Genomic DNA, 144,179 nt, shown 5'->3' on the forward strand with positions numbered 1-144,179 from the left:
TGGTTCTTCTGCACCTTTTATTTGAACCTATAGTTAGCACTATACACATTAAGTATATGTCCCAGAGGCTTAAATCTTTGGTCTGTTTATATGCCAGTTGAGCCCTGAATCTCAGCAGAACTGCAATGTTTAGTATCCACTTCATTGGACTCACCAGGACAACTGACAAAAGGATGATGATGGACAATGCCCATCCCCAAAAGCAGAGTGTTATCTACAACTGCAAACAAGACACTTCCATCCCTCTGCCCCATGGGATCTAAGCCCCCTCTCCCATGGAAGCAGAGTGGGCATCACCATCCGAAATCCTCAAGATTGAGGAATGAACAAATATAAGGAGGCAACGCAACTAGGGACCAAAGTAGACATTATTATTCTGGTAATGGGAGAATTTGTAACCTTGATGTAAAGGCAGAGGTCATCAGAGTTTCTGAGTGGAAGGAGAGGGAAGAATAGGTGTAACATGGGGCATTTGTGGGGTATTGGAATTGTTCTGCACAATATTGCAATGATGGATACAGGCCATTAATCATTATGTCAAAACATATAAAACTGTGCAGTGTAAAGTGTAAACATAATGTAAAGTATATATCATGGTTAGTAGCAAAGTTTCTACATGTGTTCATCAGTTAAAATAAATGTACCAGACTAATGAGAGACGTTAGTGGGGGAAAGTGTGGGAAGGTAAGGGGGTGGGGTATATGGGAATCCACTATATTTTTGATGGAACATTCTATAATCTAAACCTTCTTTAAAAGTAAAGGAAAAAGCCCAGCTTTATTGAGGTTAATTTGCATACAGTAAATGGCACATGTATGAAGTGCAGAATTTGGTAAGTTTTGACGTGTGTATATATCCAAGAAATCATTACTTGAATCAAGAAAATAAAAATACTATGTCTCTGTAATTTTCTTTCAGCCTTTTTTCATTAAAATTTTTTAATTGAAGTATATCATTCATACACAAATAGTAAATGTACAATAAAAGTTGTGAATTACAAAACAAACATAAATAACTTTATACAGTTCTCCCATGCATAACCTCCCCCCCACCACCTTGCATTGTTGTGAAACATTAATTACAAATTTGAAAGATCATTGTCAAGATATCACTAATAACTATAGCCCATATCTTACATTTGGTATATTTTCCCCCAATCCACCTGATTATTAACACCCTTATTAGTATTAAATATTTGTAGTAGTTAATGAGAGAATGTTTTTATATTTGTTCTCTTAAGTACAGTGAATCTCCCACCATAAGAGTCCCTATGTTATACGGTCCCATGCCTTGTACAGTACACTCAAAGTCTACAAATTCAGTCTCATTTTCATTACTGACTTGTGCTGTCATCACCTCAGTCAAATTTAGAATGTTTTCATTACGTCAGAAGGAAAAATTCCATACTCCTTATACCACCTACTGTTGTCCCTTAGAATTGATATCTTATTTGTCATTGCTCCAAAAATATTACATTAATACTGTTAACTATCATCCATAAGTTACATTAGTTGTTAATTTTCCCACATATCATGATGTTCTTAAAACTTTGTAAAAGAAAAACATTCCTGTATATATACTATGAACCACACTCTTCATCCAGCGCACAAATCACTGTTATAGTTCCAAGATAATTCTCAAGCTTCCTTTTGATTGACATTTATGTCTACACACTACCCTTTCAGCCATAATCCCATTTGTAAATCAGTAGTGTTAGTTATACTCACTATAATGTATTAACATCAACTCTATCCATTTCCGCACTTTTACAATAAAGCTTATTAAAAATTCCACATACATTGAGCATCAGTTCCCATTCACAACCCACATTCTATCTCCTATAACCTATACTGTAGAGTTTACCTCCATGAGTTTATGCATCATATTTAGTTCATATTAGTGAGATCATATGATACTTGTCCTTTTGTGCCTGGCTTATTTCACTCAATATAATTTCCTCAGGTTTCATCCATGCTTTTACATGTGTACTGATTTCATTTCTTCTTACAGCTGAATAGTATTCCGCTGTATGTATAGACTCCATTTTGTTTATCCCTTCATTGGCTGATGGACATTCAGGCTGTTACCATAGTTTAGGATTTGTGAATAATGCTGCTATGAACATCGGTATTCTTTGTGCCCTTTTAAACTCATTCCCACTGCTTCCAGTATCACTTCCTCAAACCCAGGAAACCACTGATCTGCTTTCTGTCAATATACATTTGTATGGATTTTCTAGAATTCTATGTAAATGGAATCATATAGTATATATTTGGGTTGTTTCCTAGTTTGGGGTTATTATAAGTCAAGCTGCTTTGGACACTTCTGTACAAGCCTTGTATGGAAAGATATTTCCCATTTCTTTTAGATAGATACCAAGAAGTAGAATGCCTGGAACTTGTGTATATTTAACTTTATAAGCAACTGCCAAACCATTTTCCAAAGTGGTTGTAAGCATTTCAATTTCTCTGAGCAGCATGTAAGAGTTCCAGGACATTTTTCATCTCTATCAATACTGGTCAGGCTTTTTTTTTTTAAATTAACTATTCTAATATGTACATAGTTGCTTTTCAGTGTACAGGCATGCCTCCTTTATTGTGCTTCACTTCCTTGTGCTTCACGCATATTGTGTATTTTACACATTGAAGGTTAGTTGCAACCCTGCATTGAGCAAGTCTATGGGCACCATATTTTCAATAGCGTGTGCTCACTTTGGGTGTCTATGTCACATTTTGGTATTCCCTCAATATTCAAAACTTTCATTATTATTACATCTCTTATGGTGATGTGTGGTCTGAGATACTCAATGCTACTGTTGTCATTGTGTTGGGGTGCCTTGAACCACGCCTGAAATAAGACGTCAAACTTCATTGACCCATGTTGCATGTGCTCTGACGGCTCCACTGAACAGCCTTTCTCCCATCTCTCTCCATCTTCTCAGCCTCCCTATTCCCTGGCACAACAATATTGAAATTAGGCCAGTTAATAACCCTACTCTGGTTTCTAAATGTTCAAGTGAAAGCAAGAGTCAATCGATGTGACAAACTTCACTTTAAGAAATTGCCACAGCCCCTAAAGCCTTCAGCAACCACCACCCTGATCGATTGGCAGCCATCAATACCGAGGCAAGACCCTCCACCAGCAAGAAGTTTACAACTTATTGAAGGTTCAAATGATGGTTAGCATTTTTTAGCAATAAAGCATTTTGAAAATAATGTCTATACATTGATTTTTAGATGTAATGCTATTGCATACTTAATAAACTACAGTAGAGTGTGAACATAACTTTTATTTGCACTGGGAAACCAAAATAATTGCATAACTCACTTTATTGTGGTAGTCTGGAACTAAAACCACAATATTTCTGCAGTATCCCTATAGATTTTCTTTGAAATTCCATAAAGCTAATGATATTAAGCTTATTGGACATCCGTATACCTTCCACCCCTCCCCCCAAGATAGCTCCCTCATCTTTTTGCTCTTGGTTTTATTTTATTTGTTTTCACTGATTTTGCTTGTTACCTGCCTGCCTTTTTTTTTTTTTCCTTTGGGAGGCACCAGGAACTGAACCCCGGACCTCCTTTGTGGGAGGTCAGTGCTCAACTGCTTGGGTCACATCTGCTCTCCATCCGTACATCTTTCTTTTTTTAAAGATTGATTTATTTATTGTTCTCTCTGTCCATTTGCTGTGTGTTCTTCTGTGTCTGCTTGTCTTTATTTAGGAAGCAGTGGAAACCAATCCTGGGACTTCTGAAGTGGGAGAGAAGTGCTCAATCTCTTGTGACACGTCAGCTACCTGGTCTGCAGCATCTCTTATTGTTTCCCCTCTGTCATCTTATATTTAGGTGATGACCCATTTTCACCCCTACATTTCTGTTTATATAAGATCCTAGTTATGGCTTGAAGTACTTTTTTATGTACAGATATCCACCATTTGTTAAAAAGATTATCCTTTCTCCACTCAGCTGTTTTGGCACCTTTGTAAAAAATCAGTTGACATCATCTATGTGGGTCCATTTCTGGACCCCTCTGAGTCATTGCTGTATTTGTATAGCTATATGACATTGCCACAGTCTTAATTACTCTGGGTTTAGAAAAAGTCTTTGGAATCAAATAGTATATGTTGTCCAGCATACGTTTTTTGTAGATACCCTTTCTGAGGTTGAAGAATGTCCTATCAATTTCTAATTTTTGAGAGTTTTTATGAGACAGGATGTTGTGTATTGCTTTTTCTGCATTTTTGAGATGATTATATGGTTTTAATATTTAGTTTGTTTATATGGTAAATTATATGGATTGATTTTCAAAAGTTAAGCCAGCCTTGCTTTCTTAGGATTAACTCAATTTTGCTATGATGTATTATCGTTGTATTGGATTGTTGGATTAGATTTATTAAAATTTTGTTCAGAATTTTTTCATGTATTTATATAAAGGATATTATTCTGCAAGCTTTTTCTTTTAATGTATTTTTCTTTTTTTGGTATCAGTGTAAGGCTAGCTTTATAGAATGAGTTGTGAAGTGTTCCCTCTTCTTAAATATTATAGGAAAATTTGTGTAAAACTGGGATAGAACTTCTTCCTTAAATGTTTGATACGGTTTAAATGAGTGTAAATAAATTAAGTAGAATTCAGAAAAGCAAGAGAATAAAGAAATAAAACCAAAAGCAGTTTCCTTTAGAATAGCAATAAGCCAGACTGATCAAGAAAAAAGAGAAAAAACAGAAATTACCAATATGACATGTGAGAGAGGTAACATAAGCTTCAAGATCATTCTTTCTTTTTTTTCTTAAAGACTTATTTATTTATTCATTTCTCTCCCCTTTCCCCCCACCCCGGTTGTCTGTTCTCTGTGTCTATTTGCTGCGTCTTCTTTGTCCGCTTCTGTTGTTGTCAGCGGCACATGAATCAATTTCTTTTTGTTGTGTCATCTTGTTCTGTCAGCTCTCCCTGTGTGTGGCACCATTCCTGGGCAGACTGCACTTCCTTTCGCATTGGGCGGCTCTCCTTATGGGGTGCACTACTTGCACGTGGGGCTCCCCTATGCGGGGGATACCCCTGCCTGGCAGGGCACTCCTTGCGACCATCAGCACTGTGCATGGGCCAGCTCCACATCGGTCAAGGAGGCCCCGGGTTTGAACTGCAGACTTCCCATGTGGTAGACGGATGCTCTAATCACTGGGCTGAGTCCACTGCCCAAGCTCCTTCTTAAAGAACTCGATAATGTAGATAAGCCTTTATATAAAAAAGCAATTGAATCTGTATGTGTGTGTGGCAGGGGTGGGGGTTAAGTTATCAGTGCACAAACAAAACCCCAGTTCCAGTTTTATGTCTTGAAAATCAGGAATCTGAAACCCAAAGCTAGAAATGTTAAACAAGATGTGCAAACACACAAAGCAAGTAAGTCTGAATTAGCAATCACTAAATTCATTTGGAGATCATGGAGATTTAAATGCTTTGTTTTTCTAGTTATAAACTCAAAGAATCACTATAATGATGTGGAGAATATCTAAAGCCTCTCCAAATTATTGTTGTGATTTTAGACTAATTAGATTTGAGTATTCCATGTCTTTGGAAGCTGTCTCATAGCAGAATTAGCCCTTTCTGTACCCTTGCTCTCAGCTACCAGTGCCAACAAAGACTGTAATCGGGTAGAACACCAATTGCTATCTATTGAGAATTGCTTCAACAAGAGCTACCAGAAGACCAAGCAGGTATTCGTACCCCAGAATAAACATGTGGACTCCCTCGGCCTACAGAGCACAAACAGCTTAGCCTGCTGACTGGCACTCGGACAGACCACAATGCTGTATTGATCCTCAGGGACTTGGACCTTATGTTACTGTCTCAGAGAAATCTGTGATCACTCCCCATGAAGGAGTCACCTCTACTATGTATTAAAATGTGACTGCCAAAGGGAACACCGGTCTATTGTGTCTAAATGTGTATGCTGATAGAAGTGTATGCATTAATGTACATGGTCAATTGGTGATAAATTAAGAGGTCCTTCTTGTTCTCGTTCAGTATCTAGGTTCTTTGGGATAGGAATCTAGGCCTTTGGTGGGAGATGAAAATATGTTTTTAGAAAATGGGGAGGTATCTTACTTCAATGGAGGCTGGTGCTGATCATCCACAAGTCAATAGGGAGTTTAGCAAAGAAATTAGTCTGGACCAAGATTGGAGCAGGTTGGAATCAGAAAAAGGATTTTGGAACTAAGAAAGTCAATATTTGTGGGTTAAAATAGTTCTTGTGGAACTTGACATTGTTGCAAAAATTTCCTTCTCCAGATGAAATGCCAGTGCAGTAGTTTCACCGAAAACTTGTGTTTCTACTGCCTCTGGCACCCTTGAGTGCAAACAACTTTATCAAACTTAACATAGTGAGTTTATAACATGTGAGCATTTGTCTGTGGCATTCCCTCTGATTAAGCAAAAATATCAAAGAAGACAAGGAGAGAGTTGAAAATAGTGTTAGCAACTTTTTTCACAGAGAACCAGCAAGATGTCAGCAGATTAAGGAGCTCCAAGGGACAGCTCCTGCTACAGAGCAGTTAGAAAGCATCCAGAGCTATCTGGAGTTAGCTGAGGCACCTGTTTGGGGGCTCCAGGAGGCCAGAAGAGCACCCTACAACATCCTTGAAGGAGTGGAAGGAGATGGCCCATCAGCTGAGAAGACTCCTACATAGAGCACTCCATGCCCCAGAGGCCAGTGCCCATCCTCCACTGGAGGCAAAGCCAACTTGGGAGCTGTTCTGCAGTTGGAATTGAAAGTTCCACTTTCCCAAAATGGGGGATAAAGGGACGGTTGGGCACCAAGTTCATCTACTATGGGTAAATTCAGCGGGCTACAGCATAATCCTGAAAATAGCTTAAGTTTGAGCCTGTCCAAGTCAGAAAGAGGAGGGAGCCACCATCTTAACTCCACTCCTGGCACTAGAGGAAGTGAGGTGGACTGAAAATCCCAGTGCAGGTGGGGACTAGGTTCTTTCCATCCAGGTCAGATTGCAGCTCCAGCCTAGGCCCCAATGCCATGTCCAGCAGGAGGAAGCTGTGGAGACCTGTTCCAGTCTACCCAGGAAATTACTGGCCAAGCCACAGAGGCTGGTGATTATCCTACTCTGGCTGCACAAGCCACCCCAGGAGCTATTCTGTGACTGGAACTGGAAGCTCCATTTCCCAGAAACAGGGGAGGAGGAGACGGTGGGCTGCCGATTTTGGCTACTGATTGGTAGACTGGCTGGCTGAGATATAACCCCGGAAACAGAAGGGTGTGAACCAGTCAAGGTCGGAAAGAGGCCAGTAGCCACCATTTTGACTCCGCCTCCAGCCTGAGGGGAAGCTGGGCTGAGTGAAACTCTCAGTGTTGGCAGAAACCAGTTTCTTTCACACAGATCAGCCTACAGCCCTAGCCTAGGCTTCAGCCCTGCCTCTGGCAGGGAGGAGGCTGAGGAGCCCTGAACCAGCCTATACAGGTAACTGCAGGTAACTTTGGCTGGTATAGACTAAAAATCAGAAGCCTACCAAGGCAACTGCAGTTCATCTTGGACCGGCACTATATAGATTGCTGCCCACACCTGCAGCTCCACCCCTGCCTCAGGCAGGGGAAAAAGGGATGGGAAGCTTCATCAGTCTCTCCGGGGCAACTACAGTCTAGGCCTGCACTTGGATTATTCCACACAGCTATGACTCTGTCCCTACCCCTGGCAAAGGAAAAAGTTGGAAGAAGCTTCATTGCTCCCTGGTGCCATGAGGGCAGCTTGAGCCTCCACAGCTTCCAGCACCACCTACATGCTTGGTTCCTACTGCACCATTAACAAGGGAGAAAGGACAGAAAGCCCTAAACTAAAGAGAAAAACTGCACCCAGAAAAAAATACTCTAGTAAGCTGATGCAAAGACACCAACAAAAAATTAAAATCCACACCAAGAAGCAGGACGCTATGGCCTAGTTAAAGGAACAAGGTAAGCCTCCAGCTGACATGAATGAGTTGAGATAACTAATCATAGATGTTCAAACAAATCTCTTAATAAATTCAATGAGATGGCTAAAGAGGTTAAGGATATTAAAAAGACATTGAATGAGCACAAAGAAGAATTTGAAAGCATATGTAGAAAAAGAGCCAATCTTATGGGAATGAAAGGTACAATAAATGAAATTAAAAAAACATTGGAATAATATAATAGCAGATTTGAGGAGGCAGAAGAAGGGATTTCTACAAGTGAAGTTGAAGACACGGCCTCTGGAAGTGAACACACAAAAGAACAGATGAACAAAAGAATGGAAAAAATTGAACAAGGTCTCAGGGAACTAAATGACAGCAAAAGGCATGCAAAGATAAGAGTCATGGGTGTCCCAGAAGGAGACTAGAAGGGAAAAGGGGAAGAAGCAGTATTTGAAGAAATAATGGTTGAAAATTTCCCAGCCCTATTGGAGGACATAGATATCCCTGTCTAAGAAGGACAACACACTCCCATCTGAAAAAAATCCACATAGACCAACTCTAAGATACATACTCATCAGAATGTCAAATGCCAAAGAGAAAGAGAGAACTCTGAGAGCAGCAAGAGAAAAGCAATGCATAACATATAACAGATATCCAATAAGATTAAGTGCTGATTTCTCATCAGAAACCATGGAGGCAAGAAGACAGTGGACTGATATATTTAAGACTCTACAAGAGAAAAACTTCCAGCCAAGAATCTTAGAGCATGACTTCCACCAGCCTAATGCCTCCTCATCACTTGCATTGGGTGTCAGGTGTCTACTGAGCTCGAAATGGACCCCAACTGCTCTTGCGACACTGGCAACTCCTGCCCCTGTGCTGGCTCCTGCAAATGCAAAGAGTGCAAATGCACCTCCTGCAAAAAGAGCTGCTGCTCCTGCTGCCCAGTAGGCCATGCCAAGTGTGCCCAGGGCTGCATCTGCAAAGGGGCCTCGGAAAACTGCAGCTGCTATGCCTGAAGTTGGAGATTCCTGCTCCCAGTTGTAAATGAAGCAAAGTGTACAAATCTGCATTTTAATTTTTTCATGCATCTGTGATGCATTTACCACATTCCTTTTTCTATGAGTTATGTGAATAACAAAAAAGCCATTGACTTTAAAAAAAAAAATCTTATATCCAGCAAGACTGTCTTTCAAAAATGAGGACGAAATTAGAATACTCACAGATAAACAGAAACTGAGAGAATTTCTAAGCAAGAGACCAGATTTTCAGGAAATATTAAAGGGTATGCTAGAGACTGAAAAGAAAAGACAGGAGAGAGAGGCCTGGGAGAGAGTCTAGAAATGAAGCTTATATCACTATAAGTAGCTAATAGTGTCAAAAGAGTGGTGAAAATAAAATATGACAGATAAAACTCAATAGTCAGGAATAAACTTAACCAATGATGTAAAGTACTTGTATTCAGAAAACTGCAACTCAGTGTTAGAACAAATTTTAAAAGCCCTAAAGAACTAGAAGAACATACCATGCTCACAGATTAAAGATAAATATCTTTAAGATGTCAATTGTATTCAAACTGATATACAGATTTAATGCAATCCTGATAAAAATTCCACCAGCATTAAAGAAAAAATTGAAAACACTATCATTAAATTTATTTGGAAGGGTAAGGAGTCCTGAATAGCCAGAAACATCAAGTGGAAAAGTGAACCTGCATCTGCAGACTTGAATCAGAATACCTACCTAAAGTGGTAAAAACAGCATGGTACTGGCCTAAAGACAAACAGAATAGACCAATGGAACCAAATTTATGCTTCAGATACAGACCCTCACAAGTACGGTCAAGTGACTTTTGACTAGTCTGTCAAACTCACACAGCGTGGGCAGAACAATCCATTCAACAAATGGTGGTGAAAGAATTGGTTATCCATAGCTGGAAGAAGGAAAGAGGACCCTTATCTCATACCTTATCCAAAAATTAACTCAAAATGGATTAAAAAAAAAAAAAACAACTAAAAATAAAAGCAAGAACCATAAAACTTATAGAAGAAATTACTGGAAAATATCTTCAAGACCTTTTGGTAGGTGGTAGATTGTTAAAGGAGGAGGACTAAGCAGTCTACTGATGTTTAATATATGTAGAAGTTTTAATTAGCTTTACTGTAAAAGTGTGGAAACGTATAGAGTGGATGGTAACACAGTGAGTGACAGCCAGTTTATAAATGGGGTTATGACTGAAAATGGTAGTCTAGTTATATAACTGCCAATTAACAGAATGCTAGAGAATAATCTAGGAACTGGATAGCACAGTGAACTGAGAGGTGGATGAAAATCGTGTTTGATGGTGCAGATGCAAGAGTGTCCTTTGTTAGCTAGAGCAAATGTATATCACTATGGCAGGGCATTGGGAGTATGGAGGGGCATGGGAAATGTACAACTGGAGTGGCCTATGGACTGGTTAGTACTAATGATATAATATTCTTGCATCTATGCTAAAGATGTGCTGTGTTGATACTGAGGCAGTATGGAAAATGTGAGCCAAATGTACACTATGGACATGGTAACAATCAGATGATATCATTTTATCTGTAGCCAATGACATACCACATTGTGGTGTATTGATGGAGGGGTGTTGTTTGGGAATTCTGCACATGTCCATGATTGATTTATAGGTTTCCAACTTCTGCCATAAAAAATATATTTAAAAAATAATAATAGGGTGGGTAGGGGGAAAAACACACCAAATGTAAAATAAGGACTATGATTAGTAGTAAAATTTTGACAATATTCTTTCATAATTTGTACAAACATCTAATGATGTTTGGAGGGTTGGTGGAGGGTTGATGATTGGGACCCCCATATGATGTTATGCATGCTTGCTTTGTAAGTTCACAACTTTCACTACACACTTAATTGTTTATGTATGTTCATATATAAATGATATAAAGATAATAATAATAGGATCGGTTGGGGGAAAATACTTTGTTTAGTAGTAATATTTTTTTCCCAAATTCTACTCCATTTATTCATTTTTTTTAAAGATATTACATTCAAAAAATATGAGGTCCCCATTCACCCCCACCACCCCCTCACCACCACTCCCCCCACAGTAACACTCTCCCCCATCATCATGTCACATCCATTGCGTCTGGTGAGTACATCTCCGGGCATCGCTACACCCCATGTCCCGTGTTCCACACCATAGCCCACACTTTCCCACGTTCCATCCAGTGGGCCATGGGAGGACATAAAACATCCAGCAATTGTCCCTGGAGCACCACCCAGGACAACTCCAAGTCCCGAGAATGCCTCCACATCTCTTTTCTTCCTCCCATTCCCCGCACCCAGCAGCCACCATGGCCACTTTTTCCACATCATTGCCACATTTTCTTGATTATTATCCACAATAGTTCATGAATAGGATATTATTAAGTCCACTCTGATCCTTACTGTATTCCTCCTTCCTGTGGACCTTGGCTTGGTTGTGTCCATTCCACATCTATGTCAAGAGGGGGTTTAGATTCCACATGGATATTGGATGCAATCCTCCTGTTTTCAGTTCTAGGCACTCTGGGCTCTATGGTGTGGTGGTTGACATTCTTCAACTCCATGTCAGCTGAGTGGAGTAAGTCCAATAAATCAGAGTGTAGGGGCTGAAGTCTGTTGAGGCTCAGGGCCTGGCCATGATATTGTCAGTCCAGAGATTCAAATCCTCTAGATATATCTTAAACCCCATCACCAACTACAATTCCACTAAAGTAGCATGAAAGGCTTGTGAAAAGAGATCCCATCTGAGTCCAGCTCCATCATGCAGAAACACCAGCTCCAAAGAAGGGCCAACTGGCATGGCAGTGAACCCCATCTGCCATGACCATAGAACCTGTGGGTCTCTTTAGCCTTCAAAAGGACCAATATCTGGGGTTGTATCTACTTTATCTGTCTCTGAGACTCTGCTCAGGTGTGCATAAGGGCAATCCTTCTGACAACCCCAGCCTCTTTTTTAGAAACTCATAGTCATATGAGCTCATTTGTCTTTTCCATTTCCCCCGTACTTTAGGTCAAACAGCATTTTTAACTCCTGTTATTATATGTAGACAGGGATATTCTGCTGGTCCGCATTGAACCTTTAATTCAAGGTCATTTTGTAGTTACATCTTCAGCTGGTACTTGGTTGTGATCCCTCGGTGCCAGGGAGGCTCATCCCCGGGTGTCATGTCCCATGCTGGGGGAAAGGCATTGCATTTACTTGCTGAGTTTGGCTTCAAGACTGGCCACATTTGAGTAACACAGAGGCTGTCAGGAGGGAACTCTTAGGCACAGTGCTGCTCTAGGCCTTGTTCTTATTTCAGGTGTATAGGCTCACAAGCATAGTCATTAGTATCAGGGACTCACTGTTGGACCCTCATTCCTTCCTTGTCCTTACCGTTGCACCTGTGGGACTGCCGCTGCTCCCCTAGGGACCACAACCGAGCCCCCCCTGGCCAGGTACACAGTACCCCCCCCAATGTTGTTTTTAATTGTTTCCACTAGGAGTATATCCAATCATTTCCATGCACCCTGGACACATGCCCTGTATAACTCCCTGTCAATAACATCCCATACAATTATTCCTCTGTTGCCATTGTTGAACCACTCTGTGATCCAAAACTTCCTGAAAAGTGAAGCCCAATATAATGTCAGGTTCCCTTACTAGTAAAATGGAATATAGCGATGAGTTTAAAAGTTAGATATAGAATACATATTGATTTGGAAAAATTCTACATCCTATCTTTTTCTTTACTTTTTTCCTAATTATTGATCTTCTCTTCACAAGAGCCTTAGAACACAGTAATTCATACATACAATATACAGTACTCCCACACATCCACCATAAAACCTTTTCCTTTCCACAGTGATAATCTTTTAACTTATTCATATCATATTTACTGAAACTGATGTACAGACTTGGAGACAATAGCTTTCAAAGAAGGTGACATCTGTGCTTACATTGTGGTCCATACTTTAGGATATACAGTTTTCTAAATTTTTTAGTTATCCTATGTTTTACATTATGGTTTACATTATTAGTCTGTCATCCCCTATATGTTTTTGGTGTAATATTACATGTTTTATATCCACCCTTGTGTACTCTCGCAAAACTCCTCTCTTGTCCCCACATTTACCTTGGTTCCATCCATTCTACATCCATTTCCCCCTCCCCTTGGGGCCCACAGTGACAGCCAATCTCCATTTCCCAAGGAGTCACGTCCAGAGATACTTGCAACAGTGTTGAGGGCCTGACTTGCTTAACTGCCCTAATGCCCTGGGAGCCACCCTTTCTCTCGAGAGATACAGTTCCCTCTACTTGATGGCATTAGTCCTGCCCAGGATGTGGGTCCACCCCTACTCTCACTACATGGGTCTCTACCCAATGGTACAACCCACCCTGGCAAAATGAGCATTCAGACATTCCCTAGGAGTCCATCCCATGTCAGACCATCCCCTCTGAGCATCCTAAACAGGTAACCCTCCTAATTATATTTTGATATGGTTTTCTCAGCATTTTACTCTCAACCAACACCTGACAATCTCCTATGTTCGCATGTTGCCCCTCCCTCCCCCCAATTTTTTGGGCAATATTACCCATCCGCCCAGCCCCAGCCCCCCTCAAACCCACAAAGCCCCACCCAAAGGCAACCCCATGCCCCCAATTTATCTCTTCTTTGTGCTCATACTTACCGCCAGTTCATCATAGATTCCACCCCTGCAGACGTCAGCTCACATCCTTCCTCCACCCCCTGATTTCCTGTAAGCCTATCTTCTGGTCTCTAGCTCTCTGAGGCAGCTTGCTTATTTCATATCATTGAGTTCATGTAGTATTTGTCCTTCAATGCCTGGGTTGCTTCACTCAACATAAGGTTCTCAAGATTCATCCATGTTATCACGTGTGTTTGTAGTGTATTTGTTCTTACAGCTGAGTAGTATTCCATTGTGTGTATATACCACATTTTATTGATCCACTCGTCTGCTGATGGGCATTTGGATTGATTCCAACTTTTGGCGATAGTGAACAATGCTGCTATGATTATTGGTGTGCGTATATCGGTTTGTGTCCTTGTTTTCAGTTCTGCCGGGTATATACCCAGCAGTGGTATTGCTGGGCCATATGACAAAACTATGGTTAGTTTTTTGAGCAACCGCCAAACTGTCCTCCAGAATGGTTGGATAATTCTGCATTCCCACCAGCAGTGGATGAGTGTTCCCATTTTTTCACATCCTCTCTAGCATTTGTGTTCTTCTGTTTTTTTTTTTCATAGCTGCCAATCTTATGGGAGTAAGATGGTATCTCATTGCAGTTTTGATTTGCATTTCCCTGATAGCTAGAGATTTGGAGCAGTTTTTCATGTGCTTTTTAGCCATTTGTATTTCTTCTTTGGAGAGGTGTCTGTTTAAATCTTTTTCCCATTTTTTAAATGTGTTGTTTATCTTTTTATTTTCAAGATATAGGAGTTCTTTATATATGCAGGTTATAAGTCTCTTATCAGATATATGGTTGCCAAATATTTTCTCCCATTGTGTAGGTTCCCTTTTTACTTTCTTGACAAACTCCTTTGAGGTGCAGAAGGCTTTAATTTCGAGGAAGTCCCATTTATCTATTTGTTCTTTTGCTGCTCGTGCTTTTGGTGTGATATTCATGAAGCCATTTCCTATTACAAGGTCTTGTAGATGTTTCCCTACACTGCTTTCCAAAGTCTTTATGGTCTTGATTCTTATATTTAGGTCTTTGATCCATCTTGAGTTGATCTTTGTATAAGGTGTGAGATGGTAATCCTGTTGCATTCTTCTACATATGGATATCCAGTTCTCCAGGCACCATTTGTTGAATAGGCCATTGTCTCCCAGTTGAGAGGGTTTGTTGGCGTTATCGAAAATTATATGGCTATATATATGAGGTTCTATATCAGAACTTTCAATTTGATTCCATTGGTCTGGGTGTCTCTCCTTATGCCAATACCATGCTGTTTTCACTACTGTAGCTTTGTAGTATGTTTTGAAGTCAGGTAGTGTGATTCCTCCAATTTCGTTTTTCTTTTTCAATATGTCTTTGGCTATTCGTGGCCTCTTTCCTTTCCAAATAAATTTCACAGTTGGTTTTTCTAGTTCCTTAAAGAAGGCTGTGTTGATTTTTATTGGGATTGCATTGAATGTGTAGATCAGTTTTGGTAGGATAGACATCTTAATAATATTTAGTCTTCCTATCCATGAACAGGAAATATTCTTCCATTTATTTAGGTCTTCTTTGATTTCCTTGAACAGTCTTGTATAGTTCTCTGTGTATAAGTTCTTTACCTCTTTAGTTAAATTTATTCCTAAATACTTGATTTTTTAATTTACTATTGTGAATGGTATTTGTTTCTTGATTTCCTCCTGATCTTGCTCATTATTGGTGTACAGAAATGCTACTGATTTTTGTGCATTGATCTTATAACCTGTGACTTTACTAAACTCATTTAGGAGTTCTAGAAGCTTTGTTGTAGACCTCTCAGGGTTTTCTAAGTATAGGGTCATGTCATCTGCAAAAAATGAAATTTTGACTTCTTCCTTTCCAATTTGAATGACTTTTATATGTGGTTCTTGCCTCAGTGCTCGAGCAAGTACTTCCAAGACAATGTTAAATAGAAGGGAAGACAGTGGGCATCCTTGTATTGTTCCTGAATTTAGAGGGAAGGATTTTAGGATTTCTCCATTGTAAACAATGTTGGCTGTAGGTTTTTCATATATACTGTTTATCATGTTCAAAAAATTTCCTTGTATTCTGATCTTTTGGAGTGTTTTTTATCAAGAAAGGGTGCTGTGTTTTGTCAAATGCTTTTTCTGCATCTATAGATATAATCATGTGATTTTTTTCCTTCAATCTGTTTATATGGTGTATTACATTGATTGATTTTCTTATGTTGAACCATCCTTGCATACCTAGAATGAATCCCACTTGGTCGTTGTGTATAATTCGTTTATTTTGTTGTTGAATACAATTAGCAAGTATTTTGTTAAGTATTTTTGCATCTAGGTTCATTAGAGAAATTGGTGTGTAGTTTTCCTTTCTTGTGGTGTCTTTGTTTGGCTTTGGTACTAGGGTAATGTTGGCATCATAGAAGGAGTTAGGCAATGTTCCTTCTGTTTCAATTTTTTTTAAAAGTTTCAGCAGGATTGGTGTTAGTTCTATCTGGAATGTTTTGTAGAATTCACCTGTGAGGCCGTCCGGCCCTGGGCTCTTCTTAGTTGGGAGGTATTTAATGACTGATTCTATCTCTTTACTTGTGATTGGATTGTTGAGATCATCAATTTCTTCTCTCATCAATATAGGCTGCTTATGTGTTTCTAGGAATTTGTCCATTTCCTCTGAATTGTCATTTTTGTTGGAATATAATTTTTCAAAGTATCCTCTTATGATAGTCTTTATTTCTGTGGGGTCAGTGGTGATATCTCCTTTCTCATTTCTTATTTTGTGTATTTGCATCTTCTCTCTTTTTTTCTTTGTTAGTCTCACTAAAGGTTTGGCAATTTTACTGATCTTCTCAAAAAACCAGCTCTTCGTCTTGTTTATCTTTTCAAGTGCTTTCTCATTTTCTATTCCATTTAGTTCTGCTCTTACCTTAGCTATTTCCTTCCTTCTTCTTCCTGTGGGATCACTTTTTTGTTTTTGTTTTTCCTAATTCCTCCAAATGTGCAGTTAGTTCTTCAATTTTTGCTGTTTCTTCTTTTTTGATATATGAATTTATGGCTATAAATTTCCCTCTCAGTACTGCTTTTGCTGCATCCCATAAATTTTTGTATGTTGTGTTATCATTATCATTTGTTTCAAGGTAGTCATTGATTTCTTTTGAGATTTCCTCTTTGACCCACTGTTTTCCTAAGAGTGTGCTGTTTAATTTTCAAATCTTGGTGTGAAATCTGGGCCTCTGGCCCTTGCAAATTTCCAGCTTCACTCCACTGTGGTCAGAGATATTATTTTATTTTATTTTTTTAAATTATTTATTTATTTTTTTAAATTACATTATGAAAAATATGAGGTCCCATTCAACCCCACCGCCCCCGCCCCCCACTCCCCCCACAGCAACACTCTCTCCCATCATCATGACACATCCATTGCACCTGGTAAGTTCATCTCTGAGCATCACTGCACCCCATAGTCAATGGTCCACATCATAGCCCAGACTCTCTCACGTTCCATCCAGTGGGCCCTGGGGGGATCTATAATGTCCCGTAATTGTCCTTGAAGCACTATCCAGGACAACTCCACGTCCTGAAAACACCTCCACATCTCATCTCTTCCTCCCGTTCCCCACACCCAGCAGCCACCATGGCTACCATGGTTCTTTTAATCCCTCAAAAGAACCAATACCTGGGGTTGTATCTACCTTATCTGTCTCTTAGACTCTGTTCAGTTGTACATAGGGGTATTCCTTCTGACAACCTCCAGACTCTTTTTTAGAGACTCACAGCCTAATAATCTCATTTCTCCTTTCCATTTCCCCCTTACATTAGGTCAAACAGCTTCCCAAAGTCATGTTATTATATGTAGACAGGTATATTCTGCTGTTCCGCATTGAATCTTTAATTCAAGGTCATTTTATAGTTGCTTCTTCAGCTGGTATGTGGTAGTGATCCCTCGGTGCCAGGGAGGCTCATCCCCGGGTGTCATGTCCCACGCTGGGGGGAATGCATCGCATCTACACGTTGAGTTTGGCTGTGAGAGTGGCCACATTTGAGTAACATGCAGGCTGTCAGGAGGAAACCCCCAGGCACAATGCTACTCTAGGCCTGGTTCTTATTGCAGGTGTATAGGCTCAAAAGTGTAACCATTAGTATCACAAGCCCACTGTTGGGCCCTCCTTCCTTCCTGGTGTTTGCCGTTGCACCTGAAGGATTGCCTCTGCTCTCCCAGGGCCCACAACAGTGACCCCCTGGCCAGGAGCCCAGTATCCCCCCCAGCTGTTGTTTTTGTTTCCACTATGAGTATATATAGACATTACCATATACCCTGGGCATATGCCCTGTATAACTCCCTGTCAACCATATATATCCTGTCAATAACATCCCATATCAGTATTCCTCCGCTGCCATTGTTGAACCACTCTGTGATCCAAAACTTCCCGTAAAATGAATCCCAACATAATGTCAGCTTCAGAAGAGTCTTAGATCACTGAAATTCATATATACAATATACAGTATTTCCCCAGATCCACCATAAAACCTTTTCCCTTGCACAGCAATAATCTTTTAGCTTATTCATATCATATTTCCTGAAACTGATGTACAGATTCCAACACTATAGTTTTCAAACAAGGTGACATTTGTGCTTACTATGTGGTCCATATTTTAGGCTGTACAGTTTTCTAAATTTTTTAGTTATCCTATGTTTTGTCTTATGGTTTTCATTATTAGTCTGTTGTCCCCGATATGTTTTTGGTGTAATATTAGCTGTTTTATATTCATCCCCGTGTACTCTCACATAACTCCTCTTTTGCCCCCTTATTTACCTTTGTTCCATCCATTCCACATCCATTTTCCCCTCCCCTTAGGGCCCACAAAGCCTGCCAATCTAATACCCTGGGAGCCGTCCTTTCTCACGAGAGATACAGTTCTCTCTATTCGACGGCATTAGTCTTCCCCAGGATATGGTCCACCCCACCCAATGGTAGAACCCACCTTGGCAAAATGAGCCTTCAGCTATTCCGTCCGGAGTCCGTCACGCATCAGACCATACCCCCTGAGCGTCCTAACCAGGTAACCCTCCTACTTATACTTTGATACGTTTTACTCAACATTTAGTTCTCAATGAACTTCTGACACTCTCCCATATTCGTATGTTGCCCCTCCCTCCCATCTATTTCTTGGACAATATTACCCCTCTTCCCATCCCCAGCCCCCCTCAAACCCAGAAAACCCCACCCGAAGGTAACCCCTTGCCCCCATTTTGTCCCTTCTTTGTGCTCATACTTACCGCCAGCTCATCACAGATTCCACCCCTGCAGACATTAACTCACATCCTTCCTCCACCCCCCGATTTCCTGTAAGCCACTTTTCCAGACTCTAGCTCTCTGAGGCAGTTAACTTATTTCATATCATTGAGGTCATATAGTATTTGTCCTTCAATGCCTGGGTTGCTTCACTCAACATAAGATTCTCAAGGTTCATCCATGTTATCACGTGCGATTGTAGTGTATTGGTTCTTACAGCTGAGTAGTATTCCATTGTGTGTATATACCACATTTTATTGATCCACTCATCTGTTGATGGGCATTTGGATTGATTCCAACTTTTGGCGATAGTGAACAATGCTGCTATGAACATTGGTGTACTTATATCGGTTTGTGTCCTTGTTTTCAGTTCTGATGGGTATATACCCAGCAGTGGTATTGCTGGGTCATATGGCAAATCTATGGATAATTTTTTGAGAAACCGCCAAACTGTCCTCCAGAATGGTTGGATCCTTCTGCATTCCCACCAGCAATGGATGAGTGTTCCCCTTTCTTCACATCCTCTCCAGCATTTGTATTCTACTGTTTTTTTCATAGCTGCCAATCTTATGGGAGTAAGATGGTATCTCATTGTAGTTTTGATTTGCATTTCCCTGATAGCTAGAGATTTGGAGCATTTTTTCATGTGCTTTTTAACCATTTGTATTTCTTCTTTGGAGAAGTGTCTGTTTAAGTCTTTTTCCCATTTTTTAAATGGGTTGTTTATCTTTTTGTTTTCAAGATATAGGAGTTCTTTATATATGCAAGTTATAAGTCTCTTATCAGATATATGGTTGCCAAATATTTTCTCCCATTGTGTGGGTTCCCTTTTTACTTTCTTGACAAACTCCTTTGAGGTGCAGAAGGCTTTAATTCTGAGGTAGCCCCATTTATCTATTTGTTCTTTTGCTGCTCGTGCTTTTGGTGTGATATTCATGAAGCCATTTCCTATTACAAGGTCCTGTAGGTGTTTCCCTACACTGCTTTCTAAGGTCTTTATGGTCTTGGCTCTTATATTTAGGTCTTTGATCCATCTTGAGTTGATCTTTGTATAAGGTGTGAGATGGTAATCCTTTTTCATTCTGCTACATATGGCTATCCAGTTCTCCAGGCACCATTTGTTGAATAGGCCATTCTCTCCCAGTTGAGAGGGTTTGGTGGCTTTATCGAATATTATATGGCTATATACATGAGGTTCTATATCTGAACTTTCAATTCAATTCCATTGGTCTGTGTGTCTCTCCTTATGCCAGTACCATGCTGTTTTCACTACTGTAGCTTTGTAGTATGTTTTGAAGTCAGGAAGTGTGATTCCTCCTATTTCGTTTTTCTTTTTCAATATGTCTTTGGCTATTCGGGGCCTCTTTCTATTCCAATTAAATTTCATAGTTAGTTTTTCTAGTTCCTTAAAGAAGGCTGTGTTGATTTTTATTGGGATTGCATTGAATGTGTAGATCAGTTTTGGTAGGATAGACATCTTAATAATATTCAGTCTTCCTATCCATGAACAGGGAATGTTCTTCCATTTATTTAGGTCTTCTTTGATTTCCTTGAACAATCTTGTATAGTTCTTGATGTATAAGTTTTTTACCTCTTTAGTTAAATTTATTCCTAAGTATTTGATTTTTTTATTTACTATTGTGAATGGTATTTGTTTCTTGATTTCCTCCTGATCTTGCTCATTATTGGTGTACAGAAATGCTACTGATTTTTGCGCATTGATCTTATAACCTGCGACTTTGCTAAACTCATTTATGAGTTCTAGGAGCTTTGTTGTAGATCCCTCAGGGTTTTCTATATATAGGATCATGTCATCTGCAAATAATGAAATTTTGACTTCTTCCCTTCCAATTTGAATGCCTTTTATATCTGGTTCTTGTCTCAGTGCTCGAGCAAGTACTTCCAAGACAATGTTAAATAGGAGCCGAGACAATGGGCATCCTTGTCTTGTTCCTGGGTTTAGAGGGAAGGATTTCAGGATTTCGCCATGGTAAACAATGTTGGCTTTCGGTTTTTCATATATACTCTTTATCATGTTCAAAAAGTTTCCTTGTATTCCGATCTTTTGGAGTGTTTTTATCAGGAAGGGGTGCTGTATTTTGTCAAATGCCTTTTCTGCATCTATAGATATAATCATGTGGTTTTTTTCTCTCAATCTGTTTATATGGTGTATTACATTGATTGATTTTCTTATGTTGAACCATCCTTGCATACCTGGAATAAATCCCACTTGGTCATGGTGTATAATTTGTTTAATGTGTTGTTGAATACGATTAGCAAGTATTTTGTTAAGTATTTTTGCGTCTAGGTTCATTAGAGAAATTGGTCTGTAATTTTCCTTTCTTGTGGTGTCTTTGTTTGGCTTTGGTACTAGGGTAATGTTGGCATCATAGAAGGAATTAGGCAGTGTTCCTTCTGTTTCGATTTTTTGGAATAGTTTCAACAGGATTGGTGTTAGTTCTTTCTGGAATGTTTTGTAGAATTCACCTGTGAAGCCGTCTGGCCCTGGGCTCTTCTTAGTTGGGAGATTTTTAATGACTGATTCTATCTCTTTGCTTGTGATTGGTTTGTTAAGATCATCAATTTCTTCTTTCGTCAGTATGGGCTGCTTATGAGTTTCTAGGAATTTGTCCATTTCCTCTAAATTGTCATTTTTGTTGGAATATAGTTTTTCAAAGTATCCTCTTATGATAGTCTTTATTTCTGTGGGGTCAGTGGTGATATCACCTTTCTCATTTCTTATTTTGTGTATTTGCATCTTTTCTCTTTTTTTCTTTGTTAGTCTCGCTAAAGGTTTGTCAATTTTGTTGATCTTCTCAAAAAACCAGCTCTTGGTCTTGTTTATTTTTCAAGTGCTTTCTTATTTTCTATTTCATTTAGTTCTGCTCTTATCTTTGTTATTTCCTTCCTTCTTCTTTCTGTTGGGTTACTTTGTTGTTGTTTTTCTAATTCCGTCAAAAGTGCAGTTAGTTCTCCAATTTTTGCTCTTTCCTCTTTTTTGATATATGAATTTATGGCTATAAATTTCCCTCTCAGTACCGCTTTTGCTGCATCCCATAAATTTTGGTATGTTGTGTTATCATTATCATTTGTTTCAAGGTAGTCATTGATTTCTTTTGAGATTTCCTCTTTGACCCACTGTTTTTCTAAGAGTGTGCTGTTTAATTTCCAAATTGTCGTGTGGAGTCTGGGTCTCTGTCCCTTGCAAATTTCCAGCTTCACTCCACTGTGGTCAGAGATATTGTTTTGTATGATTTCGATCTTTCTGAATTCATTAAGCCTTTCTTTGTGGCCTAGCATATGGTCAATCTTGGAGAATGTTCCATGTGCGCTTGAGAAAAATGTATATCCTGCTGTGTTTGGGTGTAATGATCTATATATGTCTATTAGATTCAGCTCTTCTAATATACTGTTCAAATGTTTTGTTTCTTTAGTGATTCTCTTTTGAGATGTTCTGTCCAGAGTTGATAGTGGTGTATTAAAATCCCCCACTATAATTGTAGATGCATCTATTCTTTCACTTAGTTTTTCCAGCATTTGCCTCACATATTTAGAGGCGCCCTTGTTAGGAGCATAAATATTTATGATTGTTCGATCTTCTTGACAGATTGTCCCTTTCACTAAAATATAGTATCCTTCTTTGTCTCTCACAATTGTTTCGCATTTAAAGTCTATTTTGTCTGATATTAATATAGCTACTCCTGCCTTTTTTTGGTTGTTGTTTGCTTGTATGATTGTTTTCCAGCCATTCACTTTCAACCTCCATGAGTCTCTGGGTCTAAGATGTGTCTCTTGTAGGCAGCATATAGATGGGTCGTATTTCCTTATCCAGTGTCCCAGTCTGAATCTTTTGATAGGTGAGTTTAGTCCGTTGACATTCAGTGTTATTACGTTTAGAGAGTTATTTATGGTAGCCATATTTTGGTTGGATTTGTGTTTGTTATATTTTGTTTGTATTATTTTATTTCCCCCTTCTACTTTGTCTTTCTTGTTGCTTTTACACTCTCCTCCATCTCTGACTGTCCTGTTTTTTCCTTTCTTCCTGCAGAACTCCCTTAAGAATTTCTTGAAGGGGAGGTTTCTTGTTGATATACTCTTTCAGTTTCTGTTTATCTGTGAATATTTTGAACTCTCCATCATGTTTGAATGCTAGTTTAGCTGGATAGAGTATTCTTGGTTGGAAATTTTTTTCCTTTAGTACCTTGACTATATCATACCACTGCCTTCTTGCCTCCATCGTTTCAGATGAGAAATCAGCACTTAATCTTATGGAGTTTCCCTTGTATGTGATGGTTTTCTTTTCTCTTGCTGCTTTTAGAATTTTTTCTTTGTCTTGAGCATTGGATAATTTGACAAGTATATGTCTTGGGGTGGGCCTGTTGGGGTTTATGACCAGTGGAGTGCGCTGTGCTTCTTGGATATGTACATCTGTCTCTTTCAGTAGATTTGGGAAGTTTTCATTCATTATTTCCTGCAACACTCCTTCTGACCCCTTTCCCTTCTCTTCTCCTTCTGGAATGCCTATAATACGTATGTTTGAGCGTTTTGCGTTATCATTCAGGTCCCTAAGTCCTATCTGGATTTTTTCTACCTTTTTATTGACCACTTCTACTATCTGTTTGATTTCCAAAGCACTGTCCTCCACATCACTAATTCTCTGCTCTGCCTCTTCTAGTCTGCTGATATTTGCTGCAAGTGTATTTTTGATTTCTTGAATTGTGGTGTTCATTTCCATCATATCTGTTATTTTTTTGCGCATGTCTGCAATTTCCCCTCCAAGTGTTGTCTTCATGCTGTTAACCTCTTTCATTACTTCATCAAATTTGTCGGTGATATATGTTCTGAGATCTTTCATTGCTTGTGCGAAGTCCTGCCCCCCTTCCTGATTGGATTCAGCCATGTTTTCCTGATTACTGGTTTGGTTTGTAGATTTTTGTTGCTGTCTTGTCAACATTTTTTCTTGACGGGTTTAATCAGTTCCTTAGCTTCTTTGTCTAGTCTTGGAGATTAATTAGCTGTTGTTTTTGCATAAGTGTTATATCTTCTCTTTGTCACTTTGTTCTTCTTATTCCAATTTCTTATTGCTAGTTAAGCTCACTTTAAAGGAAAGTATTAGTGCTGGGGAAAGGCAATTGTGTAAGGGAGGAAAAAGTGTGAAGTAGTATTGGTGATATATGTTAACAAAGCAACAATATGAGTTCTGGGAGGATGGAGGTTAGATCATGTAAATTGTGTAGAGTTATAGTAGTAGCAAAGTACCTATAATGAGGTAGACGACTGAATATGGGAGGAATGTGGTACATACTAAGAGGCTATTGTTTTCGTGAGAGAGGGAAAGAAAAAAGAAAGGTAATAGTTTCAGGGACGAATACCAGATGGAAAACTAAACAAAGGTATTAGAAATTAAGAGTTAGACACTTTGTGGATCAAAGAAAGGGAGATGGAATATAGGAGAGATAGCAGATGGTGGAGGATATCAAGTTGTAGGGGAAAGGGGATAGTGTAGATAGGTTAAATCTATTCCCAGAGAAATGAGGCAGTGGAGGGTGAGGAAACCCAGCAAATGTGAGGTATTTCCTGTAGGACCTATTGTACTGTTAAGATAAAATAGTATAAGAAGAATAATGGGGACAGGAAAGAGAGGATTAAAAAACAACAACAACAACAACAACAAAAATAAAATAAAATAAAATAAAATAAAATAAAATAAAATAAAAAAAAAAAAAAACAAAGAACAGAAACCCCGCCACCAGGCTCGGCTGGGCTCGGCTGGGCTCCGGTCCCCCGCCCTCCACGGCTCGGCTGGGCTGGCTAGGCTCGGCTGGGCTCGGGTCCCCCGCCCGTCGCAGTTCGGCTGGGCTCGGCTGGGCTCGGCTTTCCCGCCCGCCACCCGCCGCGGTGCAGCGCGGCTCGGTTCTCCCGCCCGGCGCGGTGCGGCTGGGCTCGGCCAAGCTCGTCTGGGCTCGGCTCCCTCGCCTGCCGCGGCTCGGCTGGGCTCGGCTGGGCTCGGCCGGGCCCGGCTGGGCTCGGCTTCCCTGCCTGCCACCTGCCGCGGCGCAGTGCGACTCGGCTCTCCCGCTCGCCACCCTCCGCGGCGCGGCTGGGCTTGACTGAGCTCGGCTGGGCCCGGCCCCCTCGCCCTTCGCGGCTCAGCTGGGCTCGGCTGGGCTCGGCTTCCCTGCCCGCCGCCCGCCGCGGCGCGGCTAGGCTCGGCTGGGCTCGGCTCCCTTGCCCACCGCCTGCCGGGGCACAGCGCGGCTCGGCTCTCCCGCCCGCCGCCCGCCGCAGCTTGGCTGGGCTCGGCTCTCCCGCCCACCCCCCACCGCGGCGTGGCTCGGATCCCCCGCCCGCTGCCCACCTTGGCCCAGCTAGGCTACCCTGGCCGCCGCCCGCCGGGGCTCGGCGCGGTGCTAGCTGCCTCGGCTCTGCCTACCCATGGAGGGAATCCTCCACACGTAGCTGGGATCTCCGTGTATATTTCACAGACGGATCCTCTCTGTTACCTTCCCTCCAAATCGATGTCCAAACACCTTGGGACCAGGAAAAATCCCGAAACAGCCCAGTCCCAAAGAGTCTCTGACGCCTCCCAGCCGATTCCCTCCAGGAGCTAGTAACTGGGAAGTTCACTCAGCCGCCATCTTGCCTCCACACCTGATTTACTTTTTCAATTCAAGTCTTGGAACGCTGGTTAAGAACCCATGTTCTGGTGAATTGTTTTAATTGAATGTTTACTCACCTTGCTGAGACAAGCGTGAAATGATAATCAGTTACTATTTAGTGCTTATTTGCTGTAGGTAGTGGGCTGAAAATGCTGTGAAGTTGGTCCTATTCCCAATTAATGGAATGGGGAATTGTTGCTAAGAGATGTCGAGCAACTTGCCTAAGGTAGAATTAGAGCTAGTAGAGGGGAGTTGGGGGTTTGAACCCACGTATATCCTATGCCAGGGTCTGTGCTTTTAACCACTTTGCTATAGTAAAGAAGGTTTAACAAGAGAGAAGTCATCCTAGAACATACAGAAGGACCCTAGGGAATGATGGGCCAATAGAGGAAAGCTATTTCAGAGGGACGCACATCAAGTGCTTGGAAGAAAACAATTGCTTGTAGGTGGAGGAGATAGAGAATGGAGGCAGGGACACCAACCTCAACCCTCCCTGCCTGATCCTGCCCACCCAGGCAGTTCTTCTGAGGACCAGCCTACTGCATGCACCCCAGGTCCACAAGGCCTGGATTTGTCTGAGCAACAAACCAACAAGACAAGAGCTGTCCCCCTGAGATGTGCTCCAGTTAGACTGGGAGCTGACAGCAAGGCCCAGAAGGATCACTTCTTGGTCCAGAGATGGCAAGGGACCTTATCCAGGTCATGTAAGTCATTGTCACAGAGCTGGCAAAGAGAAGCAGCACGATGGTGACCACCTGGCTCGGCCCAAATGTGGGTGGATGTGAAGAGGCCATTACTCAGGCTCCAAAACTGAATCTGCTTTAGCCAGGAGCCTCAGGAGGAAGTTAATTGGGTGAGTGGGGAAGTTGCTCCTGCCTCCCAAGCTCCTGTCCTTCTTCACTGCAACACTTGTCTCAACAAGCCTCCACCACACTCTGAAAAGTTTGCAAAAACCACATTGTGCTCCAGGGAAGAACCAAAATGAAAAATGAGCAGTAGGTCAAGAGTAGGGGCAAAAATACAGCTGTAGGCATGAGGCAGGCCTTGGCTTTTACTAGTTGTGAAACTTTGTAGGAGTTACTCAACCTATCTGAAATACAGGTATTATTTCCTAAAGGGGGGATGATAGAGTGCCTGATAACTATCAAAAATTTAAAACAAAAAAAGTTGCTGATGATCATAATAAATATATAATATATAATAAAATAGTATTAGCACTATAAAGAAAGACAAAATGAAGTGACATTCTTTAGTTCAGAAAATCAGAGTAACGTAAGACCACACCAAGTGTTGGCTATGTGTTAGGCTCCCTGTAAGGACTTTCATGCATTATCTCCATAAGCCATATGACAAGCTTCTGAGTTGGCACAGTACACTGAATCCTGGACACCCAAAGATGTCCATTCCAAATCCCAGCAATTAGATACATGGTAAAAGGGACTTTGTGGATATCGTTAACTTAAGAATCCTGATGAAAGAGCATCCTGGGATGTCCAGAAGGACACATTGTAATCACAAGGGTCCTTATGAGATAGAGGCAAGAGGATCAAAGTCAGAAAACTGAGCTCTGACAATGGAACCAGGGCTTGGAAAGACGGTCTACAATCCAAGGAATATGTGCAGTCTCTACAAGCAGGAAAAGACCAGGGAACAGAATCTCCTCTAGAGCCTCCAAAAGGAACACAGCCCTGCTGTCACCCGAATTTACAACTTGTGACCTCCAAATGTTAGATGATAAATCTGTGTTTAAAGCCACTACATTTGCGGTATTTTTTTCCAGCAGTGCTAGGAAAACTCATACAACTGGAGACCAGTTTTTACCCCTATTTTGCAGATAAGGACTATGAGGATCAGAGGAGAAAAATAAGCTGTCTATGCTCAAGAAGCCAGCAACAGTGGAACCTAGATTTTGATGCAGGTGGCATGAGTCTTGGACCTGGCTTTAACTACACACTGCATGGCCTCCCCAAAGAGAGAGAGCCTGGGGAGCATCTTCAAGGGGGTGTCAGATCCCTACAAGTCCCTCTCAGCCTCCTTGCCTTGATCTACCCTCAGGGTTCTTAAATCCTGACATCCCCTGTGTGGGCATGAGGGGACAAAGCCCTTTATGAAACTGTGTGGTGTATCTTGGGTGTACAAGCATTTTTGCAGAGTCTACCCAGTAGCTCCTATCCTGGCTGATCACCAGACCCACCTGGGCAGCTTGTTAAGTACTCAGCTTCCTGAACCCATGTCCAGAGGCTCATAGATGAGGTCCAAGAATCTACATTTTCAAAATAGTTCCCCAGAGGACACTGATGCAGCTGAGGTCATTATCTTACCTGGAACCACAGCTCCCTCCCTAGCCTGACAGGTTCATGTGCTCTCAGATAGCAGAGGAAAAGGCCTGCACCTTGCTAATTTAGGAGGAGCCTTATAAACCACAACCTTCTAAAAGAGCTTGGAAGATATGCTGTAAGTTGTTTAAGGGGCCCCTTAAAACCTGCAGTGGCAGGATCTACACAAAATGACAACAAGGACATATCTTATGGTTCACACACATTCTTATTACTTTGTTTTGAGAAACTCAATGATTTGCCCCAGGACAGACTTCTCTCCAATGGTCTGTGAGTCTGAACAATTCAGGAAGGCTTCATATCTATCAAATAAGACACTCAGCTCTGTGCAAACCCGAAGTTCAAGGGCTGTTTCAACCATTCCTGAGACAGGCTAAGAAGGAGGCCAGTGAACTCACTTTTACAGCCTAATTCTAATTTTGAAGAGGTGACCCCACAAACCAGCTAAAAACACTATAAATGAATAAGTGTGGTGAGAAGCCTCAGATGTGAGCTCTGATACCTAAGGGGATTCCTCAGCCTGCCCCACCTACTCAAGATGAAATTCTGACAACTGGTGAATTGTCCTTATTACTAGTGTTTAGCCTAACTTGACAAGCATGTGCAGGCACTGTGTGGTTTACGTTAGAAGGAAGATGGTATAAGCAACTGGCTTTGAGGATGAGGCTACTCAGGCCTGGAGACAGAAAGTAACCTGCCCTGGAGCCCTGAGCTAGGAGTGAGCCAGAGTTGAACCTTGAGCCTCCTCTTTTCAAGGCCCTTGCTTTCACCACTGGTCTTTTTACCACTGGAGTAAATGAGAAGGAAAAGTTTATCTCTAAATCTCTTCTGGCTAGAAAGTTAATAGAAGCCTGTCCACCAGGCTATGGGATGGCTCTACCAGGGCAACGAGCAAGAAAAGTTCTAGAGGCTGGGAACTTAGTGCAGCACCCGTGTGAATCCCATCCTCGCTACCAACCAAGTTAGACAAGTTATTTAGCCCCTGGAAAGCTGGGTTTTCTCATATATGAAATAAGGATAGTAAGATAAATAAGTCGAGTGGTCTGAAAACTCATTTAACAATCTCCATTGACCCCAGAGTCCAGCACTTTGCACTTAAAAAGCAGCTTTCAGGAGTCTGCACCCTCTGCTGCTTCTTGCAGCCTCATCTTACACAGTCGTCCTGCTGCAAAGGGATGACCCTCTGCAGGAGTGAACACAATGTCACCTGCACCACAGAGTAGGGAAGGAAACCCTCCCTCTTTGGAGTGATTTTCTCCCCACCACCACCTAGGGACAACCTGATCATTAAGCTCCATGGAGGCAGTGATTTGATCTGTCTTCTTTCCTGCTGTGCCCATAGCATTTAACTCAGAGTATGGCACATGGCATGAAAGAAGGAAGGAATAAACGATGACAGAAAAAAACATTACATTACTTAATATCCATTTCCTTCATTAGGTTTCAGGAGTGTGTCCTGATATGACTTGTGGTTAGGCTTGCCATGCACAGGGGCTGCTAGTTGGTAGAGGGCTACAAAAATCTCCCAGTCTCTGCCTTCAGAATTGCTGTAGGGAGAAGCTTAGGGGAAGGAGAAGTTCACAAGGAAGTCAACCCTGAAGCAGAAAAAGAGAAGCATCTCAAGAGGCATTTGTTTGATCAGAGGAAGGGGTTTTCTCTTCACTTGAGCAATAAGGGAGAGCTGGAATTCAAGTGGAGTCTGGAAAGATGGAAAGAATTATTATTTTTAAAAAGACAGAGTCTTTCTGCCACCTTTCCAATCCACCAGATTGTGCACATGAACATCCTGGGTGATGTGTAAGAGAACTGCCAGATTATCATGCTTTGCTTCCAAATCATCAGCTGGTTTCTAACTATGATGATGAAGCATGGCTACACTGGCAAACTTGAAATCATTTATGATCAGAAGGGAAAATTGTTGTGAAACTGACAGGCAAGTAAACAGGTGCAGAGTGATTAGCCCCAGGTTTGATGTGCAACTCAAAGATCTGGAAAAATGGCCAAATAATCTGCTCCTATCTGTCAGTTTGGTTTTATTGTACTGATGACATCGACTGGTATCATGGACCAAAAAGCAAACAAATTGAAAACGCACAGGTAGGAAAATCCTGGGATATTTTTTCCCTGGGATGTAATACAGACATACAAATAAAATGCCTCAGCTTTGGGAAAAATGACAGGATTGAGGATGATAGGTGTCATCCCAGTGGTATGTCACCATAAAGTTGGGCGTGCACAGCAGCACTCTATAATAAAGTGGAAGTGGTATATATGAGATAGGGCTCAAGTGGGTCCTGAAGGCATGAGTAAGTTACATGAGGAAGTAGCCCAAATGTCATGGTCACCACCCCTGCCATGTTACCTTCTCTTTCCCAGCCCACAGCTTTGAAATCTTGGGAAGTCTTTTATAATCAGTTGACTGAGGAAGAGAAAACTTGGGCCTGATTTACAGATGGTTCTGCATGATATGCAGGTACCACTCAAAAGTGGACAGCTGCAGCACTGCAGTCCCTTTCTGGGACATCCCTGAAGGACGGTGGTGAGGGTACATCCTCCCAGTGGGCAGGACACTGAGCGGTGCACCTGATTGTTCATTTTGCTTAACAGAAGAAATGGCCAGAGATGTGTTAGTACATTGATTCATGAACTGTTGCCAATGGTTTGGCTGGATGGTCAGGGACTTGGAAGGAACATGATTGGAAATTGGTGATAGAGGTGGGGGGAAGAGGTATGTGGGTTGATGTTTTGAGTGGGCAGAAAATATGAAAAATTTTCTGTTCCATGTGAATGCTCACTAGAGAGTAGCTGCAGCAGAGGAAGATTTTAATAATCAAGTGGATAAAATGACCCACTCTTTGGCTAATGCTCAGTCTCTTTCCCCAGCCATTCCTGTCACTGCTCAGTGGGTTCATCAACAAAGTGGCCATGGAGGTAGGAATGGAGATTATGCATGGGCTCAGCAACATGGACTTCCCCTTACCAAGGCTGACTTGACTACAGCCACTGCTGAATGCCAAATCTGCCATCAGCAGAGACCCACATTCAACTCCCGATATGGCAGCATTCCTCAAGGTGATCAGCCTGCTACCTGGTGGACATTGGACCACTTCCACCCTGGAAGGGGCAATGATTTGTTTTATCTGAAACAGACACATACTCTAGATATGGGTTTGCATTTCCTCCAGGCAATGCTTCTTCCATAACTACCATCCGTGGACTTACCGAATGTCTTATCTACCGCCACGGCATTCCCCACAGAATTGCTTCCGATCAAGGAACCCATTTCACAGCAAATCATGTGCAGGAATGGGTACATGCCCATGAAATTCACTGGTCTTACCATGTTCCCCATCACCCTGAAGCAGCTGGATTGATAAAATGGTGGAATGGCCTTTTGAAGACTCAGTTATGGTGCCTACTAGGAGACAATACCTTACTGGGCTGAGGCAGTGTTCTCCAGGAGGCTGTGTATGCTCTAAATCAGCGTCCACTCTATGGTGCTGTTTCTCCCATAACCAGGATCCATGGGCCCAGGAATCAAGGGGTGGAAATGGGACTGACACCACTCACTATTACCCCTAGTGACCCACCAGGAAAAATTTTGCTTCCTGTCCCTGCAACCTCAAACTCTGCTTGTCTATAGGTTTTAGCCCCAAAAGGAGGAGTGCTGTCAGCAGGGAACACAACAGTGAGTACATTTAGCTTGAAGTTAAAACTGTCACCTGGCCACTTTGGGCTCCTCTTACCTCTGAGTCAACAAAGAAGGGAATCACTGTACTGGCTGGGGTGATTGATCCTGACTATCAAAGGGAAGTAGGACTACATCTACATAATGGGGGTAAAGAAGGGTTTTCCTGGAATACAGGAGATGCTCAAGGGTATCTCTTAGTACTGTCATGTCCTATGATTAAAGTCAATGGAAAATTGCAACAACCCAATCCAAGCAGGACTAATGATGGCCCAGAATCTTCAGGAATTAAAGTTTGGGTCACCCTACCATGCAAAGAACCACGGCCAGCTGAAGTGCTTGCTGAGGGTAATGGAAACATGGAATGGTAGAGGAAGAAAGTAGTGATAAATATGAACTTCAATCACGTGACCAGTTACAGAAATGAGGACTATAATGGTCATGAATTTTTGTTCGTTGTTTCATTATGATAATGATTGTAAATGTACATAAAACTAACTTCTTTGTCTTCTTCCCCAGACTTTTCCCTTATCATATAACAAGTTGTACCTGTTTCATGTCATAATATTTGAGGATGTCAAGTTTGAGAGTGAATATTACCAAAGAACTTGCACCGTATTCTGTATGGAATTAATGTGTTTCCGGTTGTACACAAGAGAGTTGAACATTGCTAAGTGAGTATATATATATATATGCATGCATGCATGTCTGTTATTGTTTTTATTTAGAGACTAAGTATGGTTTAAGATCATGTGTTTGGCTGCCAAATTGAGAAGGGAGGACTGTGATGGTTAGGCTATTGTGTCAAGTCAGTCAGGTAATTTTGCCCAGTGGTTTGGTCAAGGAAGCACTGGGCTAACTGTAATACAAGGGCATTTATGGACTTTGGTCACCACTGACTTCCTGCAATGGTAAATCATAGCTGGTTCTAATTACATCAATCAGGGAGATTGCCATCAGCAATGAGTGAGGCTTAATCCAATCAGTTGAATGCCTTAAAAGGGGAAGTGATTCCAGCATTGAGAGAGAATTTCCTAGCTCATCTTTGGATAGCTAAAATATTCCAGAACTCATCAGGAACCTTCACTGGTCTTTCATTGCAGCCCCTGGTTGCAGCCTGCTTGTGCAACCTGGACTTGTGCATCCCCATGGCTGTGTGAGGGATTCTTATAGAATTGCATACTATTGACAGGTATCTCTTGCTGATTTTGTTTCCCTAGAGAACCTGACTAATACAGGATCCCAGCGATAAGATTCAGGGCCCACTCTAATCCAGTATGATGTCATCTTAATTGCATCTTAATCATATCTGCAAAGACCCAATTTCCAAATAAGATCAGGTTCACAGATACTGGGGTTAGAACTTGAACATATTTTGGGGGACATAATTCAAGCCATTACTGGTTTTTAAGTTTTTACAAAGTGGCTACACTATTTCACATTCCCACCAGCAGTGCATGAAGGGTTGAAGTCCAATTCCACCAATACTTATTATTATCTATTGTATTAATCAGCTAAAGGGGTGCCGATGCAAAATGCCAGAAATTGGTTGATGTTTATAAAGGGTATTTATTTGGGATAGGAGCTTACAGATACCAGGCCATAAAGCATAACTTACTTCTCTCACCAAAGTCTATTTGGAGCAAGATGGCTGCTGATGTCTGAGAGTGTTCAGGCTTCCTGGGTTCCTATATTCCAGGGACTTGCTTTTCTCTGGGTTCAAGGTTCCCAGAAGCAGACTTGGCCCAATGGATAGGGCATCTGCCTACCAAATGGGAAGTTCAGGGTTCAAACCCTGGGCCTTGACACGGGTGAAGCTGGCCCATGTGTAGCACTGATGCATGCAAGAGTGCCCTGCCACGCAGGGGTCTCCCCTGCATAGGGGAGCCTCACACACAAGGAGCATGCCCCATAAGGAGAGCCATGCAGCATGAAAGAAATTTAGCCTGCCCCAGAATGGCACTACACACACAGAGAGCTGACAGAAGAAGATGATGCAACAAAAAGAAACACAGATTCCCGGAGCTGCTGACAAGGATGGAGGTGGTCACATAAGAACACACAGTGAATGGACACAGAGAGCAGTCAACTGAGGGTAGGGGGAGAAGGGGAGAAAAATAAATAAATCTTTCAAAAAAAAAGTTCCTTTCTTCCTGGGGCTGGCTTCATTTTCCCACTTCCTGGGGCTGCAATTTAAGGCTTCAGCATCAAACTCCAACATCAAAACTCCAAAATCAGTAAGCCTCAACTCTGTCCTCTACCTTGCCTTTTATCTGTGAGTCCCCACCCAAGAAGGGTGGGGACACAATACCCTACTGTTACAGGAGATTTACTAATTACTTAATCAAGTAAACCTATGAATCCAATATAATCTGATATGCCCAGAGGAAAAAATGAGTTTACAAACTTAACCCAATATTCTTTTTGGAATTCATCTATAATATCAAACTGCTACATATAGCTTTTTTATTGTAGCCATTCTAGTGAGCATGAGGCAGTATCTCACTGTGGTTATAAAAGGTCTTTAGAGGATCAATTTTTTTTTTTTTAATTTTGAAGTAGTCCAATGTATTGATTTTTTCATAGACTGTTTTTTTTGTGGTATATTTAAGAACGCTTTCACAAATCCAAGTTCCCTAAAATGCATGCATATATTTTCCCTGAAAGTTATATAACTATAGCTCTCAAATTTTTAATTCTGATCCACTTTGAGTAATTTTTGTGTAAGATTCAGTGAGGTAAGGATTAAGGTTCATTGTTTTGCCTATAGCGCTCCAGTTGTACCAGCACCATTTGTTGAAAAGATTTTTCTTTCCCCACTGAATTTTCTTGGCATTTACGTGTAAAATCAACCTCACTTTTAAGCAGCTTTAGTCTAGGCCTAATTTTGCCCCAGTCCTGAGGCAATACTCGAATGAATCCTTTGCCTATTGCCCTGTATGTTACAGCTCTCTCCATGGCAGCGTTCTGCCTCAACCTCCCTGAATCCTCATCTCTCCTCCATTGAGAGGCTGCTGGTCTTGGCCTGGGCTCCCTGCTTCCTGCTCTGGAATTCTCTGCAGGTGTTAATCTGGGCAATTGCAGAGCCTCCTTCATGTGTTTTCCTTCTCTCAGGGAGCAAGCACTGTCCTGCGCTGTTGTTCTGTTGCCCAGTCCATTGCTTCACACCATTTACTTTCTGTTTGTTTAAGGTAGGAGAGTAAATCAAGTCATGATTGCTCCAGAATCTTGGCATGAGGCAGAATTACTGTTAGTATTATTGCTCCAGTCTTTTTTTGGGTGGTCAGCAAAAGAGCATTTATTGGGGATTCATGTGGGGAAGCTCTTCACATCATGGTGGATCTGATTCTGGTCACGGCCTCAACCCTGTCCGTGGAGGCAGGCAGAGCGCATGGTGCTTCCAAGGCTCAAGCCACACTTGCCACAAAGCACGAGGATACTTTCATACCACATGTCGATATGCAGATGGGGATATTGCTCCAGTCTTTGATCCACTTGGCTGGCTTGTGCCCATCACACACACACACACACATGCAATACCTGTCACCTCGGGTCTTCTGTAACCTTGCTTTTTTGTAGTAAGAGTATACTCTTACTACAAGAGTATACTCAGTCATGTGGGTTACAATGGGCAAAAACAAAAGGAAAGATGGTGGAAATCCTCCCTTGCCTGGATGAAGGAACTTCTTGGTTGTTTCCCTTCCTCCCTTCCTTCCATCATTCTTAGATGACAACCTGGAGCTAATTTCCCTGGGTTGCATTTTGGGCTGCTTTGCTTTATGACTGTAGCAGTTTGATATTATTGATGAATTCCAAAAAGAAATATTGGATTATGTTTGTAAACTGATCTTCTACTGTGGGCATATTAGAATATATTGAATTCATAGGTTTACTTGATTAAGTAATTATGTAAACCTCTTGTGCCGTTAGGGTGTTGAGTCCCCACCCTTTGGTGGGTGAGGACTCACAGATAAAAGGCATGGCATAGGACAGAGTTCAAGGTTTCTAATATTGAAATTTTGATGTTGGAGTTTGATGCTGAAGCCTTAAGCTGGAGCCCTGGGAATTAAGCTCACGGAGGAAACAGAGGCAAGCCCCAGAAAAGAGAGGAACCGTGAGCCCAAGAAAAAGAAGTCTGAGGAAGGGAGGAACTCAGGAAGCCTGAACCCTCACAGCCATCGGCATCCATCCTGCTCCAACATTTGGAAATAGATGTTGATGAGGGAAGTGACTTATGCTTTATGTCCTGGTATCTGTAAGCTCCTACCCCAAATAAATACCCTTTATAAACACCAACCAATTTCTGGTATTTTGCATCAGCACCCCTTAGGCTGACTAATACAATGACTTCAAGAAATTAATGTTTTCAGCCTCAGTTTCCTCACCTGTAAAATGGTGATATGGAGGTAGTTGTGGGGTTTTTTTTTGTTTTTTTTAAATTGATTTTGTAAAAATATTACATTAAAAAAATATGAGGTCCCATTCAACCCCACCACCCCCACCGCACCCCTCCCCCCCCAGCAACACTCACTCCCATCATCATGACACATCCATTGCACCTGGTAAGTACATCTCTGGGTATCTCTGCACCTCATGGTCATTGGTCCACATCATGGCCCACACTCTCCCCCATTCCATCCATTGAACCCTGGGAGGATTAACAATGTCCGGTGATTGCCCCTGAAGCACCACCCAGGGCAACTCCAAGTCCCAAAGGTGCCTCCACATCTCATCTCTTCCTGCCATTCCCCATACCCATCAGCCCCCATGTCCACTTTTCCCACTCCAATGCCACCTTTTCTCTGTGGTCCTTGGATTGGTTGTGTCCGTTGCACCTCTATATCAAGAGGAGGCTCAGATTCAACATGGTTACTGGATGCAATCCTCCTGCTTTCAGTTGTAGGCACTCTAGGCTCCATGGTGTGGTGGTTGCCCTTCTTCAACTCCATCTTAGCTGAGTGAGGTGACTCCAATAGTTCAGATTGTAGGAGCTGGAGTCTGTTGAGGCTCAGGGCCTGGCTATCATATTGTCAGTAAAAAGATTCAATCCTGTAAATATATCTGAAACCCCAATACCAACTACAATTCCAGTAAAGTAGCATGATAGTCTTATGAAAAGAGATCCCCTCTGGGTCCAGTTTCATCATGCAGAAACACCAGCTCCAAAGAAGGGCCATCTGTCATGGCAATGAACCCTATCTGCCATGACCATAGAACCCGTGGGTCCCTTTAGCCCTCAAAGGAACCAATACCTGGGGATTGTATCTACTTCATCTGTCTCTTAGATTCTGCTCAGTTGTGCATAAGGGCAATCCTTCTGACAGCCTCCAGACTCTTTTTTAGAGACTCGTAGCCATATAAACTCATTTCTCCTTTCCATTTCCCCCTTACATTAGGTCAAACAGCAATTTAAAGTCATGTTATTATATGTAGATAGGGATATTCTGCTAGATCCGCATTGAACCTTCAATTCAAGGTCATTTTCCAGTTGCATCATCAGTTGGTACTTGATAGTGATCCCTCGGTGCCAGGGAGGCTCATCCATGGGTGTCATGTCCCATGCTGGGGGGAAGGCATTGCATTTAGATGCTGAGTTAGGCTTCGAGACTGGCCACATTTGAGTAACATAAAGGCTGTCAGGAGGAAATTCCCAGGCACAGTGCTACTCTAGGCCTTGTTCTTATTTCAGGCATATAGGCTCACAAGGATAGTCATTAGTATCAGGGGCTCACTGTTGGACCCTCATTCCTTCTCGGTCCTTGCCGCTGCACTTAGGGGGAATGCCGCTGCTCCCCTAGGGACCACAGAACAGCACCCCCAGCCAGGGACCCAGTACCCCCCCAGCTTTAGTTTTTAATTGTTGCCACTATGAGTATATCCAAACATTACCATGCACCCTGGACATATGCCCTGTATAGCTCCCTGTCAGCCATATATCTCCTGTCAATAGTATCCTATACCAGTATTCCTCCGCTGCCATTTTTGGACCACTCTGGGATCCAGAACTTCCTGAATATTGAAGCCCCAATATCATGTCAGGATCTCTTACTAGCAAAATGGGATATAGCGATGGGTTTAAAGGTTAGATATAGAATACGTGTTGACTTGGAAAAATTCTACATCCTATCTTTTTCTTTTCCTATTTTTTTCCCCCTACTTATTGATCTTCTCTTCACAAGAGCCCTAGACCACAGCAATTCATGTATGCAATATACAGCACTCCCACACATCCACCACAAAACCTTTTCCCTTCCACAGCGATACTCTAACAGCCTATTCACAACATATTTACTTAAAGTGATGCACAGAGTCTGAGACAATAAGCTTTCAAACCAGGTGACATCTGTGCTTAAATTGTGGTGCATACTTTAGGACACACAATTTTCTAACATTTTTAGTTACCCTATGTTTTACATTATGGTTTACATTATCATTCTGTCGTCCCCTATATGTTTATGATGTAATATTACATATTTTATATCTATCCTTGTGTACTCTCACGAAACTCCTCTCTTACCCCACTTTTATCTTGGTTACACACATTTAACATCCGTTTTCCTATCCCCTTGGTGCCCACAGTGACAGCCAACCTCCGTTTCCCGAGGAGCCACGTCCAGAGATACTTGCAACAGTGTTCAGGTCCTAAATTGCTCAGCTGCCCCAATGCCCTGGGAGCCACCCTTTCTCTCGAGAGATACAGTTCCCTCTATTTGATGGCATTAGTCCCCCCCAGGATGTGGGTCCACCCACACTCTCACTACTTGGGTCTCTACCCAATGGTATCACCCACTCTGGCAAAATGAGCATTCAGACATTCCCCAGGAGCCCGTCCCGCATCGGACCATCCCTTCCGAGCATCCTAAACAGGTAACCCTCTTAATTATATTTTGATACGATTTTCTCAGCATTTTACTCTCAACCAACACCTAACGCTCTCCTGTGTTCATATGCTACCCCTCCCTCCCCCCACTTTTTGGGCAATATTATCCATCCGCCCATCCCCAGCCCCCCTCAAACCCGCAAAGCCCCACCCAAAGGCAACCCCTTGCCCCCATTTTATCTCTTCTTTGAGGAAATGGCTTCATGAATATCACACCAAAAGCACGAGCAGCAAAAGAACTAATAGATAAATGGGACTTCCTCAAAATTAAAGCCTTCTGCACCTCAAAGGAGTTTGTCAAGAAAGTAAAAAGGGAACCCACACAATGGGAGAAAATATTTGGCAACCATATATCTGATAAAAGACTTATAACTTGCATATATAAAGAACTCATGTATCTTGAAAATAAAAAGATAAACAACCCATTTAAAAAATGGGAAAAAGATTTAAACAGACACTTCTCCAAAGAAGAAATACAAATGGCTAAAAAGCACATGAAAAAATGCTCCAAATCTCTAGCTATCAGGGAAAATGCAAATCAAAACTACAATGAGATACCATCTTACTCCCATAAGATTGGCAGCTATAAAAAAAAACAGGAGAATACAAATGCTGGAGAGGATGTGAAGAAAGGGGAACACTCATCCACTCCTGGTGGGAATGCAGAAGGATCCAACCATTCTGGAGGACAGTTTGGCGGTTTCTCAAAAAGCTAACCATAGATTTGCCATATGATCCAGCATTACCACTGCTGGGTATATACCCAGCAGAACTGAAAACAAGGACACAAACCGATATATGTACACCAATGTTCATAGCAGCATTGTTCACTATCGCCAAAAGTTGGAATCAACCCAAATGCCCATCAACAGATGAGTGGATCAATAAAATGTGGTATATACACACAATGGAATACTACGCGGCTGTAAGAACAAATACACTACAAACACACGTGATAACATGGATGAATCTTGAGAACCTTATGTTGAGTGAAGCAACCCAGGCATTGAAGGACAAATACTACATGACCTCAATGATATGAAATAAACAAGCTGCCTCAGAGAGCTAGAGACTGAACGATAGGCTTACAGGAAATCAGGGGGTGGAGGAAGGATGTGAGCCAATGTCTGCAGGGGTGGAATTTATGATGAGCTGGCGGTAAGTATGAACACAAAGAAGAGTTGTGAGTTTTGAATGAAACACTCTATGTAAAGGCTTATCACAGTGTCCAGCACACAGAAATTCTGCTAATTCTGATGCTCATTTCTCAGTGAGTGCTCACCTCCCTCAAGTTATCTCTGGCATTTGTCCTGGCTGATCATTTCCTCTTTCTTGAAATATTTCTTCACTTGGTGTAATTTCAAAACTGTTAGTTCTCCTCTAAGCTCACTGTCTTCTCACTGAGAAGTCTTTGGAACATAACATTCTTCAGTCTCATCCAGTTTCATGACTTAAATACTGTCACTAAACATATTGTTTCCAAATTTTATTTCTAGCCTGGACCTTGACTTTGAAATATCTGTACCAGTATCTGTATCTACATCTGTATCTATATACTCACCTTCTTCACAAGAAAGTTGGCTGATGTATGCTTTTGTCTCCAGATCCATTTCCTGTCCTTCTCCTATTCTACTCTGTTCTACAGAGGCTGGAGATGGAGGTGTGGTCCCTGCGGGGTGGGTTTCATAGGCTCCTGGGTCAGCTGGCTTCTGGCTGAGGTTGACTCATGGGAGAGACTGGTGGGAAGTTGGAGAGCAGAAGGCAGGGAAGGCCATGGTATTTCTAGCTTCCTTCTCTTGGCCCAGGGTGGTGTCTTGACAATGTCTCCAATCCACCAGCAAGTCCTGTCAGCTTCACTTTTTTAACATACCGGGAGTTTACTACTGGCTCTGCTTCCACTGCCATCACCACCCTGATCCAAGTCATCATTAATTCTTGCTTGGATAGTTGCAGTAACCTTCTCTCTAGTCTCCCTGGTTCCATATTTGAACCCAATGACCCAAGTGATCCTTCTAAACTGTAAGTCAGATCATATTGCCCTTCTGCTGAAACACTGACTTCTCATCTTGGTTGGAGTAAAAGGCAAAATGTTTATCATGAACTACATTTGGCCCCCAATCAACAAACTACTGCCAGGATCTGATCTACTACCAATCTCTATCTTATGTGTTCTGTTCCAGCCACAACGGTGTCATTGTTCTTGCTAAAACCTACCAGGAATATTTCTACCTCAGGACCTTAGCACTTGCTAATCTCTCACCCTAGAATATTCTCTCCTCATTATCAACTTGGCTCTCAATCACCTCTTTCTTGTCTGTGAACAGATGTCACTTAACCAGAAGTCCTTCTCTGCGCACAGTATATATAACACGGCAGTCTCCTTCACTTATCCTCTTACTCTGTTTTATTGTTCTTCATAGCACTTACTGGTAATGGAATGCTCTGTGTCCTGGGCTTCTAGGCTCTTGGGTGTGTTGCATAAAAGATTTTAAGGACATGCCATTGTGTAGCCAAGGAAGTAAAGAGTTTATTAAGAAACAAGAAAACTGAAAGTATGTGCACAACCTGAAACATGGCTTATGAACATGCTACCAGCCCCACGTTAGGCCTTCATGGAGCCTTTCCTTCTCCCCTTTCCTAATGTTGGGGAGGGCCCCTGGCTGCTTGCTGTTCTGATTGGCTGTCTCCCTTTAGCACTCAGGGGGCCAATGGGGAGGCCTGCTGTTTGGAGGAATTCATGGCTGGAAAGAGTTCCAAATGGGACCTTGTGGTCAGGGTGTCTTCCCGATTTTCCTGGCTTTGTTTTCAGTAGCAGGGGATTTGCAGGCAGCGTCTCACAGACTTGTTCTCTGCTGGGTCCCAGCTGTTCTCCCTCTTTCCCTTTACTAATGTGCCGCAATTCGCCCCTCAGAGAGTTTACACCCTAATTCTTAGCCATCTCCTATGTTATATAGTTATTTGTTGATAGTGTGTCTCTTCCCATTAGAATGTAATAGCCGGATTAAAAGTGGCCTTGTTTGGTTGGCTGCTATTATACCCCCCAGTGTATTAAATACCAACACTTAGTAGTGCTCAGTGTAGTTTTTGTTGAATGAAATGTTCAATAAATAACATGCATATACTAAAACTATTCTATTTCCTTTCTATTTGCAACAAAACATTAATAATAAGGTAAATAATACTATGTATTGTATCAGGCAATTGTATCAGGCAAAACTCTAAGCGATTTAGATGGAGTAAACAATTTATATTCATTTCTAGAGCCCGAACCCTCTGTGCTAGGCACGGAGGGCGCTAGAAGTACAGAAGAACCTGAGGCAGAGCGAAGGCAGCCCCCTATGTGACCGGGCTGGTGTGGCCTGGGGCACCCAGGCTCGCCCCTCTCCCGCGACTGTACTCGCCCCGCCTGGGGGTGCCAAAGTTCTGCTCCCGTCCAAGAGGGAGCCTGAGGCGGAGCTCACGGAGCACGCTCCATCCCGGCCGCTGGAAGCACAGAAGCTGCCGCGCTCGGCGGGGTCGGCGTCCCCTGACAATTCCCTGCCGCCCGCTGCTCTGACTGGCGGCTCTAGTAGCTTGGGCGGGTCCAGGCGTCTGCCCTAAAGGCGTGGAGGCTCGTCACCCCCCCAAGGCTTGTCCCCCGCTCTCGGGCCCGCCGCGGTCACTGCAGCTTTGGACAGCGGCCGGGTAGGACGGCTCCGAGGTGAGTGCGTCCCGGCCTCGCCTGCAGGCGCGGAGGCGGCGTGGGAGGCCGCGCCCCGCCGCCGGGGGACCTGCTGGGGGCGCGCGTGGTCCCAGGGTGCTCACCCTCCGCGCACCTGAGCCTCCGCTGGCCGCGGGACCCTCCGCTGTAGGACCCCGAGCGTCCTGCCGGGCGTGCCGAGCACCCAGAAGGCGAGGCTCTGCAGTTGCCCGCCCTTCTTCGCGCGGTCTTGGTTTCCCTGTGCAGCCAGAGTCCCCAGAATGGGGCGCGCCAGGATCCCTGATTTCCAGCTCCTCTTCGTTCTCCTCCTCCCTTCTTGCTTTTAGGTCCCGCAGATACGCTGCTGACCTCTCCACTTGTTAGCCAAGGCGTGATTCAGAGCAGACTTTAGCCTCAGTCCTGGTTACAATCCTGGCGACACTGCTGTTTCATCAGGTGGCACTTTACTATTGGCTCTGAAGTGGATAAACCTCAGTTTGCTGCAAAATAGGTTTAACGGTACTGCGTAGAGTTGGTGGAATACTTGATATAATGCGTTGGGAGCGCTGCCTGCAGTCTTGGTTCTGTAGAGCGGGAGTTTAAATGAGAGCCATATTAATTTTGAACAGCTCTACTGAAGCATAAATGATATATAATAGCAGAACATAATGCATAATGGAAATATACAATTTTAGTAATTTTGACATACGCATGAACTTGTGAAATCAGCAGTACAATCAAGATGATGAACATCTATCCCTCACCCCCTCATATTTTCTCAGGCTCGTTGGTTTTCGTCCCCTGCTAACCCTCCTCTCATGAGGTGACCATTGACATACTTTCTGTCAAAGTGAGATTATACAGTATGTTTCCTTTTTTGCCTCACTTATTTCACTCACCATAATTATATTGACATTCATCTATGTCTTTTTTTATCAATAAATTGTATTAATATACCACAATTTGTGTGTCTATTCTCTATTGGTTGGCATTTGGATTTTACCAGTTTTTGGCTATAACATAAAAAGGCTGCTATGAACATTTTTATACAAGTCCTTGGACATTCATGCATCTTTTTAAGTGAGTAAATTTATTAAGAAAAAAGAGGACTGGACTGTAGTCCCAGTTTTGCCACCAACCACCTGAGCATGCTTGGGAGAGTCTTTACTTCACCTTTAACATCCCCAAGGTCTTTGCTACACTGTGGTTTTGAGTCTTAGCCAGAGACTAGATGGTTTTGTTGGTGGTCGGAGGGACTCAGGACTGTCCTTCCCCCTCTGCTTCTCTTGCAGGCTCTCTTTCCTTTCATTTCACTTTCTTCCGGAGTTGACACATTTGAATCCTGCCCCATCACTCCGGTAAGATAGTGGGAGGCAAGAGGTAGTATTGTCCCAACTTAAGTGGAAGGGAAGAGGTGGGAAGTTAATAGACTGGAATTTTGCAGATCTCCCCTTTTCTCACTCTGTCTACTTCTGAGCCCTCCTTTCTGTTATTTTTTCAGGAATGAGTTTGATAATATGGTCACATATTAACGGGTGCAAGGAGGTAGAGGGGGGGATGGTGGAGGTAGAGGTGGAGTTGTTCCTAGTACAATGTGTATGTATTTTTGGCTTCACTATATGGCCACAGAAATCTGTTTCATATTTGCCTAGGTACCCTGTGGGTGCACAGGTACCCTGTGGGTGCCTTTTCAGAACTTGTTATGGGAGCACAAATCTGCCAATGTAATATCATGTAGTAAAGTTTCAGCAATTAATAATGGACTGTTTTATACAGAATGAAATTGTGGTTCTTTGGGTGGGTGGTCTCGTTGATCCTCAGGACTGTGCATTGCCAACAGCACAGAGAGAAGCTGACAACTGTGGATCCTGAAGCATATATGAATGTGGTAAGTGTTCAAAGTAACCTGCTTTAAAATGCATTTGTGACAAGGGTTATTTTCTTAAATCCAATTATGTGGCCTAAGTTTTGCCACCCACTCTAATCTCCAGCTATCCCATATGCTTTTTACTATCTCTGAATCTTAGATTCAGTTTGCTAAATTTTTGTTTTAGCTGGGTAATATGTTTTCACAAAGCTTTTATTGTTAAGACTGGATGTTGTAGAATTTGAGAGAGGTTCAATTATTTGTGTATATAGAGGCCAGGACTCAGGAATGATTTTGAGAAGGATAAATGGTTTATGACGGCCAGCCAGCCTTGGGAGCTTTCTGTTTCAATCCCAAGCCCCGAACAAGACTCTCAAGTTTCTTTTATATAGAGAGGAAAGGTAAAATGGTTCCTTTGTTTCAGTTTTCAATAGGCTTGAATTAGCTTATATATTTTTCACATCTTAGGTAAGCTTTTAGCATGGACTTCATACATTCTAGCTGAGCTTTTAGCTTAAAGTTTGTATGCATTTCCCCTAAAATGTATGCATTTCCCCTGAAATGTATGCATTTCTAGAATGTATGCATTTCCCCTGAATACTTAAAGTTTATAGACTTTACATTGTTAAACTGTTTCCTGGGACTGGAGTCATTGCCATGGTCACCAAGGGCAGGACTGCAGCCTCTTACCTTTCCACACCCACAATTTAGACAACTTAGGTCATCTCTGAAGAGACAAAGACCTTCCCACCCATAGCCCACATCACAGATATCTCTTCATAAGGAAAAATCATTTTCATTAATTCATTTCCTTTACTAGTTACACTATACTGGTTTTTAAAAAAAACTAACAAGTGTCAAAAGTTTGCAAGAATGTTACTATTGAATAATAGTTTTAGAATACATTGAACAAGGTTGTGATTAAGAATATCCAGGAACACAGTTCAGTTTCAAAATCTTAGGTATCTGAAAAAAAATTTATTAGAACAAATATGCAAAAAGAATGCCACAATTATTTAAAACATCTCAAAGTTTGTAATTTTAAGTAAACAATAAGATCTAGGCATGCCTCATTTTGGTGTAAAATATGGGAAAATATTGTTATTAAAGAAAACAACTTAAGAACATGATTAGCGACTTTGAGATCAATTCCTATTTAGTGAAGAAAGTTTGACCGGACATCGGGATCTCAAAGTTAAGTCTTTTTTGCATCCAAATATTTCATAAATCATTCCACCCTACCTCCCTTTTATTATTCCTCCTTGTAAGAATGATAAAATTAAAACCTTGCAATTGTTTATGGTCACTTACTCATTTACATGAAGTTTTCTGCATTATTGAGTTATCCCTATTCCACTGAGGTCCTGATGAATGGAAAAGAAAAAATTGTGCCTGATATTGTTGAGCAGACAAGGATGACTTTATTCAAAGATGACTGTAGGAACGGGATCCTAGAACCTAATGTCATCAAAAGGGCAGCAGGGTTTTTAAGGGCTGAGGGAGCTAGTGGGAAAGTAGTTGGAGGACATTAAGGGGGTTGCTCACTGGGATAGGATGTTGGCTACAGTTTCAGCAGAGCAAAAATTCAAAAACAATTGATTTTTAAAAATAAAATCTGAAGAATATCATTGGCTTTTGTCTTCTCCTTTGCTTTTATTATGGGAGACCTTATCCGATTCTGTCCGTAGCATTGCCATTGTTCTTTTTCTCCACAGAGTGAAATGATCTCTTACTGGGGATTCCCTAGTGAGGAACATCCAGTTGAGACAGATGATGGATATAGTCTTTGCCTTCACCGAATCCCTCATGCGAGGCAGAACCCCTCTGACAGAGGTAAGGAGTTTTCGGAGAGAAAGGAAGCTCTTAAACATAATTGTGCTGCTGGAATTTGGCTGGTTTTTATGGCAGTAACCAACTTGAAATGAGATTACTTTTAGACCAATGTACTAAAAGTGTTATAGTTCTGTTACATTCATGCAAGGCATACAAAATACTTGGTCTTTTAAAGAAGTAAGGATAAGAGTCATCTGGTTTCATAATTTGCTTGAGGCTTCCAAGCAAATTAGTTTGAGTCTTGCCCAGAATCTCTTTCCTTGTTATAGGGAAGCAGGAAACATCTTCTTGAGTGAAATCCTTTGAGCATTACATAGCTTAGGTAGTACATTTGCAGAGTTCAAAACTATAGGAGAATAAAGTAAAAGAACTCCTTCCCATCTCATTCCCCATCTTCCCCATTTCTTGCGTATTCTTTCAAAATCTCTTCTTGTATGTGAAAATGAATACAAACATAGATTCTCATTTTCCCTGCCTTCCTTTATATGACAGATGTCACATAACACATACTGATTTATTCCTTGATATATTGTTGAGATCTTTCTGTACACAATGTAGAGTGCTTCATCATTCATTCCTACAGATATATGATATTGTGCTGGGCACCCATACCAAGTTTTACTTAGCAGGTGTCCACTTAATAGACATTTGGGCTATTTCCAGTTTTCTGCTAACAAATATTGCGGCAGTAAATAACCTTGTATGTGTGCGAGATGATAAGATGCTTTTCCAGAAATAGATATTTTTGGTAGATAGAGGATGTAAACATTAGAGGTTTCAATAGTTATTTTCAAATTGTTTCTATATTAAGTTGTACTGATATTTCTTCTCGCTAGTAATGTATGAAAGTTTTTGTGTGTCTGTGTGTGTGTGTTTCTCATTTTATAACTCAAGCAAAACTGCCATTTCCAATGCAGATTCAGGAATTTCTAGTCAGTTTACTTGAAACTGTTGGGTTTTTATCCTTTTCATTCATCTACCAAGAAGTAGCTTATTCTTGAATACTTTCTGTTTCTACAAACTTTCCCTGAGAAATTAAGGTTGAGAGTAAGGTAAGTATCTCTTCCTTTAAAATTTTATTTGGGGAAGCAGACTTGGCCCAGTGGATGGGGCATCCGTCTACCACATGGGAGGTCTGCGGTTCAAACCCTGGGCCTCTTTCACCTGTGTGGAGCTGGCCCACGTGCAGTGCTGATGCGCGCAGGGCATGCCGGGCCATGTAGGGTTGCCCCCACGTGGGGGACCCCAAGTGCAGGGGGTGCGCCCCGTAAGGAGAACCACCCAGCTTGAAAGAAAGTGCAACCTGCCCTGGAATGGTGCCGCACGCACGGGGAGCTGACCCAGTGGGATGAAGCAACAAAGAGACACAGTTTTGCCAGGGTGGGTTGTACCATTGGGTAGAGACCCAAGTAGTGAGAGTGGGGGTGGACCCACATCCTGGGGAGGACTAATGCCATCAAATAGAGGGAACTGTATCTCTCGAGAGAAAGGGTGGCTCCCAGGGCATTAGGGCAGTTGAGCAAGTCAGGCCCTGAACACTGTTGCAAGTATCTCTGGACGTGGCTCCTCGGGAAATGGAGGTTGACTGTCACTGTGGGCCCCAAGGGGAGGGGAAAATGGATGTTGAATGGATGGAACCAAGGTAAATGTGGGGGTAAGAGAGGAGTTTCGCGAGAGTACACAAGGATGGATATAAAACATGTAATATTACAGCATAAACATATAGGGGATGACAGACTAATAATGTAAACCATAATGTAAAACATAGGATAACTAAAAATTTAGAAAACTGTATATCCTAAAGTCTGGACCACAGTGTAAGCACAGATGTCACCTTGTTTGAAAGCTATTGTCTCAGAGTCTGTACATCAGTTTAAGTAAATATGATATGAATAAGTTATAAGAATATTGCTGTGGAAGGGAAAAGGTTTTATGGTGGATGTGTGGGAGTACTGCATATTGTATATATGAATTACTGTGATCTAGGGCTCTTGTGAAGAGAAACTCAATAATTAGGAAAAAAGTAAAGAAAAAGATAGGATGTAGAATTTTTCCAAATCATTATGTATTCTATATCTAACCTTTTAAACCCATCGCTATATTCCATTTTACTAGTAAGGGATCCTGACATTATATTGGGCTTCACTTTTCAGGAAGTTTTGGATCACAGAGTGGTTCAACAATGGCATGGAGGAATACTGTTATAGGATGTTATTGACAGGTGATATATGGTTGACAGGGAGTTATACAGGGCATATGTCCAGGGTGCATGGTAATGTTTGGTTATACTCATAGTGGAAACAATTAAAAACAACAGCTGGGGGGGTACTGGGTTCCTGGCTGGGGGTGTTCTGTTGTGGTCCCTAGGGGAGCAGCGGCAGTCCCCCAGGTGCAACGATAAGGACCAGGAAGGAATGAGGGTCCAACAGTGAGCCCCTGACACTAATGACTATGCTTGTGAGCCTATATGCCTGAAATAAGAACAAGGCCTAGAGCAGCACTGTGCCTAGGAGTTTCCTCCTGACAGCCTTCATGTTACTCAAATGTGACCAGTCTCAAAGCCCCAAACTCAGCATGTAAATGCAATGCCTTCCCCTGAGCGTGGGACATGACACCCGGGGATGAGCCTCCCTGGCACTGAGGGATCACTGCCAAGTACCATCTGATGATGCAACTAGAAAATGACCTTGAATTCAAGGTTCAACGTGGACCAGCAGAATATCCCTGTCTACATATAATAACAGGAGTTAAAAATGCTGTTTGACCTAAATTAAGGGGGAAATGGAAAGGACAAATGAGTTTATATGGCTATGAGTCTCTAAAAAAGAGTGTGGAGGATGTCAGAAGGATTGCCCTTATGCACACCTGAGCAGAGTCTCAGAGACAGATAAAGTAGATACAACCCCAGGTATTAGTTCTTTTGAGGGCTAAAGAGACCCACAGGTTCTATGGTCACGGCAGATGGGGTTCACTGCCATGTCAGTTGGCCCTTCTTTGGAGCTGGTGTTTCTGTGTGATGGAGTTGGACTCAGATGGGATCTCTTTTCACAAGGCTTTCATGCTACTTTACTGGAATTGTAGTTGGTGCTGGGGTTTAAGATATATCTAGGGGATTTGAATCTCTGGACTGACAATATGATAGCCAGGCCCTGAGCCTCAACAGACTTCAACTCCTATACTCTGATTTATTGGACTTACCCCACTCAGCTAACATGGAGTTGAAGAGTGTCAACCACCACACCATGGAACCTAGAGTGCCTACAACTGAAAGCAGGAGGAGTGCATCCAGTATCCATGTGGAATCTAAGCCCCCACTTGACATAGATGAGGAATGGACACAACCGATCCAAGGTCCACAGAGAAAATGTGGCATTGGTGTGGGAAATGTGGCCATGGTGGCTGATGGGTGTGGGGAATGGGAGGAAGAGATGAGATGCGGAGGCGTTTTTGGGACTTGGAGTTTGTGGGCTCGCTGGCAGTGATTAGCGGCCCACGAGGTCCGGGCAGCCTTCCACGGCTCAGCGGGAAGCCCCTAGGCCAGCGCGTAGGCCTAGGTTCTCCAGGCATGGGGGACGCGTGGTAAAAACCACGGAGACAGCCTGAGCGCAGGAACAAGTCTGCTTTATTGCGGAAATACACTTGGTTATATAGGGTTGGGTAGAGGGAGGGGCAGGAGCTGGGGTGGGTTAACTACGGGGCGGTAGTGGATAGGCGGAGTTGTGCAGGCGGCTATGAGGTAGGCAGTAGCCAGGGAAGAAGGCAGATTATATATTGGCAACGTGGGCGGGACTGGCGGGAAGGACAGCAACGGCTGGAGGAAGGAGATAACAAAGGCTGGGGGAAGGGATGCAGCAAAAATTGCTCCTTCTGTTTTTTAAGGGAGAGTAGATGAAAACAGAGTATCTCTGGGGAGGACGAGGGGTGAGGGGGCAGAATTGACTGGCTAAGGGCAAATGACATAGCATTTGATCAGGATGCATGTATAGCCCTTAGAGTCGGTACGTGCTAGTGCTAAATGAAATATCTAACCTGATGTTGCTTTTTTGGGGTGGATAGCACTGTGGCTAACTTAACTGCAAAATTTCTCTGACGTATAGCAATAAAGGGGGGCGGGGGGTGCACCCAAGCCCTTTACGCCGAGGGAAACAAACCCGTGCCGGCGGCTACGGTCAGGGAGTTCTACAGTAAGCAGCTTACAGGCAGGAAGTACGGTGGGAAGGGGGGCGAGGACATGGTCGAGATTGAGGAATGGAATCAGAAGCAACGAGACGTTGGTAATGAATTTGGACAAATGAGGAGAATACACTGTCAGCATGATCTTTGGCAAGGCGGGTGATTCATTGAATGGCCCAGGGACCGACGGTGAGGCCCAGGACAATGAGCAGAACTGGGGTTAGTAACGGGAGGAGATAGGGGAGGAGGGGCTGCAGGAAGCCCCAGGAACCAGCAGTTTGGGCTCGTTCAAGTCGGCGTTGGTTGAGACCTTTTTCAAGTTCTTTTAAGCTAGAGTCTACTAAGCCGGTATAGTTAGCATAAACACAGCATTCTTCTCCTAGAGCAGCACATAGGCCACCTTCTTTAAGGAGGAGGAGGTCAAGGCCTTGGCGGTTTTGCAGGACAACTTCAGAGAGAGAATTAAGAGAGTCTTTAAGGTATTTGACTGCATCACGGAGGTAGATGATATCAGAGTCTACTGCTTGTCTGAGGTTTTGGAGGGCAGATGCTTGTGTGGCTAGAGCTGCAACACCAGTGGCAGCTCCAGCTGCAGCTAGGAGGGAAGTGACAGTGAGTACAGCAGTAATAGGTTCGCGTTTGTGGAGGTAAATAGCTTCTTGCGTGTGATCAAAGGCTTCAAAGAAATGTAGAGGAGTGTGATAAATGACTCGAGGTGTGAGGAGGATAAGAGCACATGTTTCTTTGGTCTTGTTAAGTGTAGCAACAGATAAGCATGGAGTAAGTCCGGTGGAAGAGCAAAGCCATAGGGTAGTGTTTAGAGGAATTAAGTATTTGGTAGAGATATTTGGGGAGGTATAGTTGGCACAGGCTGTAAGGCTGGGAGTGCGAGAAGAACGGGGGTGAATGCATAAACCTTTGGAAGAGATGTGCGTAAAAGTGAGTGGGACATGAGTAGATTGATTCCAATTGCAGGAAGAGGGGGAATCGTCGGTGGAGGAAGTAAAGAGTGGTGAAGGAATAGCAAGTGGATCATAGAGGGGGAGGCTGGGGGAAAGACACAACCAGCAAGAGCGAGTGAGGTTGGGGTGGGAGGCGTTGAGAGAGAAATAGGAGGCGTTTAGGAGTTTGAAGTAGGGACTAGAGGAGATGAGAGGATGTGGTTGTAAATCTGAAGCAGGGGGGGAAGTGGGCCTAGTAGAAGGAACGAAGGCGGTCGAGGTGGAAGAGATTTTGAGGGGAGTAGATGAGGACGGAAGAAGGTGAACAGTGGGTGGGGGAGGAGGGTTAAGGATGTGGTTGGGACCAATAGCAGAGAGTGGGGCAGAGACAGGTCTTTTCATTATAATAAAAAAGGCACCAGGGTCATACTCGGTCATATACAGACGGATCCCCCAAGTGCGGCCTGTGAACCACTGATCTGAATTAGGGTCTTTGACAGAAAGTGTGACGCGGTCCCATCGATTTCCATACTTGAGGGTGAGATATGGGTCTTTGTCTTTTGGGGTTGTAGACAGGCCATAGGCTATGGTTTCACAGCCCCAGGATGGGCAGTAGTAATGTGTCGGATCATGACAGCCTCTCACTGAAGGGGGGCATATATAGTAACCGGAAAGAGTTTTCCCGTAGGGGCCAGTAAGGCCACTGCTAGGGGTGCCTGAGCACTTGGGTCGGGGTGGCAACTTATTACTGATGTATCCCATGTTAAATGTATTTATAACAGAGCTTGAGATTTTAGTATCTGTGTGATCGTATCCAGCTAGCCGGCAAACGTGCAGCGTGAAGGAGGGGGCTCCAGCAGTCACGTTGAAGGCGAGAAGTTTTTCAAACTGCCAGAGGCTGAGGGTCCAATTGAAGGGCTGGTGATTCAGGTTGGCGGTAGCAGAGGAGGCTAGAGACAGCATGAGGATAAGGAGATGAATGAGACGGGGGAGGGTGGAGGGGCAGGAGGCGGGGGTCTGGATAGAGCGGGCTTGTCTGAGGAGTTGAAGAATTTGGCGTTCGATGGGGTCATCATCTTCAAGAGAAAGTCGGCTTAGGTGGCGGGCAAAGAAGCGTTGTCGACGTCGTTCGCGGCGAGAGAGAGCTGGTGTGGTCCCCATGGGCGACGGTGTTGGGGTAGTAGGCTCAGATGAATGTACTTGGGGGCGCATAGTGGTCATGGGAGAAGGACTACAAGAGAGATGAGGATAGCAATTAGAAGCAACCAGGCAATAGCGAGGAGAAGACGTTGACGAAGGTTCCAGTCTGTTGGGGCTGTGGCTGCGAGACAGACAGCTGAAAAGATTGTTAGAAAAATGAAAATTGCAAGAAAAAAGCAAAGTAAGAGTGGGTGGGAGGGGAGCTTGAGGAGCATTTGCACGGTGAGTTCCCTTTATTGATAGGTTATAAGGCACGTTTTGGTGAAGGTCAGGCACTTGTCAACGGCAGGTTGCGGAGGTAGCAGAGGCTTCTCTTGTGCAGAGTTGGGTCTTTGGAAAGATCTGGAATGACAAAAAGGAAAAAAGAGCCCCCATAGAGGAGGGGCAATCAGCAGAAAGAAACTTAGAGAGAGCACTTATTGGAATAGAAACATTTTTAGGAGGGGGCTTGGCCGATGTCTCAATCATTGCCATTAGCATTGTGTTCTGGTATCAAAGGACGTGGGATGTCTTCGGGGTCTGGCGCTAGTGGGCGCGGGATATCATCTAGGTCAAGCTGCTGTGTTGCAGGCCGGATGTACCTTCCTGGGACCCAAAGAGGCTGTCGTTCTGTTTCTGGGAAAATACAGGCGAACCCTCTTCCTTGTGCTAGCAGAGGGGCAGGTTCTTCTTGCCAGCGATTGGAAGCTGGGTCTTTCCAGTAGACCACAGGAGTTTGGGAAGGCGGCCACATAGGTCCCCAATGCTTATGTGTGGGAGAGAGTCCTTGACTATCAAAAGTTAGGAGATTGTGATGGATGAGACAAGCTGTTACAACATCTGCTGGAGCTTTGTGGGGGGAAGAGGCTTTCTCTTTTTGAATGAGTAGCTTGAGCTGTTGATGAGTGCGTTCGACAATTCCTTGTCCTTGTGGGTTATACGGAATGCCGAAGTGATGTGTGATGTGATACATTTGCACAAAGTTGGCAAAGGAAGCACTGCGGTATGCTGGCCCGTTATCTGTTTTGAGGTCCCACGGGACTCCCATGAACAGAATGGCTTGGCGAAGAGCCTTGATGCAATGTTTGGCACTCTCCCCTGTGAGGGGCACCGCGTAGCACAGATGGGAAAAGGTGTCAATGGCTACGTGAAGATACTTGAAGCGGCCGAAGGCGCTGACATGAGTGACATCTAGTTGCCACCGCGAGTTAGGTCGGAGGCCGCGAGGGTTGACACCTCGGGGTTGCAGGGGCCCCAGAGGGAGGAGAGGGGCGCACACGCGGCATGAGCGCACTAGGTGCTTGCAGGTTTCAGCGGGTAATTCTGGATAGAGCTTGCGAATTGTCCGCGCTGAGTAATGAAACCGCGAGTGCAGCAACTTAGCGTGGTTGATGGGGTCTCCAAGCAGATTTTCATCCACAACATAATCTTTGCAGGCTAAAGGAAATATTCTAAAGCGTGACACTGCCGCATCGGCAAGGTTGTTGCCGTGGGCAAGGGGCCCCGGAAGGTTGGAATGACTTCACAAATGTGTGATGAACCAGGGCTGCTGTCTCGTTTCAAGTAAGCGCTGCATGAAGGCAAGCGCTCAGTCAATGTTTGAATCGCCTGGCAAAAAGGTGGCAAGTGGCAGGCTGCGACAAACTTGTAGTGTGTATAGGCTGTCTGTAAAGATATTGAGAGGCTGGCTTGGGTGGAGATTGAGGACCGCTGCGACTGCTAGGAGCTCGCCTACTTGAACAGAAAAGTCATTGGCGAATACTAAGTGCTGGGGCTCAGGTTTTCCAGGAGTGTAGATAACGGCTGCAAACGCTGTTTTTGAGGGGTCTGTGAAGGCAGTGATGGCTGATGGAATGGGGTTCCGCGCAGGCAACGGGCGGAACGGGTTAGAGAATGCTAACTGAGACACCCCTTGCAGCAAACGGTGATGAGGGTAGTGATTATCAAAGGAGCCGCGAAAGAGCTCTACTAAGCTCTGCATCTGGGTATTGTTCATAATAAGGGAAGAAACTTCTTTGGCATCAAGAGGCCAAATAATAGTGTGCGGTGGGATACCATACGTTTGTATGGAAAGGAAGACTAAGTCAGTGGCCAACGCAATCCAGGCCCTTAGGAAAGGGCAGATTTTTGGGAGTTTGCTCTTTGACGTGTGCAGAAAAAGAAGAGGACCATCTTGCCACAGGAGACCTGTCGGGGTGACCGGCGTCGGTAGAACCAGGGCAAAGATTGGAAGATCTGGAGAGAATCGCTCGAGGCGGCATTGCTGAAGCACATCACTGACTTGTTGGACGGCTTCTTGCGCAGCGCGGGTGATGGTGATCTTTTGCCGGACTGCAGCAGGTGGGCTATCTTTGGTTTGCAGAAGCTCGAAGAGAGGCTGCATTTGTGCTGTCGTGATGGGAAGAGCTGATCGAAGCCAATTGATTTGCCCACAAAGTTGCTGAAGTTCAGTCAGTGTCATAGTGGGAGAGATGTGCAGCTGAGGGCTTGACGGTTGTATGAAGTGATGGAAATGAAAGCCCAAGAATTGAAAAGGAGGTTTGAGGTTTATTTTGTCTGACTGTACGGTAAGCCCGAGACTCGAGAGGTTGGTCATCACTGCAGAAAGCAGGTCATTGAGAAGGGTGCTAGAACTCGCTGCTAAGAGAAGATCGTCCATATAATGGATGATGTATGTTTCTTCAGGCTGGAAATGAGAGCGCAGCGGCTCGAGGGCACAGTTGACATAAAGCTGGCACATGGTGGGGCTATTCCGCATACCTTGTGGTAGCACTCTCCACTGGAATCGGCGTGCTGCGCCCTGGTTGTTGGTGCGTGGGACTGTAAATGCAAATTGTGGGCAGTCCCGCGGGTGAAGAGGAATGGAGAAAAAACAGTCCTTGATGTCGATGGTCGCCGCATGAAAATGCTGGGGGACTGCAGTAGGATGGGGGCAGCCTGGCTGGGGTGACCCCATCGGCTTGATGTGCTTGTTGATTTCTCGAAGGTTGTGGAGAAGGCGGAATTTGCTAGTGTTTTTCTTGTTAATGACAAAGATTGGTGAGTTGTAGGGACTGGTGGATGGCTCAATGTGCCCCGCTTGTAGTTGTTCCTCGACGAGGGCAGAGAGAGCCTGTAACTTGTGCACGGGCAAGGGCCACTGCTCGACCCAGATGGGCTCCTCTGTGTCCCATTCCAGAGGGATAGGGTCAGGTCTTGAGACAGGAGCAGTGGCCCCTAGAAGGGGGGGGCAGCGCGGCTGAGAAGGCTTCTGTGGTGATTCGAGCTTTTAGCTGGCTGAGGACATCTCGTCCCCACAGGATGGTTTGAACTGAAGAAAGGACGAGTGGACGAATTTGGCCTTCGTGACCTTCTCGATCGTTCCAATGCAAAGGCTGTGATGTCTTCCAGGAGGTAGCAGCTCCCGTGGCGCCAATGACTTGAGGGCCGGTTTCGAGGGGCCAGTGGTTGAAGGCAGCGATTTCAAAGGGAATACAAGAGATTTCAGCACCAGAGTCTAAGAGCCCTTCAAGCCACTGCCCGTTGATTTTGAGCTCGAGGGAAGGTTTCTGGTGACGTGTGATAGGCATTGTCCACATTAGGGCTTTGGAGCTCTCTTGAAGGCCTCTTGGGAGAGGGGCTGAGGCCTGCCCCGTTGGAAGTTTAAAGGCTGTTGCGAGGAACGGCAATCGCGAGCCCAATGGTACCCTTTTCCACAGCGCGGGCATGGTGTGGGGGGGCCTCTCGGTCGGCGGAGTGCCTCGGCAGGGCGGGGAGCCGCTTGTTGAGGGCACTCGCGGATGAAATGACCAGGTTGACCGTATCGAAAGCAGGCAGAAGCAGAGGCAGAGGACACAGCCATGGCGGAGGCGAAGGCAGTAGTAAGCGCTTTAGTTTGAGGGTCAATATCTCGGCAGGCTAAGACCCACTTGTGTATCTGCTTGTCGCGAAGAGGGAGGATGACAGTCCGGAAGGGTGCGAGGCATCCGTCGAGAATAAGCTCTTTTGCTAACATAAATTGGGCGTCTTCATTGGTGATTTTCCGCTGACAGGCTTCTAGAACGCGTGCGACAAACGCAGGAAAGGTCTCTTGTGGGTCTTGAAGCATTTGCGCAAATTTGGTAGATTGCTTGGAGGAGACTAGCGAAAATGACCGCTGGACAAGGTTCTTTGCTCGTTGCCAAAACCCTGGATCTATATTGACATAAGACTGAGGATTAGCAAAGCCGTTGATTCCGGTGTAGGCGTCCGGTGGATCTCTGACACCGATGCGGGCGTTCTCTGCTACTTGCTGCTCAACAGCATGCTGATAATAGGCACGCCATTCAAGAAACTGACCGGGCTGAAGGATGGCGCGGGCTAAGGAAATCCAGTCATAGGGGAGCGCAAGTTGAACTCCCAGTTCTTCTAACAATTGTTGGACATATGGGCTACCTATACCATCTTCCTTCACGGCCTTTCGCAGTGTCTTGATCTCTTCGGCCGTAAAGGGAAGCCAGGTCTGAGGGCGCTGTGGCGTAGGCAGCGGGTTGAGCGGGTAAAGCTGAGGGGCGGAAGGGTGCGCTCTTCCGGAGTCGCCGTTATATGGTGGTGGCGAGGGATGAGCGGTAGCGGGAAACAAGTGAGGGAGTGGCAGCTTAGCAGCGTCAAGGCGGCAACAAGCTGGTGGCGGGACCCTTTTGAGCGTCGGACAAGATGGCGGTGAAGCCACGTCATTTCCGGGAGCTGGCCAAGATGGCGGCGAAGTTACGTCACTTCTGGGGGCCGGCCAAGATGGCGGCGGAGTTACATCATTTCCGGGGGCTGGCCAAGATGGCGACGAAGCTACATCATTTCCGGGGGCCGGCCAAGATGGCGGCGAAGCTACATCATTTCTGGGGGCCGGCCAAGATGGCGGCGAAGCTACATCATTTCCGGGGGCCGGCCAAGATGGCGGCGAAGCTACATCATTTCCGGGGGCCGGCCAAGATGGCGGCGAAGCGACATCATTTCCGGGGGCCGGCCAAGATGGCGGCGAAGCGACATCATTTCCGGGGGCCGGCCAAGATGGCGGCGAAGCTACATCATTTCCGGGGGCCGGCCCGGGGGATGACGAGACAGGAAGGGGCGGGTAAAGGCGAGAGGAAGTGCCTTTGTTCCCGCCGGCGGGCTCTAATCCGGGTGAGGAAGAAGCAGGAAGCACGCCATCTTGGGCAGGGGTGGAGGAAGGAGGAGGAGGTCCGCTATTCTGAGGAGCCACAGAAACGGTTTCTGTAGGCGGCGGGGAGCGCGAGCGGGGAGGCTCGCGCTCGAGAGCTGCGGCGAGCTGGTCAGACAGAGAATTTGTGTCTCTAAGATCATCGGGCTCATAATCATTGGGTTGTTTGATCGATTTGTCCCGGATGACTTCGGATGGTGCACCAAGGAGGCAGGCACGAACGGCCACAAGAGTAGGCAGCAGGCCGGGCGGAAAAGACCGCCTTTCATGCTCTATGGCAGAGGTAACTCGATCTATTAGCCGTGAGTACGTGTCCGGGCTCCAGAGCTGGCAGGTGGCGAGCCACGGATTGAAGGGGAGTAGTAAGTCCCAATATTTTTGGAGCTGTTTCAGGGAAACGCGAACCCCATTGGTATCAAGCAGGGCGGCTAAAAGCCGAACCTGAGGGGTATGGTGTGAAGAGAGGGAGGTGCCCATAGTGGGAGAAGAAAAGATGGCGACGGGGTCCCTACCTGGAGAGCTGAAATGGTCGCCAGTAGACAACAGCAACAGCAGACAACAGGGGCCGTAAGGCGGTGGAAGGAAAGGATCCCAGACGAGCCCCCAAGTGTGGGGTCACTGGCAGTGATTAGCGGCCCACGAGGTCCGGGCAGCCTTCCACGGCTCGGCGGGAAGCCCCTAGGCCAGCGCGTAGGCCTAGGTTCTCCAGGCGTGGGGGACGCGCGGTAAAAACCACGGAGACAGCCTGAGCGCAGGAACAAGTCTGCTTTATTGCGGAAATACACTTGGTTATATAGGGTTGGGTAGAGGGAGGGGCAGGAGCTGGGGCGGGTTAACTACGGGGCGGTAGTGGATAGGCGGAGTTGTGCAGGCGGCTATGAGGTAGGCAGTAGCCAGGGAAGAAGGCAGATTATATATTGGCAACGTGGGCGGGACTGGCGGGAAGGACAGCAACGGCTGGAGGAAGGAGATAACAAAGGCTGGGGGAAGGGATGCAGCAACAGGAGTTGTCCTGGGTGGTGCTTCAGGGACAATTATCGGACATTGTAGATCCTCCCAGGGCCCACTGGATGGAACGTGGGAGAGTATGGGCTATGATGTGGACCATTGACCATGAGGTACAGCGATGCCCAGAGATATGCTTACCAAATGCAATGGATATGTCATGATGATGGGAGAGAGTGTTGCTGGGGGGGGGGGGGAGTGGTGGTGGTGGGGAGTTGAATGGGACCTCATATTTTTTTAATGTAATAATTTTACAAAATGAATTAAAAAAATTAAAAGATAAAAAAATAAAATAAAAAAACAAAAACAAAAAGACACAGATTCTAGTGCCACAGCAGACAGGGGAAGAGCACACAGCGGGTGGATGCAGGGAGTAGACAGATGGGGAAGGGAAGGGGAGAGAAACAAAAATAGATCTTTAAAAAAAAATTAAAATTTTTTTTTTTATATTATCAGAAGGCCATCTAAGGGCCTTCTTTTGCCTCAATTCCTTCCCAAATTACTACTCAAATCAAGTTTAAAAGTCCTCTGTGTAAATGTGAGCTTTGTATCATTCTCTACGTCTTTAACTGTTTCCTCCCTCCCCCCAATAAATCCTAGCTGTATTAGAGTTTCTATAATTCTTAGGTTCACAAGACAACCAATGGGCCTCTTGAAATTTAATTTCTAACTTTTTATATGTACATATTCTAAGATTGCTTTTACAAACATGTTATCAAATGAGTGGTGAGTTGCACTGCGAACTTGTAGGTTTTCTTCTCGCTAAAACACACAAGTGCCGCAGGAATGAAATACTTGCACACAAAAATTCATATGCAGGGAGGGCCCTGTCTGGTTTATTTCTCTTGCTTATGTATCATGTATTTTTAGATTCAGCCAAGGGCTGTGTTTAAAATTAAATTGCCCAAGGATGTTTTGTCTTGGAACAAGAAACCTTGTCTCTAGACTCACATCCTGTCTAGCGGCAGAAAGGGCAAGAGGAGGTCATTTTCAATCTTCAAGCGCAAAGATTTAGCTTTTGCAGAGATAAGCAAGGACAGAGCTATTTTTCTCTGAAGCAAGAACAGATGAGCTTTCATAAATCTTTTAACCATGCCCTTGCCACGGTGTTGGAACTAATCCCCACATCTCCCCCCTTTCTTTTTGAGCAGGTTGTTCTACTTGAGTAGCTATATCTACGGTGGCCAGGTATTCATAGCATTGTTTGGTATGTTCCCATAGTTGGAAGAAGCATTGGTATCCTATAACTATAACAAGGCAGAGACAAATTAATCTTCCTATTGTGGCCCACCATTTAAAATTTAGATTGGAAAACCACGTTAAATGGTTCTGCCACTGTAACTGTTCGGCTAAGATTTTTAGTGTGATTTGTTGAGTTTGATTTTTTAAGTTTCATCATTGCCCCCTTAATTGGAAATGGAAAGCTACCACTTCATCTGATATATGAGTGGAGAAGGCACTCTGAAGGTGTTTATTTATTTGGTTCCAATTATGTTGGGTGCCATTCCATTTTAAAGGAGTGACACAAATGTTAGAATGCCTCCAGTCAATTTCATGTATTAGTGGCCCTCCTGGAGGACCCAGTATCCTCCTATTCATGTTGAATCCTTTGAGGATAATGGGGCCTCAGGATCCTTCCAGGAGGTGAGGGCAAATACCGGTGGATCTGTTATATGGACCCAAAAGCTGTGATTGGCACTGCAGGGGTTAACAGACATAAGCATGAGCAATATGTACATTTTCCACGTTCCCACCTTAGCAGAAGCAGTAGTGACTACTGTGAAATAAGGTACAAAACAATTTTTAGGCATCTTAGGGCACCCAACTCATGCCATTAGAGCTTGTGCTTGGTTGCCCAATTATTTAAGACTCCCCATGTAACCAGTTCAGCCCCTTGGGTAGTCCTCAGGGCGATGTTGGTTGATTGCAGGTTGAGCACTTCCAGGCTTGGTCTTGGGGTGTGCTGTAGATTCCATCAGCCATGGTATGGTTTTACATGCTTTGCTAGAAGCCAAAGAGGGCCTTCTAGGGAGAGAACACATGAGTACTGTCCTCCCCATGTTGGATAAATTTACTGGAGCATGCCAATTACCATTAGCCTCTTGTCCATCCAGGGCTTTGTATAACACTTTAGGATAAATTTTTACAATTGGTATTTGAAAATGTTGTTCTGCTGCTGTATAACCATCCTCATTGCAATTTAAAAGAAGTTAAAGTATATAAGGCTATTTGTATGACATCCTTCGGACTGGTTAGACCTAACACCCTATTCCCCCTTTTTTATTTTGTAAGCATAATTTTAAGGTGGAGTGAGATGATTTTTAAGAAAAATTATTTGTTAACATAATATTATTAATATGAAGAAATAGGGACGCCGCCTTGGCCTAGTGGTTAGGGCATCCGCCTACTACATGGGGGGTCTGTGGTTCAAACCCCAGGCCTCCTTGACCTGTGTGGAGCTGGCCCATGTGCAGTGCTGATTTGCGCAAGGAGTGCTCTGCCATGCAGGGTGATCCCACTCAGGGGAACCCCACGCGCAAGGAGTGTGCCCCATAAGGAGAGCCACCCAGTGTGAAAGAAAGTTCAGCCTGCCAAGGAATGGCGTCACACACATGGAAAGCTGACACAACAAGATGATGCAACAAAAAGAAGCACGGATTCCCGTGTCACTGACAGCAACAGAAGCAGACAAAGAACACACAGCAAATAGACACAGAGAATAGACAACTGGGGCGGTGGGGAGAAGGGGAGAAAAATAAATAAAATCTTTAAAAATATATATGAAGAAATAGTGTTAAAACTACAGGTTTTTTATACAGTTAAGTTTTTGTTATTAGTCTAGGATAGATGATTGGGTTATGCACACAGCTTTGGGAAAGTGCTGTAAAATTTACTGTTGGCTTGTTCACATATGAATGCAGCTGGTTTGACTTGCCTAAGGAGATATCAGGGAAAGCTTCAAGAAATTTTAAAATAAAGTGGTAGTGGCATAATTGGCTATTAATTTTTGTAATAAATTAAGAATATTTAGAGTTGCTGCACACAGCAGTGGTGCTACTTTAATTTATGAGAGCTTACTGTTATATATCACCCTGTGGCAGTTTTTAATGTGAATTGGACAAGTATGAGTTAAAGTATCTGCCTTATGCCAGCTTTTAATGTAAATCAGGTGAGTATGAGTTAAAGTGTACATGTTTTGCTTTTAAGGAGAGAGGTTGTTTTGATAATATATATAATTTTTAATAATTAAAATTATGATTAACAGCATTATATATTTTTAATATTATGTTGTAACGTTATTAAATTTTCAGAAATTTTATATACACTTTAAGTATTCATATGAAGTTTTTACTCATACAATTTTAACAGAGGGTTAAAGAATCCTTTTAATTTTATAATACTTTTAAATATTGCTCATTTAACTTATATTAAATGAACTTAACTATTTTATTACTTCATTTTTTTTTAAGGTAAAAGAACAAATCATCTGCAAAAGCCTAAAATATAAGACATTTTTCAGGATCTGATTTTGAGAGAGCATGTTTGAACATTATGTTCCCTTAAACATGATAAAACTTGTTTTTTTTTAAAAAGCCAAGGACATGATATGGTCCAAGTACAAGAAGCTATTTTGGTAAAAGAGACTCTTTGTACACTGATTAATCAGAAGAAACAGTCTTTGTAAACTTTTGCTCAAACAGGGTAATGTCTTAAGAAAATTTGAGAAAGAACAAATTTTAACTCTGTATTAGTAGATTATTTGATACTAAAGCATTTAAAATTTAATAGATAGACCTATCAAATCTTACTTAACTTCATCCACAAAAATTCCTTTTCTGCACACCTTCTGTACTTTCTGTGTTCATTCAGGTTTTGTCCTAAATTTTACTCTTTTTTAATAACTAGTCATTTATCTTAGGACAAAATTATTTTCTATTTCCTTAATAATAAAACTAAGGTTCTATACACCCTACATATGTAAGTTACCAAAATGATTTTGGAAACTGTCTCTAAGCAAACTTCTTACAACATGCAATTACCATGCACACTAAACAAATGTTAAAAAAATGATTCAATTTGGTTACATGCAAATACAAATTTATTTCAAATACCTAGTAGCATGCAATATTAGATATAGTTTTTTAGATGTGAGTTGGCAGGAGAGGTTGTTTTCTTGTTATGAATTTACTTTTTGTTATTATCAATTCAGTTTCTGTTTAATAATGGATTTTTGGAATTAGGTATTTAAACACATTGATTCAAACAATGCTTCCACAAACTTCTTATAATTATTCATAACCACATGGACTATAATTACTTTATCTTAAGATAAATTTTAACTTCACAGAACACATTTTTTCACTGAATGCTACCACAATACTTTTTACAGCTTGCCGTATGCATTCATGTTTTGTTGTGAGTATTTCCATTTTTATTGTATGAAAACTAGCCTTTTTATTTTAGGACAAAACACACCTTTTTGAACAATCATCCAATTTCAGTTAGCATTCCCACAATCTTTTTACCTGTTTTAATATTCTTTTAAATTTTACATCCTTCACTTTATCCTGTGAAGAATAAAACTATTCATTTCAATTGAAGTAAGAACTATTTCTTATGAAGAAACTTATAGTAATTCCATTAATCAGGACTTACAATTTTTATAATTGTAGAGCTCTTATTAGCATTTATACTTATCTATTAATACAAGCTTTTATTTATTTTTAGATCATTTGAATAGAGCTCTTTTAGGAAATTTTATTTATTTATATTACCACACAGAGGTATTAAAATATACTGACATTGAACAAAGAGACAAATACAAAAGCAGTGATAACACACTAACAGAAACAGAAAGTTTACAATTTGACTCATAATTCTAGGTCTAGAGTTCCCATAATTCAAAACCTAAGGCTCCCTTTTCAGGGAAATATGAACAAAAGGTCTGTACTGTTTGAAGCAATGTAGAAATTTGTTGTTCTTTCACTCTACAATTACCTGCTTTCAATAGTTCTTGTGAAGTGTGGAGATAGACCTCCTAGTTGCTTTGATAATGTATTTCCCATGTTATACTAGTGTCTGAGATCAGCTTACCTCTCTCAGGGCAGCTGATGTCCTTGCAGGAAGCATGGTTTGGACCAATCTCACTATGCAGACATGTTCTTGTGACTGAACCCAGGGAGCAGCTTACAACAAGGGCGGCTGTGATTGCTGGCAGCGATGAATGTTGGGACTGTAGTTCCACTGGGCTGTTCCCAGGGGCCATCCCGAAAAATGCCTCTCAGCTGGGGGAAAATCAGCTGCCCCACATTGGGCACCACTTGCCTTGGGAATGAAAGACTCACACACCAAAACTCATGTGCAGGAAGTCTCTGTCTGGTTTATTTCTCTTGCTTGTATATCATGTATTTTTTGATTTAGCCAAGGGCTGTGGTTAAAGATAAATTTCCCAAGGATGTTTTGTCTTGGAACAAGAAACCTTGTCTCTAGACTCACATCCTGTCTAGTGGCAGAAAGGTCAAGAGGTGGCCGTTTTCAAACTTCAAGCGCAAAGAGATAGCTTGTGCAGAGATAACCAAGGACAGAGTTCTATTTGCTCTAAAGCAAAAAGAGATGTGCTTTAATAAATCATTTAACCATGCCCTTGGTGGGGTGATAGAACTAATCCCACACACAAGCGTATATTTTATGCCAGAGTGAGCATATTATCTGTGTTTCCTTCCTTCCCCTTTTATTTTTAACCCTAGTACATGGTGTATATTGATTTCCAATCCCACAATAGAAAAATATATATTGATAATTTTAATTATATTTTATTATAGTCATTAATTGATGATTATAATCAGTAATGTGAGTTATAGTTGAGAGGCCAGGACCTCAGTAAAACATGCTAAGGGAATGTGGCTCCTCTTTTTCTATCCTCCTCCAGGCTTTTCACTCCATATGTAATTAAAGCAAATGATGCCACCTGCCCTACAGATGTGTTTATAGCTCCTGCCACATGTGCAGGTGCCTTGCCATGGAAAACTAAGAAAGAAAATTCTTGATTTGCTCCCAGATGGCGGAAAGAAAAGTTAGGAGACCTCAGTTCTAGATATTGGTCTGCACCCAACTGTTTATATGCTTCCACCTCTGTGAACCTCATTCTTCAACTGTAAAAACAGTTACTTGGCCAGGACAATCTCCAAGTTCCCCTTTAGTCATCTTCACTCTCAGGTCTCATGGGTTTTCTCCCCTCTCCTTCCTTCCTCCCTTCCTCCTTTCCTTCCCTTCCCTTCCTTCCTCCACATGCCCCTCTCTCTTCCTTTCTGGGTGTGTATGTGTGCATGTTTTGGGGGGAGGGAGGTTGATACATTGGTCTCCAGAATGGGGAGCATAAACTGAGAGTAGCCTGAGCTAAATCTGTTCATAGCATTTTGTCCCCATCTTCCTACTCTGTTCTGAAGAGGCCTCTCTAGTTGGGTGATCAGTGACATGTATATAACTCCTGCTATGAGCTCAACTCAGAGAGAAGTTTTAAAGGGAATCTGTGAGAAAGGGGTGAGTAATCTAAGGGAATGAGTGATTTTCTTTAGACCTGAATAGGTACTTCTCTGAGGGTTTGCAATTCCCTGACTCCATGGAGCACACGAGATTGAGGGTTTTAATTGTCCCTCAGCTCCCATCTGAATTGTCCTCCACTCCTGTTTGGAAGTGGTGGTGTTACTTTGGCTCTTTTAAGACCAAAGAGACAAAAAGAATCCTGAAGGTCCTTCAGTCCTAGAGTGGCATCTGGAACTCGTGGGACTCTTGGGACTCATCTCCTCATCCAGGCCACTCCTGACTTGCCTTGGTATTAATAGCACTGCCGTCCCTCTAATGACCTGGACTGGAAACTACAGAATATTTCTTGACTCCCATCTTTAAGTAGCTGTCAAGTTCCTCTCCAGGCTGCCCTTGTTATATGCTTCAGTTCACCCCACCCTTTGCTTTCCCTGCCCAGCACCCAAGTTAGGCTTTTGTTCACAGAGCACCAGAAAGAAGTTCAGAAACCAAGAGACTTGAACCATTTCCATTTGTGAGGCTCCCCATACATTAAGAAATACAAAGAGATTTCCAAACAGGAATATAGAAATTCAGTCTGCTTGTAATTTAGAAAAACAATGCTTTTAACATGCACAAATATAATATTGTATATCTATACAATTTACAAGAGAATTAGATTTTGTATTAAAGCATTATTCATTTACCTGTACCTCATTCAGCATGGAACTTGATTTGACAGCTGTAGTGATGGTCTTTCAGTCGTGCCTCAGTGGGCCTCTCTGATTATCTGTAACTCACTTGGAGATCATTAGAGAATTCTCATGAGCAGAGGGCTGGTCCGTGGCTCAGCTCTGTGTCCTCTTAGCAGCTCTGCTCTCCTCTCTGACAGACTCCCTGTTTGATTGTTTGTTTTCTTTGTGCCTGTTAAGCTTCTCAAAGCCCAGCTATAATTATGTGATTTGGCCATTCAACCATCTTCAGGGCCCTAATGAATGAAGATACCCACCTTTGCTTACATTCTTTCCCTCTAGCTGTTGGCTGTACCATTCATCCTTTCTATGTAGTAGTGGAACTTTGAGGCTCACCATGTTCATGATGACCGTGGTTACCGTGACAGGCTGTGATGTCTATGGTGACCCACTCTGTAGGGGTAAGAATCTCTCTCTCTCAAGAGCTTTTGAGGAGTGCTTGAGAACCATTGATTGTCAACCATGTTTAATGATTATCTAAGAAACATTATTAGTTGTATAGGTTCTAATTGGTGCCAGAGCAAAATTATAAATAGTATAATTGAAGTTGGGTCTGTTATATTAATAAATAGAAGAAAAAAAAAGACTCCCTGTAACTCTCAAATCCAAGTGAATTATTTCTTCTTTGCTAAACTCCCCCCTGGACTGCAACTGGTCCCACACCACTGGAACGATGCCTACCATCCACAGTCCTATCATTTTTTTCCCCAGCTGAGACATTTTATTTGTGTATATGTATTACACCATTAGAAAAAAAAAATCCCAGGATTTTCTTTCCTGTACATTTTCAACTTGGTTCCTTTTTGATCCAAGATACCAGTTGATGTCATCAGTACAATGAAACCAAACTGTCAGATCTTTGAGTTGCACATCAAATCTGGGGCTAATCACTCTGCACTTGTTTAACCTGCCTGTGAGTTTCACAACAATTTCCCCAGCCTTCTGATCATAAATGATTTCAAATTTGCCAATGTAGCCATGCTTCATCATCAGAGTTAGAAACCTGCTGATGATTTGGAAGCACAGCATGATAATAATCTGGCAGTTCTCTCTCACATCACCCAGGATGTTCATGTGCACCATTGTGGTGGATTGGAAAGGTGGCAGAAAGACTCTGTCTTTTTAAAAATAGTAATTCTTTCCATCCTTCCAGGCTCCACTTGAATTCCAGCTCTCCCTGATTGCTCAAGTGAAGAGGAAACCCCTTCCTCTGATCAAACGAATGCCTCTTGAGATGCTTCTGTTTTTCTGCTTCGGGGTTGACTTGTTTGTGTACTTCTCCTTCCCCGAAACTTCTCCCTACAGCAATTTTTGAAGGTAGAGACTGGAAGATTTTTGTAGCCTTCCTAGCAACTAGCAGCCCCTGTGCATGGCAAGCCTAACCAGGAGTCTTATATGTTTATATGCACTGCATCTCCCTCATACTAAGGGTCCTTTGGTTCCAGATGAAACAGGGTTTCTCAGCTCCCAAGTCTGTTACTTCCAATATGTCACAGTGTCCCAGAGACAGGGGAGAAGAAAATAAATTCACATATACCTATATGTATATCAATATTCAAATGAATTAATATATATGAACTTGTGCTTTCTTTATTTTGGTTTATTCTGCTAGGATACATTGTGAGAAATCCAATGACTGGATCAAATTATAGACATCATTTATAACTTCTTAAAAATATATTAAAAAATTAACAAACCAGTGTGTCTTGTTTCTAGGCATGTAAAAATAGTCTAGTTTCACTGCCACCCTTCCAGCACTGTTTAAAAACATTCTTACTAATGTTATATAGAAGTACGTTACTATCTCAACATTTTAATTTGTTTCTATTTCTTTATTTGTAAAATCTTTTATGAATGTTCTGTTTAGTGATATATAATGTTTGTTTTGAAGTTGGGCGATACTAAATCTTTTTTTTATTTTGAGTGATTATTTTTTATTGCATGTTTTTGTAGATACATAGATTGCAAAAATGTTACATTAAAAAATAAAAGAGGTTCCCACATACCCCATGCTCCACCCACCCAATCCCCCCACATCAACAGCCTCTTTCATCATTGTGGCACATTCATTGCATTTGGTGGATACATTTTGGAGCAGGACTGCACCGCATAGATTATAGTTTGCATTGTAATTTACACTTTCCCCAAGTACATTCATTGGTTATGGCAGGTTATCTAATGTCTAGCATCTGTCGCTGCAATATCATTCAGGACTGCTAACTCTTAAGTGTGAGTGTCCTTCAGATCCCAGGCCAGTTGTGTTTCTGCAGCATAGCCTCCTTGCAGACTCCAGCATCTGGGTCTCTAACCTCGCCAACAGCAGCCTGGGCTTCATTCTCGGCGGATGCTGGTTTTGATGTGTGGATGGGGAACAGCCGGGGAAACACCTGGTCTCGGAAACACCAGACTCTTTCAGTTTCTCAGGATGAATTTTGGGCTTTCACATATATTTGAGTTGATTATGACACGGGCCTCTTTCCTTAGTGCCCTTAGTTCAGACATGTGGGGATTTCAGCAGTGATGGCAGATAGAGTGTGTGTCTCTGCCCTCTTAGGAGAGGAGAAACTGATGTCTTGTGAAAGATTTTATACCTCCTTAATTGAACAAATAGCATTAGAGGGCATTATAGATAAATAATTATATCATAGGCATTAGATTTGATTAGGAATTAGGAATTCTTAAGTTATTTTGTCATTCTTACTGGTTAGGATGCTGTTGGGCCAATTTTATTCCTTCTCCTTCCCCTTCCCCTTCCTCCATAAACATGTATTTGAAATATTCATTTTTCTTCTTTCTGGAAATTCTCACCTCTGAAATTCTCTTCTTTCTCTTACTTCTGGCTCTAGCAATTACTAGCAGTATGACATTGGACAATTTAACATAGGTCCTCTGTGCTTCAGTTTCCTTATTTGTAAAATCGGGATAATAAACCCCTATCTGATAAGGTTTTTGGAGCAAAGCCAGGAGTTCTAAACAATAGGGAAACCCGAAATGATACTCAGAGATGTAAGGAACAGATTTATTATGTGCAGGCTCAGAGGAGAGTCAGTATCCAAATTCTGAGACCCGTTTTTCAGTTTTCATAGGTTTATATAGGATTTCATGTGGGATCAGCATGACTCTTGCTCATTGGTAATGTGTTGCTAGGCGATATTTTGCAAGCGTGGTTACAGAAGCAGAATGCAGGTGCAAGGTCATCGGCTGATTTACAGAAGCGGGGCTGGAGTGTTTGTTAGATTACAGAAGTGGGGGGCAGGAGTCATTCTGTGATATTCTCCTGCAAGACCATGTTCTCACGGGCTGATTTACAGAAGCTGGGGCAGGAGTGGCTTATTAGATATCTTTTCTGCAAGATTAAGCTTTTTATTTCTCAACAAGGTAATTGGGAGGTTAAAGGAGATACATGAGAAGGATCTGGCCCAGAATCTGGCCCACTCTAAGTGCTCATGAACAGCTGGCTTTTCCATCGTGAGTGACACTCACTCATGTGTGCTCTACTCACATGCAGGACATCAGAGTCCTGTGCCTAGGACCAGGCATTAGAGAAGGAAGCTCTATGGTCTCCTCCAGGCTTGCTTCCCATCTGTCAAACCGTGCTTGCTGAGGACTTGAAACACAAGCATGAGAGCCTTTACCTACTGACACAACAGGAATGTTTCTTGTAGCACTGTTCACAATAGTGAAAAACTGGAAACTACCCAAATGCCCATCAGCAGTGGACTGGAAAATTAAAATGTGGTATATTCTCACACTGGAATGAGAACTAACAACCCATAACTATATGACGTGGGTGAAATCAGATACAGAAGAATACATCCTGTATAATTCCATTCATATAAAATTTCCAAGAATGATAAAACTATATTTGGTGTGAAAAATTAGGATAGGAGTTACCTTTTGGAAGCATGACAGGAAGGGTGCTCAAGGGAACTTCTGTGCTTCTGGTAATGTTCTGCTTCCTCTGCTCAGCGCTGGTTTACTGAGATATGTTCAGTTTGTGATTATTCTTTATGTATATGCCAGTATTATTTGTGTGTAATATTTCAGTGAATCAGTTCCTTTTTGGATTACAGTTATGATGAGATGTCAAATTATGACTTACCAGCTTCAGTTAACTACGTTCTGATTAAACTGGCCAAAAACAATTGTATTATATGGCTTACTCTCAAGGCACCTCAATAGGTATGTAATAAAAGTGGAAAGTTTTTACAATGTCTTTTTTTTTGTTGTTGCAGAGTTTGCTTTTGGTTTTTTTTTTTTAAGTTTTATTTTTATTTATTTCTCTCCCCTTCCCCATTTTCCCCCCTCCCCGCACTGTCTGCTCTCTTCTGTTCCTTCTCTTTCTGTTCTGTGTCCTATTGCATTCTCAATGCCCTGGGAATCTGTGACTCTCTTTTAGTCATGTCATCTTGCTGTGTCATCTGTGTGTGTGTGTGGCTAAACTCCTGGGCAGACTGCACTTTTTTCAAATGGGATGGCTCTTCTTGTGGTGCGCACTTGTGCTTGGACGCCCCTATGTGGGGGCATCCATGGGTGGCATGGTGCACCTTGTGTGTGGCAATACTGTGTGTGGGCCAGCTCACCACACAGGCCAGGGGGCCCTGAGTTTGAACCCTGCACTTCCTATGTGGTAGGCAGATGGTCTATTATTTGAGCCACGTCCGCTTTCCTGCATTTGTTCTTAACAGTGAAATATATATATTTTTAAAAAAATGAACTATAAAGAAATAATGTTAGTTCACATGCAAGTTTTTTTTATTTTTTATTTACTTTTTATGCCAAGCAGAAATAAGAAATAGGGCAAGGAATTTTGGTAATATTTGGTATTCTCTAGAAATTCAGATTTTCATAAAAATGGATAAACATGGTATATTGCTCTGTTGAAATTGGATGAGCCTATTATAGATTTTACTAGTTAAGCAATATATAGGAATGTTAGAAGATGGAAAACCAGAAGTTTTATAAGTTGAGAGACTTAAAAAATATATACAAAATAATACATTGACTTTTAAAGTTAAATGGAACAAAACTAGCTGCAAGATTGCTAGGTTACACTGACATTATTTAAAAATGTTAAAAAAGAATTTTTTTCCAACTAATTTTTTTTTTATCATGATGTTCTCAGGGTAGTTAGACTTTTTTTTTTTTTTTAATTTATTTATTTATTCCCCACTGCTTATGGCTTTTTCCTTTCTTTTGCTGTCTCTCCTCCATGTCCATTTGCTGCATGTTTTTTCTGTATCTCCTTGTCTCTCTTTGTTGTGTCTTCTTGCTGTGCCAGCTGTCCATGGCACACGGGCCATCAGCTCTCTGCTGGGTGTGGGCTAGCTTGCCTTTACAAGGAAGCCCTAGGATGAGAACCTAGCACCTCCCATGTAGTAGATGGGAGCCCAAATGATGGAGCCACAGCAGCTTCTGTTTTTTAAAATTTACATGCATTTTTATTTGTGGTGATTATAAATTAATATGTTGATTTAAAGAAAATAAAAATTACCCATGATTCTATCAACAAATTCTAATATGAAAGCATCAGAATCCAAAATTTTTAACTTTGTTAAGAGGTTAAGAACCTGCCCCATAATTTGTTTAATTCTGTTGCATATTTGAGTGTTTACTGTGTGTAACACCTTTGTGGTCATGTTGCATGATCTCCTTAGAATAAGTTCTAGAGGAATTACTATACTGCAAGTACTAATGCTTTTCAGTGTCTTGGTATGTACAGTTAAATTGCCTCACTCTCACCACCACCAAACACTCTTTGCTAATTTGGGAGGCTAAAACCAAAAAAGCAACTTGAATATATTTGCATATCTTAGGAATGGGGCTAGGTTCTCTTCTTTGACCTATCTACTTGTGTCCTTTGTCCTACTTCTTTGTCAGGTGACATTCTAGGATCTAGTTTAAGGCAGGAAGCACCCTGAAAGGAAGGAAAAATATTTTAAAGCTACAGATTCTAAATGTGCATAGTTCTTTTTTAAGTGGTTATGTAACTGGAGAGCCTGCTAGTCCTTAGGGATGGAAGGAAGGGGGAGTGGGGGAGGAAGATGGTCAGGTGGAGCTGTTGGGGATAATCTTTACATGGCAAGGTTCAAATTGTTAAAGGAACAGGGAACGTCTTCTGCTGCAGGCAATCTGGGTTTCTTTCAGTGCATTTCTAGGTTGAGATTTGGAAGAAGCACTTGAAAAATTTTGTTTTACATGTTTAATCTTATGGTTTTTGCATGTAGAAATTCAAATGGACCCCATTCAAGTGTTTTGCTTCCTGATTGCAGCATTTGCTGAATGGTTCTCAGCCTTTCTCTAGAGCATGACACAAAAGGGCAGCCTTTGCCTTTAACAACAGATTCTAAATGTGGAAATCCTATTTTCATGGATCCCTTGGCTGGCCAAAAGGATTAAAATGTTTTTTGCCCTGGCTCCTTTGGCTTTATTCAAATTCAGCACTAGCCCTATAGTCATGTTAGGAAAACTTCCAGATCTTCTCCTCAAGGTACACTGATCGCCCCTTCTTTTCAGATTTGAAGAATTGCCCAATCATGGGAAATGTAGGCCTTCCTCCTCTTCAATTTGTTGTCAATAAAACAGAAGGGGTTTTTCTCTTCAGGGTTGTTGCCATTTGAAGTAGTTCTGAATTCCAAAAAAAATTGGATTATGTTTGTAAATTGTTTTGTACCTGGAATGGTTAAATTATGATTGTGGCTCTGATTGGGTGAAGTCAATAGGGTGTTGAGTCCCCGCACCTTGTGGGTGGGGACTCACAGATGAAAGGGGCATGACAAAGGGCAGAGTTGAAGCTTTTTGTTGCTAGAAGTTTTTTGATGTTGGAGTTTGATGCTTAAGTCTTAAGCTGGAGCCCCAGGAGGTAAGCACACAGAAAAGAGATGCAAGCCCCAGGAAGAGAAGAACCCTGAACCAAGAGAGAAGAAAGACCTGGGAAGAGAGGAACCCAGGGAGCCTAAACCCTGGCAGTCTTCAGCAAGCATCTTGTTCCAACATGTAAACATAGACTTTCATGAAGGAAGTAACTTATGCTTTATGGCCTGGTATCTGTAAGCTCCTACCCCAAATATATACTCTTTCTCAAGGCCAGCAGATTTCTGGTGTTTTGAGTTAGCACCTCTTTGGCTGACTAATACAATGGTTTTTCTTGAATACATATACCTTTCAGAGTGGCTCTATTAGTTTCATGCCTGATCAGCAGGTTATGAGCAACTCATTTCCCCATTCTGGGGGTCTTCATAACAATAAAAATTCCCAAATACCTCAGTTACTGGAGATTGTGAATAAGTAGTGTGTAAAAATACAAACTTGTTCTCCCCCTTCTTCCTCTCTCTGCATCGGAGAAAGTGTTTTCTTAAATCTGCAGTGGGGCCTCGGGATGTGTGTCCTTCACAAATCACCCTCTAGATTTTGATGTAGGTGAAAGAGCCTGGATTTGGCATCATCTCTTTCAGATGATTGTGTTTTGTAGTATTGCAGAAAATTGACAAAGTGAGTGGTCAAATATTCATAAAACCTTTGAATTATCTGTTCTGACAAGTGCATGTTGCTTCTGTGAATGTTAAATTTTCCTTCTAATTCTTTCTCAAAACACAAATTATAAAGAAATCAAAGTTGATATGTGTAGATCTGTATATATGTAAGGTGATTTTTGCATTGTCTGTATATTCTGTCCTTCAGGGTAATTTTGTGGAGTTTGTCACATTAGTCCTGGGTAACAGTTCTGAAGTACAAAGTCAACCTCACATCCCATGTCAGTCAAAAGAAAATGAGTTATTGCAATTCAGGTCATTGATGGGTCATCCTATTAACTTGATTGCTTGATTGTTCTTTTATTATTATTATTTATTTCTCTCCCCTTCCTGCCCCCCCAAGTTGTTTGCTCTCTGTGTCCATTTGCTGTGTATTCTTCTGTGTCCGCTTATATTCTTGTCAAGAGCATGCAGAATCTGTATCTCGTTATGTTGCGCCATCTGGCTTCATCAGCTCTCCTTGTGTGTGGCACCATTCCTGGGCAGGCTGCACTTTTTTCACACTGGGCAGCTCTCCTTACGGGGTCCCTTCCTTGCACGTGGGGCTCCCCTACATGTGGTACACCCCTGCATGGCATGGCACTCCTTGCATGCATCAGCACTGCATGGGCCAGCTCCACACTGGTCAAGGAGGCCCTGAGTTGAACCTTGGACCTCCCATGTGGTAGGCAGACACCCTATCTGTTAGGCCAAATCCACTTCTCATGCTTGTTGTTCTTCTTTCTTTCTATTTGTTTTAACAAACATGCTTTTGTCACATGTGACCATTATGTAGTCTCAAAGCAAGAATTTATAAAAATGCCTTTTCATGTCACTTGACCTCTGCATGCCAAATTTGCTTCCTCGATCTCCCCAGCTAATGCTATAGTCATAAGCCTGTAAAAAAGGAAAATGAAAGGAGACACGGTGTTGGTCTTTAGATATTGATGGGATGTCTTGTAGAAGACAGATTTCATAGAAATCACAAGCTTGTATGTTCATGGGTTAAATTTTCCTGAAGAAGGGTTGAATATGGTTGGAACATTTATTAAATTTAAATTGCACCATTTAAAAAGTGGAGTATTTAGCATTAACATCTTGATTGCTGATTATTTGGGGGGAGGAGAGGAAGAAGCTGTGCACCACTGGGCCCATAGTCCTATCCCCAGACAGGAGAGAACCTGCTGCAGTTGTACCCCGTAAACTGAGCACAAGCTTCCCAGTTCTCTGCAGTTGTGAACAGTCCCTAGTCATAAACACTGAGGCAGGTGGCATTTTCCTTTCACAGTTTTACTAATTTATATTTACATGCAGCTGCCTTTTAGGCATTTGAGTTTTTCATTCCTGCTTGACCCTCCAGAGGGTAGGAATGAGGGAGAGTGTAAATTGTAAATGGGTTTGGGTTCAATATAAGGAAGATTTATTTCCTGTTGTACAAGTGTGCGAAGGTTTCCCTTGTGGGCATAATAATTACCCTGGATCTACTTGAGCACAGGTCCAGTGACAATTGGTCAGGAAGGAGGTAGACCAGGTGTTGACAATTTTTTTTTTTTGTAACAGGACAGATAGTAAATATAGTAAATATTTTCAGCTTCATGGACCATATGTATGTTGTTGCCACGACTCAATTCCACTGTTATAGTGTGAAAGCAGCGAGGGCCAATACATAGATAAATGTGTCTGTGTACCAATTAAACTTTATATTCAAAAACAGGTATGGTGCCAATTTGGCTGATGACCCCTGATTGGACTAGGTGGCTGTACCCTCAGCAGAAATTGCTAATCAATCACAGCCTCAAGTCTTTCTCAGAAGTCAGGATCAGTCCATCACAGTCAGGTGAAAACTATCTGGGGATGGCTCTAGGATGGGTGAGCATTAGGACGCTTTCTCACTATACAAGGCAGCTGTAAAATGAGTAGATTTTCTGCCTCCTTTCCTTCATTTTGAGAAATTAGGCACATGTCTATAACATTGGGGTAGATTATCAGATTTTACCTTAGTAAATTTATGGCATCAGTATCCTATTTGAATCTCCACTGGTTGTCATTTTACTCCTGAGTTCATCCACGGATATCCTTGCCTCTGGTCTCTGCTTCTAAGGTGGGTCATGGAAACCTTTGTACCAGAAAGAGATACTGAATATATTCTTGGGTCTGTTATATGATTTATTTGGAGTCAAAGAATTTCTTCCCCAGAGTGCATTTTTGAAGTGGTTGAGTACTCATTTTTGTACACATGTCATTCTGAAGGAGCTTTGTGGAAATCTCCTTTTAGGTCTGTGTGGATTTAATGAGAAAAATTTAAATATGGTATGTATGTTTATAATAAGAGTACTTTAAGCTTTCAGTATCTTTGTTTTGTCTGTGAATGGTTTTGGATTAGATGATGTAGGTGAGGTAGGAACAACCTCATTAGAGCTCCAAAGGGCTTTTCATCTCAGGAATGGGTGAGTTATTTCAGTAGGTGCCTAGAATGCTCTTTGCTGTGGTCATCAGGCAGGCAGTTATCACCTTCCTATGTTGTATCTATATGGAAATATTGAATGAGAAGTTTTGCCACAATTTCTGATATTCTAGTGATTTGTTTCTTTTAAAAAATTACTGTGTGTTTAAATTTGAAGGACTGTTTCCATATGTATGCACATATGTGAATATGTGCATGTGTATTTGTTTTATAATATGTAATCCTTTGGCCAGCAATATACTGGTGTTCCTAAATATATTTCTATTTTGTAATGTTGTATTTTTGAAAACAGGTTTTAAAATTCTGGAGTGAAGTCTGCAGGGATTTTAAGAAATGTTATTTATTTTTCTTCTGTTCATAAAAATAATATGAAATTTGTATATAAAATTTGGAAATTCAAAGAAGCATTAAGAAGAAAAAAAAAACTCCCTATAATCACAACCCATTAGGCTGCGTGATTATCATGTTGTTGCTTTTCATTTCCTTCCTATATAGTCTCTGTGTGTGAGTTGCACATATTTTATAGGACTTATTTATAGTCGAGAAATTTTTCCCACCCATAATCTCTCATATCTTTGAGGTTACAACTCTGTATAGTTTTTCATGTTTTAAAGGATAATAGATATGTATTATTGATATCTCCTTAATGTTGTTTTCATTCATATTTCAATGTATTTATTTTGCAGTCTAGAGTGGTTGTATATATAACACACTGTCCTGCTGGAACTTCTGGCCAAACATGTTACACTGGAGTCAGGTAGGTATTCCAGGAGCAAAGTTGGGGTTTGTGTAGCATCATTGCTAGGAAGGTCTGTGCATTCCATGCAGTACCTCTCTGCAAATGTTTTCCAAGTAGAAGGACAATCTGCTTACAAATATGAGCTGATTTCCTTCCCCAGAGTCCTGGATTCCTCATTGCGTTAGTCTGGCTTTTGCTGTCCTCTCTGGAGCATACTACACCATGCCATGGGTTCACCAAACAGTAATTGTGTTTACTCATTTCTTTTCCTTTCTCTTCCCTTCTCTTCAGTCTTCTGCTATTCATTGAGTCTCAGATTTATTTAATTTCCTTGTTGCTTCACAAAGCATGATTTTAGAGCAGCTTTGGAGATAGAAGCTTCTATTTCAGTATTTACCTTGTAAGCATAATATGCCTGGAAGATCAGCAGATAGACAACTTAAGCCTATTATTATTAACCTATCAGTTGTCACTCCCTTTGTTTGCCTAGCAGTGAAAATCTGTATTTTAAGAAATGAACTAACAGCTTCTTCTGCTTCATCAGATTGGGGAACCTTTGCCATGTGATAGCACTTTAGGGAACTCAGTGGCCTTAGAAATATCCTCCCCTGGGTGTCTTGTTCTTAGAGTCTCCCTGGGACTCAGGAACCAGAAAGGGCAGTGTGAGGCTTCAGCACCTTGTTATGAAGGTCGGCCACAATTCAGATGTCAGTGACTCAGTGACAGATTGCTGAGGTTTAGCCCTGGGGCACCTGCAACGGAAAGTAGTGCAGTATACGCTGCACAGCACACTTTCACCATTTAAGGTGTCCTGGACCCTTCAAAAATCCTCACATTCACACATTCATTCAGGCTCCTGCTTTTCTCCTAGTCACATGTCTGTTTACAGTCACTTGTTTTCCTTCTAGACCTACCACCCAAATTCTCCTACCTTTTTGTGTATGTGCGGTTGTGATATTTTATTTCTCTCTCTTTTTTTTAATCTTTTTTCCTCTACCTTTTCTGAACCTTTCCCCTCTCTTCCCTAAAGGACTTTTTGCCAGAAAGGGTGAAATTCTGTCACCTCAGCAGTTAGTGCACTCCTAAGGATGTGTGGAGGGTGACTCAGCTGACTGAAGGTGCAGGCTGGGCTATGCTCTAGCTCAGTGGCTTTTGCAAGTGCCCAATTCTCAGGTCCTTGGCAAAGTACCCATGACCACCCCTTAGCTTTCAGGAGCCCTGCTCTTGTTCTGGCCCCTTTTATGTGGCAGCTGACTGGAGTCAGGGTTGCAGGCTGAGTTCCCCAGCACTACTCTCTGGCCCTCTTGTGACTTTGTGACTTTAAGCTTTACTTACTGTGGAATTTCTTTCATATCCATTTCCAAAGCCTGAACTCCCTGTGTTATAGACCAGTGATAATGACCAGACTCAGACTCTGAATAAAGTTCCAATTGAGAGCTTTATTAGGCACACGGTGACTGCCTCATCCTACCCAGAGGAGAGAGCAGCCCCAGGCTGTGGGGTAAGTTTGTTTATACGGGCCTTTAGGTTTGAAGGGGGCAATAGCTCAGCAAGCAAGCGTGTACAGAAGCAGGTATTTGTGGTTAATTAAGTGCTGGGGATTCTATCAGGGGTGACAAGTGGTTGGAGAGTTCTTGTTATTTACAAGGGTCTGGGTCAGATTGGTCTTTTGGCAGGTGCTGACAAGATTTTCTACAGGAGGAGGCTCTGAGATAAGGTTTTACAGTTGAGCAAGCTTGTTACAGAAGCGAGATATATGCGGTTAGAGGGCTGTGGAATTTTCCTCTCGATGGGGGTGGTCACAGGCTCTTCTCCACACCTGCAGAAGGCAGCCTTGCCCTTGCCCCTTGTGCCTTCTGTGTCATCTCTTTGTCAGGGAAATAGCTGCTTGACAGAGTGACTTCACAGGACTCTTTCCTTGATCCCGCCTCCTCTGGGCTGTTGGCCAGAGGCTGCCACCCTGTCTGTCTGGGACCCCTTGGTCAGGCTGCTCCAGGAGGCAGCCCTGGTGCCTGCTGGGAGTGGCTGCTGAAGGTGGGCGGGGCCTGGGTGTTGGTGGCTGAGAGCCCCAAGTCAGGTGTGGAATTTGGAGGTTCCTGTGGTATGAGTTGGGAGGTGACTTCAAAGGCCATTTTATTCACAGTATATTTAGAAGTTTGCTTTTTGCTTGATTAATTAACATTCAGTTATTCATTTCTGAAACCTACATCTTTACTTGGCTGTTAAATTTAGTTTACAAATATTATTCTCATTAGAGCCTGACAAATTCCAAAGAGCCCCAGAGCTGAGACTCTTGTTTCTCTCTCTGGCCTTCTTGGAGCCCTGCCTAAAGCCCAGGTGATCATTCCTGTGTGAAGGCTGGTTCTAGTACATCTTTATTGTTGGTCAGAAATACTTCGTGTGCAGGTGAAAATGCAGACCCTTGTGCCCTCTTCAAATTCTGCTGAAACTCAGAATTCCTAGGGTGTGTGTCCCTGGGAGCTGTATTTTTAATAAGTACCCCCAGATGACTCTGATATACTCCGTTGTTTGCAACCTAATGCTTAAAAAAAAGACTTGCTGAGAAATATTTCTTAAAACATTATAAAAGGGACATTTAATATAATGTACGGGCATTATAATATTTTAGAAAAAATGTGAGTACAACGAAGAAAAACTACCTGTGTGTGTACCACCCAGGGGTAGGCACTGGTAGTATTTTGGTATAATCTTATAATTGATTGGTATAATCATTCCCATTACTAAAATAGGATCCTAGGACATGCACTTTCTGTAACATTCCTTTTCATTACTAAAGTAGGATTAGAGGATACATACTTTCTCTAACATTCCTTTTTCTTGAATGAAATAGCATTGTATTTGTTAGATACAGGCTGAGTTGCTGTATCAGAGACACAGAAATACAGCCACTGAAGCAATTTCTTTCTTTCTCATAATACAGAGATCAGTGGTCCGGGGTGGTGGTGGAGGGGTGTGGGTGTGTGCTGCAAAGTCATGCAGGGTCCAGTGTACTCCACCCTGTAGCTCTGCCACCCGTGGATGCTGTCCTTCTCTGCCTGGGTGAATCTGGGTCATCTCCTTGTCTGCTCCAGCCCACAGGAAGTGGGGAGCGAGAAAGGGCAAGGGGCTTGACATTTAGGAGGTAGCTCAGAAGTGAGCCAGATGGTCATGCCTAGTTGTGAGGGGGGTGTGAGGTGTGCTTTCTACCTAGGTGGCCAGGTGTTCAGTGAACACCTGAGCAGTTCTAGTACTGAAAGCAGGAAGGCAAGAATGGACACTGGGGGTTGAGAATGTCCAGGTCCAAACTAAATTTTTAAAATATTCCTAATGCAGAGAAAGTTTTCCATTGAATGAATTTTTTTCTGCTCTTCTTCTTCCTCCTCCCTCCTCCCTCACCCCCTCCTGCTCCTCACTACTTACTCCCCCACCACCTCTTCTTCATTATAGTCTCCTTGCAATATCAAACCATCCTGGGAATATATTGTGTTATATTGTATTATAGATATGTCTTTATACATCAGGCAGATTGTTTTTCTTAGGGTACACTTGAAGAAGGAGACTTAGTGGTCAGACTGTTGGACTTTTTTTAGACTATTTTTAAGACTTTGATATATATTGTACTATAAAAAATACTATTTACATTTTTATTAGCAATTGAGACTTAAAAATAACTTTCTAAATGTCACTTTAAAACTGTGTAACCTACTATTACGATTATTTCCTCCTGCTCTTCAGCCACACGTTATTACATAAGTGTAACCATAGTACCTATTGTGTTTCAATTTCTGACTATTTCCCTCTTAATATTATTTATAAACATTCTGTAGAAACAGTTTTCTGTTTCTGTCTTACATTTATATTTATTATTATGACATGGCATGCTGTTTAGGCATATTGTTGTAACATAATGCAATTAACCAAATATCTGTTAAAGAACTTTAGCTCATTTCCATGTTTTTGTTCCTATAAACAAACTTTTCCATATTTCCCTCCTTCTGAGGTGCCTTTTCAAGTGGATAGTTTTTGACGTACGAAAGTGTCTCTCACTACAAATTTCAAGCTAAGAAATTTAGCCTGAGTTTTAGGCAAGTTTTTCTTTTACATTCATACACAACTTTATATAAATGCTGAAATATGGATTTGACCAAGTGGTAAAAAAATTCACGTCTGAGTACAGCTGCAGAGCAACTCACATTGAGATGTTTTCACTGATAATTGCAGAGGGAATAGGTGTCCTAAGAGGTGCTGTAAATCCGTATTTTGTTCTGATCATTAAATGTGCCACATATGTTTAATATCTTTCATTTGAAATGACAAAAGCAGATGCTAAAATTTCCCCTTTTGCAATCCTCTGTGGTATCTAATGGCACTACCTTTTATTATATCAAACAGTAGAATTTTATGCAATTGATAAGAACTGAAACTTCACATACATCAAAAGCATGGTTGGCTCTCTTTGTTCCAGTTAATGTGGCGCATCATGTGGCCAAAGTTTACACATAGTTTCCAATTCATTAGGAATGCCAGTCATGGGTTTAATTCTTGACATATTTTTAACTTGGGAGTTTGGGGGAACTATGGCTTTGCATTATTCCAAATTTTAAAAATAAGTGACTTTTTGTTAAAAGTTTTATATCGGACTCTTGTCCATATACATACGTTTAAATTGTAAATAAGATATCAACCCATGGCTTTAGTCTCCCCAACAAGGTGGAAGTTGTACTGACCTGCAGTACAACTTGGTGATTACACCGGCTCTGGGTACTCAAAATAGAAAAAGTGTTACATTATTGATAAATAAGGAAAATAGCATTACTAGACAAGTAGGATGGGTATATAGAACACATGATGGTTTTGTATCTAAATATATTTTCTTTCCCAAATAAAACTGTTATTCTCTGAAAAAGTTCGACTAGAATTTAAGCAAAAAACATCATCAAAATTTCGTCCAATGGAAGCAACTATTGATCGAGTATAATTCAAAGCACATGTTTGCAGCTGCTTTCTGTGCCCTATTATAGCTACTTTCCAATTATACTATGAGAAATTGAGTCATTTAGTAAAGGAAAGGAAAAAAAGTTATTTAATTTTAAATTACAGTTTGGAAATAAAGAGTAAATCTGGTTATCTGTATAAAATTGATTTTTGAGGCTGTGACTAAGTCCAGCAACCTCTGACGTTATGTCAACCTTCTGCATCAGATAACTTTTCCCCAAATTGTCTTCCTTTTAGACTATTAAATCCCACAAGTTTCAAGCCTTTGACTGGGGAAGCAGTGCCAAGAATTATTTCCATTACAACCAGGTAAAGTCTTCAAAGTCTTCAGAATAAAATGGGCCCTGAAAACTCATCGAGGAAGCCAGCCTGGGTTACTGGGTTCTGATGGGGGTCATTGCTATGGGAAGTATTTGGGAGAGTTAGTCAGGAATGCGTTTGTGTTTCCTCATTTGATTCCAAAACAACACAAGCCCTGTGGTGGGTGTTGCGGGATGTGCCTCTGCTCCTTGCCCTTTCCTGGGCAGTAAATACGAATCTCCACTGTGATGTGTCATTTCATCATACTACAGACACGGACTTAGCAGTCAGACCATCCTAGGGTTGTGACCTGCTGGCTCTGGGGCCTTGGCCTCATTACATTGTCTAGGCCTCCTTTTCCACATACAGGTAAAATCACCATTTTTGAGTGCTGAGTGTATGGTGCATTTCCCCTGCCCCCTGGACAATTGGTGTGATTATCTCTGATGTACAGATGAGGAACCTGATGTTTAGAGAATTTTTACAGCCTGCCTTCCATCCCCGAGGCAGAACATGGGAGGCTATAACTCCAAAGCACCTTCCCAAGCCCTTGGTTCCTCTACCTGCCATCTGGTAAGTGGGGAGAGCTGTGCCTCTCACAGGGGACCTGGCCCCTGTCATGGTGTCCCATGTGGCATATGGTAGCATCTCAATAACTAGCAATCTTTATCCTTCACTGTGGGTTTGGGTTTTTTGATTGTTCTGGTAATGGTAATTGAAACGGTAACCTGATAGTGATTTTTAAAAGTTACTCTTTTCTTCTTCCATCAAACTGACTACATGTTTAATGGAGACTGTGCTTTGTGATTTGAAAATTAAAAAAAAAAATAAGTCCCCCTGTTTCTTTTTTTAAATTGTAGAGTTACCCTCCCACTTACAACGTGAAAGACATGCTGGTGCCGACTGCAGTCTGGAATGGGGGACATGACGTGCTTGCAGACGTCAATGACGTCAATGTCTTCCTGACCCAGATCACCCGCTTGGTGTACCACAAGACTATTCCTGAAAGGGAGCATCTCAACTTTGTCTGGGGCTTGGATGCCCCTTGGAGTTTGTATAATGAAATTATTCATCTAATGAGGAAATATGAAAGCCAGAATTAAAAGATGTAGAGTTCTTTCCCAGGTCTTTTTGTTTTTATATTCAAGGTAATTGTGAGACTTTGAAGATGCCTAATTTTCTCCAATGAGGATTAGAAACTCACTAGCTATTTTTGGTTTTTGTTTAACTGAAATCACCAGCTGATCACTCTCCCTGTGACTCATTTCTTTCCAGGCTCAGCTGTAGGCTATCAAGCTCATCTCTCTTCCCAGGGCCATGTCTACAGAGCACTCTCTCTTCCTGCATATCTGCTTCTGTGTTCTCCTCCATGTATTTCCTTCCATGTGAGAGTCTGTTTTGTCCCCACCAAGGGTGTGGGGACTCAACCCTACATGCCCTAATGATGTGATCAAATAGAAGCCCTAATCTTGATTAAATAAGGTAAAAGTGATACCTCTGAATCTAATACAATCTAATATGTTCAGAGGAACAGAGAGTTTACAAACACCATCCAATATCTATTTTTGGAATTCATAAACAATACCAACCTGCCACAGCAACCAAGGTCAAGAGAGGTAGGTCTCTTGAATGGGCCCCTGGAACATAGACTTGGCACCCCAGTAAGATCTCTTCCACTAGGGTGTGAGTTTGAGGAAAGAGGCTACACCTTACCTGTCTCTGCCTATCCAGAATCTAGCCCAGGGCCTGGAATATAGTGAGTCTCACTAGGTATATGTAGATAGACCAAATGAATGAAGAATGAGTGGACTTCTTCATGTAGCTAAGGAACATTAGGTGCTGAAGTAACAGCTGGGAAAGTATAAGGAGTGAAGGGGTATAGCGATTTTTGTTAGACTCAGAGGAAGGAGTAAAAATGTACTAGAAGCAAAGGGTGTGTGTCTGCGGGAGGGTGCCCCCCTCTCCCACTGGCCATATGTCCCCAGTGAGCTCTTCTTTCTGCTTGAATGAAGACAAACTGGCTTGGCCAGGCACATGCAGGATTCTTAGGGCTGAGGAGGAAGAGACAGTGAGTGGGTACCTTTTGTGGTCAGTAAAGCTCTCACACACCAGACCATAAGCTGAAGAATGAGTAGGGACTGCTGTCCACTTAACTGTTTTGCTCTTTGCCACTTTTCCAAACTTTTCTCTGGGGATTCCTTCAGTGTGTGGACCAGTCTAAAGGTGGGGATGTTGCACATGGGTTCTTACTAGTAGGGCCAGGTGGCACATTTGGCTTTTCTAGAGGCTGCTTACCCACGACACAGTTGCAGTTTACCTTTAAGACCTGGGACAGGTTGGTAGGGATCTGACTCTGTTTTCAACTGGCTTTGATGTGTATTCTGTTGAACAAAACTCAGTGTTCCCCCACAGATCTTCAGAGCAAGGAAAGGACTAGTTATTCTGTCAACTTGGAGTTCTTCTCTAAGACATGGGGAAAAGAAGAGCCACCAAATGTCACATTTGAGAAGGAAAAGTCTTTTTTTTTGTTGCCACAAGAGGGCAGGCTTGGCTCGGCTTGCACATCTTCCCCAGCACCTGTGACTTCATTTCTTAGGGAGGCTTTCCTCAGGGAAGGAACTTGGCTGCTTTAGGAGCCAGTTGGTAGTTTGAGACTGATAAGATCAGCTGGGTCAGTTGTTATGTCCGTCTAGGATGGTGACTAATTCTTGTCTAATGAGTAATGCCTGAAGAAATTCCCAAAGGATAGCTCTCTCCCAAATGTGACATATGAAAACAAAATTTTGCCTAGAAGGTGAACAAATGGTCAAAACCACAGGCATGGGTAGGTGGGTGGCAAATGAAGAAGGCATTAACCCAGACTTCAAAATAAAAAGGTCTAAAATTTAGGTTGTTGAAATGATCTCCAAATAAGGTTATTTTGTGTCTGTGGAGATTAAAGGTGTTAATTTAATTCAATATAAACTTTTAAAATATACTGTATTTTTAACTCTTGGAAATTTATTTTTTAATATATGGAGAGATTTAGAAAAATGAAAGTAAATAACCCTGGTCTGTTGTGACTCCTGAAAGGAAGCATCAGGTAATAAAATTCTGATTTTTTTAAAAAACTTGTCAGACATTCATTCAGAGTATGCATTGTAATGTGCTAAGATATAGATTCCATGTTCCATTCCAAATTAAGCAAGCAAAACTCTTTCTCTGCCAGATGGTTTTAGTAGTACTAAAATAATGTTTGCACTTTTACAGTGTGCTTTCAGAGTTTTTCAAGCCTTTTCCTAAGGTGGTGAACTTTGCAACACTATCTTTGAAGGTGAGATGTGTGTTTATCTCTGCTTGACAGGCAATGGTATGCCTTTTAATTGGGAATGATTTCTACGTGCTATAAATGTTTTAAAGGGGGTGATAATCGTTGCAACAAGTTCAACAGAAGCCTAGCATAGATGGGTCAAAAATATGAAAGTGTTCAAACTGAATGTACATAGTATCTGGGTCAATAGGGGCATCAAGGAGTCCCTTAGGGGAGCTAACACCCCGTGTTCTTCATCAGCATCCCCTACTGTTTTTGATAGGAATAAAGTTTGATAAACTTTATTTGGTAAAGTACCAGCTAAATGCAGTTTCCAATCCCAAATTTCTGTAGAGATACCATGGAACTGACCGTGTTCTATTCTCTCTTTGACTGTGAATCTTGCCTTTCCTGAGCTAAGTCTTCGTCTTCATATGGTAGACGGAAGCCCATTCACTTAAGCCACTTTCACTTCTGCCAGCATCTTTTAACATGATCTTTATCACAATTACATTTGAGTCCACAAATATCTATTAAAGAATCATGGGCAAGGCATAATGCTTGGTACAGTATCAGAAAGTCATAAGATGCCCTAACCACTGGGCCAAGCCCGTGTTGCTGGGGTGGGGAGAGGTGGGGTTGAATGGGACGTCATATGTATATATATTTTTAATGTAATATTATTACAAAGTCAACAAAAAAAAAGTCATAAGAGATAAACATCCAGTGACCTAAACATCTAGTAAGTTATCAAATACATTTTGTGCAAATAAAAAATGTTTGCCAATTCAAAAAACTGACATCAATTGAGTCAATACTAAATAGAAATTGACTTTATTTTGGCTGCCCTACATATTTTGCCTGCTTTTTCAGCAACCTTCATGTTGTAGAGAGGATGATTGACAGATTTTAACAAATCCATTTCTCTGCAGTGATAGCATTTGTATATGGGACACAAACTTCTCTCCTGGTGGTCTGCCTGTGCAGGGAAGGCAGAGAAGCTGGTTTCAGTTCTTCAGTGCCCTGCGTGGTAGGAGGTGGGAACCTGGACAAAGCAGGTTGAAGCCATGCCTTCCACGTCTTGCTGCACAGAGGGCTTTATGCAATTAGCCCCTGGAGATTATTCTAACAGGCTTAGTGATAGAGGATGGAAGCCCAAAGAAGGGAAAGAATGGTGTGGTTGGTGGTGGGGCTCACAGAAACAGTCCTGGCAGCAAATCTAATATCTAAGCCCATGTTAAGGAAACCTGCCAACCACCAACATAAAATATCTGTAAGATGGGAACTAGATTTGGCCCAATGGATAGAGCATCTGTCTCCCACATGGGAGGTCCATGGTTCAAACCCAGGGCCTCCTGACCTGTGTAATGAGCTGGCCTGTGCTGTGCTGATGTGTGCAAGGAGTGCCCTGCCACACAGGGGTGTCTCCCACGTAGGAGAGCCCCACGCACAAGGAGTGCGCCCTGTAAGGAGAGCCACCCAGCATGAAAAAAGTGCTGCCTCCCCAGGAGTGGCGCTGCACACATGGAGACCTAAAGCAGCAAGATGATGCAACAGAAAGAGATACAGATTCCAGGTGCCGCTGACAAGAATACAAACCGACACAGAAGAATACACAGCAAATGGACACAGAGAGCAGACAACCAGGGAGGGGGGTTGAGGGGGTGGGGAGAAGGGGAGAGAAATAAAAATAAATAAATAAATAAATAAATTATATTTGGAATTAAAAAAAAAACACTCTAAGAAATGAAAAGCATCCAACCATGATAATTACAATCATAAAAAAAGGACAGCCTGTGCTGAAATGCAATTTGAGGGTTGGCCTAATTTCCTTTGTGGGAAAATTAGAATAATTTATGAGTTGAATTCCTTTGTAATTCTGAAAAATGAGCTCCTATAGTCATTCTTCACTCCAAGACTGAGCCACACACAGCTCAAGGTCAGGTCCATCTTTACAAGAAAAAGAAATTCCTGGGTTACCACTTTTACAAGTGAAGTGGAAACAGTATCTTGGAGGACCCTAGAAAGGACAGGTTGTCTAACTGGAAGAAAAGAAAGAGTAGGGAGGCCAGAGGCCTGAATTGCACCTGTCTTTTTTATTACCATCTAGATATCAGCATTAGAAAAATCCTTCCTCTTTTCTTTTTTGAATTGACTGTCAAGAAGTTCACAGCTACTTCTGAGCATTTTCTCATCAGGCACAAGCAGAAAATGATAATATTTCTGGTTCCTGGGGTTGACAAAAAAAAAAAGGGGGGGGGCTACTGTAGGTCCAGAGGCTACTGTCTCAGGACTGTGGGGAATTGGCATCTAAGGACTATCTGTGTACTCTACCAGTGGTGCCCACATACCAACTGAGAAGTTCTGATTCATGACTTGGCCTATATGTCTGTGTGTGAATATGTATATATTTATGTATCCTACATATTAAAAATTATGTTATGAATTATGCTATGATATGTTTCCAGGCCTATATATTGGCCTATATGTTCATTGTTTAATTATTCTTTCCTCATACAGTATGACTCTATATTTCTTTTTACATAATATTGATTTTAATTACAAACTTCCTCAGTTATTTTTTGAAAAACTGAGGAGTACAAATTTATATATGTATCTTATTTTGTGTGTTTACCAAGTGCCAGGCACTATAATTTCACTTTTGTAAACTCAGTGATAAGAATAACAGGTACTTCTTGGCAGGGTGGGGAATCTAGCTCTCCTGAGGAGTAAATAAAATCGCTTCAGGTAAAGCTCTTAGCTAGTGCCTGGCACCTAATACGCAGACATTACCTGCTGGCTTTGCTATAATATTTTTTCCCATTTAATGCTCATGACAGCCTCATGAAATGGCTGCTACTACAATTCCCATTTGGAGGGATAAGAAAACCAGAGCTTGGAAGGAGTGAAGCGCTGGCCACACGCAGAGACAGAAGAGGCAAAGCTGAGACTGGGAGTGGTCGCTGGCTCCAAAGTTTTGTCCCAAGCCTCTATTCTCTAAGCGCCCTGTGCGTCCCCTGTCAGCCACGCGGTCAAACGCGGGGCTCGTTTATGCTGATCCGGGGGTCTCCAGTATCAACCTCCGTGTTCTCAGTGTCGCCCAGTTCGGGGGCGTAAAAGAGAGGGGATGCGGGCGGCCCCACAGCGGGTTCTCTGGGTCGAGGTTTTGGGGAAGGGGCTGGAGGGCACGGGGCAGGGTGGCGCCGCGAAGCCTGCCACGGGAAGGTCAGGGTAGCGCGACATCATCTGCTCCTTCACCAGCCTCCTGGGAAGCGTCAGGACCGCCCGCGTCATTCTCTGGAGGAACAAAGTGGGCGGTTTGCTGATTTAATTGCTTACACCCCAGCCTGAAATGCAGTGGCTTTTTACCCAGACCAGCACCGACTGTTTGTTAAACCGAATTAAACATTTTTATTTTATTTTATTTATTACTATTTTTTTTTTTACTTTAAAAGGAAGTGCTGCAGCCGGGGCCCCTTTCCAGGGCCGCTGTTCCTCAGGATTCCCGCAGCTGCTCCTGTGCGCCCCGGGAACGCCGCGGAGGGTGGACTCTCAGGCTCGGGCTGCAGGACCCACCTGGCGAGTCTGAGCGCTGCAGGTTCTCAGAGTTCGTGGCGACCAGGGCGGGAAATGCCGTCTCAGAGACGCCGAGACCGGCCGGCCGCTGGTCCTGTCCCATTTCCTGCGCTGATTGCCCCGTGGGCGGCCTGGGACCCAGATCCTTCTGCGGAAGGCGAGTTTCGCCGCTGGTCTTCGCTTGGAGCTACAATTAAGGCTGCGTAGAGCAGAAAAGATCCGAAATACAGAAGGTACGTCGCTTTTAAAAGTTTTCTGTTTTTTTTTCCCCAAAACGCAGTCATGTTTGCGTCTTTATGAAAACACACGTGCAGTTACACGCACTCGTTTAAGAAAAAGTACAAGTAATTCTTCACTGGTTGCCAAAGGGGCACTTTCTGGTGGTGGTGGAAATAGTCTCTCTTGCTTGGGGTGGTGATTACACAGGTGAACTGAGCGCTCAAAACTGAGGGCAAGGGAAGTGGATTTGGCTCAACTGATAGAGCTTCCACCTACCACGTGGATGGTCCAGGGTTCAAACCCAGGGCTCCTGACCTGTGCGGAGCTGTCCCACGCTCAGTGCTGATGCACACAAGGAGTGCCCTGCCATGCAGGGGTGTCTCCTGCGTAAGGGAGCCCCACGCGCAAGGAGTGCACCCTGCAAGGTGAGCCACCCAGCACGAAAAATGTCTGCCTGCCCAAGAATGGCGCTACACACACGGAGAGCTGATGCAGCAAGATGACACGACAAAATGAGAAACAGATTCCGGGTGCTGCTGAGATGCAAGGGGACACAGAACACACAGTGAACGGACACAGAGAGCAGACAGTGGGGGACCGATTCAGGGAAAAAAATCTTAAAAGAAACAACAACAAAACTGAGGCATCTCTACACTGAAGAGCTGTCTATTATATGGGAATTGTATGTCAGTTGAAAAGGACAGAAAATGTCAATTGCCTGCGTATGAGAAGTTAGCGTGCATACGTAAAAGCCCATTCAGGCAGCTTCAGGTGTACCTGTTTATAGCCAAGCTTCTTTGGGGAGTTACCTGCTCATCCCAGCTCTGCACAGCCAGGAGAGGAAGTGAAAATGCAGCTGCCACCACTCAGGGCCAGGCCGCACGTCCCAAGAAAAGCCGGGGGGGTCCTGCAGGCAGGCACAGCCTGGCCCAGCCCGACCATGAGCCACTGGAACAGCTCCGATGTCCCGGTCGTCCGCGGCTTGCTCCAGCTGTTCCTGCAGCCCCTCTGGGAGCACTTGAGAAGCCAAGATACCTTCCTGCAGTTGCCCTTCTTCCCGGTCATATTTTTTAATGGGCATTTATTTTTTTATTTTTATTTTTTAAGATACATAGATCACAAAAAATGTGACAGTAAAATTATAAGAGGTTCCCACACCCCCACCCCACTCCTCCCACACAACAACCTCCTCCATCATTGTGGCACACTCATCGCACTCGGTGAACACATCCTGGAGCACTGCTGCATCACACAGATAATAGTTTACCCTGTAGTTCACACTCTCCCAATACATTCAGTGGGTTATGACAGGATATATAAAGTTCAGCATCAGACCCTGCAATGTCATTTAGGACAGCTGAAAGTCACAAAAATGCCCCCACATCACATCTCTTCTTCCCTCTCCCTGCCCTTAGCCACTACTGTGGCCACTTTCTCCACCTCAAAGCTACAATTTCTTTAATTACTAGTCACAATAGTTTTATAGTAGAATGTCAGTAAGGTCACTCTAATTCATATTTTATTCCTCCATTCTGTGGACCCTGGGATGGGATGTCCACTCCATCATCACCAACGTGGGCTTCTGCCTGCCGTCATGCTGCTGGAAGCCCTGTGCCCCTGGGTGCCCGCGCTGCGGCGCTACAAGGTCCACCCCGACTTCTCGCCGTGGGCGCGGCAGCTGCTGCCTTGCCTGGGGCAGACGCTCTACGAGCACGCGGTGTTCGTGCTGCCCGCGACGCTGCTGCACTGGGCCCGCAGCCCCCCAGCCTGCCCACCGACGCCCCCGCGGTGCTGGAGCTGACTCGCCACGTCGTGGTCTGCCTGCTGCTCTTCGACGCCGAGTTCTTCGTGTGGCACCTGCTGCACCACAAGGTGCCCTGGCTGCACCGCACCTTCCACAAGATGCATCACCAGAACGTGTCCTCTTTCGCGCTGGCCACGCAGGACATGAGCGTGGGGGAGCTGTTTTCCCTGGGCTTGTTCGACATGGTGAACGTGGTGCTGCTCGGGTGCCACCCGCTCACCGTCCTGGTGTTCCACGTGGTCAACATCTGGCTGTCCGTGGAGGACCACTCGGGCTACGACTTCCCCTGGTCCACGCACGGACTGGTGCCTGTCGGGTGGTACGGGGGCGGAGCGCACCACGACCTGCATCACTCCCGCTTTAACTGCAACTTCGCACCTTCCTTCACACACTGGGACAAAATGCTGGGGACGCTGCAGTCTGCTTACGCCAAGTAGCTGCGTGCCTGGCAGGGGTGGTGCCCTCTCAGACCCGGGATGCTGTGCATTTCATTCTTGCATCAGGAGAAGAACACTAAGCTGTTTCTCTTTTTATGCATCAAAAAAGAACAGGCACTTCTTAACTGATGGAAACTGTTGTAGATAAAATCTGATCTCTTTTTGCTACCTGGCAATCAATTTATATCATGTTTGTATATCAATGCAGTTGTATTCTAGGTGTCGAATTCTAGCTCATTTCAATAGCTTTCATTCCTAGATAAGAGTTAGATAATCATCACCGGCATCTTTAAATCATCTCTAAAATGCTTTGTTTGTAGAACAAGGAATGTCCTAGGTTTGAAAGTGTCCTAGAATCAGACTGAGAGAACAGATTTTAACAGAGGATCTGGCCTCTGACTTTATAAGCTGTGAAATATGTTCCTGCTGGACAGTGACCAAGATTATAGTAATTTTTTTCTATTTTTTCATGGAGTCATATATTTATATGAAATAAATGTTATTTGTGCTTCAGCAAAACATGAAGAAAACAAGCACTGGCTCTTGTTTCGCCAACATTTTGACTGATAAAAAGTACAGAAGGAAGAGGGAGATGGAGTGGGGTGTCCTTCAGAGCCTAGAGCAGCTCTCCATGGGGGTTGGCGTCTTGTGGGTGGTTGTAGGCCTGGGTTGTCTGTTTTGGTCTAAAGATTGCACAGAGGGAAAAACAGTAAGTATTTGTTTTTCCTATTGCTCTGAACGCTTTTCAACTGATTTCTGCCTAAGGGGCAACTGGTAGACTTGATCTGGAAAGTTTTACAAAGAGACAAACACTGGGCAGACATCTGATTGTTTTGTCTGGTGGAAGGATCATGTTCTGGGGAGGTTAAGAGAATGAGAAAAGCATCTTGCTTTGCAAAACAGATAAGTCAAATGTGTGCATTAGAGTGGTAAGCCTCATTTCATGAAGCCAGCATCCTTGGGTAATGCAAACAATCACTGAATTCAGTGGGTCGCTATCAAGGATTTTTGTATTTTCAACTTTCATAATTAAGACATCATTCAAAATGCATATCTCTCTTTTAAAGAAAGGAGAGCAAATAATGTAGTGAAATTTGGCCCCAGATCTCTGATTCCTCTTCTGTTAAAGATGGTTCCAAGATGTTTTCATGGATTACTCTTGACTGTAAATATCTCTATTACAGAGCACACATGTGTCTGGCTGCACACAGTACATCTGGCTGCTGCCTCATTGTTCTTACTTCAACATTTGAATGTAGCTTATTTTGTGGAAAGTTGGAAGTTAAGATAGAAAAGTATAAATAAGGCTGGTTTGTAGCTCAGCTTATTCCTTATGATCCAAACTATCTTGTTTCAAGGTGAAGAAGCCCATGTAAAATCCTGGTCTCATTGACTATGGGGTGCAGTGATGCTCAGAGATGAACTTTACCAGGTGCAATGGATGTGTCATGATGATGGGAGAGAGTGTTGCTGTGGGGGGAGTGGGGGGCGGGGGCGGTGGGGTTGAATGGGACCTCATATTTTTTTTAATGTAAATTAAAAAAAAAATAAATAAATAATTAAAAAAAAAAAAAAAAGGCAAGCCTAAAAATGAAAACCCAGAGGTAGTCATTAAAGCAAGTTTCTGGCATAGTTTCCTCTAGTCTCCTCTTATATCCTTACATAAAATATGTTACTTGTAAAAAAAAAAAAAAAAAAAAATCCTGGTCTCCACAATCTGCCATTGAGTCTCCTTAGAAATATGTTTAGGCCCTACAGGTGGTTGTTGGAAGTCAGGCAGGCTGCCCAGCTGCTCCCCTTATTCCTCACACCCCCCCAGATGTGCTCCCTGGCTTCTGTGCTTGAGGTCACCTCCTCATCTGTTAGCACAGGACCATGCTGGTACCTAAAGATTTCATGCATTGATAGTGTGAGAGTGAAATCCACAGACACAGGAAGTGAGCTCTGAGGGGTCGGTGCTATATTGGGGACAGTATGTCAATATGAGCAGCCTGCCCCCTGCAGGACCAAGAGGTGTGGAATATATGGAAAGTGCAGCTATTAGTCATTTTGAGCAGCTCCAGGAACCTTGGAACTGCCCTTTTAAGCTTCGATAATGAGGGTTTTTCACAGCTTACCTTCAGAGACTTTTTCAAAAATGTGTCATGCTGCTTTACTGTAAAAGGGAGTTTGGGATTTGGGGCAGATTGTCCACATGGACAGTATTTGTTTCTCAAAATCACTTCTTATCAGTCTGTCATGCTTTGGGAGGGTGGGAGTGAGAGAGAGAAGAGGATGAACAATTTTTCACATATTTGAAATGTAACGATAACAATCAGAACAACAAAATAATAATAATGAGTAAGTTAAGTGAGATTTTCCATATTATAAAATATTGGGTGTTGGAGCCAGTTCCTGAATTTAGTTCTCATGGTGTCCTTTACACTTCTCTTATGATCGTCACAGTAGTGAGAAAGATGCATGCCCTGCAACACTTGTTCCCTCCTAAGCCACTGAACCTCAAACACAGCAACCCCGTGGCCCAACTGCTCTGATGCGGCTGTCCCTGGATTCACAGCCTCTGCCTATGCAGTGGAGAAAGCCAGGGAACCAAGGCCTGGGCCAGTCTAGGCAGGAGCTGGCCAAGCAGGGAGGCAGGTCTAAGACACTTTTTTCCTGCATCCCTCACTGCAGATTGATGAAGAGAAGAGGTGTTCACAAGTTAGATCGCCTAGGTGGGAATCTTAGCTCTAGTAATTTAGTAGCTGCGTGACTTTGGGCAAGTTATTTAACATTTGTGCCCCAGTTTCCTCATGTATAGAATGTGGATAATTAAAGAACTATCTGACAGGGTTGTTGTGCAGGTTTTTAAGTTACTTTATGTAAAATGCTAGGTTGGTTGAAGATGTGGCTGTATTTGTCTTCACTATGATAGTTGCTTCATGATGTGAGCACCAGCCTGCAGTTTAGAACTCTAACTGATATGGGCTATGGGTGGGAGGCTCTTTGTCTCTTCAGAGATAACCTAAACTATCTGTGACTTCTGGGTGTGGGATGATAAAAGGCTGCAGTCCTGCCCTTGGTGAGCAGGAAACAGTTTAACAATGCAAGATCTATAAACTTTAAGTATTCAGGGGAAATGCAAACCAAATATGCTAAAAGCTTATGGAATGCCTGAGGTCCATGCTAAAAGCTTACCTAAGATGTGGAAATGTATGCTAATTCAAGCCTATTGAGAACTGAAACAAAAGGACCATTTGGCCTTTCCTCTCTATATAAAAGGGACTAAAAAATCTTGTTCCGGGCTCAGGATTGTAACAGAAAGTTCCCAAGTCCCGCCGGTCGTCAATAAACCATTTTTCCTTCTCAAAATCATTCCTGAGTCCTGGCATCTCTATACTCAAATAATTGAACTTCTCTCAAATTCTGCAACATAACCACCTGTCCTCAATTATGAGTGCTCCCATATAACTAGTGTGATGGTTGATTTCATGAGTCAACTAGGATAGATAATGTTGTTTGGTCAAGCACTGGCCTGTTTGCTAATGTGAAGGTGTTTTATAGATGGGATTTGCCTCTACAATCAGCTGATTGCATCTAAATCTACAATGGAGATTGCCTTTAGCAATATGAGTATTCAATTAAATTAGTTGGAGTCTTGAAAGTCAGAATTGAGGTTTTCAGAGGTCAGAAGAATTTCTGCCTCAACATCAACACTAGCTCTTGCTGGAATTTCCAGCCAGCCAATTCCCCTGGGGAATTCAAACTAAGGACTTCACTATCACCTATATTGGAGTTTCCAGCCTGCAGCCTGTGCTACAGAGTTCAGACTTGCCAGCTTTCATGTTTGTGTGAAGCAAGTCCTTATAATAAATCTTTTAAATATATATGTATACACACATATACATAGGAACACATGCATATATCCTGTTTGTTCTGTTTCTCTGGAGGACCCTAACTAATGAAGCGTGGAACCAAATAAAGAGATTTTTTCATACTGTTTCTTTCATAAGCATCTTGTCTGCATTTCAAGGCTAAAGTTTGGAAAGAGACAGAATGCTGTATTTGTCTGATTCTACTTCCTCAACTCTGAATCATCTGCTCCCACTTCTTCCTCTAACTTTTCTTTCTTGCTTCAGTACAATATTCCTACCAATGACATCTAATGATTTCTTTTGTGGTTTTCCACTCCTTAGCTTTTCTTTCTTTCTCTTTATTTCTTATATATATTTGTTTTTGCTGACTGTTCTTTTCTTGGAATATACTTCTTGCTTGGCTTTATTGAAGATTTTCTAAACTGTTTTCCTTCCTAATTCTCCAGCTGTTTCTTCTCCCTTCAACAGGTCATCTTTCTCCATAGCATGGAAGCATGCCTCAAGGTGCTTCTCTTTTTTCTTCAAAATTATCTATAACACTGTATGGACTGCAATATATACAATGCATTTCCTTCTTACCATCTCCTAATGCACCCTGTAAATATCCTATTGCATTGCATTGTAGCTCACAGACACACAAACAACACAAATAACCATGTTTATGCACATATACCATATACATGAGCGTATGTATGCTATATATATAATATATACACAAACTACATGTATGCATACTATTATATGATAATGTACACTCATATGAGTTATATGTATGTGTACATGTCATATATATGAATAAATAGTATGCATAAGTATATAATATACACTTATATGTACAATTCTGTTACATAGAACAAATTTGTACACATGCTATATCAGCACAATAGACTGTATTATACATATGTCTATATATAGGTGCACACACTATTGTCAGAGTCACGGACCTGAAGGGTATCAGGAATGAAAGACAAAGAGAGATTGGGATCAGGGAATCTGAGGGCATTGATTTCTCAAGCTCATCAGACAAGTTATTAATATCAGGGACTTCTTTATATACCCCAAGCAACCGTGAGAACCAGCAACTATCCTAGCTAACTATTCCCATAACTTCATTAATGAAAACACAGTGCACAGTGGATAAGAGAGTAACTAATGCCTAAAATGTTCTATTATGTTACTGAAAACAAGTATACTCAGAAATATTGTTGCCTAGGTTACTTGAGATATCAAGTCTGGGTACTGCTGGAATGTTCTGTTTCCCAGAGAGATTAGCCACCTGAATGTACATCTCCAGGGACAGCATGACACAGTGGTCAGAAAGTAACTTGCTACCATGAAAACAGCATGCCTTTGTTTCCCACACTCTATTTATGTACACATATGCTTAAAGACACCATATATGTACACCCATAATAAATATATTCACTCTGTCTTTCTATAAACCTCTCTATCTTTATAAAAACATATAACATTACCTTCTCAGTCCTGTTTACCATTTATCTCCACCATGAGTAAAATGCCTAGTTCTTGATAAGTAATTGGTTTAAGGTTGCATGATTTCTGAAAGCACTGGAAACACTCCTTTCCCCTTACTCACATCTTTCTCAGCCTGACCTTTTTCTTCTCCAACCTCCATCACTAGTCCATCCCAGCTTCCCATCAATGCCATGCTCACAACCAATGATCTCCATTCTAGAGAAGGTCACAGTGTATTGGGGAAGACGGTCGGGCAGGCACATGCCTCTAATCTAATCTGGTTACTGCTATAATGGGATATGAACAGGTTGTTAAGGCTGTACAAATTGCCACAAAAATTGTAATGACACATAAGAGATAATGAGGTTGTCCCCAATCAACTGTGGATGGGATGGTGGGGAGGAAATGATAATGTCTTTTATTATAAAAGTAGTGTATGCTCATAGAAACATTTCAAATAGTATAAAACAATATAAAGTAAAAAGTTAACTCCCCTTCACATTCATTTATTCTCACTCTTTTTCAAATACCCAATCAGAAGTATCTCGCTCTGTGTCTCTGTCTCAGTCTTCCTGTAGGTCAGTCCCCACTTTGCTATATCTAACTAAACATCTATCTATCATCTGTCTATCATATTTTATCTATACTTCTTTTCAGTGGTGATGCTTTTAATGGTTCTTTTAATGGTTAAGGAAATAAAGTTGTTGTGAGCAGAAATCCTTTAGACCTTTGTACACAAGAGCAAAGGCATTTCCCCCTAGATATCTTGTGCTTATTTCCTTCATTGTCTCTCCTGACATCACTCTCAGAACCAGAAGAAGAACCAGTTTCCTGTTTCCCATGGCTTCCAGGGAAGCCTGGCTTGGTGGTGGAACTGCTGCACTTGAGAGGCCAGGTTTGCTTTGCTCCTGCAGCTGGCCAGGGGCATTCATTCCCTCCCTGAGGCCTCTCACAGCCTCCTCCCACCTGCCTCCCCCTGAAACAATTGTCTTCTCAACTGGAGGGAATGTCTCTGAAGAAAGAGGCCTTTGATATCTTCAAGCTCTTGCACTTGAGGGTGGAAATGCTCTTGTCTGGAATTTGTGGCTTGGTGTGAGTTGCCTGATGATCTGTTTTTGGGGAATCATCCAATTCCTCCTCTGCTGTTCCACTGTGAAGTGGGTGCAGGTTGGGGTAGTACCAAGGGGCTTTTGGGCTTCTTAAGGCTGCTCTGAAGATTCAGGGAGATGGATCAATAGGAAGCCAGTGGAGGAGTGTGCAGAGGTGACCATGTGGACCTCAGGCCTGCGTGAGGGAAAGATGGTGCTACAGCACCGGAACCCCCTCCCATCCCCAACCATCCCAGCCAGGGCTGTGCTTTCTCTTCAGCCTTGGGCTTCCTCCATCCAGCCCCACTGTCTCCAGCTCCATCCTGGCCTTGGTTCCCTGGGTTCCCCTCCTTTGCAAGCCCTGGCTCTTGCTTCACTGCCTAATCTTAGGAGCATCAGGGAGGTGGAAGCAGGAGAGGGCTGGGGAGGCTCTGGGAGACCTAGTTAGAGGAGGCTGGCCCAGGGCAGCCCAGCTCCCAGAATTAGCAGAGCAGTAGCCAGAGCCAGAGGCTGTGTCAGCCTGAGTCCCCCAGGAGAGGGCTCTCTCCTCTGTGCTGAGGGACAGCGCCAAGCCAGGAGCTACAATCTGGTAGCTAAGGGGAATTTGGCAGCAAAGGCCTTTCAAAGGATAAGCCTCTTGGAGTTAGACACCTACCCCCCTGATAGGTGAAGAAAAGGGAGTCACTCTTCCTCTGCAGTAGCTTTGCTCAGCTTCCAATCCAGCATTGCTGAGGGAAGATGGTTTGAGTGCAGGTCCTGCCACATTCAAAGATTCCTGGAATGCTAAGGTGAAGATCCAGTGGCATTTCCCTGTTTTACAAATGAAGAAATTGAGGCCCAGATGGGAAATGACCTTTTCTCTGTCATGCTGCTAGGCTAGACCTCAAAGGCCCCTACTCCTCCTGCTTAGCCTTCCTGCTTCTCCCACCCAAGTTTCCTGCCCACTCAGAGACCCTGGGGGCTGACATTTGCTGAAGATCGGAAATGTGGGGAATTGGACATATCCCAACTGATAGAGCATCAGCCTACCATTCAGGAGGGTCCAGCATTCAATACCCAGGGCCTCCTGGCCCATGTGTTGAGCTGGCCCATGAGCAGAGTTGCTGTGCATAAGGAGTGCTGTGACATGCAGGATTGTCTCCACATGGGGTTGCACCATGCACAAGGAGGGCATCCTGCAGGGAGAACCGCTGTGTGATTAAAAAGTACTACCGGGGAAATGGACTTGGCCCAGTGGTGAGGGCATCCGTCTACCACATGGGAGGTCCGTGGTTCAAACCCCGGGCCTCCTTGACCCGTGTGGAGCTGGCCCATGCGCAGTCCTGATGCGCACAAGGAGTGCCGTGCAACGCAAGGGTGTCCCCCGCGTAGGGGAGCCCCACGCGCAAGGAGTGCGCCCGTAAGGAGAGCCGCCCAGCGTGAAAAGAAAGTTCAATGGTGCCACCCACACTTCCCATGCCGCTGACAACAACAGAAGCGGACAAAGAAACAGGTCACAGCAAATAGACACCGAGAACAGACAACCGGGGGAGGGAGGGAATTAATTAAATAAATAAATCTTTAAAAAAAAAAAAAAAAGTACTACCCACCCAGGAGTGGTGCCCCCCACACACAAAGGTGACACAGCAAGATGACCTTACAAAAAAAAGAGAGAAACAGTACCAGAAAAATGACAATTTCAACAACCATAAAAAAAGAAATAAGTATATCTTTTAGAAGAAAGAACTTGAGATACATAGAGTCACCAAAATATTAAATGTGACTATAATTAGATTAATGGTTATGGGTGATTATTTTTCTATTCTGTGCCTTTGTAAATTTCTAAATATTTCAGAATAAAGAAATAATACATTTAGAATGAAAATCACAGGCCATTAAAATATTTAGAAGGCTTGAAGTTTACAGGAAAGAGTCATGGGCTAATGGCTTTTAAAAAACAATTTTGCCTCCTTTTTGCTCAAATGTGACCTCTCTCTGAGCCAAACTCATGATATAAACACACTGCCTCCTCCCGAACCGCCCCCTCCATGTGGGACATTACTCCTGGGGATGGGCCTCCGTGGCACTGAGGGATTATTACTGAGTGCCAACTAGTGATGCATTTGTAAGAAGACCTTGATCAAAAGGGGGAAATATTAAATAGAAATGGGTTTTTCTGGTAAAGAGATTTCAAAGTGAGTTGGGATGTCATTCTAGAGGTTTTGCTCTAGAATCTCAGGAGATTCTCATTGACTGCCATAGTAAACTGTGCCTCAAGCAGTGGTTTCCTGATGGCTCTAGAAACCTGTGGACAGTATAGGCAGGGCAGACAACCTCAGCAAATTGGCACCCCATCAGTGGGCCTTACCATCGAATATATGATAACCTATCTCCCCATATATCAGAGTAAGAGTCCTTTATAAGTTTCCTACACATGGTTCCTCTGCCTTTTATTTGAGCCTATAGTTAGCACTGTACACATTAAATATATGTCCCAGAGGCTTAAATCTTTGGTCTGTTCATATGCCAGTTGAGCCCTGAATCTCAGCAGAACTACAGCACTTAGTCTCCAGTTCATTGGACTCACCAGGACAACTGACAAAAGGATGACAATGGACAATGCCCATCCCCAAAAGCAAAGTGTCATCTACAACTGCAAGCAAGACACTTCAATCCCTCTGCCCCATGGGATCTAAGCACCCTCTCCCATGGAAGCAGAGTGGGCATCACCATCCCCAAATCCTCAAGATTGAGGAATGAACAAATATAAGGAGGGAATGCAACTAGGGACCAAGATAGACATTATTATTCTAGTAATGGGGGAATTTGTAACCTTGTTGTAAAGGCAGAGGTCATCAGATTTTCTGAGGGGAAGGAGAGGGAAGAATAGGTGTAACATGGGGCATTTGTGGGATATTGGAATTGTTCTGCACAATATTGCAATGATGGATACAGGCCGTTAATCATTATGTCAAAACATATAAAACTGTGCAGTGTAAAGTGTAAACATAATGTAAAGTATAGATCACGGTTAGTAGCAAAGTTTCTACATGTGTTCATCAGTTGAAACAAATGTACCACACTAATGAGAGATGTTTCAAAAAAGTGTGCTTTGTCCTAAAATTATATGGCTAATTTTCATAAACTCAAAATCAAAATGAACATATGCAGGATGGGACTTAAATGCATGCACAAGTTGTAGAAGGTGTTGTGGTAACTTTAAGGTACTTAAATGGTTAATTCCAAAAAGTCGTTATTAAACAAACCTGAATTGATAATAATAATAAAAGGTAATTTTATAACAGGAAAACTTGTGCGTAGCCAGCCTCCCCTGCCAACCTGTTTATAAAAGACGGTTCCTGCTATTGCATGCTACTAAGTATTTAAAGGGAAGAAAATTTCATTATTTTAACAAGTTTGTTTAGTGTTGATGGTAATTATATGTTGTGAGAGGTTTGCCTGGAGACAGTTTCCAAACTTTTTTTGGTAACTCATGTATGTGGGATGTATAGAATGTGTTTTTATTATTAAGAAAACAGAAAATAATTTTGTCCTAAAATAAAATGATTGGTTATTAAGAAAAGGTAAAATGTGGGACTAAACCTGAATACATACAGAATGTGCAAAGATTTGTGGAAAAGAAATTTTTGTGGTTAAAGTGAAGCAAGATTTGATGGATCTATCAATAAAGCTTTAAAAGGTTTAGTAGCAAGTGGTATACTAATGCAAAGTTAAAATTTTGTTCTTTCTCCAAGTTTTTCAAGTCATTAGTCTGTTTTAGTAAAAGTTTATAAAAAGTTTTTATCCTGAATGATCAATATACAAAGAAAGTCTGTCTTATGAAAATAGCTTCTTGTGCTTTGACCTTACCATTTCCTAGGTGTTGGAAGAAGAAAAGGTCTTATCTCTTCTAAAGGAACATAATGTTCAAACCTGCTTTCTCAAAATCAAACCCTGAAAAGTAGCTTTTTATTTCAAACTGGTTATAAGAGATTAGTTCTTTTACCTTGAAAGAAAATTAAAGTAATAATATAGTTGAGTTCATTTAATATGTTATAAGTTGAATGGGAAGTGTTAAAAAAAAGTTATAAAATTAAAAGATTTCTTTAGCTCTCTGTTAATTAAAGTTGTAGGAGTAAAAAGTTCATATAAATACTTAGTGTGTGTAAAATTCCTGAAAATTTACCAGTGTTTCAGCATAATATGAAACAAAAGTACAATGTGGTTAATCATGGTTTTAATTATTTAAAAAAAAAGTATGTGTCACAGAAACAACTTCTTATCATCAATTAAAGTAACAACACTGTAGTATACAGCAATCCCAAATACTGTTGGTTTGTTGCAAGAAATTAATATCCAACTGTGTCCCTATCACCTTTTTTTAAAACTTGCTAAGACTTTCTTCAGTATTTCCTTAGGCAGCTCATATTCTTCTACCTGTAGAAAAGCCAACAATGAAAGTTTACAGTGCTTCCCCAAGGCTGTGTGCGTAGTCCAACCCAACCATCTGTCTGGTGGCATGGTGATAAAAACCTGGCTGCTTAAAAAAAAATAAACGAAAAAACAAATCTGGCTGAAAGTCTACTGATGACCTTATGTTAACCAGTAATCCTTTTCCCAAAATTAAAAGAAACATCACAAATAATAGCATCTTATCTTAAAAGCCTAAAATAGGCAAACAATTAAAACAGGCTGCAAAGTCCCTGCTGCTCTATCAAATTTTTAAATGTTGTTTGATTGGGTAAAACAAAAATATACTCTCTGCTGTAATTGATAAAGTTCAATGTTTTCTCATGTTAAAAGAGTTTGTAATATTGTTAAAATACTAAAAATCTTTCAACCCTCATTTAGCTCAAATTTAAAACCACTGAATGTACTAATTTGGAAAATTATTCATGGAAGTAGGAAAACCTCCCACAAGCTGCTTTAAATAATAAAATCGAAGGAAAAAGTGGACATTAACTTAGCCTGTGAATTGGATGTGGCCAGCACCAATATTGGCTTTGGGTGGGGTTTGTGGCAAAGACAAAATTCTAAACAAGTAGCCCTGGGTTTTTAATCACAATTCTGAAAAGAGGCCAAAAATACAATATAAAAAAGCAATTATGGACCGCATAAGAGGCCCTCATGAAACCTGTTGGAGAAAATATGATGCTTACTGGGACTCAGAGACTGACTGACTATAAGCAAAGACTTTATTTATTGAGAATCTCTCCCAATGGTGGGGGTCTGAAGAGAGACTTCAGTCCACTCCTGGAAGGGTGGGGCTTGAATTTATACAGAACTTTCCTAGGCAGGGGAATGACAGTTAGTGGGACTGGGGTTGAGGGTCTGAGTGAGGTAGTGGGAGGGGGTTGAGGAAGTCCATGGTTTCTTGGGATGCTGCAGGAACAAATGTTTCTTTTGATCTGTAAGGTTTTAAAGGGTTTGTAAATAGTGAAGGTTTCTGTCTCTGTCTCCCTCTGATATGCAGATGATGAAGATCTCTATCCCCCTTTATTCCTGTCTCTACAGGGTTCCTTTGTTTAACCTGTGGAAAATGCCACACAGGGGAGGGGGTTTACCTTTTTCCCAGTGCATATCGGGGGAAAGTGAGATACAGCTTGTTAATTATTGCAGACCTCTAACAAAACCCAGTAGTGCCTGGTCACTCTGAAGACTGCCATCCCTCCCCAGTGGTGGATTGCAAATACTAAAAGCAAGACAGAACTGATAGACTGTTGTAAGTCACCGTCAGATCTATGGAAAATCATCCGGGATATCTGCTAGTAGTAAAAAGGTAACTATCATGTCCCTGCCCACTCGTCTAACACCCTTTCAGGACTGTTGAGGCAGATCCTCACAACTGGATCGTGAAGATCCAGAGCCATACCACTGAGACCTGAAAAGAAGATGAGTGGCTCCACCCAGCTCATGAACAACACCTGTGAGTGTCCTTTATGCTCACTCCAAGTACTGTTGTTGTAGAATTTGATACTAAGTTCAGTTATTTGTGTATAGAAAGGCCAGGACTCGGGAATGATTTTGAGAAGGAAAAATGGTTTATTGACAGCTGGCTGGACTTGGAAGCTTTCTGTTTCCAACCCAAGCCCCAAACAAGATATTTGAGTTCTTTTTATACAGAGAGGAAAGACCAAATTGTCCTTTAATTTCAGTTCTCAATATGCTTGAATTAGCATATATCTTCCACATCCTAGGTAAGCTCATAGCATCAACTTCAGACATTCTGGATAAGCTTTTAGCACATTTGGTTTGTATTTTCCCTGAATATTTAAAGTTTATAGAGTTTGCATTGATAAACTGTTTCCTGGGACTGGAGTCATTGCCATGGTTACCAAGGGCAGGCCTGCAGCCTCTCACCATCCCACACCCACAAGTCAGGACATACAGCTTAGGTTAAGGTTATCTCCGAAGATACAAAGAGCCTCCCACCCATAGTGCACATCATTTCCCCCCTTATGCCAAGACTTAACTTGCAAAGCTTTGGCATAATTATTGTTGGGGCTATGAGGTGGACGGCTGTTTGTTGTTTTGATTGATTACTTTACTTATCAATTTTTAGTGTAGCATCCAGGACTTTGTTTTTAGAAGTTTAAAAATTTTCATTCTAGACAGGAGAATCCTGAGGCGGGGGCCCCCCTGCAGTCATTCTGGGGCCATGGGCGCTCACGTGGATTTCCAGTCAAGCTCCAGATCCATCTATTAATGTTGTTTTACTCTTAAAGAATTTACACCTTTAATGTTAAAGGGATGCTGAACGGAGATGATCTCTTTTCTGTAACTGCTTCCTGCTGGCCATGGGCTGTAGTCATTGCCTAACAAGATGTAAAACTCTTATTTTATTTTAACTGGAGGAAGATGGATCTGGCATTCTGTACAAAGTTGGATGAAATTTTCATATGGTTAATAAGATGTTCACTCTGAAAGAAACAAACTTAATTAAAAATTTTGGAATACCAGTTTTTAAAAGATGACATTGGATTACAGAGGTAGACAATGTTAGGTGCTTATAAAGATGGCACCCCTTTTTAAAAGCTGGTGGGAACAGTATATATATATATATATTTCCCTAAGGTATTTTTAGAGAGAAACTGCAATAGATACTTAGATTTCTTTTGAAGATGCATTTAAGCTGTTTAATAACTGGCACTCATGTGTTCTGTTAGATGCTTCTGGTGAACTGGCACCCTTTGGGCAGTTGGTTTCATTCAGCATTAGTGCACCAAAATGGAAATTTTCTTAGTTTTTAGCTGTGGGAGTGGATCAGAATTACAGAATAAAGTTTTTTACATTTTGGTTTTAATAGTACAATTTCTGATAATTTTGACTGTTTAATAGGTGACCCATTATTAGCAAGCAAGCCTCATTTTTGCTACACAGTAGAGTACAGTAGAATAGTAAGTTGTCTGAGCCTGGCTAAGATGATGGCCTTATTTTATAGGCATGTTTATTAACTACTTAGAAAATAAAGTTACCAGCAATTTAATATGTTTAATATACTTTTGTAAGTGATCCAGAATAGAAAAGATAATGTTATAATTATTAGGTATATATTTAGTATAGGATAGCAATATTGGACGCACCTACGGTACGATCCTTGGCATACTTTTGTTTGTGTTACCCCTGTAATGTTCAATAATATGAAATGGAATTGGACTGCCATCTGTCACCATTTGTAAGGAATTTGGAATCATGAAAATATTAGTTTAGATTTACAAAGCCTGTATGATGAAATTCTGGACCTTCAAACAGCTCATCTTGCTACATTAATTCCTGAAGATATTGCTAACAGTCTGCTAACCAGTTTATGAAATTTTGCCCCTTGGGACCTCCTCCATTACAATTTTTGGTATTTGTTGGCTTTGGCCTGTCTTTTGCTACTTCTCTGGTATCTACTGCCCATAATTTGTACACATTTACAACAGCAGACACAACGCATACAAACAGAAAACACCCAGTTATGTCTGACTCAAAAGGGCTCATGGCACAATAAGATGTGAGCAGCTCTCTAGAAAAGCAGCTGCCTGGGACAAGTTTCTTGTTCTCCCTGGCTGGTAGTCAATAATGGGTAAGGGTCCCAGAGGGGGGCAACCTAATACAGTCACAGTCATAGCTGGCAGCCTTTTACTATAAGTAAAAAAGAGGGTGATGTGGGGAGCCCTGCAAAGCAGGCCCGAACGTTCACAGTAAGAATGTAGATAAAGTGCACCTGCAGAGTCTGGAGATAAAATAGGAGGTGCCCACTGGACAAGGTAATGTGCTGAACTAAATATGCCAGAGTTTGGATAAGAAGTAGAAAGAAATTGTGTTATCTGTAGGCTTATGAATAGAAGAATAGCTTATGTGTTTGTAGTGACCTAGGAACGCAAACCTTCTGAATGTGCTGTTTCCCCTTATGGTATAAAATAAAGTGTGTGTTCAAGCCAAGGGCCTGAGGTAGATGTGAGCTTCTCATGTCCACCTGACCCCCACTATTTTGTGTCTTTCATTTCTCAGTCTCACACTCCTCCCACCTCAGGAACCTGTTTAGCTGCGTGGCTTGCAGCAACTGGTAAACTCCACAAGAGCAGTTTGGGTGAGTGATCTGAATGACATTCTGATTTGAGTGGGTCCAAGAGATAATGGAAAGGCAGAAATTTGAGACTATGAGTATTGACAATTCTTTCCTGCACTTTTCTATAAAAGAAAGGAGAGAAATGATGAAAGTGGTGCCAAGAAAATTCTTTAGATTTTTAAGATAAGTGAAATGCATATGTTATGATTACAGGAATTTTTGCTGCATGAGGGAAAATGGAGAATCGTTGAGTGAGTGGAGCTGAGATCCAGTACAGTTGTGGAGGGGCATGAAGAAACACAGGGAGTTCATTCCACAGTAACAGGAGAGAAGGCAGCTATGTAGGTATGAATACAGATTGGTGAGTGGACGTGGTGGTAGAAGCTCATGGAAGTTCCTTTGTGATTGCTTCTTATATTTTCAGTGACATAGAGATCAAAATCATTAAATGAGAGAGAGAAGGTCTAGACAGTTGAGGAAGAGGAGAGGAATAAAGTAGCCATCTAGGAATGTGGAATAGTAATTGGAACAGGGGGTAAATAATGTGATTGCCAAGCAACACTAATGGTCCCACCTAAAGTTAGTGGTTCTGAATTTAAGGCATAGCCAGGCAAAATAATTACACTCATTGGTGATGGTGTTTGATCTGAGAAAGGAGAAAAGTGAGAATACAATGTGAGGAGGCTACTGAAAACTAGGAAAAATATCTGGATTGTAGATCCTGATGAGGTCAAAGATTGCTGAAACTAAAGTAATAGGGAAATGGAAGTGTAAAGAGAGACAGTGGGGAGGGTGAAGAAATAGAATGGTTGAAACTAGATTCTGGTGGGAAAGCAGTTTCTGGTAATGACAATATCTAATGAAAGTGAGTAGCAGAGGTAGTGATGTGGAGAAGATCATTGGAAGGCAGGAGGTCAAGAAATTCAGACATCAAGGACTTAGAAAAATCCTTTCCTGTGAGTATTAAAATCAGGAATTTTGGAGAAATGACAGTCAGCCATGAACTAAATTCTCCAAGCAATGAGGAGGATTGTCCCCAGGGTCTTTAGATGACAGTAACAAGGACAGATAGAAACTGGTACAATCAGATGATCTGAGAATGAAAGCTGGATGATTTTGGGGAGTTATAAGGAAAAAAAATGGTTAGAATTTGCAATGAAGTGCAAGAAAGGCATGTAACTACGTTTCTTCAGACCCAGTGTGCATGTGTTGGGAGAGGGTAATATTTAAGAGGGCTGTGGGTGAAGTGGTATCCTCAGGGGAAAGCCAGCTTTCAGTTAGGGCATGAAGGTGAATGGAATGCTCATAGTCCAAGTTGCAGATGACGGAGATTTTGCTGAGGATATATGATGAGTCTGAGGGTTTATTTTCATTTGGGTTTACAGGAGGTGAGGAGGAGCAGGAGAGGAGGTCAGAATAGGTAGTAGGGCAGAGGATCATGAAGGCTGAGCAATTCCCTCTTTTTGGATTATTCCTAAAGTTCTCCATCTTGCAACTAACCATTAGTCTTGTTTTGTTCAAAGACTCCTGCACCATATTCAGTTCACAAAATTAGACCCTCATTCTCTACATGAATAATGTATCAATTGAAAAGAGCCTAAGGAATTAAAGATCCATGTGCTCTACAGTGAGCAAGGGAAGGAAGGAATTTATAGGGCTTGCATGCATGTGCCAAATGCAAATTTCATTTATCACAATTTTCCCTGGAAAATTTTGCTTAAAAGAATGCTAAGAATTGAAACTTCCTTTGGTTGTAGGGCCAAAAATGTTTCATGTATTGCAAACCAAGGTAAAGCAAAACAGACTTCCAATAAACTGTGTTAGAGCTATGTAAAAGCCGGATAAGACTGGTCTATTTCCAAATCTACTGCTGTTGTTGTGAAAAATGACAAATGCTTTTGAAACATTTTCTTTTCTTAAGCTCATAGTCCAGATTTGAAAATGGATTGCAGATAGTGCCCAAGGGCTACTGAACAACACAATCTGGAATGGGAAAGTGAGTTTGTCAGTGGCCATCACTGGTTCCCAGCCCCTTGCCTGTCCCTGCTTTGTCCTTGTTGTTTCCGGGACAGAGCTGATGCAGCTGGTGTTGGATCTCTGCTTCTCCCTGTGTGTGTCCTTTCCTTTCATCTTCCCACATAAGTCCACTCTGTGTGGGTGTCTCCCTAATGCCCTTAGGTGGGCACTTGATTTCCAAAACAACTTAGTTGGTCTGAGGTTGAGCCAGGTTCTGCTAGCTTCATCAGGAGTGCACTCTATTGTGTAATTTAGATAAGTCCTCAGCAGAGGCAAGCAGGGAAGGTGTTAATATCATGTAGCCCTGCTTGGGATCACAATGCTGACTGCCCTCAGCAATCTTTTCTTTGCTCTGATTTGAGGTTTGCCCTTTTTTGATCAGAGGTTCCCTCTGATTCTTTGTTCAGAGTGACTCCACTGGGCCACCTTCTCCCCAACTGATCTTGGACTACGTGTGTGTGCTCAACTGATACAAATGTTGGGAATAAAGTGTTGTTCCCTTCCCCTTCATGGCCTCTTTATGGTCTTCTTTTCTGGGAAAATAAATGGGAAAATATGTAAATGATGTCCACAGCAGGATGCTGTATCTCAGTCTGAAAAGTCAGCATTTAATCTGAGGTTTGCTGGCAGCATTTTCTATTTGACATTGGAATAGATAAGGTTAGGGCTGGAGACTAGATTTCCAAACTTCCTCCAAGAGTGTGTGAGAGAAAGACAGTAAAGTGTAAAACACTTTCTTGTGTATGTGGGTGTGGGTGTGGAGTGTGTGTGGTATGCTTGTGTGTGATGTGGTGTGATGTGTATGCATGAATAGTGGTTGTGGTATGCATTTTGCATGTGGTTTTGTGTCATGGTGAGTCATGTGTACTTGTATGGATCTGTATGTGATGTGGTGTGATGTGTGTATGGTGTAATGTCCTTGTTTGTCTGTGTGAGTTTTAGTGATGTGTGACTGCATGTGTGGTATGTGTGTACATGTGTGAGCAGTCCATGTACATGTTGGATACATGTGTATGGTATGTGCATGTATGTTCCTCTGTATGTTTGTGCCTTAGTGCTTGTGTTTGTGTTTCTGAGTAGTGTATGGAAGTGCATGTTCATGTTCATGGGAGTGGGGGTGGATGAGTGTTATGCCCATTGGAGGGTAGTGCTGAAGGTGGAGTGCAATTATCCCACCAAAAGATCTTGGACATCAGGTTCGTGGCCAGTCTTCAGACTGGGCTTAAATTTTCAATATGATGTGTATCCTCAGTTGCATAGAAATGAGGAGATACCTTCAAGGAAATGATCAGTTTATAAAAGAACTTAAGGCAACACAAGTTCCTAAAACTCACCACATTTTCAGAGAAAGCAATGGTATAGCCATAATTTGCAATGGTATAGCCAAAAGTATCTTTGGCTTGTATGTATCTAAACAAGGAATCGACATCATTTTGCTTCAAATGAAGCACAAATGAAGTGACCTGTGTTGTTCCACTATATTCATTTGGCAGTAAGCTAGATTATGCCTAAGGTGAGGATACTACTACATAGGAAATGGGCTTCCTCGCCCTCCTGTCAAACCTAACACAGAAATCCTTAATTTATCACAAAAACCCCTGCCTACTCCAGCTAGAATCTGTCACTCTCTGAATGCTTGGCTCTGTGGCCTTAGCTTGAGTTTCAACCTCCCACCCAGTCTTATTTGTGGTTATCCCATATTTCTGCTAGTGGATGGAGGCTGTTCATAGCAGACTCGGTCTTGATGTACCCATTTGCCTCAGCATCTCCTACTTTTCTCACCTGAGAAGTTCGTGTTAAGTTATTAGACTCTAGTCCAAGAACATTTCAGAACATTGCAAATGATCTGATTGGTATTAGAGGATTTGGAGAACTGGCTATGTTGTGTCTTAAGTGCCCATATGTATTGCTATGTCTTTATAGACAGGACAAAACTTTGTATTGCTTTGTTTTCTCAAAAGTTTCAACAACCTGGATCCTGTCTTACCTGTATCTGTGCCCCTCTAAGTGACTTCAGGGCATTTGGCCCATCTACTGTTCTGCAAATGCCATTGTGCAGATAATTCACGAGCTGCTCAATAAAGGTTATTTGCTTTCTGGGCTCCTAGGTTGTACCTCCACTAACTGGACTGATTTTCCTTGTTCTGGAGCTCAGGAATCGGTGTTTCTTGGGATGCTCAAGATTTACTGCTGTAATCCTCTCCCTCTACTCTGAATCTAATTGCTGTGTATTTCCCCTCTGTAGCAGCTCAATCTGTGTGCCTTCTGTGTGTGAGTCTGAGACACTCATTCAGCTCAAAAAGGCATTGGACCATAGGCACTAAGCTAAGCAGCATGAGGGACAGACATGCCAAAGACACTGTGTTGACCACACAGAACCTTACAATCTAGTAGATAGCTCAAACCTAAACCTCTGTGGTGGACTTGACAGGATACTGGGAACTAAGACAAGTTTCTGCAAAAGTCAATAGCGCCATTATTGAGAAAGCCTGTGTTAGTCTATGTCAACCCTGGTGAGTTCAAGGAGCCAGAACTTCATAAAATCACAGTTAATCAGTCTCCTTAGGAATCACCCACCTAGTAACCCTGCAGCACATGCTCCTTCCCTTGAAAGGGTTTCATTTTCAAGCCCTCAAAGAGAACAGGCCTGGAGACAGAGATGTCACCATGGACTGAAAACATGAGCACAGGGGCTTACAGAAGGTTATGGTGGGAGAGAGGGTTTTGCAGCTATTCAGTCTCATCTGCTTTCTTTACTTCCTCTCCCCAGCTGGGCTTCTGCCCTGTTTGATCTGCCTACACCTGTGGTCTGGCCACTGCTGTGGCTTTCTGAAGATTTCTGTAGAGACAGGAAGCAGACAATCATTACCCCAAGAGAATGGACCTGGAGAGGCAACAAGAAAAGCAAAGAATGCATTCTGCTTTTCTACAACTTATCCTCTCATAGTGTCAGTCACTCTCCATCCCACGCTGCAGTCACAACCCACAGCAACTGCCAATGGACACACACATCCCAGTTCAAAAGAGCCATCCATGAACCTAGTGCTTCCTTTCCTTGCTTTATCCTCCTAACTCTCCTTTCTCTTCTTTCTCCTCTTCCCTCATTTCTACTCCTGCAGCTCCTTCTCCAACCTCCACCTCTCTCTCCCTGCTCCCTTTCCCCTCCTTCTTTTCCTTCACCATCTCTTTCTTCATTTTTATCATCTCCTCTATCTCCTCCTCCTCCTTTTCTCCTTAATTCCTAAAGTTATTTATTGCTCTGTAGCTTTTTTGGGTCTTTTTTTGTTGGAGGGAGCCAGCTTCCTATGATAATTCCGAAAATTGCAGGCATCCTGACCATTACGGTGACAGCAATAATTAGGTTGGCTATTTGCAGTGCTGTTGATTTTAGGAAATGTTGCCCAGTCAATCCTTCAATGATCAGTGGTTTTCTTTTTGGCAGTGTATCTGCAAATTGTAAAAAACTATTCTGTTCTGTTTTCCTGGCTAACATCTTTCATTTTTCTGAATAAGTACCTGGAGTATAATTGGCTCTGTTTGGAACCATCACTGAGAAATAAAAAAGAATAACTTAATCAGATGCTGTCATGAAGTCATTCAAAAAGCTTTGACTGAGAGGTCATATCACATTTTAATCAATGTAAAAGGGGCTTTAACCAAGTTTTTCAAAGAAGATTCTCAGATGTCAATTTACAGGGGATGTGAAGAAAGAGGTGCTAACCGATGCTTGATTAAATAGCTAGAATGCACACAATAGAATTACTTTCCTTTGGAGATTAACTTAAAACCAAATGAAAAATGGAGAAATGCAACATAAGTTGACACTTAGAGAAGAATGAGGTAACCAAGTGCTTTCCCCCAGAAATATGTGTGTGTGTGTGTAAATATATATAATTTTTTTTTCTGCCAAAGCTCAATGCCTACCTCTTGAGGTATAACCAGTAGTCCTTGAAGCTTTGTGCATCTTTGGCTTCATTGATTCATTCCTACATTTATTCATTCACTCATGAAATAGTCATTGAGTAGGACAGGTATTCTCACTGTCCTGTTGGCCACTGTATATTTGCATATAATACAATGCTTGGAACATAGTAAATGCATAAGGAGTATTTGCTGGATAAATTGCATATTGTATGTCAATTGCTTAAAGAAGTAAAGCAGAATACCTGCAGATGGTCTTCAGTTTCCTAGAGTTCCCCACGACAAATCCTGGCCTAGGTATTTACCATCACCAGCTTTATTCCTTACTCCCACAGGGTTCTAAACCTGTCAAGTGGAAGGTCCTTAGTGCATATTTGCCTGGTTATCTGGACTCTCGGTCTGTAAGCAGCAGCCACCTAGGCACTCAGCTCACTGCATGTGTACTCAACTTGCTACAAGGGCACTGGCTTGGAATGCAGTCACGCATTCTCTTCTTTTTCACAGGAAGCCCTAGTGTTTGAACCTGGGTCCTCCCATATGATAGGTGGGGGCTTTATCACTTGAGCCACATCTTCTTCTCTGCTTTCTCTTTTAAATGCTCACTCAACTTCCACTACCAACTAGTCTTATGATTGACTCAATTGCAAACTCTATTTGGAGTGTTCAGAATTTACCTTGTACGTTTGCCACTCTCTTAATACTCATCCTGTTCTGTGTAATTCCTCTAAAATTTACAGACATTAATTCAATGATTACACGTGCACACTCTCTTAGCATCTTGGGATCTATTCATCTCTATTAGAAGACCTGACAGGTGCTTTCTGATAGCCTTTCACTTCTCTTTAGTCAATTTTTTCTATTTGTCTTGACTGAAAAACCTTTCTACTTGAGAGAGAGAGAGAAGCAAAATCAATGGTAACAATATTCCTATCCCATTATAATCTTTTCCCATTATGCCAAGTATATCCACCAGAGAGAGTACCCCTTCCCTGGGTATCTTCTTGTTCTAAATACAATGTAAAAGAATCCTTTGGTGATGCAGAACTTATGGAAGGTATTTTGGCATCTCATGAGTAGTCTACTCTTTGACCAAGTACGTCACTTGAAAAATTTATTCTAATAAGATAATCACACTTGCACAAACTTTCATTTCAATAATGGCCTTTGCAGCATTAGTCATAATATAAAAAAACTTAACTCACATGTTCAACAGTAGGAATCTGTTAAATTATGGGAAAGCCACAATATATAATATTAATCAGAAATTAAAATCCATATTGATAGTTGATGGCACAATGATATACATTATGTTGCTGGGTGAAAACACACTTGCAAAGCTATTGAGTATGATGACATTATTTGTACAACCTGCATATAAAGAAGACTAATAGGAACCATATCAAAATCTTCACAGGGATTGTTATTGGGTGTGGGGGGATTATGGGTAGTTTTGTTTTCTATTTTACTTCTATACAATTAAAAATTTATTTCAAAGTCCTTTTTTTGTCCTTAGATTTTGTCTGAACTTTAGCTTTCTTGAAACTCTTAACAGTTATATTAAATAACTTTGCCATGCATTTTCCTTTCCTATTTTCTACCTGCATTTTCTCAATAAGAATGTTGTAAAGAGCTACCTGTCCAGCCCCAGGGGTTTCTTTGGTGGCCTTCTCCTTGCACAATGTTACCTGAGCTCCTTTAAGAATATTCCATCCTCTTTGTCTATTTTCATATTCTTAGGTTATAGCAATTTATAGCAATTTCCAATGTTGTCTCAACACTTTTTTCTTTAATTTCTCTCTCCTTCACCCCCCTCAGTTGTCTGCTCTCTGTGTCCTTTGGCTGTGTGTTCCTCTGAGACCGCTTCCATCCTTATCAGCAGCACCAGCAATCTGTGCTTCTTTTTGTTGTGTCATCCTTCTGTGTCAGCTTTCCGAGTGCAGTGCCATTCTTGGGAAGGCTGCACTTTCTTTCACACTGGGGGCTCTCCCTATGGGGTGCACTCCTTGTGCGTGGGGCTCCCCTACGCGGGGGGCACCCTTGTATGGCAGGGCACTCCTTGCGCTCATCAGCACTGCACATGGGACAGCTCCACATGGATCAAGGAGGAATGGGGTTTGAACCGTGGACCTCCCGTGTGGTAGGCAGATGACCTAACCACTGGGCCAAGTCCACTTCCCCTCAACACTTTTTGACATTTGTTTTCCTAAAGTATAGGGTGTGTGTGATGACTCAGCCCAAAGTTCTCACCCTTAGTCCTCATGGACTCCATGATATTTCATTTGCTTAGTTCCTGACATTTTCATTTGCTCTCCACACACTTTGTGGACTAAAATGGAAGCTGAGAATACTTTTCATTTTCTTTATTTCTACTTTCTTTGAAACTAAATTCTCCACACTAAAATCACCCAGTTATCCGATCCTCTCATTTAATATAAGCAAATGCCCAGAGGTTTTCTCTTGCTATTTTGTCACTCTGTTCTGGTTTGGTGATCTTTGCACAAACAAACCTTTTCTTTTCTTCCATTTGGTGGGACATTCTCTAAGATTTATTCACTCATCATTAATTCTTTTCTACTTTTTTTTTCTAATCCACCTCTTCAGATTTATTTCCTCTTTGAACACAAACATTTATTTCACTTCATCTTGTCTGAATCAACTGTCTTTCAGAGTCTTTGGACCAATCCATTAAATTTTTTTGAGGTTGGTGCATAATTTAACCTGACCATGACCCCCATCCACACCCCCAATCTGCTTTTGCAGTAATTGCTCATACATTTCTCCTTTTCCCACAGGTTCTACTCTCCTAGTGTCCACACTCTTTCCTCTGCCTCCTCTACTTTCTGAAATGCCTCCATGAGGCATACTTCATTCCCAGCATGTATTTTTCTCTCATGTAAGAAAAATTAATTTTCTCCTTAACTCTCTATAAATGCTGCTTCTTTAAGGTACCTCAACCCTCAAGGTGGGAGGCCCCTCACTCCCCTGTCCTTGGAGACAACAGGCCTCGGGTGGCCCCTGAACTGGAAGAGTAGATGTCCAACCCTGAGGGTTGAGAATTCTACCAGGCAGCAATCTAGTTCACACCTGGGTAACCAGGAGGGAAATGAAGGTTTTTCACACTGTTGGAAATATGGGAACTAGGGGTGTCTCAAATTTGCCTTCCTCTGAGCCAAAGATGGTTAAAGTTCATTACTATAGTAAGCATAAGCCAGGGTGTGGCTAGACCTGAAATAAGCATAAAGGGAAATTTAGTTTATAATTATCATTACAGGAGTAGGTCTAATCTATATTTACCACTTATAGCAATTTCAGCTATTAACCTGCTTTTTTATAATATAAAGACTTATATATTATGATCTTGGATCTTAGTTACCGTTTCTGGAAAGTATTTACTTTAGGTTTCCTTTATGTACCACATTCAACTGCAAGATGATATTTAAATATAAAGACTTATTTTTGGGGAGAGGGGGCAAGATGGCGGCTGAGTGAACTTCCCTGTTAGGGTCTTCTGCAGGGAATCGGCTGGGCGGTGTTGGAGACTCTTTGGGACCGGGTTGTTTCGGGAATTTTTGCTGGTCCGGAGGTGTCTGGACATCGATTTGGAGGGAAGGTAACAGAGAGGATCCGTCTGTGAAATATACATGGAGATCCCAACTACGTGTGGAGGATTCCCTCCTTGGGTAGGCGGAGCCGAGGCATCTAGCGCCGCAGCGGCAGGGCTGAGCCGGGCCGGGCCGAAGCGGTGGACTCCGGAGCCGGGCCGGGACGCGGCCATGGTGGCAAGCGGAGCCGGGAGGAGCCGGGCCGGGCCACGGTGGGTGGAGCTGGGCCGGGCCGAGGCAGCATACGGAGCCGGGCAGAGCCGGGCCAGGCCGCTGCGGCGAGCGGAGCCGGGTGGAGCTGGGCAGGGCCGCGGCAGTGGGCGGTGGACGCCGGAGCTGGGCCGGGGTGGAGGCGAGCTGCGGCGGTGTTTCTGTTCTTTGTTTTTTGTTTTTGTTTTTTTTTGGAGCCTCTGCAGTACTGGGGAGTTCGTGGGCCCTGGGTGGCCTATTGGGGGTTGGTGGGAAGGGAGGTGCTTGCAGACCCATTTGGGCAGAATGACGGGGGTTTTAGGGCAAAGCGGGGGGAATCTGTGATTGCGGACACAAACAATAGCGTTTGCGCCTAGAGCCACGCCCCCCCAAGCCCTGCTGTGGAACTATAGCAGTCTCAAAGTGATAGCAACAAAGAGACGCTACCAGGGTCTCACGGGGTGGCAGACGTTCGAACCTGATTAGGGGAATATTTTGCGAGCGTGGGAATTTTGGGTTTGGACTCTGTTATTAGCGTTTCTGGCTAGAGCCCCTCCCCCGGACCTGGATATTTGATCTGAGTCATTAAATTGGCTGCAGCCTAGAGGAGCCCCCAGGTGGACGTTCTTGGGGACCACAGGGTGGGAGGGTTACTGAAGTCAATTGGTGATATATCCACACAATAGACCCTAGTAAGTGAGTGAATTGTAGGACACAGAACACAGGATAGAGCTTGTGGATGAGACCTCACCCATAGGGCTGGCACCCAGCTGCGGGGATCCCTGAAGGCTGTGATGCACTGTGGTGCTCACAGGATTCCCGTTAACTGGACTTGAGGTTGCCAGGTCTGAGTACCCTGGACTCTGGTGGCCCACACGCCAGAGACTCACCTCTTGAGGCCTTAATACCTCAGACTGTCCATCCCTGAATCTACCACGCCCTGAGGTTCATCTGAGGCCCTTGAATATCCTAGCCCTCAACGTTTGCGTTTTTTCTTCTTTATTTTATTTTGTTTTGCTTTTATTTTTATTCTATTTCTATTTTTTTTATTCCAGTTTTTTAATGTTCTGATTCCTGGCATTGCATTATCCCCTAGTATTTTCTCCCAGCATATCCCCCAAAGTCTCTTTTTCCTTTTTATTTTTTTTTAATCCTCTCTTTCTTGTCCCCAATCTTCTTCTTATTCTATTTTATCTTAACAATACAATAGGTCCTGCAGGAAACACCTCACATTTGCTGGGTTTCCTCATCCTCCACTGCCTCATTTCTCTGTGAATAGATTTAGGCTATCTACGCTATCCCCTTTCCCCTACAACTTGATATCCTCCACCATCTGCTATCTCTCCTACATTCCACCTCCCTTTCTTTGATCCACTAAGCGTCTAACTCTTAATTTCTAATACCTTTGTTTAGTTTTCCATCTGGTATCTGCCCTTGAAACTATTACCTTTCTTTTGTATTTCCCTCTCTCACGAAAACAATAGCTTCTTAGTGCTTACCATACTCCTCCCATATTCAGTTGTCTACCTTATTATAGGTACTTTCCTACTAGTATAACTCTACACAATTTACATGATCTAACCTCCAGCCTCCCAGAACTCATATTGATGCTTTGTTAACATATATCACCAATACTACTTTACACTTTTTCCTTCCTTACACAATTGCCTTTCCCCAGCACTAATACATTCCTTTAAAGTGAACGTAACCAGCAATAAGAAATTTGAATAGGAAGAACAAAGTGACAAAGAGAAGATACAACACTTACACAAAAAAACAACAGCTAATTAATCTCCAAGACTAGACAAAGAAGCTACGGATCTGATTAAACCCGTCAATGTAAAATGATGACAAGACAGCAACAAAAATCTACAAAACAAACCAGTAATCAGGAAAACATGACTGAATCCAATCAACAAACTAAAAATCAGGAAGGGGAGCAGAACTTCGCACAAGCAATGAAAGATCTCAAAACATTTATCACCGACTAATTTGATGAAGTAATGAAAGAGGTTAACAACATGAAGACAACACTTGGAGGGGAAATTGCAGACATGCGCAAAAAAATAACAGATATAATGGAAATGAACACCACAATTCAAGAAATCAAAAATACACTTCCAGCAAATATCAGCAGACTAGAAGAGGCAGAGCAGAGAATTAGTGATGTGGAAGACAGTGCATTGGAAATCAAACAGATAGTAGAAGTGGTCAATAAAAAGGTAGAAAAAATCCAGATAGGACTTAGGGACCTGAATGATAATACAAAACGCTCAAACATATGTATTATAGGCATTCCAGAAGGAGAAGAGAAGGGAAAGGGGTCAGAAGGAGTATTGCAGGAATTAATGACTGAAAACTTCTCAAATCTACTGAAAGAGACAGATGTACATATCCAAGAAGCACAGTGCACTCCACTGGTCATAAACCCCAACAGGCCCACCCCAAGACATATACTTGTCAAATTATCCAATGCTCAAGACAAAGAGAAAATTCTAAAAGCAGCAAGAGAAAAGAAAACCATCACATACAAGGGAAGCTCCATAAGATTAAGTGCTGATTTCTCATCTGAAACCATGGAGGCAAGAAGGCAGTGGTATGATATAGTCAAGGTACTAAAGGAAAAAAATTTCCAACCAAGAATACTCTATCCAGCTAAACTAGCATTCAAAAATGATGGAGAGTTCAAAATATTCACAGATAAACAGAAACTGAAAGAGTATATCAACAAGAAACCTCCCCTTCAAGAAATTCTTAAGGGAGTTCTGCAGGAAGAAAGGAAAAAACAGGACAGTCAGAGATGGAGGAGAGTGTAAAAGCAACAAGAAAGACAAAAATAGAAGGGGAAAATAAAATAATACAAACAAAATATAACAAACACAAATCCAACCAAAATATGGCTACCATAAATAACTCTCTAAACGTAATAACACTGAATGTCAACGGACTAAACTCACCTATCAAAAGATTCAGACTGGGACACTGGATAAGGAAATACGACCCATCTATATGCTGCCTACAAGAGACACATCTTAGACCCAGAGACTCATGGAGGTTGAAAGTGAATGGCTGGAAAACAATCATACAAGCAAACAACAACCAAAAAAAGGCAGGAGTAGCTATATTAATATCAGACAAAATAGACTTTAAATGTGAAACAATTGTGAGAGACAAAGAAGGATACTACATTTTAGTGAAAGGGACAATCTGTCAAGAAGATCGAACGATCATAAATATTTATGCTCCTAACAAGGGTGCCTCTAAATACGTGAGACAAACGCTGGAAAAACTAAGCGAAAAAATAGATGCATCTACAATTATAGTGGGGGATTTTAATACACCACTATGAACTCTGGACAGAACATCTCAAAAGAGAATCACTAAGGAAACAAAACATTTGAACAGTATATTAGAAGAGCTGGATCTAATAGACATATATAGATCATTACACCCAAACACAGCAGGATATACATTTTTCTCAATCGCACATGGAACATTCTCCAAGATAGACCATATGCTAGGACACAAAGAAAGGCTTAATGAATTCAGAAAGATTGAAATCATACAAAACAATATCTCTGACCACAGTGGAGTGAAGCTGGAAATTCGCAAGGGACGGAGGCCCAGACTTCACACCACAATTTGGAAATTAAACAGCACACTCTTAGAAAAACAGTGGTTCAAAGAGGAAATCTCAAAAGAAACCAATGACTACCTTGAATCAAATGATAATGATAACACAACATACTAAAATTTATGGGATGCAGCAAAAGCAGTACTGAGAGGGAAATTTATAGCCATAAATTCACATATCAAAAAAGAAGAAAGAGCAAAAATTGAAGAACTAACTGCACTTTTGACGGAATTAGAAAAACAACAACAAAGTAACCCAACAGGAAGAAGAAGGAAGGAAATAACAAAGATAAGAGCAGAACTAAATGAAATAGAAAATAAGAAAGCACTTGAAAAAATAAACAAGACCAAGAGCTGGTTTTTTGAGAAGATCAACAAAATTGACAAACCTTTAGCGAGACTAACAAAGAAAAAAAGAGAAAAGAGGCAAATACACAAAATAAGAAATGAGAAAGGGGATATCACCACTGACCCCACAGAAATAAAGACTATCATAAGAGGATACTTTGAAAAACTATATTCCAACAAAATGACAATTTAGAGGAAATGGACAAATTCCTAGAAACACATAAGCAGCCCATATTGACGAAAGAAGAAATTGATGATCTTAACAAACCAATCACAAGCAAAGAGATAGAATCAGTCATTAAAAATCTCCCAACTAAGAAGAGCCCAGGGCCAGACGGCTTCACAGGTGAACTCTACAAAACATTCCAGAAAGAACTAACCCCAATCCTATTGAAATTATTCCAAAAAATCGAAACAGAAGGAACATTGCCAAACTCCTTCTATGAGGCCAACATTATCCTGGTACCAAAGCCAAACAAAGACACCACAAGAAAGGAAAATTACAGACCAATTTCTCTAATGAACCTAGACGCAAAAATACTTAACAAAATACTTGCTAATCATATTCAACAACACATTAAACGAATTATACACCATGACCAAGTGGGATTTATTCCAGGTGTGGAAGGATGGTTCAACATAATAAAATCAATCAATGTGATAGACCATATAAACAGATTGAAGGAAAAAAATCACATGATTATGTCTATAGATGCAGAAAAGGCATTTGACAAAATACAGCACCCCTTCTTGATAAAAACACTCCAAAAGATTGGAATGCAAGGAAACTTTTTGAACATGATAAAGAGTATATATGAAAAACCTACAGCCAACATTGTTTACAATGGAGAAATTTTGAAATCCTTCCCTCTAAACTCAGGAACAAGACAAGGGTGCCCATTGTCTCTGCTCCTATTTAACATTGTCTTGGAAGTACTTGCTCGAGCACTGAGGCAAGAACCAGATATAAAAGGCATTCAAATTGGAAGGGAAGAAGTCAAAATTTCATTATTTGCAGATGACATGATCCTATACATAGAAAACCCTGAGAGATCTACAACAAAGCTTCTAGAACTCATAAATGAGTTCAGCAAAGTCTCAGGTTATAAGACCAATGTGCAAAAATCAGTAGCATTTCTGTACACCAATAATGAGCAAGATCAGGAGGAAATCAAGAAACAAATACCATTCACAATAGTAAATAAAAAAATCAAATACTTAGGAATAAATTTAACTAAAGAAGTAAAAAACCTATACACCGAGAACTATACAATACTGTTCAAGGAAATCAAAGAAGACCTAAATAAATGGAAGAATATTCCTTGTTCATGGATAGGAAGACTGAATATTATTAAGATAAAGCCATCAAACCCTCGCAACTGGGAGAGAATGGCCTATTCAACAAATGGTGCCTGGAGAACTGGATAGCCATATGTAGAAGAATGAAAGAGGATTACCATCTCACACTTTATACAAAGATCAACTCAAGATGGATTAAAGAACTAAATATAAGAGCCAAGACCATAAAGATCTTGGAAAGCAGTGTAGGGAAACATCTACAGGACCTTGTAATAGGAAATGGCTTCATGAATATCACACCAAAAGCACGAGCAGCAAAAGAACTAATAGATAAATGGGACTTCCTCAAAATTAAAGCCTTCTGTACCTCAAAGGAGTTTGTCAAGAAAGTAAAAAGGGAACCCACATAATGGGAGAAAATATTTGGCAACCATATATCTGATAAGAGAGTTATAACTTGCATATATAAAGAACTCCTATATCTTGAAAATAAAAAGATAAACAACCCATTTAAAAAATGGGAAAAGATTTAAACAGACACTTCTCCGAAGAAGAAATACAAATGGCTAAAAAGCACATGAAAAAATGCTCCAAATCTCTAGCTATCAGGGAAATGCAAATCAAAATGACAATGAGATACCATCTTACTCCCATAAGATTGGCAGCTATGAAAAAAACAGAAGAATACAAATGCTGGAGAGGATGTAAAGAAAGGGGAACACTCATCCACTGCTGGTGGGAATGCAGAAGGATCCAACCATTCTGGAGGACAGTTTGGCGGTTTCTCAAAAAGCTAACCATAGATTTGCCATATGACCCAGCAATACCACTGCTGGGTATATACCCATCAGAACTGAAAACAAGGACACAAACCGATATATGTACACTAATGTTCATAGCAGTATTGTTCACTATCGCCAAAAGTTGGAATCAATCCAAATGCCCATCAACAGACGAGTGGATCAATAAAATGTGGTATACACACACAATGGAATACTACTCGGCTCTAAGAACAAATACACTACAATCACATGTGGTAACATGGATGAATCTTGAGAATCTTATGTTGAGTGAAGCAACCCAGGCATTGAAGGACAAATACTACATGACCTCAATGATATGAAATAAGCAAACTGCCTCAGAGAGCTAGAGTCTGGAAAAGAGGCTTACAGGAAAGCAGGGGGTAGAGGAAGGATGTGAGTTAACGTCTGCAGGGGTGGAATCTGTGATGAGCTGGCGGTAAGTATGAGCAAAAAGAAGGGACAAAATGGGGGCAAGGGGTTGCCTTCAGGTGGGGCTTTGTGGGTTTGAGGGGGGCTGGGGATGGGAAGAGGGGTAATATTGTCCAAAAATTAGGGGGAGGGAGGGGCAAAATACAAACAAGGGAGAGTGGCAGGTGTCCGTTTAGAACAAAATGTTGAGAAAATCATATCAAAGTATAAGTAGGAGGGACACCTGGTTAGGATGCTCAGGGGTGCTCAGGGGGTATGGTCTGATGCGGGATGGACTCCGGGGGAATAGCTGAAGGCTCATTTTGCCAAAGTGGGTTGTACCATTGGGAAGAGACCCAAGAAGTGAGAGTTGGGGTGGACCCACACCCTGGGGAGGACTAATGCCATCAAATAGAGAGAACTGTATCTCTCGTGAGAAAGGATGGCTCCCAAGGCATTAGGGCAGTTAAGCAAGTCAGGCCATGGTGGCTACTGGGTTTGGGGAATGGGAGGAAGAAATGAGATGTGGAGGCATTTTCGGGACGTGGAGTTGTCCTGGGTGGTGCTTTGCGACGGTTTGCTCGGTCGGTAGAGGTGGGGGTCTGGCTGCGGACGAGGGGTCGGTCCAGCTCTGGACAAGGGGTCAGTCCCGCTTGGGACGAGGGGTCGTTCCGGCAGCAGACGAGGGGTCGGTCTCACAGGGGTTGCGTGGTTCGGCTGACGGGGTCACCTGGCGAAGCCGGCGACGACGGGGTCGCCCGGAGAAGCAGGCGACGAACTGGGGACAAGGGAGGCCAGGCCCTTGTCGGGGGCTCTCAGGACTGGAGGGCGCATGGCAGAAGAACTACCGCAGAGACAAGGTAAACACGCAAGTCCACTTTATTGAGGGAGAGGCAACAGTTTTATAGGGGCTGGGGAAGGCTGATTGGTCGAAGCCACGCCCTGTTCTGATTGGTTGCCGGCGAAAGGTCAGTGGGAGGTACTGGACGGGGGAGGGGTGGTGATTAGGGATTGGCTGTCGCTGTTGCTGGGGGAAGGGGCAGGGTTTAGGGATTGGTGGCTGCTGTTGCTGGGGTGGAGGGCAGACTTGAGTTTCCCGCCCACGCCTGGCTGTTGCTGCTGTCGGGGGAGGGGAAAAGGGCAGACTGGATTTCTCCGCCCACACCTGGCTGTTGCTGCTGTCAGGGGAGAGGAAATGGGCAGACTGGAATTTTCTGCACACGCCTGGCTGTTGCTGCTGTCGGGGGAGGGGAAAAGGGCAGACTGGAATTTTCCGCCCTGCGCCTGCACAGGGAGAAAGAAGAAGAAGGGTGCCGCCCCACAAGGCATCGTGTGGCGCCATCCGGGAGGAGGGGCGGCCGCGGAAGCATGGCTGCTGAGAAGGGGAGACCCGAGGGCACTCTGCGCCCATGCCGAGCTTCCTTCAGGTGTGGCGGTGGGCCCGACCAACCACCCTATTATGGGGCCAGCGGATTTAGGCCTACCGCGGCTGCTCCCCGCCAGGCCAGCAAAACACACTTTAGCCCGAGGGGTGACCACAGTGCTTCACGGACAATTACAGGACATTGTAGATCCCCCCAGAGCCCACTGGATGGAACGGGGGAGAGTGTGGGCTATGATGTGGACCATTGACTATGGGGTGCAGTGATGTTCAGAGATGTACTTACTGGGTGCAATGGATGTCTCACGATGATGGGAGAGAGTGTTGATGTGGGGAGAGTGGGGGGTGGGGGCGGTGGGTTTGATTGGGACCTCGTATTTTTTTAATGTAATTTGTAAAAATAAAAATAAAAATAAAAAATAAAAGGAAAAAAAAAAGAAAAAAAATAAAGACTTATTTTTATGTCAACTTTTAGCATTATCTATTTTGTAACAGGCTGCTGTGTTAAGTCAGCAATCAGTTGCCTTGAAGGGAAGGTGACATAAGATTTCATGAAATAAGGGACAGAGAGAGACAAGAGAGCAGATAAAGATGGGACTAGGGGACTCATAGCTTCTGGAAATGAGAGCCTCAATCATATTTTCCTCATCATATTTATTTAGAAACTAACAAGCAGCTGTTTGCTATGAGAACAGCAACATCATCTACAATAACAGAAAACAAGTGCAACATCTACCATAAGGCAATATCTACAATAAAACAGGTGCACATTTTACTATAATAAGGTACAGGTTATACAAAGTTCAAATGCTTCCTCATACAAACATATTCTTGTGCTGACCAGATGATGTTCCATCTACTCAAGGCCCAGTGTTCCTAGGCCTGCATTTCTGTCTGCATTATAGAAATGTTCTAACTTAAAACCATATTCCTACAAGAATCCCTCTTTCTGTTTTTACAAAACAGTGATGACCAATTTGGTGATTTCTTCCTGCTTGAAGTGTAATGAAAGCTTTTGAGAATTCCAACAACATTATAAATTTCATTAACAGAAGAAAACATTGTACTTTATCAATTACAATAGGTAATATAGTTTTGTTTCCCCAACTAAACATCATTTAAGAATTTGATAGAATAGCAGGGACCTTACAGCTTATTCCAATTGTTTGCCTAGTCCAGGACCTTCAGATACCATTGTCTCTGATATTTCTTTTAATTTTGAAACAATAAATTTACCCATTGACATAATGTCACCAGTGGGTAACTGTCACAGGTTTCTTCTATGCACCCAAATTCATTAGCATCAGGCCAGGACAGAAAGCCTTGAAGAACTGCAAAAGACCATTGTTGACCTTTTCACACACTTTTTGCACTTTTTGTATTCATTCAGGCTTGTTTTCCTTTTCAAAAACACATCTCAATGAATGCTACCATAATACTTTTACAACTTGCTATATGGATACTAGTTCTGTCCCACATATGTCCATTTTTGATTTTATAAATTAACCATCTTATTTTAAGATAAAATACACCTTAAATTTCAGTTACCATTCACACAAATCTTTTCCCTATTCCAATATTTGTTTAACTTTTATGCCTTTCACTTTATCCTATTAAGAAAATGAATTATTCACTTCAAATGAAGAACTATTCTTTATAAAGATTTATAGACTTAAAGTAATTTTATTAGTCAAGACTTACAATTACAGAGATCTCATTAACCTTTTAAATTTGGGTAATAATATAAGCACTTACTTACTTTTTTTTTTTGCCATTTGAATAAAGATCTTTCAGAACATTTTATTTATCAAATTATATCACTACCTGGAGGTATCAAAATATATACTGCCAATGAAAAATCACAAAAATCATTACAACACACTTTGAAACAATTACAACACATATGCTGACATTGAAGATAAACACAAAAGCAGCTACAAATCTACTATCCTAAAATTAATTTCTTCACTGATTTTAATTTGACTTCCCCAAGCCATACTTGTTTCATGATGCCATGCTCTAACAAATTCTGTAGTTTAGATACTTTGATATAAAGCCACTCTAGAAACTGCAGCTACTGTAATAAGGGCAATAATGCCTATAATAGCTGCTATTAATACTCCTAGCAACCTTTTTGTGCACTTAAACACCTTTTGCAAGAATACTATTAAAGCATGCAAATCAAGTGAAAACTCCATCCTGATATAAGATGTGAAGCAGTAACTGGCAATTCCTCCGTTGCCAGCTGTTGTTCAGCTGCTTGACTCAGAGGTTTAATTCACCCCCAGGTGGGAGGTGAAGCTGCTCTAGCCATCAGAGTAGGACCCAGCCATGTAGTTTCCAGCATCAAGTTCTCCATCTGCATGACCAGAGGTTCTGGTTTCCACAGGAAATTTCATTGTCTTTTGACATTCATGATATGGTTTTATTCAATGATGTGGCATCCACAGAGGACTTTCTCCATCTTCTGGGGAAATACAAACAAACCTTCTTCCCCAAGTTAACAGCTTCCCAGTTGAACATTCCTTGGTCAGTGGATCATTCCACCAAATCTAAAATTTTTCAGACAGAGTTTGGGTTTGAGTTTTAGAGTTAGTTTGGAAATGGCTTTCAGGTGCTGTTCCTTCCAGGGTTGTTCCAAGTTGAGAAAATTAAGAGTAAATAACGTTTTGTGTAACTGCACCTGCGGTGTCTCTCTGTCTCCCCCTTTTTGTCTTTGTAGCATGAGTTTAATGGTTTCATTTGCTCCCTTGACAATAGTTTGCCGTTGGGGGTTAGAGGGAAGTCCTGTAGTATGTGAAATACTCCAAGTATTTAGAAACCTTTTAAGGGAGACACTGGTATAAGTAGGAGCACTGTTTGTTTTTAGCCTGTGGAAGGAAGATGACAGGATCAACTTTAGGGATGTCTATGGCTGCGCTTCCTGGTATGCATAGGATAAATTCAGGACCCTCTGGAGTGTTGGGGAGGGCTGGGGTTGCTCCACTGACCTGGGAAAACCCCCTTTTGGAGTGCGGCTGGGAGCAATCCCTGTTGGAAGTTTCCCACCAAGGGGTTGCCATTCTTATGATATTTAGACCAACATAGGTTAGACCAATGATTTCCTTTACCACAGTGGGGACACAGCTCAGGTCATTTCAGAGCTGAAATATTCTGTCTTAATGGCATTGGTTTTCCCTCAGACCTTTTCCAACAATCTTTTTTCATGTGACCAGTTTTTCCACAATGAAAGCATTTTCTGTTGTAGATGTGGAGAGGTTCAATTATTTGTCTACAGAAAGGCCAGGACTCAGGAATAATTTTGGGAAGGAGAAAGGATTTATTTAGGACCAGCTGGGCACAGAGCTTCTCATTCAAAATCGAAGCCCTGAATAGAGTTTTGGGTCCTTTTTATAGAGATGATATAAGGGTGAGGAGTCAAATGATGTTTTCATGAAAGAAAATGCCTTTTCTTTGTTAGTTAAGTGTTTGTCTGAGTACCAGATAGGTTTTGCTTTAACATATCCCCCACATTCCAGGTGAGCTTGAATTAGCATAGCCCCTGCATTCCAGATAAGTGAGTTAACATCTCACCCACATTCCATCTGGATGCAACTTTGAATACACAATTTAGTCTACATCCTTTGTGAACATTCAAAGCCTATTGGGCCTATATTACTTAGTTGGATTTCTAGGCACACTTGGATACAGAATTGCATAAATTTGAATTTATGCACAGACTTTATTATATCTCCCCTTTGAGGCCATGTTTAAGTTTATTTGAGCTTCAGCATCACTGCTGTCAGAGTCTCTCTGGACTGACTGGTATGTATATAGCGTTTGCATTGCTAAATTGTTTTCCCAGGACTGGAGTCATTGCCGTGGTTACCAAGGGCAGGGCTGCAACTTCTCACTGTCCCACATGCACAGCTCAGGACACATACAGCTCAGGTTATCTATGAAGAGATGAACAGCCTCCCACCCATAGGCCACATTATTTCCAGAACACCTCTTATTGATTTTCAGCCCTGCCATAGCCTGAGACATCATTGTAGCACATTGACCCTCTGTCCCTACATCCTGGCACAATTTAATATATCGAGCCAAATTCACTTCACCTTCATAATCCCTATATCTTTCTGATGATCCTGATTAGCATTTTCATAAGCCATTAGCTGCAAATAGTATCTGCAATTTCTAAGTTATTGACCTGTCTTTTGATAGCCTCTTGTAACTGAGCAAAAAAGTTGGGGTAGAGTTTTTTAGACCCCTATAATATTTTTGGAATGACACCAAAGTATTGCCTTTAGCCTCAATCTTTTCCCAGCCTCTTAGTCAACAGCACTGTACCTGTGCAATGGCTTGGTCATTCATCGTTAATTGCTGATCACCTCCCATCCAGTTCCCCATTCTCACTAACTGATCCAAGAAAATGGGGATATTATGGGCTCTATTATGAGCAGCCTCAGTCTCTGTATGATCAACCCACCAGGTTTTGAATTGTAAAAATTCTCCAGACCCTAAGGTGGTACATGCTAACACATACCAGTCAGCTGGAATCAGCCTAGAGCCTTTGACAAGCCCCTGCACTGCACCATAGGTAAAAGGAGAATTTGGACCATACTGTTGGACTGCTGCTTTTAACTCTTTCAGTAATTTAAATGGGAAAGGCTTGTGGGTGAACTCATCAACTCCATTTGGGTTTGGAGGACCTACTCTGGGAGCTATTCTTGTATGTTAACTGGAAAGGCCATTTGAAATGCCTCCAAATCACCCTCCCTTCTACCCTGAAGATGCCCTGCTGTAAAGCAGACAACTTTGACTGAGTGTCTCCAGATATGGTAGGGGGAGGGGGAGAGGGGGTCGGTGGAGGGGAAACTGATTTTCTAAAGTCAGTTAATGAAGGGACTGAAGGCAAGACAATAGGAGGAATTTCCTCACATTCTGTGTCTTTATCCTCTTCTGTTGACAAGGGTTCTAAAACAGATTTAATTATAATCAACATGGGCCAAACAGTAATAGGGAGTGGAACACCTTGTATACGTAATTTTTCTAACTCTTTTCCCACTTTTCCTAGTCTCCTAAGTGTAAACTTCCTGTTGCTAGGAACCATGAGCAATGTCATCCTATAACCCATAAGAGTTCAAAAATACAAAGCTCAGAGACCTTTGCTCCTTTTGCTTTGAGAAGTTCTTTCAAGAGACATATGTATAGGTAATATTTTGTTGAACTGTCCCTGTTTCCCTATGTAACTCTGCTAGAATACCGAGAGTGTCCTTACTCACCGAGGACTTGCAAGGCCTTCTAAACAACTTGGGGCTCCACACTCTGACAGCAAATTTAATTTTGCTTGAAACAATTCTTCTTCCCTTTGGGCCCCACATTGCGCGCCAGTTGCTGTGCTAAGTCACTAATCAGTTGACTCGATGGGAAGGCTGAAGCAGAGAAAGCAGAGTGAACTGAGAACTGGGCCTATTCCAACAGCCTGAGAGCTCCCTGGGGTAAGCACCCTAACCCCCTAAAGGGTTCCACTTCTGTAACATGCTTCCTTGCTTAGCATTAGAAAGCAAAATTAGTTTAACTCGTAAAAGTCCTTCTAAGCATGCAAAAACCACCCCTCCCTTTCTGTACTGACCCCTATAAAACTCAAGTTCCCCTGAGCTCAGGACCCCCTCACCTACTTATGGTGGAGGATGCCCAGCTGAAAAATAAAGGTTCTCTAAATCTATACCTCCAGGGTGTGTAGATGTCTGATTTATGAAGTGGTGTTACACTTCAGTTGGAGGCCCCAGCAAGGTTTGATGGGGCCAGCCTTGCCAGGGTTTCCTACGGGAAGGCCACTGAGAGACATTCCTGGATACCCTGGCTGGGTTTGACACTCCAGAGGGACTGCTGATTTGACCTTAGGAACCACCTGTTCTGTTCTGTTCATGTAAGTCTGAATCCAAAGAAGGCTGTTGAATTGCTGGATGCAGTTACAGATTCTCAGCCAGACCTCCAGGTGAGAGGTCACCTGGGGCCCTGAGGGAACCCTCAGGTTCATTCTGGTTATTGTACAATTGGTTTGGTTTTGTGTCTGTGTTCTTCTGTCTGTGTTTTTACTGTTGTGCCTCTGCTTTGCACGGTTTGTCTTTGTCATGGGTCAGTCCGCCTCTTCTGCATCCACTCCCCTTGTTTTCCTAAAAATTTTCAGGAAGTCAAAAACTCTGGACAGGATACAGTGTGAAAGCCAACCCTAGGAAATTCCAGACTCTCTGTCAGCTGGAGCAGCCCACTTTTGAGGTCAGATGGCCCAGCGTAGGAACTACAGATCTCCAAACTGCATATGGGGTCTCGTGTGTTATCTATGGTCAACCCGGCCACCCCGACCAGATTCCCTACATTGATGCCTGGATAGATCTCCTGACTCAGACCCCTAAGAAATTAAAGTCTTGTCTTTCAGGTCTAATGGCCACAAGTAGCTGACCAGATGCAATTCTTCCTTTGGAAGCCCCAAAAAGGACCCCAAGCCTCCAGTCTTGCAAGAACAACCTGAAGACCCCACTCTAGACCCCCCTCCCTACCTGGCCCCTAATCCCTCAGCTCCTCCTTCCATTCCTTCCCTATACCCTCCCATCCCAAAGCTTACAAGCTCACAGGCTGTCCCTCCTGTGGTCAGCCCCCCCCATACATGACAGGGTATTCCTTATTAGGCTGCAGCAGATTGCACTAGCACCAGCTCAACAGATCAAACCCCTCCTGTGCCCCTCCTGTCTCTGCAACAGGCTGGTCTAGGTCCAGGGTGTGATGGTCAACCTTTTATGGTGTATGCCCTGTTTTTTCCACAGACCTGTACAATTGAAAGCATGAAAATCCCCCATTCTCAGAAAAGCCTGAGGGATTAATCTCTCTCTTAGAAACTATTTTCTTTACTCATAATCCCACTTGGGAAGATTGTCAACAGTTATTCAGGTTCTATTTATGTCAGAAGAAAGAGAGAGAGTGTGGAGGGAGGCTGTTAAAACCATTCTGGGACAAGATGGCCAACCCACAACCAACACTAGATGCATCAAGGCTGTTCTCCCATCCACCAGACTGGACTGGGATTGTAATGATGATCAAGGAAAGAAGGCTCTCGAGCGATTTCACTGGACTCTGCTATGTGGCCTCCATGCTGCTGCCAGAAAACCAACTAATCTAAGGTAAGCAAAACTATCCAGGGACTAGACGAGTCACTGTCCACGTTCTTATAATGCCTCTTAGAGGCCTTCAGGCGTTATACCCCCATTGATCCTGAGGCCCCTGAAAACAGGAGTGCAATCAATATAGCTTTCTTTTCCCAGTCAGCTCCTGACATCCACAGGAAATTACAGAACTTAGAGGGATTTGAAGGGAAGCTTTTGTCAGAATTGATGGCAATTGCTCAGAAGGCATACAATAACAAGGAGGATTCTGAAACCCAAAAGACAAGGTAGCAAAAGTTCTCCTTAGTCCTTTAGTTGAGGCTGGCACTAGGCGCCCTGGACCCTCGTGTGGGCTGCTAAGAGAGCAAGGAAAGTTGGGGACAGGCAGACTGAAGCTACAGAGAGATCAGTGCACATACTGTTAGGAACCTGGACACTGGAAAAATGAGTGCTCCTGTCAAAAAGCTACCTGAAACCTGCTTTAGAATTATTAAACTGATGGGGCCAGGACTGGAACAGCCCCCAGGAGCCCATGGTGAAATTAAAGGTCAGGGGCATCCCAGTTACCTTTCTAGTCGATATTGGGGCCACTTATTTCACACTGAAGATGGCCCCAGGTCCCTTCAGACTGAGCAAATCCTCATCCAAGGGGCTACAGGAAAGTTAGATTCTTACCTAGGAACCATGGCCCAGACCATAGATCTTGGAGCCAGGACAGTCACCCATTCTTTCCTCGTTATGCCTGACTGCCCATATCCCCTGCTTAGGAGAGACTTATTGCAAAACTTAAAGGCCACTATTTCCTTCCATGGTGGTGCAACCAAATTAACCTTTGGCTCCCAACCTCAGACTCTCTTAGTTACCTGTCCCCTCACTGAAGAATATGCCCTCAATCCTACCAAGCTGTCCTCCCTGGATGAAGTGTTATTACAAGAATTCCAGCATTTAGTTCCTGGAGTCTGGGCTAAAACAAATTCTCCCGACCTGGCACGACACCAGATTCCAGTAGTGATTCAACTGCTGAGCTGCTCTCTCCCCATAAGAATACATCAGTATACTCTCAGTCAGAAGGCGAGATCGGGAATCAGTCAGTACATCAATCACTTTCTTAACGCTGATAATTTAATTCCTCGCCAGTTCCTGTGGAATACCCTATTGCTCCCCATTTTAAAACCAGGAATCCAGGACTATTGCCCCATGCAAGATCTGAGGGAGGTTAACAAAAGAGTGGAGGCTGTCCATCCTACCATTTCCCAATCCATACATGCTCTTAAGTTGACTCTCCACTGACTGCACTGTTTACTCTCTCCTGGATCTTAAAGATGCTTTTTTCTTTATTCCACTGTTGCCAATCAGCCAACCGTTTTCACTTTCAAAGATCCCCTTCCTGAGGGAATGGGGCAATTAACCTGGACTAGACTTTCCTAGGGCCTCAGAAATTCCCCCACTCTCTTCAGGGAAGCTCTGGGGCAGGATCTGTCCCTATTTAGGGAACAACACCCAGCCATAGCCTTGCTTCAATATGTTGAAGATCTTCTAGTAGCTGACAGCCTTGACACTTGTTGGGGGGCTACTCTGGACATATTGGGTGCCTTGGTGGAGATGGGATACCACATCTCCACAAAGAAAGCCCAGCTCTGCCCTCCCTTGGTAACATATCTGGGTTACCTTATAGAAAGGAGGGAGCATCGGCATTCATTGGCCCGAGTCAAGGCAGTTCTGACATCCTCGAACCAAAAATCATTCAGTAGGTCTGGGAGTTCCTTGGGGCTGTGGGTTATTGCTGGCTCTGGATTCCTGGATTTGCTGAAATAGCAAAACCTCTGTACGCTGCCATGGTGGGGAAGAATATCCATTTGTCATGGACCAGCAAACAGCAAGAAGCCTTCGAGCATCTGAAGACAGCCCTGGTGAGTGCCTCAGCCCTTGGTTGCCAGATCTGACTAAACCTTTTCATCTATTTGTGGGTGAAAATAGGGGAGTCGGTAAGGGAGTTTTGACCCAGACTATTGGCCCCTGGAGACGGCCTGTAGCATACCTCTCTAAGAAACTGGATTATGTGGCAGCCAGCTGGCCCAATTGTTCATGGGCTGTGGCAGCCACAGCTCTGCTGGTAAAAGAAGCTTCCAAGCTAACATTTGGGCAAAACATAGTAGTCACAGCCCTGCATTCAGTAGAGACTATTCTCTGCAGCCCTCCCATGCATTGGTTATCCAATGCTCGAATAAACATGATATCAAGTATGACTTTTGAGCCGCCTGTCGGTAACCTTTTCTAAAACAGAAGCGATAAATCCTGCCACTCTGCTTCCCAATGTGGATGGACCCCCGCAGGCTCATGACTGTCTATATCTCCTGGAAACTCTGATGGGGCTGCAACCCGACTTTACTGACACCCCCCAGTCCTGAAGCAGAACATACCCTCTATGTCCACTGCAGTAGTTTCACTCAGGAGGGAACCAGGTATGCAGGCACAGCAGTGGTCGAGCCCCTGAATGTTATCTGGGCCCAGCCTGAGCTGTGATATATCCGCTCAATGGGCTGAACTCATAGCCCTCATCCAGGCACTCTGGTGGCCCAAGAATCAAGTGGCCAACATTTATACTGTCAGCCAATATGCTTTTGCGACCACCCATCTCCATGGGGCTCTGTACCAGGAGCAAGGACTATTAACTTCAGGAGGCCAGAATGTCAAAAGTACCACAGAGATCCTAGCCTTACGGAAGCTATCTGGCTTCTCAAGCACATAGCAATGATACATTTTAAAGGCCATCAAAAAGGAGATGCCCCCCAAGCGTGTGGCAACTGACTGGCAGATGAAGTGGCCCAGAGAGCGGCTCAATCACCAGTAGTGCCCATATGGACCCTCCCATCTGTACTGGAGCGGAGCCCGGTGGCGCTCCACCATACACCGGAGGACGTGGGTGGAGGAGAGAACCTGAACGTCTTGCGCACAGGGGATGGATGGTTGTGTTTACCAGATGGTCGAATTTACTTACCTGAGGCTGTGAGAAGGCAGTTAGTTAAAAGGCTGCATGAAACTACCCACATGGGGAGCATCAAACTGGTGGAATTGGTCGGTAGACACTTTCATTTCCACAATCTACACACAAGCTGCCGCGATGTCATGGCAAGGTGGGTAACTTGTGCTAGAGTAAACCAGAGGGGAGGAGCAAAGATTCAGGAGGGAAAGAGGTTCTGAGGACTAGAACTGGGGGAACAATGGGAAAGAGACTTTACTGAAATTAAACCAGGGTGTTATGGGTATCGCTATTTATTGGTACTAGTAGAAACATTTCCGGCATGGGTAGAGGCTTTCCCCACAAAAGGTGAAACTGCAATAAAGGTAGTAAAAAGTCTTACAACAGAAAGCATACCCAGATTTGGACTACCCTTAGGATAGGCTCTGATGATGGACCAGCATTTATAGCCAAGGTGAGTCACCAATTGGCAAAAACCCTGAATATAAATTGGAAACTGCACTGTGCATTCCGACCCCAAAGTTTGGGACAGGTAGAGAGTATGAATCGCACCTTGGAAGATCCTCTGACCAAGTTGGTTGTGGAATCTGGCAAAAACTGGGTGAGTCTCCTTCCTTTGCCCTCCTAAAAGCCCCATCTAACCCCTATATACAAGGCATCACGCCCTCTGAGAATCTGTTTGGATGGCCTCCACCTTTACTGCAATGTCATCTACAAAAACAGGAAACAAGTGTAACATCTACAATAAGGCAACATCTACAATAGAACACGTGCAACATTTTACTATAATAAGGTACAAGTTATACAAAGTCAAATGCTTCCTCACACAAATATTTTTGTGCTGACCAGATGGTGTTCCATGTAGTCAAGGCCAGATGTTCCTAAGCCTGCACTTTTGTGTGCATTATAGCAATGTTTTAACTTAAAACCATGTTTCTACAACAACAGGCAAACCCCAAATCTGTATTGTGAGTTCCTAGGCAGGAGCAGACTGGCAAAGTTGAAGCAAACACAGATTAGAATAGAAGAGAGAATTTTACACACATAGCATAGGGAAATACTTCACTTTAGAATCACCTAGATGGAAAATTCCCAGTGTCTGTGCATGCCAGAAAACTCGTGCAGCAACCTCCAGCTTTGTTCCTGCAGGAAAATCCCTGGGCAGGTGCTAGGTATGGAGCTAAGGATTCCAGAGAAGCCTTGCCCCTGACAAGACACAAACTGGGGCTGCTCTGTGGGCTGCAGCACTTTTGTTACTTTCTGACAAGGGGTAAATCCCTGTGGGCCTTTGTTTTCACTGGAAGGACTAGAGTGTTGGCAGGCAGCTAGGAATAGAAAGGGACTTTTAATCTTAATTGATGGCATATGAAGAGGTTCCTTATTCTATAGGGCAGAGGCTTAGTAAATGGCCTAGGACCTTGATTCCCTATTCACTGCCCTTATTGGGTACAACTGAGGTTAGGAGAGGTCTGGAGTGCAGGCTAGGGCCAAGAATTGGTTAATTATGAAAAAACAATATTACCTGCCAAGTCAAGGGTCAGCGGAGGCCTTCTGGTTCATTGTTGCTGGGTGGCTTCAGTCACCTTCCGTCCTCACCTGGGGCAAGGCCCCTAATGGTCTCTGCTGAAACAGCTTGGGGCCAGCATCCTGCAGACATGGAGGCTGGATTCGGGTATCCCTGACATGATGGTGACTTTAACAGTGACAGTTAAAAGGTGAACCAGCTTCTGGGCCCCATGCCTGTCCTTCCTCACCTGCTTCTCCTTGGCGACTTGGTCTTGAATGTTGAAACCTGTGAAGGCTGTTTTAAAAGGAAGTTAATGGAAGTTTGGGGGCCCAGGGAATTTTCTGCAGGTTTCTATGGTTATCCAAGGCAGACTGGAGCTCCTAGGGGGATCTGTCTTTCTCTAGAGTTAGGATCTACAAGACAGTATTTTTATTGCCTCTGACAGCTTGCCTTGAAATAAGGCTGGGATTTCATCCTCCCTCTGTGTAACTTCCCTGAGCTTATAATTGACTTCCTTATCCTTTAAGGAGACATGGCCACATGATCTCTGGCCCTCAGATCTGTCTGGCCTCTCCTTCTCTCTTACACAGGTTTAACTGGAAATCAGGGTCTCATACAGAGACCATTCTCAGCCACATGTGCTGTGGCATGTGCTGTGGCAGGAAACATTAGCCTCTTCCCTTTTAGACCATCAGTAGCAGGTTGTCCCAATTAGAAGCCACCCATTATCCTAGGGGAGGACAAATGCATTCATCAGTCTTGGTAGCATCCCACTGCTAGACCCAGTTGCATGGATTGCTCACTGAGCCAGCATCCTGGAGGTCAGGAGACCTGCTTGCTGACCCTACATTCCAGGGATTGGGAGACTTATGACTCTGGGCATCCCCAGATGGTCTTAGGGAAGTCTGGCTCTGGTTCCCAGACTGAAGGACCTAGCCAGACTCTAGGAAAGGAACTGGCTAGAGACCTTTCCTTAGCCTAATTTGCAGAGGTCTTAGGAGATAGCCATAATGAGCAAGCTCATCTAATGGCCACTCCCAGGGACTGAGTTCTGCAGTTAAACTTGACATTAAAAGGCAACAGTAGGGTGCCTGTCCACCACATGGCAGGTCCCAGGTTCCATTCCCCGAGGGTCCTAAAGAAGACAAGCAAGACAGCAAGCTGATGTGACAGGCTGTTGTGGTGAACTGATGCAACAAGATGACAAGGAACTGATACAGAGCAAAAACTGAGTGCAAAACTGTGGGGGGAGAAATAAATAAAATAAAATTTAAAATAAAAAAAGGCAAGTAGAGGTTATAAGCAAGCAGTCTCAGAGGCCATGGAGGTAATGGATTAGAAGTAACTTCAGGGCCTTCCCGGGGCTGAATAAGGAGCAAACCTTCCAGCCCAGAGGGAGACTCTCAGGGACTCACCAATAAAACAAAAGAGGGCACAGGCAGGCCTTAATAAAAAGTTTAGACTCACCCATCCTAGTCCAGTGTCAGGGAGCATTACATGCCTCTGTCTCCTGGCTTGGCTCACCAAATAATGTTAGTGGAAAGCTCTGGGTTCTGGGTTTCTGGTTCTTGGCTTACATTGCATTAAGGAAGTTAAGGACATGCCAAAGGGTAGGCAAGGGAGTGAAGAGTTTATTAGGAAATAAGAAAATAAGAAAAGCATATGGTCTGAGGCATGAACCACAGGCATGCTGAGGAGGGAGATGTGCTCATGGAGCCCCAGGTCAGGCCTTTTAATGTCTTTCCTCCTTCCCCTTCATGATGTTGGGGGAGGGGCCCCAGCTGTTTGCCATTCTGATTGGGTGCCCCACCTGTCAGTTTCCAGGGGACCAATGGTGAGGTCTTTTCAGAGAATTGGGGACTTTCCTTTGACCGGAAATGGGATTCTCATTCCAAATGGGATTCCCATGGCCAGAGTCTTGCGGGATCTCTCAGGAGGTTTCCAAGCCAGGACACATGGCTTTGTGGTCTGCTGGCCATGTTGTCTGCCAGGTCTTCAGTTGTCACCCAAGTCTTCCCTTTCTCTATATTAACCTGCCTCATTCCTGTTTCTCCACATCTTCACCAGAACTTATTATTTTTAATAATGGCCATCCTATGCAGTGTGAGATGATGATAGCTTATTGTTGTTTTGATATGTATTTCCGTAATATCTAGTGATACTGAACATTTTTTCATGTGCTTTTTGACCATTTATATTTCTAATTTGGAAGAATGTCTATTTAAATCTTTTGTCCATTTTCAAATTGAATTGTTTATTCTTTCATTGTTGAGTTGTATGATCTCTTTATATAGAGTGGACATGGATATGTGGTTTCCAAATATTTTCTCTCATTGAGTGGGCTGCCTTTTCAGCTTCTTGACAAAGTCCTTTGCATCACAACAGTGTTTGAGTTTGAGGAGGTCCCATTTATCCATGCTTTCCCTTGCTGCTCGTGCTTTCAGTGTAAGGCTTAATAATGTACTACCTACAAACAAATCTTAAAGATGTTTCCCACATTTTCTTCTTGAAGCTCTATGGTTATTCCTTTAATATTTAGGTCTTTGATCCATTTTGGGTTAATTTTTCTATAGGGTGTGAGATAGAGGTCCTCTTTCTTTTTGACTATGGATATCAGTTCTCCCAGCCCCTTTTGTTGAATAGATTGTTATTGACCAGCTGGGTGGTTTTGATGGGCTTCTCAAAAATCACTTGGCCATAGATGTGAGGGTCTGTTTCTGAACCATTAATTTGGTTCCATTGATCCATGTGTCTATCTTTATGCCAGTATTTTGCTGTTTTTACCACTGTAGCTAGGTGACATGATTTAAAATTTGGAAGTGAAAGCCCTCCAACTTTGCTTTTCTCTTCTAAGATGTTTCTGGCTATTCAGGGTCCTATGCCTTCCAAATAAATCTGACAAATTATATTTTCCATTTTTTAAAAAAATGCTGGTGAAATTTTTTCAGGATTATACTGAACCTGTATATCATTTGGTTAGAAATTTTTTAAAAATTTTTTTATTTAATTCATTTTTTAAAAAAATATTACATTAAAAAACATGAGGTCCCATTCTACCCCACCGCCCCACCCCCCAGTCCCCCCACAGCAAAACTCTCTCCCGTCATCATGACACATCCATTGCACCTGGTAAGTACATCTCTGGGCATCGCTGCACCCCATAGTCAATGGTCCACATCATAGCCCACACTCTCCCACATTCCATCCAGTGGACCCTGGGGGCATCTACAATGTCCCGCAGTTGTCCGTGAAGCACCACCCAGGACAACTCCAAGTCCCAAAAACGCCTCCCCATCTCATCTCTTCCTCCCATCCCCCGCACACAGCAGCCACCATGGCCACCCTTGCCACACCAATGCCACATTTTCTCTGTGGACATTGGATTGGTTGTGTCCATTGCACATCTATGTCAAGTGGGGGCTTAGATTCCATGTGGATACTGGATGCAATCCTCCTGCTTTCAGTTGTAGGCACTCTAGGCTGCATGGTGTGGTGGTTGACATTCTTCAACTCCATGTTAGCTGAGTGGGGTAAGTCCAATAAATCAGAGTGTAGGAGCTGAAGTCTGTTGAGGCTCAGGGCCTTGCTATCATATTGTCAGTCCAGAGATTCAAATCCCGTAAATATATCTTAAATCCCAACACCAACTACAATTCCAGTAAAGTATCATGAAAGTCTTGAGAAAAGATATCCCATCTGAGTCCAGTTCCATCATGCAGATGCACCAGCTCCAAAGAAGGGGCATCTGACATGGCACTGAACCCCATCTGCCATGACCATAGAACCCGTGGGTCTCTTTAGCCCTCAAAAGAACCAATACCTGGGGTTGTATGTACTTTATCTGTCTCTGAGACTCTGCTCAGGTGTGCATAAGGGCAATCCTTCTGACAACCTCCAGACTCTTTTTTAGAGACTCATAGCCATATAAACTCATTTCTCCTTTCCATTTCCCCCTCACATTAGGTCAAACAGCATTTTAAAGTCATGTTATTATATGTAGACAGGGATATTCTGCTGATCTGCATTGAACCTCTAATTCAAGGTCATTTTCTAGTTGCATCTTCAGCTGGTATTTGGTAGTGATCCCTCGGTGCCAGGGAGGCTCATCCCCGGGTGTCATGTCCCATGCTGGGGGGAATGCACTGCATCTACAAGCTGAGTTTGGCTTCGAGACTGGCATTTGGGTAGAATTGTCATCTTAATGATATTTAGTGTTCTAATCCATGAGCAAGGAATATTCTTCCAATTATTTAGGACTTTAAAAAATTTCTTTTAGCAATGAATTGTAGTTTTCTCAAGTGCTTTACATTTTTGGTTAAGTTTATTCCTAAATATTTCAAATATTTGATTCTTGTAGTCAGTATCATAAATGATTTCCCCCCTTGACTTCTTCCTCAGTATGCACATCACTAGTGTATAGAAACACCACTGATTTTTGCATATTGATCTTGTATCTAGACACACTACTGAAATTGTTTATTAGTTCTAGCAGCTTTGTTGTACTTTTTTCAGGGCTTTTACCTGTGTATAGCAAAAGTTTTGTTTCTTCTTTTCTGATTTGGATGCTTTTTATTTCTTTTACTTGACTGACTGCTTTAGCTAGAACTTCTAGCACTCTCTTGACCAATAGTAGTGACAGTGGGTGTCCTTGTCTTGTCCATAATCTCAGTGGGAAAACTTTCAATATTCACCATTGAGTACAATGTTAGCTATGGGTTTTTCATATATGGCTTTTACCATGTTGAGAAAGTTTCCTTCAATTCAAATTTTTGCTCATTTAAAAAAAAAATATTTCAGCATTTTATTTATTTACTTTTATGGATAAAATTTATATACAGTGAAATACACAATCTTTTAAAAATACATTTATTTATTTTTAAAAGATACATAGGTTATAGAAAACGTTACATAAAAAATATAGGAGATTCCCATATGTCCCATTCCCCACATCTCCCACTTTTCCTGCATTAAGAACATTTTCATTAGTGTGGTACATTCATTGCAATTGATGAACACATTTTGGAGCACTGCTACACAGCATGGATGTAGTTTACATTCTCTCTGACTCCTTCTGTAGATTATGGCAGGAAATATAATGTCCTGTATCTGTCTTTTTTAATTTTTTTAAAATTTTTTAATGTTACATGAAAAAAATATGAGGTCCCCATATACCTCCCACCCCCCTCACCCCACTCCTCCCTTAACAACAACCTCCTCCATCATCATGGAACATTCATTGCACTTGGTGAATACATCTCTGAGCACTGCTGCACCACAGAGTCAATGGTCCACCTTATAGTTTACACTCTCCCCCAGTCCATCCAGTGGGCCATGGGAGGACATAAAATATCCAGTAACTGTCCCTGCCATACCATCCAGGACAACTCCAAGTTCTGAAAATGCCCCCCCCCATCATATCTATTCTTCCCACTCCCCACCCTCAGCAGCAACCATGGCCGCTTTCTCCATCTCAGTGGTACATTTACTTCCATTACTAATCACATTAGTTCCAGAATAGAGTATCAGTAAGTCCACTCTAATCCATACTCTATTCCTCCATTATGTGGACCCTGGGATGGTTATGTCCACTCCACCTCTGTATCGAGAGGGTGCTTAGATTCCATTTGGATAATGGATGCAATTTTCCTGTTTGCAGTTGTAGGCACTCTTGGCTGCCTGGTGTGGTGGTTGACCTTCTTTTTGCTCATTTTTTACTGGGCTTTATATTAGTTTCCTTGGGTCGCTGTAATAAAGTACCATAGACTTGGTGGCTTAAAATATTAGAAATTTATTTCCTCATAGTCTTGGAGACTAAAAGTCTGAAATCAAGGTATTGGTAGGTCCATGCTTTCTGTGCAGAATCTATAGGAGGATCAGTCCCTGCATCATTCTAGCTTCTGGTGACTTCGATGATCCTTGGCTTATAGGTGTATCACTTGAGTCTCTGCCTTTGTCATCACATTTTCTTGTGTGTGTCCTTAGTATCTCCCTATCTCCAAATCTCCCTCTACTCTTCAGGATATGTGATGGTTAGGCTATTGTCATCTCAGGCAGGAAATTGTGTCCAGTGGTTTGGTCAAGCAAGCACTGGGCTAACTGTCAAAAGGGGAGGTGATTCCAGCATTGAGAGAGAATTTCCCAGTTCGTCTTTGGACAGCCAGCATCTTCGAGAACTCATCAAGAACTTTCATTGGTATTTCATTTCAACCCCTGGATGCAACCTGCCTGCAAAGCCTGGACTTGTGCATCCCCATGGCTGCGTGAAAGACTCTTACAGAATCGCATACTATGACAGATATCTCTTGCTGATTCTCTTTCTCTAGAGATCCCTGACTAACACAGCTTGGTTCCAGGAGTGATTCTTGAAGAACACAGTCTTAAACATGGGGTGTCTGAGGTGGTTCTGGATTTGGCAATTGTCTCTCTACTCTAACTGGTCTCAAGGGTACTGACAACTCTCTTTCCAATAATGAAGAGTCCTCTAATAGTCCATGGTGCCAGTTGGCAATTGAGATACCCAAAATAGCATCACTGGATGCCCCTACTTCCATGCTTATCAGAAGCAAGGATCTGGGTGAGAATGTTTTCACCACCTTAACAGAGTTTTGTGAATTCAAACTGTATAAAAATGTTGGCTGGGTCCTCCTAGATATTCTGGATACTGTTACAAAAGAAAGAGATGAGTTAAAGGCTTTAAATTTGAAACTTAAACACAGAATGACCCCACTCATCTAACACGGAGGTGAAGAAGGTCAACCACCACACCAGGGAGCCAAGAATTCCTACAATGGAAACCAAGAGGGGGAATCTAAGCCCCCTCTTGATATGGATGTGGAGTGGACACAACCATTCTAAGGTTCACAGGATGGAGGAATAGAGTATGGATTAGAGTGAACTTACTGATATTTTATTCATGAACTATTGTGATTAGTAATCGAAGAAAATGTGGCCTTGGTGTGGAGAAAGTGGCCATGATGGCTGCTGGGGATAGGGAGTGGGAGGAAGAGATGTGATGTGGGGCATTTTTGGGGCTTGGAGTTGTCCTGGGTGGTGCTGCAGGGACAGTTACTGAACATTGTTATCCTCCCATGGTCCACCTAGTGGACCATGTGAGAATGTGGGCTATGGTGTGGACCATTGACCATGATGTGCAGCAGTGCTCAGAGATGTATTCACCAAATGCAATGAATGTCTCATGATGATGAAGGAGGTTGTTGTTATGGGGGGAGGAGTAGGGTGAGGAGGATGGGGGGTGTATGGGGACCTCATATTTTTTAATGTAACATTAAAAAAATAAAGACAAAAAAATCAAAAACAAAAACAAAAAAACACAGAATGGATGATGTGAAAGTTTCTATGTGTGTTCTGAAAGAAAATCTTGTCTCCTGTAGCCATAGGCTCAAAATATCTGAGAACCAAACTCAGATTCTCATAGTACAAGTAGTGGAGTTACATAGGAAACTAAAATCTCAGCCCTGCAGGGTTTCTGCAGTTAAAGTAAAGGCATTGATTGGAAAAGAGTGGAATCCAGAGAATTGGGATGGACATTTATGGGATGATGATAATATTGGTGGTGACATTGGAACCCTAATTTCTGCTGAGACTTTCATAGGTAAGCCTGCATGGCCTGCCCTGTCTAGACCATACCTTGTCAACCTTGTATCATCCAGCCTCCAGCCTGCCCAGGGATCTGAAACAACTTCCAGCCCTGAGGTACGTACCAACCAAACTGAAGCCTGCCCTGCCAAGCCTTCAGTGCTGCCGCAGGGATTCTGGACCTCCTTCCAGCCCTGAGGCATGTACCAGCCAAATGCCAGCATGCCCTGCCCAACCTCCAATCTGCCTTGAGGAAACTGCCTTCCACCCCCTGCCTGAAGAGACTAATCCATTCTCACAGAAAAAATGTAAGGGAATGCCCTGAGTTGAGTAGCTTGTAAGGCATTTCTAATACTTCTTCTTTCCCACCCCCACCACCTCTTGTCTTTGAGACCTTTTACTAGACTAAAATCACAACAATCCCCTAATGTTGAAATACAAAGTGTGACCCATGAGGAAGTAAGGTATATTCAGAAAGAACTGCATGAGTTTTCCAACTTATATAGACAGAAATCAGGGGAATATGTGTGGGAATGGATACTAAGGATATGGGATAATGATGGAAGGAATATAAAGTTGGATCAGGCTGAATTTATTGATATGGACACTATGCAGAAATTCTGGATTCTGTGATATAGCTCAAGGAGTTAGAAAGGGCTCTAACAGTTTGTTTGAGTGGCTGATTGAAACATCGGCCAAAAGATGGCCTAACATATCTGAGGTTGAGATGCCGGATTTGCCCTGATACACAGTAGAAGGGGGAATTCAAAGGCTTAGGGAGATTGGAATGCTAGAATCCATTTACCATTTGAGAGCTGCCCACCCACCCCAGAAATGTCCAGAGGACACACCTTTAACAAAGAGTGTGAGGAATAAATTTGTAAGAATAACTCCATCTTCCCTGAAGAATTCTGTGGTTGCTCTTCTCTGTAGTCCAGATATTACTGTAGGGAGGGCTGTGATGGAATTAGAATCCTTAAACATTATTGGGATGATTGGGTGTCGGTCTGGTAAAGGTCAAGTATGGGCAGTCAATCACTGATTCAAGGTGGGCATGGCTACTGTAATGAGGGGCAGATTCCAAAAGTCACTCAAAATAGTCTGAGTTGAGTGGAGTTATGGTTTTGGCTAATACATCATGGGGTACCTAGCAATGAAATAGAGAGGCAGTCTACTAAATTTTTTTGTAATCTGTATAAACAGAAGAGTTCTAGGTCAAGTGAATGAAACCCTAACTCAAATTACAGTTGCAGAGAATCATGGTCCCTTAATCAATTCCCAGACTTGAGACAGTTTACAGACCCAGAGCCCCTTGAATGAGGAGGAGGCCAGGTCTCTTTGGGGAAGGATCCTGTTAAACTACCCAACATTTATACTGTTAATCTTCCTCCCAACTTTCCCAAGGAGATCTATGGCCTTTTACCAGAGTAACTGCAGTGGG

The 144,179-nt window shown here is 42.6% G+C and overlaps 2 pseudogenes; both read left to right on the plus strand.

Annotated features, from left to right (window-relative positions):
* The first annotated feature begins 43,789 nt into the window (after nucleotides 1-43,789).
* On the plus strand, nucleotides 43,790-83,227 carry LOC101447821 (lysosomal acid lipase/cholesteryl ester hydrolase-like; annotated as a pseudogene).
* A 7,041-nt stretch (nucleotides 83,228-90,268) lies between these two features.
* Nucleotides 90,269-91,471, plus strand: LOC101445151 (cholesterol 25-hydroxylase-like; annotated as a pseudogene).
* Nucleotides 91,472-144,179: the final 52,708 nt, after the last annotated feature.

The sequence above is a fragment of the Dasypus novemcinctus genome, chromosome 6, assembly GCF_030445035.2.
Source record: "Dasypus novemcinctus isolate mDasNov1 chromosome 6, mDasNov1.1.hap2, whole genome shotgun sequence".
In the NCBI taxonomy this organism is placed as follows: domain Eukaryota; kingdom Metazoa; phylum Chordata; class Mammalia; order Cingulata; family Dasypodidae; genus Dasypus; species Dasypus novemcinctus.